Source organism: Erpetoichthys calabaricus, chromosome 4 (genome assembly GCF_900747795.2).
Source record: "Erpetoichthys calabaricus chromosome 4, fErpCal1.3, whole genome shotgun sequence".
Taxonomy (NCBI): domain Eukaryota; kingdom Metazoa; phylum Chordata; class Cladistia; order Polypteriformes; family Polypteridae; genus Erpetoichthys; species Erpetoichthys calabaricus.
Window position 1 is genome coordinate 195,320,507 of NC_041397.2, and position 144,179 is coordinate 195,464,685.

Consider the following 144,179-nt stretch of genomic DNA (forward strand, 5'->3'; position numbering starts at 1 on the left):
TTGTGATTTTAACAGGAATATTCATTCTCTAGGAGTAGGGTGGGTGATTAACTATGTGTCACTTTGGAAAAATTCTCAGTTTGGCTTTGACTGTGACTTGTCAAATTTCATAGAATTCTAGGAAGGGTGGATTCCTAAACTACCATTATAAGCATTTGGATGGAGCGCTAATATAAAGTGGGAAAAGGACATTTCTTAAGTGGTATCTAATACTTTCCTAACATTCTCCAGACCATTCCATGACCAACTTGACTGCAGGTATGCATTAACAGCATCTTTTCAGGCATAAAATCCATTTATATGAGATATTGGCTGTTTTAAGAGTATTCATGTATTCTAATGGAATGTTACTCTTAGATTAGATACTGTGAACGAGTGATGAATTGCAAGTCCTCGACAAGGAAATCTTCAAGTATCTTTAAGGGAAATACAGGCACCCATAGGGTTGGAAATGCTGGGGTAGTGTAAACAAAAGATAAAAATTGAGACTAAAGCCTGCATTTTTAAACAAAAATGTAGTGGTTTGGAGGAAGGAGTTTAGGCATTCTGCATAGATTCTGAGATAACAAAACTAAACAAACATATTATGAAATAAAGATTCAGAAGAAGGTTATCTTTTGGCATTTTAGATAGCCAGTTGGGATTATCTATTAGTAGCATACACTCTTGTGTTCTACCTTTTTCAAGTCTACAATTAGTTCAGAAAGCTTTTGGAATCTTGACGTCAGGCATCAGAATAGCACAGAAACCCACACAAACCCACGAACAATTTGCGCACGGACCTCTTTAATGCTAAAAACAAGAAATCAACAGCAGAAACATGAAACACAGTTTATAGCATTCCATGCAGTTCTTGCCCAGCGGTATACATAGGGCAAACTTCAAAAAGAATCGCAACACGTATACAGGAACATTGCAAGGCCATCAGAAGAAAGGACTCACGATCACTGATTTACACGCATGCTAAATCAACAGGACATACATTTAACTGGGACAATGTACAAGTAAAATTTAAAGCCAGTACCAAAAGTGCCAGAGAGCTGGCCGAATCCTGGTTATCAAATGAGAACGCCATCAACAGACACTTGGACATAAATCTAGCATATGCAAACTTAAGAAGAACATGTTCATAATAAATAAACTGTACACCCAATACCCCCCACCTCCTGATCACACTGACTTAGCCCCCCCCCTCCCCCACGTAATTTTTTACTATATAGTGCCTTTGATTCTTGTAAGTCTAAGCATTATCCTCTGATGAAGGCCCCTGACAGGGGCTGAAAGCTCAGGAATAAAAAACTACTTTTGATACGTGATTCATTTTCTCCCTTTGTGGATCTCCAGCAGCAAATATGCAAACTGTATCGCAGACCTATATTGACATATAAGAATGGACACACCGGCCAAACAAACATATAACATGTAGGCTGGCTGTTTGCTGGTATTTAGAGTTCTACTTTATCTTGGCACAGATAATTTGTTTTATGATTCCAAGTCTTTATGGATGATGTCGATGTGGTGCGAAGTTATTGCTTTGTTGTTGCTCCAGGTACAAGTGGAGGATTCTTCATGCGTTGGAGAGTGCACTCTTTGTCTTTACTTCATGATTCTTTGTCTGTGGTATGCAGTGCTTTTCTCAGGCCTTTTCAGACTACTGGTATATAAGTCATGGTTGCCGGGCTCACAAACATAAGAGTTTTTTGGCTTCAGCTCTCCAATGAAGAGTGGCTCTTGGCTTTTAGGTTCAGAGAGCAGGTTTCAGAGGTTTTCAGTCGTTTTGGAGACTTCTCCCCCTCTTAGACAACACCAGACAGGGTGCGCTGGGGGAATCCTCAGGGAGTTTAGTGAGAGTCCAGAGGATATCCCAAACAGATTACTTCAGGATAGTGCAGAGAGTTTTAAGGATAGGTACAAGTATAACTTCTCCTAATCTGATAAAAGTTACTTCCAGTTACAAAATCAGTGTTTCCTCATAGGTGAGTTCTTCTGTCCATCAGAGTTATCATTCCTTGAAAATAGGTCTTTCTTTTTACTTGAGTCCAGTTTGTACCTTCCAGTTCAAGAAGCCTGCAGAGGGGCCTCTGGAGAGATGTCAGGTCTCCTCTGATTTATATCTTTGTTATCAGATGAAGTCCAGGCAGATCCTAGTAGAAAGAGTTCATCCACTTTCTGGAATGTAGCTTGGATATGTAAGTTGGGGGTTTTGTGCAGCTGGAGGTCTGCTAAATCTGCTGCCTTCACATGCCTTGTGTGCCCCTAAGGCCTAGCAGAATGGACAATACCAACTTTGTCCTACACCGCACAGTCTGCAAAAATGATGGTATGAGGCAAAGCCAGACTATATGTAACTGGCCTCACATACAGAATCGTTTTGTAAGGACCTATGAAGAACTGCGCAAATCTCTGCAATACTTCCTGCAATCATGATTATTAGACAAGTATACTGTACATGCTAGCAAACTTTGTATCTGTGTTTTCTGGGAAAGTATGGTAACACCAGTCAGTACCAAAATCCAACTGCACAAAATAAAATTGTGTACATTGTAGATTTAACTGTACTGAATCCATTTCTGAAATTAGAATTTCACTACCACAATCTGTTTCTGCAAGATATTCAGATACATTTTGAAAAAAATTAACTTATTTTTAAAAAAATATATTATTTTATGACATAGGTATTTTTCATGTTAGTTGAGGGAGGAAACAATTCAAAATCAGGTGTTGGCTACACATTTTTTTTTACTCTCGATCATTTTTGTTTCTCTCTTCTTATTCCTTCAAAATAGCCAGGAATTTATATTTAGAAGGGGTTAGAAAGATGCAAAGAGAGAAAGCTGTTGTTTAAATGGATTTTACAGAATTATACAAAGTCCAGTAGATCCATTCTTTGTCTTGACCAGGTAACAGATAGAACGATAGAAGAGAGAATGGGAGCATTCTCTGTTGAACATGTGGGGACATTTCACCAGGACATCACTCAAATGGAGAGACATTATCGCGGAAAGTGGAGCCAATGTTGGCACACATTTGTTGGTCATTCCAAGTTCAGAAGATTAGAAGAGTTAAAACTACCAAGTGACTACTTTTTGTAAGTAATGATTTTATTTAAGACAATTATATGTGTAATTTACCATTTTTTCATGTCTAAATAATTAATTTTAAGAATATATTACTTTTTTCACTAAAAAAAAAACTAGTTGTTTTTATCATTTTAAACCTCTAAAAATTGGTGTGATAGAGCAATTATATTGCCAGATTTAGATTCAGCCCCCTCAAATCTATTGTGGCGAGTGGGTGGGGGTGGTACCCAGCCAGGATGCCCAGGAGGACCGGAGGAAGGCTCACGCCTCCTCCAGACCATGAGGGGGCGACCGCCCTGGTGGCTTTGGGGACCACGGGAACAGAGCTTAGAAGCTCAACCCTATAGGGGCCAGTGGTCACCGCCAGAGGGCGCCCCAATGCCTGAGGAGCCCTGGCCCTCAGCACTTCCGCCACACCCAGAAGTGCTGGGGGGAAGAAGACCAGGGACACCCGGAGTGCTTCCAGGTGCGCAGCCGGTACTTCCGCCACACTGGAGAGTGCCGGCGGAAGCTAATCGGGAGGCACCTGGAGCAGGTCCGGGTGTGTATAAAAGGGGCCACCTCCCTCCATTCGATGGCTGGAGTCGGGAGTGTAGTTGGACAGAATCTTGGAGGAGAGGAGTGGAGGCGGTCAGAAGAAGGAAGAGGCATTGTTGAGGGCCTGGACTTTGGGGGAGTTTTGGGGTTGTGTGGCACTTTGTAAATATGGAGTTTGTGAATAAACGTGTGTTGGGTGAACCATCAGTGTCCGGGCCATATTCCACACTATAAAGAACACCTAAAAGGAGTGCAAAAAAAATTTTTTTTGTATAATTTGCAAATGTATTGTTAAGTCTAATCATTTTATATAGTACAACCCATATTTCTAATTGGTTTGCTGGTGTGTAATCAGTGTTTGAAAGTAGAACTGGAAGTTTGTAATCATACACTCAACAAATGTTATGCTGGCTGATGGGGCATTTTTGGAAAAATTAAATAAATAAAGAATCAGGAAATGGGGGCTTTCTTTACAATCCAAAGGCAGTATTGGTAAACATACTGTTGTCAAATTTCAAAATACTATTGCAAAATATGTGCGTCTTTTCATAAAAACAGAAGGCATAAATTGTAGTCAACGAGCTAAAAATGAAGTCATGAAACAAATCTAGAAGTCCGTTCCATAACTCACCAACATGCACTGGTGCTTTTTATTGTATATCCAGATTGGGATGCATCTCGATGCATACCAGCATCTTCTGTACAGTAGCTACAGCATATTGATCTCATAAATCACACCAGCAACAGGCCATGAACAACATGGCCACATCCATGTCAAAACAAAGAAAACAGCAAGGTGTGAAATGATGAATAAAACATTCATAAAAATAACAAATGTAAATTAAACAATAACTCTAAAGATTTAATTACCGACATATTTTCCTAACAAATTCCTGGTAGATCTTGCCATCTGTATAATTCATTGCTGTGGTCAATATATACTCAATGTTGAGGGAGTTAATTCTTTCCATTGTATTGAGAGGTTAACCTTTTATTTTGGTGCAAAATAACTTTGAAAACTAGGAAGCGCATGGAATCCCCTCCATCACAAACTCTTGACAGGAAACAATGCCTAAGTGACACATTTTCTGCAAACATCTCAATTTTTTTAGGGATTAGTTTGAGGTCAAAAACTATGCAGCCTTGCATAATGTATTCAATGCAACTACCATAGCAGTATGGCCAACAGAACAGTCAAAGAAATCAATACAGTCTAGAGTACAGTGGAACAGATAACTAATGAAAAACGTTTGTGCTCCTTCTATTCATACCAAGTGGCTCAGATCCTTTATGAAAAAAAAAAGTCACTCGCATTACTAAACCTGCCTAATTCAGTTCAGAGTCACAGGCTGGATGGGATACCTGCTTATCACTGGGCTCAGTCATTCTGGGACCCACTCAATCCTTGGTAAGTAGGAGGAAAATTAGATGGCAAGCAGACAGACATGCGGAGAACATGTAGGCTCCACAGTGAAGGACCCTGAGCCTTGCTCTAAGGCAGGAGTGGACAATGTCAGTCCTGGAGAGTCGTAGTATCTGCAGGTTTTTGTTCCAACCCACCTTCTTAATGAGAAGATGATTATTGCTGATGAAGCACTTATTGCTTAAGTGATACTTTGATTCTTCATTTTAGTGGTCTTGCTTGTTAAGGTTCCCCCACCCTTAATTGCTTATTACAATCTTAAAAATAGATAGATAGATAGATAGATAGATAGATAGATAGATAGATAGATAGATAGATAGATAGATAGATAGATAGATAGATAGATAGATAGATAGATAGATAGATAGATAGATAGATAGATAGATAGATAGATGCTTTATTAATCCCAAGGGAAAATTCACATAGTCCAGCAGCAGCATACTGATAAAGAACAATATTAAATTAAAGAGTGATAACAATGCAGGTGTGGAAGATGAATGTTCTCTTCGTTCCCTTGTACTAATCCTTGTCTAAGGAGTTAAGCAGAAGTAAGCTTTAAAAACATGATTTGCTGAGCAAACAGAAAAAATATTTGTCAGAAGGACTCAAGGTCTAAGCTTCTACACTGAGACTGCCTTATCACGTTCTCCCTTTGTTTACATCTGAACGCCATTACAAGGAGCCAAGGAATCAAGTTGCACAAGGAGCATTGAAGGGGCTCAAGGATTGTGTATAATAAAGTGTTGACTGTTGCATTTTCATAATGAATATTAAATCACGCATTCTAGGGGTATAAAAACCTGCCCCACCCAATAAACAGTTGTTCAGAGAGCCCTGACGCTGTCATGTAATATTGATTGCCTGCTTTTCTGAAACCTGCTCACTGTGACGATGTGAAAATAATAAAGCTGCTATATGACCCCACCTGCTGTCTTGTCTAAGTGATCGTCCACACAGGTATACAGACAGACAATAACTTTGTATAATGTTAACGTTTAAAAAGCTTCATTCAGTGTTTTTAATGGCTCATTATTTAGTAATAAGATGTAAATGACAATGCAGCCAGCACTTTTCCATCTAGCTTGTTTCTATTTACATCTGTGTGTATTCATCATGCACTGTTTGATTTACTAAAAACTTAAAAAGATCCGTTTTAGGCTTCAAATCGTTTGGATGATTTTCTTCGTTGCAGACTAACAAGCCATAAAATTAAATAAGGTCCAAGATTGGCAAGGATTAGTTTCTAATTAAGCAGTTGGGTTGGAATGAAAACCTTTAGCCACTGTGGCTCTCCAGGACTGACATTGCCCACCCCTACTCTAAGCCAAGGAAGCACACATGCTAACCACTGCACCACCATACAGCCCCCAGGAAGCACATACTCAAAAAAAAAGAAAGTTATTATTTCCATAACCTCAACTAACATCCAAGTACTTCAAATAGCTCTTAGCATGTTTGCTGTAACTACTTAAGTTGAAAGAGACAACCATTAAGGCACAACAAGGCATCACAAGTTGAGTAACATCAAATTCTCTACTGTTTTTGTGTTGTCAGGAAAATGATTTTTGAAGATGTCAATTCTGGTGTGGATTGCATTTCTGTTCTCAGTTTAAGTTGTTTTCACACACACATTTTATGATGTTTCACTTTTTTTAATATTAATTGTACCTGCTCATTTTTTAATGTTTATTTCACACACACATTGTACATGTGATAATATTACTACTACTACTACCACTGCTGCTGCTACTATTTTTTTATGTTAATTTTATGGCAATTTTAATATCATAGACTCATTTCAATGTTTTTTTTCCATGTACAGTATTCCTTTTTGGACGGCACACTGGTAGCACTGCTGCCTCACAACAAGGAGACCAAAGTTCATGTCTCAGGTCCTCCCTGCATGGAGTTTGCATGTTCTCCTCCTTTCTGTGTGCTATGGTTTCCTCCCACAGACCAAAGACATGCAGGTTAGATGGACTGGTGATACTGAACTGGCTGTGGTGGGTGTGTGTGTTTTCACCCTGTGATGGGCTGGTGTCCTGTCCAATGATTGTTCCTGCATTGCTCCCTATGCATTCTGGGTTAGGGTCCCGTTCCTCCGCATCCCTGCACAGGATTAAGCTACTAAGGTACTAAGTGATAAGTAAATGATTTACTTATCTCATTTTTTTGATGTGCATGTACAAAACTTTGGTCAAATTAAGCACAGGTTTTTATTTTTATGTCTAAGTAGAGAGTTAAAACAGCAAAACATTCATCTAGGCTTTTTTATTTTCGTGTGAGGTCGCAAAACATTATAACTTGCCTTCCAAAGTGCACCACCCACTCTGACCTGCCAAAGACTGATAAGCTACAAGAGCCTTTCTCACACGTTGAGCTAAGCAGACCTGCTCCTGCGTGCGCCCATATATGTCTGACAAGCCACCGAACCAGTAACCAGTAACTGCTTAGAAGCTAGAAATATTCAAAACAACTCAAATATATCATTATCAGCTCTCTCATGTTAATGGAAACTGTATCTGATTTCAGCCATGTATCATGATTTCAGCTGCTCCGAGTCAAGTTTTCAACCTGAATTGTGCCTGGAACAAGACCTTGTATTTTTCTGAATTGGTGAAAGATGAGCTTGTAAGTGAAGGCCATGTCACATTACCCAAATCTTCCAGCAATTTTCAGTCATAGCCTTCATTTATATAATCTTAGCAAGTTGGATTCAGATGACAGCATATTCCTGTGAAGCAAGTCACCTAATGCGGCATACTAGCGACGCACTCCAACTAGTCTGCAACTTGTTCTGCTAAAATTAAAAAGGTTAAGTTTTGTCTTTAGTTGTAGGGATAGGCTTGTGTTCATGAGAGCTGAAAAACCATTGAATGCTCATCTACAAGTACAATGCATAGAATGCAGTGATGAGGAGTAAGGAACAAGGGGGTTTTGGACGTCACAAACAGAAGAGAAGCTTGCCTGTCTGATGTATCATGTTTTACATACCTGACAGAGTGTAAAAGGAAAAAAACAAGGCAGAGATTGTGGCTGAACTTGCCATAACTGTTAACCCTTCATACAGTGCTGGCTCCATCAGGCAGCAGGTTATTGGAGTCACTAAAAAGGGCAAACAGGACTTTGCTGGAAGAGCAGCACTCAGCCGGTAAATGTGACATACAAATCAGCTGTTTAAATAGACACAGTCCATCAATGAGATCAGCAACTGCAGTCGACAAATAATAATCTGACATACCACATGACCAGAAGTCAGAGAATGTGATATCAGCCTGAGACAAGCCAGGACTGTCACTGATGCTATGGCTTCCTGGTTATTCTTGGATGTGAAAGTCCGTATAACTAAGCCTAACTATTCAGTAACCTTTGGTGTCATGTTCATAATTAATAATATGGTGTGGGAGCTCTTACAGGCTTAACAAATATTCTCTTCCGCAAAAATTGGCCACAGGGTATCTCTGAATATAATATTACACACCGTTTTTTTTTCTATTTTTTTGCACTTTTTCGTATTTGTATTTTTCACTTTAGTTAAATAGATGTATAGAACTTTATTTGTCCCAAGGATGAAATTTGGCTTTTTACAGAAGTTCTTTAAATACATAAATATATAAATAGATAAATACATAAATATACACACATACTACTTTAGGGCCATTGCATAGAACCAAAGTGTGGCTAACAGTTTACAAACTAGAAACCTTTGTAAAGAGGTACTTTTAGGTCACTGTTGCATGAACCTTTCAAAGTGCTTAATAGAAATCTCATAACCAACAATTAGGATGAAGGCATTGTGAAATCTGCACATAGTCTGTGCCATACCTCCCCAACGTGTCTGACATGGGAGTAAAAGGTGGAAAGAACATAATATCGATTAAGCAAAACAACTTGCCCTGAAATAACTCTAAAAATACAGAATCGTTGCTGAAGGCCTGGAATCAGACAGCAATTAAATTATATGCACTCCTAAGACCATAGTTATTTTATTCAAAACCCTAAAGTCTATTTTTTTAAAGCCATAAACAATACTAGCTAAACTACTGGAAGGCCTCAAACTGCTTTAATGCTGTTTGCACAAAGGTTATAAAACTCCCATGCAGGGCCCAGATAGCAGATCTGTAGAAGTGACTGGCCTTTATAGCTCATACCCAACAGGTTGCACCAGTTCTTAGATAGAGCACTATTTAGTTACAGATTATTTTACTTGAAAATAGGCTATATACAACTTTATAAAAAAGTCCCTGCAGGATTTCGCAGGCTTTTTTTGTGATTGTTGCGGCCTAAAATACCTGATTTTGTGGCAGCTTTTTCAAAAAGGTGAGGTGAAAGTTGCGATGTTTTGAGGCTTTATTTTTTTCTATAACATTGCAAGAACAAATGAATTTACAAAAGTAAAAGTAAAAAAAACACATATTTAGTACAGATCAAATGCAATAAAACTGGGTAAGATAACTTATCCACTCCACTGTTACCCTCAATAATAAAATATGTGTGAGCTTATGTGTAGTCTCTTTCCTCTGCATCACTGCATCAGTGACACATGATACACACATACAACTTTAAAACATTAAACAAAGCACATACAGCATGTTTAATCATTTCACTTAATATTTTTTATCCGTAAACATATTTAGTTCTCTCGCGCACATACACACACACATCATTTGTGATGCAGACTGACAAGCACGCGTCTGTGACTTTCTAATTATGCCTCTCTAACATTTTCCATAAACGTGCATTTTAATCTAACTCTCCTTGTTTCTTTCAGTACTTGCAACCGATCAGGATGCAACAGCCTCTGTCATGGTCACTTGTCATGTCTGTAGTCCTCACTTTTCAGCCATTCTCCGGACATGTTTTACAGTAGAAAAGTGCCTGTCAAGCGATGACTTTCGTCTGTGTTCTACCACAATACTGCACATGGTGCAAAACAGTTTACTGCCACTTTCGTGTAATACTTCAGGAAATTGACTTGCACGGACTTTGGCAGTAATATTTGATGGCAAATGTGATCTTTTTGCGTAGCGCATCTTGTAGGCTCAGCTTCAAGGAAGTGAACCTGAGGAGGGGGGCTAAGGTGAGTGGTCAAATTTGCAGAAAAATTGCAGTGATTGGACAAAATTGCAAGGCTGTGCAAAATCTGCGGGGATTGTTTGAATTTGCATTAATAGCTGTGATTGTGACATCGCAACTTCCTGGAGGGACTGATAAACCTAAAATACAGGATCACACATAACTGTTGTTTAATTTTTTGAGTGTAATTTTTCACCTTTTTGCAAAGGCTTTCGAGTTGTTTTGGGTTTTTATATACTCTAGATATTGATTTTCTGCGGTGGGCTGGCGCCCTGCCCGAGGTTTGTTTCCTGCCTTGCGCCCTGTGTTGGCTGGGTTTGGCTCCAGCAGACCCCCATGACCCTGTAGTTAGGATATAGCAGGTTGGATAATTGATGGATGGATATTGATTTTCATACTAGTTTGTTGATTGGTGGCTTGATTGTATATATTTATCTGAACTGTTTTCACAACCATCTTTGTTTATTTCGCTCACCGCTGGGTATTTTTTTTGCTGTTGTCACTAGGAATAAATCTGACGCTGTTAGGGGTATATTCTTCAAGGTCATGACCCTTGGTAATGACATGGCAGGTTAAAACGGTCATCAAAAACTTCACTTCCTATCCAAATTTGTGGATTCATAAAAGTCCACTGTGTTTTATAATTAAATTTTGTTAACTCTTCTCTGGTTTTTGACTCATGTTTTTTGACTTTGATTCTTATCTTGCGATTTGTCTTTCAAAATGCTACAGATTTTTTTCCAATTTCAACTTCTTTTCTGATTTCTGGCTGTGCCCTTTCTCCTGGTTACTTTTTAAATGTCTTGCTAGTTTTTCTAACAAAATAGTAACATTTTAATGTTGAATGCTTACACACTCCAGTATGACAAGTTAAAAGAAGCCCATTTGGAGAAAGAATAGGTGATTTCATTTCCATGTTCAATTTCCTTTTCAAGCAAATGATACTGGAGTAAAGTAAAAGTAGCAAAGCCAAGTAGAGTAAGATGTTGTCCTGTTGTGAACTGATGAATTGGTCATTTATCTTTCTTCAAATGAGTAGGCATCTCCTTTACACACTGCTTGGCTTCTGTCTTTCTTTAAGTATACAGTTTTTCAGTTTTTGATACAAGCGTAACTAATCAAGTTAAAATACATTTTGGTTTTCACTTAGTCTCTTTAACGGTTTGTTGAACCTTTTTCTAAAAATGTTACATAACAAACAATTTCTATTTCATGAATATGATTGTGTTTGCAGATTGTAACAATGTAACTCAAAATTAACTCTCACACCATGTACAAAATTGGTTTCACCACAGTAACACATGAAACATTGTTCCAGCATTCCTCTAATTATTCTTATGTTCACACTTCCAAAACAAAGTGATATTTCAAAATTTGACCCATGGTCACGCTGATTGCTGTAACCGTGCATCAGCCGCCTTATGATTTTGAAACTCTGACTTTAGCTAATAATGTTTGGTTTCTGTGTTAACAGACAGTAGCATTGCACTAAACATTTATCGCCTTCTGTTTACTGAAAACTACACAAATTGACATATTCATATTATTTCTGCAATAGTGTGAGAGAATAATTTTAGTCATAGAGGGAACATACTTGTTGTGCACGAAGTATTTTGGTGTGCAAGTGTATATTAAAAAAATACATAGCATTTGCATTAGCATGAAGAGACTGCTGAAATGGTCAAGTAAAGAAGCAGAATGTTCCAGGGGGATGTTTCAAGAAACTGGCTGATGTCATGTGCTTTCATGTACCTAGTAAGACTTGAAAGTTGGCACGTACACAGTCAGTCAGTCATTTTCCAACCCGCTATATCCTAACACAGGGTCACGGGGGTCTGCTGGAGTCAATCCCAGCCAACACAGGGCACAACACAGGAACAAATCCCGTGCAGGGTGCCAGCCCACTGCAGGGCACACACACACACACCCCCACACACCAAGCACACACTAGGGACAATTTAGGATCGCCAGTGCACCTAACCTGCATGTCTTTGGACCGTGGTAGGAAACCGGACCACCCGGAGGAAACCCACACAGACATGGGGAGAACATGCAAACTCTGTTTTTCATAAAACAATAAGAACTGCTATAAAAGAAATTATACAACCAGAAATTGTTTTGAGGTACATAAACAGGTTAAAACATCTTATGTCTTTTGAACCATTTAGAGGAAAATGTCAGGTGATGTGTATGCATTAATTCAGCACTGTTACATAAATTCAGTTGATTATAAATATAGACCTCTGCTGTTATTCTTTGACCACTTTCTGCCAACGTCTAGCCGGTGCACTGTCCCTTAGTAGATTGTTGTACAGGGTGCTCCTGCTTCAGCATATGCTGAGGAGAAAATAAAGGACACAATGGACAGTCTTCCTCCTGTCTGGTTCTTCAGGTTGAATATTAATAGATTTATATATTTAAGGCAACAATTTGTACCACAGTAGTCAAGACTCCAGGTCCAAGAACATTAGTCCCTCAGTTATGCAATTGATCTTTTGTTTACGTTGTTTGGATGTTCAAGAACTAAAGTATGCACAGGAGAATATTTCTATTAACAATGCACCAAAACTAAAATAAGGAATGTTCTAAAACAGTCAGTGTTGTGAACAATTACTGTAATGAGATATGAGGTCTTTGGGAATTATTGAGAGCGAAAACAGAGGAAATGACAAGGAGATGAAAATGTGTATTACGTGGTACAGCAAAAAGAATGAGTAATCAAATCCAAAGGGCAGAACAAAAGTCAAAAGTTGAAGATCAAAATGAAGTTCAAAAACTTGATGTGAGGGCCTACGTGAAAAGAAACTAACTAGCATTAACACTGTTTGAGAAATTGTAGGATGTCTTGTCAAGGGAGGGTCCTAGGGTGACCCTATTCCCTTTATTTTGTAGACCTTAACAGAATATCTCAAATCCTGTACTCTTACCACACTGTCAGGCACTGTAGTTCAACACTATTCTTTTCCCGTAACCTCAGGCAATTAGATAGAGCACTATAACAGACAGGAGAAAAGTTATACATTTATTCATGTATTACAGATCAAAGTGGCGTAAAACAAAAAACAAATAAAGTATGAACACCATACAATATGGTACTGCTCGATATTTAGTCTTTCTAGGTGGCCCATTTCTTGAGTTGCTTGAATTGTCAGCATTAACTTACAGCATTCTTGTCTTGACTTTTGCCACTCCTGTCATACCCTGATCAGCTTTTTATTGATCTTATAAAGCTAATCTAGGTAATCGAGGTATGATGTGATTATCTTGTCTCTCAAGTCAACTTTGCTTCTTGTCTTAAAAATGCTTTCAGAACTCAAACTCTTCTGTCATTACAGTCAGGAGGCTATAGTGTGGCATGCTTGTGTAACTAGGAACAGGAGTTGTAAGAAGTGCTCTTGTGCCATCATCCACAGTTCATAACTTCTAAAATCAGCTGCTTTAGCTCACACTTCATAAATGGTAGCCAGCAGCAAAGAATGTTTATATAGACACAACTTGTAAGAGGCACTCTTGTGTCATCATCCACAGAAATCTCACTACAACCCGTTGTTCAACGGTGGAGCATCAATTTTCATTTGCTTCAACTAGAATAACGGCATATTTCTGTGCTGTATGTGTTTGAACTACCCATAAGCCACCATGAATATGTTATATTGTGTCTGCTTCTATGCATTGCAGTTACTGTGTAATTTTCAAATTGCCTTTCTTTTGATTTATGCTCATATATGCAGGCATTCCACTATACAAATTAATATGGACCAAAAATGTGTGATGTATAGCAAAACAACATACAGTACAGCAAGACAATTTCTCTCATACGAAATAGTGGAAAATGTTATATAAAGGCACACCAAGCATACTTATTTTCCCCTTAATGCAACATCTTAATCTAAAAAGGTAATACTATACAAAGCAACAGTAATACATTTAAAAGAGGCTGCCATGGCTTTATACTTTCACTCATGCATTTAAACAACTGGCAAAAATAAATGATACCAATTTACATAAACTGCCACAGGTCACAGAAAGCAGTTTACCACCCTTCATCTCCCTCATATAGCACTGACTAAACTCACCATTCTGGTTATTAAAGTCCCTCTTTTGTTCCTGGAATGGTTCCCAGACCAGCTTTACCCTTTCCCATAAAAGGAACCATAATTCGGTGAGCAAATATATGAGCAACAACAAAAAGGTGATCCTGAATGACAATATCACCCATTCAGATGTTAGTCCTATCAGATTTGGGGTGGAGGAAACTGTAAACAGTGAAAGAAAGACCAGAAAGTTTAAAGTTGTTCAAGGGGAACAACAAAGAACAGTTTTTAAAAGGGCAGGCATTGAATAGAAACACCGATTGATTACCAGAACTACAAAACATTATCCTAAAATCTTTGGTTGAAAAATACATAAATTCCCTAGTTTAAAAGCCACTTCCACCTCTTAATGCAAGGACATTATGAAAAAAGTAATTTCTTCAATTTGTGGATGTTGGAAATATCACCATCTTCAAATAAGGTGATGCCAATATGAAGCCTGAACATGTGGCAACTGTCACCACCAGGCAAAAATCATACAAAATGTCAGTATCTAATGAGAAGATGATTAACAAGAGAGTGCTGAGATGATGTTACCACCTGAATGAAAAAATATTGTCGAAAACAAATAAAACATATAGAAAAAGTCTAAAAAATGGAAAAGAGTAGTTCGAAAACAATGAGCACAACAATTACAACTATCCAATAGCAGTTATCCTGTTTTTTTCAGCAATTATGAGGAGGAACTTGTCAGCCTGCAAGAGTAACAGTCAGGGTAGTCAGTGACCGCAGTGTTACACATGAAAACTGCAGCAGGCTGTCCGGGAGTGTGACATCTTTTAATCAGTGAGTCTGGCACTGTTTGTCCAGCGAGTATGAAACACATTGTCACTCTACGGTGTCATGATAAGCAAGACTTTTTTTTTTCAAATAAATAACTTAATTCCTGCCACGGTAAATACAATTAACACAAATTGGGAACACATTCAGAGTATGATATAAGATCATAGCAGGCCAGGAAGGAGCTCTTGACTCCGCAGGGCTGGCCAGCCAGCCAGAGAGATACTCAGTTTAGAAATGAGAGTCAAATTTTTGCTGGCAATGATAAAATAGAGAAGGCAAATCATCTTTGTGATAAAATGCATTATTCAAAGTTACTGACAGTACTGTTGGCTTATTCTCTACCTGAAGTACAGTATGCTATGTTTCAAATTTATATAAGCAAATTAATAACAAATTAGAACTTTTGCATGGAATGATGAGCTTACGGGATATCAGTTAACAAGGCCTACACTGTCTGAAATGCCTAAATGTTACAAATTAAAGATGATAATGTCATTTTGTGCTTACAGCTGCACAAAGATGCAGTGTATTTGTTTAAATGTAGAAGCTGAAGGGATTTCTCAAACAGTTATTGAGAGGCCGTTCCAGAGAAATGACCCACTGAAGGGAGTTACTGCATCAAAATAATGACCAGAAAAGCAATGTTAATAGAATATCCTTGAAAGAAAATCAGACAAAAGTTGATTTTATAAGCACCTCATTGAATGAATGGTATATGTTGAGATGTTCCTTTGAATATCTGTTGTTCCTTTGCTTTTCTGAACACACTTTATCCATTATGGGGTTGTAGCAACCTAGGGCCCATCATAACTGTGATGACCTCAAGACAGGATCATCATTATAGGACCCGATTCCACATACCTCCACACTCACTAATACTGGGCCAGTTTAGAAATTCTAGTCCACCTGTTTGTATCTGGAACGTGACAGGAAGCCAGAGGTTCTGAAGAGTGGGCATGCAAAGTCCACAATGATGGTAGGTCATCTGGGAATCAAATCTAGCATCTATTTTCTGAACGTTCCTATTCAAAAAAGTCATAAAATTAAAAGTCAGTGTCATATTTTTTGAGCATTAAATATTTTTGGCCTTTTGTGTAGTTCCAATATTTTTTAGGACAGTTCTGCACATCACAAATTGTGTTTGGATCACTTCCTGTTGGTTCTACACTACAGTAAGAAACTGCAAGTGACACTGTGTGTCACGTATCTCCCCACAGATATTGAGCCAAGGAAGCTTTTATGATCGCAACAGCCTAGCTGGAGCCAGTAGAGCCCAGCTTCCCAGTGTAAAAGGATTGTCCACCATGGTGATGTAACAAAAGAGCTTCCATGCTATTCTGGCCCTTTAAACCCACAGTTATGTTTGGGGTTGTAAGGACACCCAGATCCAGTAGGTGGAGTTCCCTGGTCCAATTTGAAACCAACCCCTGACCAAGAAGTGACATTGTTAACCTGTGACTCCTGACTTTAATCTTCTTCCATTACAGTTTGCACACTATGTCTGGTAACTGCCATGCAGACATCACAAGGGATAAGCCTCATTTATGTTCTGTTCTCCTGTTCAACCTAGAACATCTCATTCCATAGATCAGTACTACCTTAACCTTCTGTCCAGACAAACATTCTGTTACTCTGCAGCTCAGAGAGCAATAAGAGATACAGGCACAAACCCATCCTGAGTCATACATCAAGTCTCTAATTATTAATTTCCTAAGCTGTAACAGTGGATAAGGCCAAGGCCAGCTTTAACATCTACATCAGCGTTTTTTCCTGTAACTATGCCCATTTTAGAAGTCAGCTTGTCCTTGATTAAACCTTACCTCCCATTTTTAGCACATACAAATAGCAGACTTATGTAACCAAAAAGTAAATAAATAAAAGTATCAGTTTGATTTGTTCATTCTTTAGCTAAAGAGGTGAATAGCGGTCTGGCATTTTGAGCCAGTGCTTTGCTGTTAACTTTAGCCTGTAACTTTAGTCTGGCAGCTGCTATAAATGTCTAAACAGTGATCAGTTGCCTATAAGAATTACAAACATTCTCCCAGCACATATCAATCCTTTTATGAGTTTTTCAAATGAACTTTTTCCATTACATGGTTTGCGAAGAGCCTGTTGTCTATTTTTTCCATTTCTTGGTATTTATAAAGATGACAAAATATTAAAGTTTACAATTTATTAATGTACATAATAAAAAGATAAATGTAAGCATAAGGGTGAGGACCAAGCTGACGCATGCACCTGACACGTGAAATGTAGAAATCTTATCCACTTGCTTAGCTACTGTTACACACGTGTAAGTAGGAGTCAACTAAAGGGCCTGAATAATGGCAATTCCACATCCAACCAGGGGGCGGCGGGTGCACTAACTGTCTTTCTTAATCCCTTGCAGACCATTCTCGGGAAATCCCACAGGGTTCCAGCACCTCTGATGACGTCACTGTCCAGTCCCCGCCTCTGATGACATCACTTCCGGTCCGACCCTGATGACATCACTTCCTCCACTGGCCTTTAAAGCCGTCATTTTGTCTATATGCAACAGTTCTGTTTTGAACTCAATCTTGTGAACAACTCACAATCTTTAACTACCTTTTTGCAGCCAAGGCATATTATATGGGTGGCTGCCCCAAACCTTTATGATGTCTGTTTGTCGTTCTTATGACACTACGTATAACTGACTTCAATAGGTGGGAGTATCACATGTGCAGACAATGCTATTTACAGCAGCATCCATAGCATCTTTATTCACATGAGCTGATGAAGCACACAAGATTACAAGAAAGAGTCATAAAAGAAAAATGAGATGTCTCATGTGTTTGTCTGCTTCCTAAGCAGCTCTCAAATCCCTGACCTGTGATTGTCTCCATCTATCTGTTCTTTGATTTCAGCTTGTTGTTAAAATTGCTCAAGAAGGAAAGAGAACTGTCTGCTGACACAGTTGTATTAAGATTCACCTTCTTACTTATACCTTAACCATTGAGGGTGGCTTTCCTCTATAATGTCAGCCCTTTTCCTGTCTTCTTTTTACTTCCTTTAGATCTGATAGAAAGAAAGCAATCAATCAAGGCATGGGTAGACCAAACCAGGACCTTCTTAACATATGGGCATAATGGGGACTGGCTTGGGCCCCCAGGAGCATAGGTTCCCACAGTGTTTCTGATACCTGTGTACAGGGGCTCCACTGCACTACTTTGCCCAGGGGCCTATTATGCTGTTAAGATGTCCCTGGGCCAAGGGGATGGTTTAAGTGGTTTCAAACAAGATATGTTAGTGGTCATCAGACCTGACAACTACACGTAATGCTGACAAGGTTATCTCGAGAAAAGGCCACTACCCCAAACTATCCAGTAGTCCTGTTGCCAGAAATAGAGCATTGATGAAGGAGACTAACAGATGCTGACAGGACTTGTGCAGAATACAAGCTAGTCAACTAATAACTGAGTATATTGGTGGTCAGGGCCAGCATGGTTAAAACAAAAAAAAGAAAAAAAAAGCCACCAGATGCAAGGGACATTTTAGTGCCCCCCCAAAAAATGTACTAACTAAGCATGAGAAAAATCCTTTGTGGACCACCGGGGCGAGTACAGCCTCCCTACCCCTGACATAGACAGGCAGGACACAAATTGTGACACAGCATGCCTATATTCTGGGCATGACGTTAATCTGCATCCAGCCCTGCATATAGGCCTTCCAATCTGCAGGGAAAAACCTGGGAGTTGGTGGCAGAATTGGCACTCCAGCTACCATAAAAAACCTCACACTGTTCCATTCCATCTGAACTAATGCGGTGCTGAGGTGTCACCCGTTGCATGGTTGCACTCGGGTCTTAATCTGGGATCCTGAGTCGGTTTGTCATGTGGTGGATGTGGCAATGCAATGTATCAGTGCGTGCTCCTAACCTCTCTCAATACCTTTATTTACAGGTGGGGAAGCACTTGCTTTGCTCCCCACAAGAGCACAATGTTCACAAGACAAACCACAGTCTTTTCCTTTTCCTTCTCTCTTCTCTCCACCTCCACTCCAGTCCTCTCCCAGCAAGCTTCGTCCACTTCCTCCTGACTCTGGCTCTTCAAATGGAGTGAGGCGGCTCCTTTTATTCAGCTCCTGGAAGTGCTTCAGGTGGCTCATTAGTATTACATGGAATCATTCCCAGGTGTGGTGGAAGTCCACTATAGGGCTCTGCAGCTCCCCCTGGTGGCCCCCACGGAAGTCCCAGCATGCCCTGCAGGAATCCATAGTGCCACTGCCACCCAGGAGGGCTGCCCTCTAGCATCTCAAGGGGAGGTAGTGCCTTGGAGTTCTCTCTTCCCCTGTCCTTCCATCCAGCTGGCATCCCGGCCGGGTAATTGCTGAGGCCACCCATCACACCTTACATTATACATGTTGCTATTCTCTGCATCCTCAGAACATGATAGTTATTTATTTGATTATGTATTTATTTATTTTTTTAAAAATTGTCAGCGGCAATCTAGCATACTATTAGAAATGAAAAAATATCTTGCAAGTTAGATTTCTTATTTGTCCAAATAGCAGCTATTCTACAATGCAATGTTTGTTTCTATTACCATCTCTTAATTTGCATAAACTTCAGAGTAAGACTAATAAAGAGATTTCTTACAATTTTTAAAACCGTCATCCCATGCTGTTTAGTAAATCCGTAACGTAGATGTTCTCCATTTATGCATTCTAATTTAAGAGTGTGTGGGCTGTTGTTAAACCTGGATTCATTTATTGCTTTAACTACTTTTGTTTTGATATAAGCTACTATATCTAAAGACTATTTGAGAAAAGAGTTGTGGTCGTAGGTCAGCTAATTTACATTGTTGTCAAGGATGAAGCCTGAATTGCTCACAAAATGAATGAAATTTGATATGCTATTGCATTGTAAATGTCACACTGTTCTTGTTTTAACCTGTCATATTAGAAGGAGCAGATGCAAATCAAATTTAATTCAGCAGTGATTATTTACTGGAAAGATCATGATAGTTTGAATATTAAGACTATGAGTAATACTTACATCTATTGTAATATTACAAGAATGTGGCAGGCCTTTTTTTATTGGGCAAACCTCCACCTAATTAAGCAGATATAGAAAATACTTGCAAAAGGTGTTCTTGCTAAAGTTTATAAGAAAATTAAAAGCACCCATCAGGTCCATTGTATCATAAGTTATATCAGATAGAAAAAAGCTTGACAAATGAATTAATGAATAAGGCTTATGGCTCAGGTGGTCTATATATCCTATAGCCTGTAGAGGGCATCTCAGAACCCCAAACCCCAGACACAAAAAACACTGATGACAATCCCAGGTTCAACCTGCTGTTTTATTTTATAACAAACTTGCTGTGTAAGCCCATGCTGTAAAAAGCCTGGGGTCCTAGAAACTATTGAATCGTCAGAATAAAAATTCAAATGTAGAAATGTCAGGTTATTGAAAGGAACTACTCTGGGCGTCTCTCTCTTCGCATCGCTTGTGCATTAGCAATGGGAGGAAAAGTAAAAGGGATACTGTTTTCCTGATGTTAGTGGCTAAGTGACTTTGTTTTCTTCTGAGGTTTCATTTTGCTGACGTGCTGGCCCCGCTTGTGTTATTAGTGGCTAAGCGAGTTTTCTGTTTCCTTGGAAGAGAAGCCCTTACCCCAACTCCACCTCTTACTTCCTGGCCGGACAAACACACACACTTCCATGCGTAAACATTTATATATAAGATATTTTGCACAGGCTTCATCCACTGTCGGCAATACAGTGTTATTTTTATAGCGTTTCCTTTTTCTTCTACTACTCCCCATGCAAGCAATGTCCATTTCTTCTCCTGAATCAGACAAGGCAGCTCCTTTTATGCTGGACCTGGGGAGTTCTTCTTGCACAATGACAGTGCTTCAAGGAAGCACTTCCAGGTCAAGTGGAGCCCCCTCAGAATAAGGACATTGATTCTCGGCAGCACCCATAACACCCAGCATGGCTACTGACAGGATTAAATTTCCCAGGTTGTCCTGCATATTGATAATCCAGCAAAAGGATGCTGCCACCTAGAACATTGTGGGAGTATACAGCCCTGATAGGTGGTCTACCTCTGTTCTTCCATGTTGTTTGTTCCATCAGGAAAAGGGAACATTAGCCAGCTTGGTCAGGACAAACATTTCATGGGCCTTTCAGCCATCCATCCCAGGTGGGAAGCCAGTCCATCCCTGCCATCCATTACAATCCATAACATAATTGCATTTATGTCTTTTTTAGTTTTTAATATTAAAACTTCAAATGATATAAAATCACTTTCAGATTATTTGAAATTTATTTCCTCTATGTTTCCTAGCTTTTATAAAATGGTAAAATGCATCTTGTTTTATTCAAGTAAGGTAAAGGTATCAGCATTACTAAGTCGAATTTCGATAATCAATGAGTATTAACCAAAGTAGTTTTGCTTCACAATGAACAAATTGTTATAACTGGGAGGTCCCAAAGCACGAAAGTCCCAAAAGCACTTCAAAAATGCCCAGCAGAGGGGAAAACTGTGGCTAGTTACAAAAAGGTCCATGTAGAAGTTTAATAAACTAAATGATGTATTCTTCACAAAAATGCGCCTCAATAACACTGAAGCTCTCATGGAGCACAAAAGCAGCAGATTTTTTTCCAAAACAATAAGACAATCTAATTAAATCAATGTCCCAATACAGAAAGCCAAAACAAAGTCAAAAACATGAAAGTGTGAAGTCAATATCTGAAAATCACAGTAAATGTAAAAGATAAAAGTAACTCACCACTTCCTAGCACTTTGAAGTGAACCGCCAGGAACTATGGGAATTCCTCTCCATCATAGGGCTGATGGCAGTCCCTGGCAATGACTGGCAGGTGGTCCCACCTCTTATGGAATCACCTACAAAACAAAAGACACATAGCAAAGGAAGCTTACATACACAGAAACCAAGCAATAACCTAAACTAATACAATGCAAATAATATCAGATTTCCAACATAACTCACAATATTAACATAAACAAAAACATGAACAAAGAAGGCATTAAACAAAGATCTGAACCCCAGCCAGGGGAGGAACCCTGACTAAAATAGTTAAGGAACAGTATATTCCAATGTAATGCTATACAGAGGATGATTCATGCATTGCATATGCAGTAATTACTAATCCAGACACACAAATAGGCGGTTTACTTATTTTTGCAGTTTTTAAGATTCTATTTTGTCTTAAATTTTCATTGTTTTTCTTTTTGAAGGTTTCCCCTGTCCCATCTTGTTTTTCCTTTGTCTTTTGCTTTTTTGGGGTTTGGTTGTAATGTTTGATCAGTTTGGTACATTTCTGTGTAGTTTTATGGTTGTATATGTGGAAATTACATTTCTGTTCTTTGTGTTCACTTTAGAATATATTTTATAGGTGTGTATTCTTGTTACTGTTTTTATTCTTCTATTTACTGATTGTCACGGTCCCATTATCACCCTTGCAGGACTTGGGTCATGACATTTCCGAGACATCCAGTATAAATTTAATGGCAAACAGTGTTTAGTATCCCTAAGTGAATGTTCTTGGCAACAGAACTGCTGGTGTTAGTCAGGATATAATGGTCATGGTGGTAGTGCCCAGTGTTTCTGTCACAAGTAAGACTAGGAGATGAAAAAGAGGCAGGTTTACAATCTCTAAACAAACCGGCATCAAAACCAAAAGAGACAAAAATAGAACTTGCAAAAATATAAGGCAGACCAAACAAAACTTTGGGAATTATTTTCCCTAACTACACTAAAGACCTTTATTTTGAGTCTTTCATCAGTCTACCAAGAAACACCTGGAATGTGGGCCCTGCCATGTTTATAGTGAGATGTGATGACTTCAGTCATCTCACATCATGCTCATGTGACCAGCAACAGGTGTCGATAATATAAACATGGTAGCTTCCATGTCTAAATACTCAAAATGGGTTACACAAAAATAAAAAATTATTAACAATATTAGAACTGATTCAAGAAAAGTTGACTTAATAATAAATATGAACAGAGGAAGATCAAAAACCAAGATTCCTGACAGAGGGTTAGCCAATTTGTGAATTATTATTTATATTGTAATTTGAACTTTTTTATGACCTACTTTATGGTCTCTTTGATATTTCTTTAATGAATGAGTGTTCTTAGGCAAAATCGTAATTGAGACCACTCCCTTTGCTGAGAAGCAACCCCACACATGAACAGTCTCAGGATGTTTTACTGTTGGCATGACACAGGACTGAAGGTAGCGCTCACCTTTTCTTCTCCGGACAATCTTTTTTCCGGATGCCCCAAACAATCGGAAAGGGGATTCATCAGAGAAAATGACTTTACCCCAGTCCTCAGCAGTCCAATCCCTGTACTTTTTACAGAATATCAGTCTGTTCCTGATATCTTCTTTGCTGCCCTTCTTGACACCAGGCCATCCTCCAAAAGTCTTTGCCTCACTGTGCTTGCAGATGCACTCACACCTGCCTGCTGCCATTCCTGAGCAAGCTCTGCATTGGTGGTGCCCCGATCCCAAGCCATGAATACAGAATGGGACCAAAATATCCTCTAAGAGCAACTTTTCCCAACCATCTGTGAACAGTTTGGTGACGAAAAATGCCTTTTCCAGCATGATGGAGCACCGTGCCATAAGGCAAAAGTGATAACGAAGTGGCTCGGGGAACAAAACATTGAAATTTTCTGTCCATGGCCAGGAAACTCCCCAGACCTTAATCCTATTGAGAACTTGTGGTCAATCTTCAAGAGGCGAGTGGACAAACAAAAACCCACAAATTCTGACAAACTCCAAGCATTGACTATGCAAGAATGGGCTGCCATCAGTCAAGATTTGTCCCAGAAGTTGATTGACAGCATGCCAGGGTGAATTGCAGAGGTCTTGAAAAAGAAGGGCCAACACTGCAAATATTGACTCTTTGCATAAACGTAATGTAATTGTCAATAAGAGCCTTTGAAACTTATGAAATGCTTGTACTTATACTTCAGTATATCATCCAAACATCTGACAAAAAGATCGAAAAACACTGAAGCAACAGACTTTGTGAAAACCAATACTTGTGTCATTCTCAAAACTTTTGTCAACGCCTGTACTACAGTACTTACAGTATGACAGCCATCCATTCATTACCAAATGCAATTAATCGGTCATTGGACCTGGAAATTATCATTGTATGATTGGATTCAATGCAAGAACCAGTCCTGGAGTCCAATGCATGGGCACACCACACCTACACTCACATATAAATGGCCAATTTAGAGCCACTAATTAACCAAATGTTTTTGAGGTGCTAGAAAAATGAAAGTATTTGTAGAAGACATCTACACAGGCACACAGACAACATCATACACACAGTGACCAGGTCCAGATTGCGGAGCTCTACACAACCAGCACTAACCACTCTGTCAACAGTTCACCCCTACAACTATGACACCCAGCTTCTAAGGGAGCACAAAAAGTGGCAGTATCTTACTTCAGAAATGGATCTTGTCTCTTCCTAATTTCCTGTGTGCCTCCATAGCTACTCTCATCAATAGCCTGGAGTTCTAGGTCTCCCCTGGTAACTCTGCCCACCAGTATCCCAGTGAGCCCAACATCAGAGTGATGATCAGAAAATGGGAAGGCTACAGACTCTGCAAGAGGATCTGAATACTAATCTGAACTTATTACTGTATGAAAGGTCAGGTCATGTTGGGGACCATGCATTGGTACAGAGTGTTGCCACACCCACTACACAACAAAACAGGTCAGGATCCTGGATGGCAACCCCCCAGGCAGACACATGGTCCAGTCACACCCTCCAGATATGACCATCTATCTACCACAGCCAGGTGTTACAAGGGCACCTTTGGCCTGGTCCAACCACTCAGGTTCTCAAGAATGAAGATCCACAGAGCCAGATCACCCTCGGGAATCACACCATATGTCCATAGTTCCATAACTGACACTCCCTCACATTGCAGGTAATGTGCCTCATTTGGGAGTCAGTGAGCTCACCCAAAGTCAAACCAATGGTACCCAAGGATTCTCCGAAGAGACACAGTACCAAAGGAGTCCAATCTTCGTCTCAGATCACTGAAATGTGTCAATGTCTTGCAACCATATAACAAAACAGGAAGCACCAGGACTCTAAATACTTGGACCTTCATCCTTTTGCAAAGATATCGGGTGTGCCTCACACCCCTTTCCAGCAACCTCATGACACCCCCATGCTCTCCCAATCTGTCTACTGACTTTATAGAAAGTGTCACCAGAGACATGAATGTTGTTGTCAAGGTAGGTAAACCTCTCAACAAAGTTGACACTCTCTCCACAGACAGACACACTGCTGATGGTTGTGCCCAAGAGGTCATTAAAGGTCTGGATCTTGGTTTTTATCCTGGACACTCACAAGCCCAGACGCTCAGACTCCTCACTCAGTCTCTAGAGAGCCCTGATCAGAGCCTCCATTAACTCTGTGAAGATCATATCATTGTTGGCAAAGTCAAGATCAGTGAATCTTTCTTCACCAACGGATGCCCCATAGAAGCTGGACCCTACGACCCTGCCCAACACACAGTCCATACAAGCACTGAACAAAATAGAAGCAAGAACACACTACTGACGAACCTCAGAATAAACTGGGAAAAATGCAGAGGTTATTTTTCAACTCTGCACAGCACTCACAGTACCAGTGTACAGGCTGGCCACTGTAGGAAAGATAAAAATGAATTTTAACTTGCCCACTCAGGGACAGTCACTACACTGTAGGAAATAGGATGACATTTCACTCAGTTAATTAATTGTCAGATCTGCCTTCTGCAGTACCGGTAATCAATCAAATAATTGAGCAAGGCTCTCACTTTCTTTACTTTACCTTTCTCTGTTGAGGGAGGCAGGTCTCTGGCCTTTACACTTATATTAAGGTAACTGAAGCACACTCATTTTAAGAAAGAGAATAATACAATTTATTGATAAACACAAGGTTTATAGAACTTTGATGAATGCATATATATATATATTGACATACTACGGGGCTTTGCCCCCTGCTCGCTTCGCTTGCCAACCCCCTGGCCTGCGCTACACGCCAGCCACTTCACATCTCTGCCACTTACGTATGTGGATTTCACTTTCACCAAACAACAAATCTTTTAATTCTTGAAGATATGCCTCTTCATTGGGAAGAAACACTACTTTTCCCTGATGGGAACACAAATTAAACGATCTACAAGTCTCTGACTTAAGTTTAAATCCGAAGAATATATTCAATCTCTTTTCACTGTTCCGTTATTTCACCGATTAATAATTTCCGTTTGTTTGCGCTAATGCGATCTTTACTATCATTTTTTTGAGACTTTGGAATTTTAGTACAATACTTTCATAATCTCTAACCTGCTCTGCATATGTATCGTGCCAGCGTTTTTGAATTCTTTACGATGTTCTACTTTGTCATCTACTCTTTGTCTTTTATTTCCTGCCCCAGGTGTGGTTAAATCTCTTGGCATAAAGTCTTGTCCTGGGGGACATGAAAGTATCTCTGAAAAAGTCACGTCTCGTCCGAGGTTAAAAAGTCTTGTCTCGTCCTCATCCCAGGATTTTTTTATTATAATAGAGAGATAAGATGACACAGTCAGATTAGACAGATAAACAATTCTAATCTGTTTACAATCGTTCTAATTTATTTTGGCACAGATAAATAGTTTTACAATGCCAAGTCTTTAAAGATGATGTATGGAAATGTTGCTTTGTTGTTGCTCTGGGTTCAAATGGAAGATTCTTCTTGTGTTGGGAGTGTGCTCTTTCTCTTTACTGTATGATCCTTTGTCTGTGGTTTCCTCAGTTAGTCCTTTTGCTGAGATGCCTGCAACTTTTTAGAAAAAAGTCTTATTCTTTATGGCACAAGAGTTAGATGCAGAAGTTTCCTTTTTAAAGTGATTTCTACTTCTCAGCCTTCAGATTGGCATAGCGTTTACTGTGGCAAACTGGATCTCGGCTCTCAGGTTCCTAAAGTTTGTCAATTTCAGCTTCCTAACTTTTTAGTTTCAGAGAGCAAGTTTCAGAGGTTTTCAGTTTAGTTTAATTTTGGAGAGTAGCAGTATAGTGCTTCCCTGAGAGTTTCCTCAGAGAGCCCTCAGAAATTCTCATAAGAGATAAGTGATTGTGCTCCTCTCTCCAGGAATATGTATGGGTAAAGCTAGTTTTTAAGAAGGAATTCTAACCTCACCTGATTGGATTAAAGTCACCTACAGTTACAGTTCTGTCCACCCCAGTTGTCATTCCTTTAATTATAAGTCTTGCCTTGCCTTTATCTTTCTCTGTTATAACTGACCATGAACTCTCCAGAGATGTATTTTTTCCAGGAATGCTGCTGACTAGAGTATTTATTTTCTTCTTCTCTGATTTCAGCTTGCCATAGTTGAGCAATTAATTAATCAACAGATAGTGCTAGGCTCCATTTATGTTAATCAGTTTAAAACTATTTGTGTCTTGTCACGCATGCATGTTTGGGATTTCCCTGACAAGCTAAGATAAGCACCACTGTTCTTGGGAGAGAAGGTGGTGCTGTCACCAATGGTATGCTTTCAATAAAGACAGTAAAGACACCAAATGAGGGTACTTATACCTGTCTATGACATCCAGAGTAAGCCCTGCACCTTCTGGTCACTTCACCATAAAAAGCGGTGAACTGTACTTAGTAAAGTTTGTAATTGTATTTTAGCTGAGAACTCATCACAGTGACCTGTACTGGCAAGTAAACTGAATTGAATTGAATTGAATAAAGACAGAAGTTTTCCAATGGCAGACTCATTGATCATCCATGTCTGTCTTAAAAGCAACATCATTAATTAGTAGGGAACTGACTGGCATCACAACTCTTTATATTGTTTGACTTCTGGTTTCACAGTTGAAAATATTTTTAAGGACAATTCTTGATTCCAGGAAATACAATACATTCATGCTATTCAAGTCAAACTGGCTATGAAAAGTGATTCAGTAAAGAGCAGTGCTTCATTGTCTCTCTGTTCAGTGAGCCGACACCACACTAAGTATAAAAAACATCTTTTGATATTTGGCACACTGTATTAATCCATGTACTCACTCACATTTTGAAGTCACTTTCCACTGGTCTAGTACAGTATGTAGATGTCAAAATCTACTCAGGACACAACAAGCACAGGGAAGGAATAAAAAATAGAATTGCAGAACAGCATCACATTTCAAATGGGATTTATGATTCTGGAGGCCCACTAGACATAAGCTACATATACTGTTGATCTGAGTGTATGTGTACCATGAAACTACAGAGATAAGAAACACAACAAGGTCAGTCAAATTATTATTAAAAATGTTTGTGATGACATCTTTTGCAATGACAGAGACGTATCAACCAGAAGGACACACAGACAGACACAAGGATACTCATCCTTTTATTATAGTGAATTTTATAGACAACTACCTCAACAGATGAGCTTTCATTAGTGCTGCTCAGAGCCAGCATTTCTGATTTCATGTTTGTTCTCCAACTTGAAACCAAAACAAAAGAAATAATGGTACAAGAAAAAAAATCATAAAAACTTTTCATTTCCTCCTTCTCTCTGCTCTTAATGGATAAACTCTTTTACTCAGTGTTGATATTTGGTGACACTTCAGTATAAGCTTAGGGAATTAAACACCTTTTAGTCTGAACAGAGAAGGCTGCATGATGGCTTAATCTAGTTCTGCAAAATGAGTAAAGGCATTGATAAATGTGATCCAGCAGTGTTATTTTGAAGCAATTTATTGCACAATGCATTTTAGGAAGATTAACAATATAGCAAGAAATGTAGTTCAAACAAAACCCTTGAAAATGTCTGCAGTGTGTCTGGATGGGGTATTGAGGTAGCTTACTCAAATTAACTTGATGGGCTAAATGATCCCCTATTATGTATCAAAGTTTTTATATTCCTATATTCATAATGGAGTTTGTTAGAGTACAGCTCACTCTTGAACAAGTTCTATTGGAAAAGTAATTTTCTAGGGATGAACACCTAGTAGCAGCGTATTAAGTAGAGTTAACTCACTATTATCTTCAGCGATGGCTATCATACATTCTGGCTCCTGTTCCTTCTCACTAGCAGAACTCGCTGTTATATACATAAGTGTAGATATTGGGATGAATAAACACTTTGAGATGCATCTAAATGCAGATTTTTTAGTTGATTGATTTTTTTTTTTTTTGCACATCCCTTTCTTTTTTGATCTATGTTTCTTTGAGTGATATACTGTACACTCACTGGGCAAATTATAAGGAACCCTTGCTTATCCATGCAAACCTATTTAGCCAATCATATGGCAACAGTACAATCCATAAAATCATGTAGATACAGGTCAGGAGCTTCAATTAGTGTTCACATAAAACTCCAGAATGGGGAAAAAATTTGATCTCCATGACTTCGACTGTTGCATGATCATTGGTGCCATTTGGGCTGGTTTGAGTATTTCAGTAACTACTGGTCTCCTGGGATTTTCACACACACCAATTTCTAGAGTTTACTCAGAATGGCAGAATAAACAAAAAAAAATATTCAGTGAGTTGGATGGAAATTCCTTATTGATGAGAGGAAAATGGCAAGACTGGTTCAAGCTAGTAGAAAGGCTACTGTAACTCAGATAACAACTCTGTGCAAGTGTGGTGAGCAGAAAAGCACCTTGAATGCACAACACGTTTAACTTTGAGGTGAATGGGCTACAACAGCAGAAGACCACATCTGGTTCCACTCCAGTCAGTCAACAACAGGAAGCTGAGGCACAGTGGGCACCATCTCACCAACACTGGACAGTTAAAGACTGGGAGGATGTAGTCTGGTCTGATGAATCTTTTTAGGAGGTATCTGGAAGCTTAACTTTAATAAATGCCGCCCCTTGGGCGATGGTGCCCTAGGCAGCCGCCTTGGGTGTCTAATGGATTGATCGGCTCTGGTGGCAGTGTAATGGTCTATCCAAACTGTCTTGGCATGCTTTGGGCTTATTCATACTAATCAAAGACTGCTTGAATGCAATGGCCTATTTCAGTATTACTGCATAATGTGCAGCCTTTCATGGCCACAATTTACCTATCTTCTAATGGCTGGTTCCTGCATGATAACACACCATGTCACAAAGCAAATGTCATCTTAAACTGGTTTCATGAACATGACAATGAGTTTGGTGTTCTTCAGTGGCCATCCTCTCACCACATTTGAATCCAATAGAACATCTTTGGAATGTATTAGAACAGGAGATTCACAGTATAAATATGCACCTGACAAATCTGCAGAAATTGCTTGATGCAATCATATCGACATGGACCAAAATTTCAAAATCTTTTGGAATACCTACCACATAAAATTGAGGTTGTTTAAAGAGCAAAAGAAGGTTCTACCCAGTATTACTATGTTTCTAATATAAATGAAAAATATTTTTTTTATTTTTGTTTAATAAACAATTTTTTATTTATTTTTCCATCAGGCAATCCACGGGTTCATGGCAGCTGGCTTCCGACTTTACTAATGGCTAGTTTAAGCCTGGCTGCCAGTCCAGTTCAAATATCCAAACACACCACATTAATAGCTCTGATTTAATAGTATTGCACTGATCACTTGTTAGATATATTAGGTAAAATTTGCAGTTTTTCCAAAACTCATCTTAAAATGACAAGCATGGCAAAAAATTCTATTTCTTTTTTTTCTAATGTAACCTCACACCTTTCCATGGATATATTGTAAACTTGGCAGTTCTGGCCTGAGCAGCATCTTGATATACATGTGAACAGCAGCAGCATTTTCACTTTACAGAATTATTAACTCACAGTTCATGCTGATGTAGTGAATAAAAAATGTTGCCAAGCAGGACATCAAATGTACAGACAAACCCAAAAGTCAAGGACAGCCACATTACCACAGATAACACTGACTAAAATAACTTGGGATGGCAGAACATACCGAAGACATAAACAAAACAATTAAGTATATTGCTACGACAAGACATCACAGCCACTGGCTCATAAGACAGAATGTATGGGTGGGGGTTAGAGAATAGCAATAACAAAATACAATTAACTAGAAAAAAGCAAATGTGTTATCACAGTGTCGGTTCAGATGAAATTAGCCAAAGAGCTAAATAAGGTGCATTGACACTGGTAGTGGCGTCTAGTATTTTAAGATTTGGGTACACTGAGGTAGTGTTTTTTAGTGTGTTGTAAATGAGACGTTTTGCCCTATGATTAAAATTGAAAAAGCTGCCAATATTTTTAGAACAACTGAAGATGATATGTGATCTTCTGCTATGGTATCACATTTCATCTGATCTGCTGTCGTGTTTTCCTGCTGGATTGTGATGATAACAGGGCTTTGTTGATAGGACCAGACTTATCCCAACCAACCGCCTCCAGTTCCTGGTTGGGAATTCCCTGATGCACCCAGGCCAACTATAAGAGATACATATAACCACTCCAAAGTGTTCCCAACTCACCCCATCATGTCTTCTTATTAATTTGGGTCAGGCACGCCTCTTGTGGAAGTCGCCCAAACAGGGTGACTAGATGCCTAACTCCATCTGGAGAAGTGGTGGCCCTGCCTAAAACTCCTCATGCACATTTCTGACACCTGTATCCATAATCACTCACAGCTTGTGACCATAGTATTAGAACTAAGAGTGGTATTCTCTGGTTAGTGTTTGGCTTGTAGGTGATCCATGTAGCCAGTCAGGCTAATTTTGAAGAACTCGTGAAATTCTAATGAGTTCTTAATAGCAACTACTGTATAGTGAAGGTTAGAGGTCAGTTGCAGTACCAACTTAATGACAGTTATGAGCAGGAAAGATCCATTAGACATTGGCAATCCACACTGGCTTGGGACATAGAAAGTAACTTGTTACTGCAGGAATGCAACTGGAACGTATGCAGGAGACTGTAGAATAATAGCTAAATATAATACACGTGGAGATTGGAGTAATGGGATTTCTATATAATCTGTGTGTACTGTATGTATCTACTATTGTCCTCTCTTAGAAACCGTGAGTTCATTTGGAGTGATGGAATTTCTCTATAATCTGTGTGTACTGTATGTATCTACTATTGTCCACTCTTAGAAACCGTGAGTTCATTGTGTTTGAAAGGATGTCACCAACTTCATTTCTGAAGGTGGCCCCAACTAGCAAAAGGTTGTCAGGCGCAAAGGCCCTACCTGGATGGCACAAGCCATATGAAAGACATCCAGTGCAGAAAGAATGAGATCGAGAGAGGGCAGGGGTTGCAAGACCTTCTGGATGCTAGTGGGCAGCAAGGGGTTCCAACTAGTAAATGGATTAGCACTGAAGGGACACTGGGGGTTGCTAGAGGGAATTCCAACCATATGTCCCTTCTATGATCCTGGCAGCAGGTTTAAAGTGAGAGGAATAATGAAAGTTGGGAGAAGAGAGAAATGACATGTAACAAGGGAAGTGATTATAGTTTTTAAAAGGCGAGCAAATAGGTGAGCCATCCCTCAGGCAGATTTGGGGCATAAAACCTATAGTCAGGTTCAGAGTGGCAGTTGTGTTATCTACATATTTTATATACTCAATACACTCGGATTTAGAGAGAGCTGAGCTGTCAAGCGTAAACTATTAGTTGGGTGTTTTGGCTCAGATGACTAGGATGACAGCTAGACAGACCCAAGGACAGAATCAGATGGTTAGTGATTTTGTGCATTAATTGCTTAGTGGAGGTTTCTGTTTTGGGGGAATTCATCTTGTACCATTGATCAGATCTTATACCTTATCTCAGGTTAGGGCTAGGGCAAGGGAATAAAGCCTCTTGATTTCAAACAAAAAACCAGACGGTGTGCTGTGTTTTATCAAGGAATCACATTCCTTCCTATGTGTCTCCAAAGAATCATTGGTGGGGTACTGAAAAGGAGAATGGCTGAGCTGTAACCTAAGATTCTGAAGTAGCAATACAGAATTTTCCATGGCTATGCCAAAGAGAACATTTTCTCTTGTGTACAAATTGATGCCTCATACAAGTTTGTCAATTCTGTCTGCTTCTTATGGACTTGGACAGCTCTCATGACTACCTTAGGATATCCTGTGGGAGGCTATGCAAAAGCATTGGGTTCCATGATGACTGCTGGGTGACATCTGGACCTGTATTTGTGGAGCAAGGGTTATATCTCAATCCATGATGTCAAATCACATTAATTAAAGCAGAGGGCTTATCTCCACTTTTTCACAATTTTCGTGAATTAAATAATAAAGCATATTGAAAACATAACAATATGATAGTGTACAATGTTGCACTTTTGGCTTCACCTGACTGTGATCTGTAATGCATACCAAAGCAGTTAATAGCTTAAAATCAAGTGGTCAAGATAAACAGAAAAATTCAAACTCTGATCCGAAATCTTGGTGTTGGCTGTGCAGGTGAGAACAGATCAGTGTATGAATTGAAGTACCTTACAGTCACATGCACGAGAGAGTAGAGTTGATTGTTAGATCAGCAGTTTGCAACGTGTTGGAAAAATGGGAAGACAAATCAAAGTAGAAAGCTCTTTGACTAACTAGTTCATCATTGATTCCATTTTATTTATGCATTGGGGAATAATTAAAAGGATTAATTTTTGAGTAGAAGCTGTAAAATAAGTTTTTGTGCTCACTCATATCTAGAGTGTAAGGAGCATGACATTCATAGAGGACTTTGGGAGTAAGGCTGCTGTTGTTATATATCAAGGCAAGAAAACAAATGCGCTGTGAGCATTAAGTGATAATGGGAGGTTCACTGGCTCATTGGGATCACATCTAAAGCACACTGCTGGAATTACATATTGTATTTGGTTCATATATTTCTCAGGTGGAGCTGTGGTCTATTGTAGGGGTCTACCCTACCGTGCCTATTGCCAGTTCTATAAACCATGTCAGAAGTGAGAGGAGAGTAAACATGCAATATCGACATATTTCTTATTTTTCTTTGTTCTAAATATTTTCTGTGTGTGTCATTTTAATTAAACATTCTGGACATGTAGTAATTTCTGAATTGACCTTGACACTTGTTTTAAGTTCTAAGATTTATAAATGCAAAAGTAATTTTTAGGTCTTGTAGTGCTTAAAGTGTCCTGCAAACCTCATTTTGAATGATCTGTTTAAATGAAAAAAAAAAAAAACTATGGAAGGATTAACAACCACCGACTCTGGCTTTAAACTTGTATTTAAATTATTTTTAAAAAATCTAAATTTTATGTCATTTTTCCTATTTAGATCGTTTTATTTAAATACTTTTAGATAAACAGAGATACTTAAAAAAAACAATGACTTTAAATTAGCAAGACTGCAAATGTTTTGGATATCTTAATCCTATAATATAATTATGTTATCATTATCTAGTTTGGCCAAAATAAATACTTGTACAATTCATCCATGAAGATAATCTCATCATGGGTCTGATTAGGAGTCACTCTTCAAGGAGTTAATGGCCACCTACTAGAAAATATGCCCTTATTTTCACAATCCATTTATGCAGCAGAGTGTTCTGGGAGGCTCGTGTTCATCCTGGCAGCACTGGGCACTCTACAAGTGACAACCATGCATGGGGGAATGTTTCATTGCATGGCAGAAGCATGCTAAAGCTGAATTTCCACTAGCACTGGAAACCAGACAAATGAGGCTAATTAACACTTCTTGCATTTTTCTTTACATTATCATTTTTTAAATGTTCTGTGAACTACCTGTAAAAACTGAAGGCACATTTGAGTACTGTTGTATATTTGGAATCCTTGTCAATGGAAACACCCTCAACAAAAGTGTTGTGACATTGTGGTCACTGAATGTTTTTTTAAACATTTGCTTTGTTGTTTAGGATTTCTGTTATTTTAGGTAATGCTGGCTTAGGTTCTGCTATAAATCCGTAATGTGAAAGTTAGTTTAAATGAGAAAACTATTAAATTACTTATTTCCTGAATATGGTTATTAAGCGTATGTCGAGGTATACTAATTTTAAAATGTGATCACGGTATCCCTAATGCTGCCAGACTATATCTTGCCGTTCGTTACTTAATGTACACCCAAAAAGTCAAAGTCGCATTTTATTCTGCTTAAGTATTCAGGAGACCACTGTTCAGACAACTATAGGCGATATCACTGGTTTATCAGGCTCAAGCAACAAAACTGACAGCGAAAACATTCATTTTTTGGTATCTTACATTCACGTCAATATGAGTACGCGTGTGGCGTGCCACAAATCAACCCGCTCCTGTTTCGGAGAATGATCACCGCGTGGACTTTCCACAGGGAAGCGACATTCTCGCCGACGTCAGGAGGATGTCTCCTGTTGATCAAATTACTTGTTGGTGGATTTAGGCACCTTAAACGGTAATCTCCTGTGTAGAACACCAGGTAATTTACACCGTCCAGTCTCACTTCCTGGCAAATACAATATACGACTTCTGTCCATAGTGACGTATAGTTAGTAACATTTTCTCGTAAAAGGGGGAAAAATGAAACGTACTAAAATAGCGTATACTGTGTTGACGATTTTTAAAATTGTATATACTGCATATATATATATATATATATATAAATTGCATGTATATATATTTATATATATAGATAAATATTTACAAATTATTGTGCATTCAAGGCAATCTATGTACTGGTTTACAGTTAACAGTGACCCCCCCAGAAATGGTTTCGCCCTTGTTGAGGGGCTTTTCCACGCTTCAAGCAAGCAGAGGCAAACGGAATCAACAATAGTTGTACATGGCTTCGCTGTCGAGAACGTTCTGCTCTATTTCTTTTTAAAGCACATTGCTGGCATTGGATTTGTACATCTAAGGCGAAAAAGGTAAGATAGCATGATGCGTGCCGTTGAAAAATGTCGGTTGTCGCACAGCCGTGATCTATCCACGTGAAGTGTTTCTACCGATCGTGCCTGTTTATAATGCGGCAACAGGAGTGATGGGGGCTAGCGAGTTGTTTAGTCGTCTTTACACGCGGTTACTGTATTGTGCGATGTGAAGACAATGGAAAGCTACGGGCTGAGTATTCGTAGTATATTCTTTGGGCGAATCACCCCCTCACTAGATCGTGACGGTTTCTACTTTGTTTTGAGTTGCCTTGAAATTGTTTTTTGTGTGCTTGTCATAAGACGCATTACGCTGTCCTCTTGACTAAAGAAAGACTCACGGGTTGCTCTGTTCCTACGAAGTTTTGCGTCCCGATGCGTTCGTGGAGGTTCACATTCGCTTCTTCTGTGCGTCTTAATATCCTCCTGTTTACCATTCTTTATCATTTTTTTAACAGATACACGCATATTGTTATTATTATTATTATTAGAAATATGTCATTTTCAAAGACAACTGTATAACAAGTAACGTATCCATGATGGTATAATAAATGTCTTTTGATAGAGAGCGGTTTGTTTTGTAGTTAACATATGATAATTTATACAAAGCAAAACTTCCGGATATTGTTAACCTCATTGTTAAACACTCATCTTAATATTCAGAAGGGCACAATATTTTTGGGGGAAGGGGTAGGCGTAGTGATCTTTATGGTCAGCACTTTGGTGCCTTTGTTTCTTACTTTTCTTCAACAAAAGGATTTCACTCAATCTTACAATGCTTTTTCACATCTGTAAAGAAAACCAGTCTATTCGAAAACGAAGTATTTGGTTTCCAAAAATTTTAGATCTTTGTATCCCTTGATTGCTGAACTTGATCTCGATTTCCACAATCTTTATTTGTTGATTCGGTTTCCTTATAGGTGTTTTTGGTTGTACTTTGGAACTACTATAGATTTGCAGTAAATCATAGTTCTTCCATCTGTCCATCAGAATACTGTATTCTTAATTCAGTTTTAGGGATGCAATTTAAGGTTTATTTTATCCATGGTCAAGGGGTTAGAGCCTATAGCGATTTAATTGGATGTCAGGCAGGAACCAACTCTGGAAGGGATGCCAGACCTTGGTATCATCCACACAGGGTCATTTTAGAATGGCAAGTTAGCCTAACATGCAAGTCATTAGAGAGGGAAACCCACGTATACGCAGGGAAAATATTCAGACACCACACAGGCAACATCTTAGCACAGATTTCAAACCCGGATATCTGGATTTGCAAGGCATCAGCGTTTAGCTCTGCATCGTTGTACCATACAAGTTTATCTCCATCCATCCATTATCCAGCCCACTATATCCTAATTATACAGGGTCACGGGGGTCTGCTGGAGCCAATCCTAGCCAACACAGGACGTAAGGCAGGAAACAAACCCCAGGCAGGGCACCAGCCCACCTCAGGGCACACACACACACACACACACCAAGCACACACTAGGGACAATTTAGAATCGCCAATGCACCTAACCTGCATGTCTTTGGACTGTGGGAGGAAACTGGAGCACCCGGAGGAAACCCACGCAGACACGGGGAGAACAGGCAAACTCCATGCAGGTTCACTTCCTGGGTCTACTAACTGCAAGGCAGCAGCACTATCCACTGTGCCACCGTACTGCCCACAAGTTTATCTCAATTCAGTATATTGTATTCTCATATAGTGCACTTCATGGTAGGCTGGCTTTGGCATCTGTACATATCAGATTCAAATAAATTACACATTTTAGCCTACTTCTCATTAAACCAACTTAAAGAGAAGCATAGACTATCAGATGCTAGCCGATTATATTTCAGATGAACCAGAATAATAAAGTTTCAAGCATTGTATACAAGGTGATGATAGCTTCTGATCCTTGCAATTATCAACTGGATTAAGTGGGTTTGATAATGAAGAATGAAAATGAGAAATTGGTAATGTTATCATCTTTATGCACACTTTATGCAGATTGTAGCCATGAGGTGAAATTTGAAAAATATATAAAACTAGGGGGCTCTGCCCCCTGCTCACTTCGCTTGCCCACCCCGGGTTTGGTTTACCGGATATACAATTTAAAGAGATTGTTATTTTCATGGGAATTGTTACATATGCATATTTTTCACTTTTACTTTAAAACGTTTGTAAAAACAACACTTGTCCTTTATTTCTGGCCCCGGGCTTGGTTAAATATTTCTCACAGGATGTATAACGCTGCTCGTGTTGTGAAGGGGGAGTGGGGGTGGGGGGGGGCTTGCTGAACGCATGCTAAGGAGATGCTGTCGGATCTGCTGCTGCTGCTGGCAAGCTGAGTGTTCTGTTTGTCGCTTGTCGTTGTTTTAAGAGCTGGGAGCACATGATGTCTGTCTGTCAAAAGCATTCCAACAACTGCTTGTTTAGATGTCCGTGAACTTGTTTTAAATGTTGTCTCACTGCCTTGTCTTCGTGTGACGTTACAAGTGTCTTCCAAGAGGATCACGTCTCGTCTCCCTAGTCTCCCTCCCAGGATTTTTTTTTTTGTAATAGAGACAAAAGTTAAATTGAAACTGGGAAAACATTTGTCAAGCTGTCATGGAGCTTGTGTATGTATGTGTGTGTGTGTGTGTAGAGCTTGCATATACACAATAAAAGTTCTTAAAAGGTTGTAGAGAATTTAAAGCCATTTATAAACTGTATAGACTAACACGTGCATGTTTAAGTATAGATGTTTAGTTTTTCGGTAAATGTAATAAATTTGTATTATTATTTCTGTGGCATTGTATTATGCTGGCTTGACTCTGGCAAAAAAGTAGCAGATAATATGTATGTATGTATGTACAATATATGAACTGTACATGGCGTAGATTAGGATTTACACATTGATACATTTATTTCAAGTTTGCAGATAAGAAGAAAAAGAATGAAACCTCATGCAGCTTAATTTCTTTGTAGGTTACTGCATTTAACTTAAATTTGCCTACAGGAAGTTTTCAGCAAAGATTTGTGTGAGCACTGATGTATAAAATGGCTTAAATTGTGTTATCTGCTAATCACTGTTACTCCTGCAGGATTATTGTCTTTCATTGGTCTCAGTGAAGTACTTTGTTTGCAAATTACACATCTATGCACCATTCTGAATTTTCTCTGATTAACTGACTTCTTTACAAAGTGTAAAAGAGGTTTTTGTGGTTCGAATAATTGTGAAGTGGAAGCAATAAAAACTAAGTTGTTTTTATATTGGGAGGAATTCGTAACACTTCATTTTAAGCTGCTAAAGGAAACTTCTGCTTAATGATGTGAGAATTTTAGGAGATAATTGTAATTAATTTGTTTATAGGGGCTTTAAAGAGTGAACTAAAAAATTTGCATCTTTCACCACAGCCTTTCTGTTTTTTTTGTACATATTTAATGTTTCTAATTCCCTGTTTAAATACAGAATGCCAAATTTCACACATTTCTGTTTGGATGAAGGTTTCAGCATAACAAACAAGCTGACCTAATCACGAGTGCATAATGCAGTGGTTCATAAATTTATGAAACGGAAGCAGTAGCGAGTTTAGCGTCGGCCACCTTGAGGTTTTGCAGTCTGCTGTCGAAATGCTTTATATCTTTGAATATTTTAGTGATTGCTGTATTTTTATTAAGCTTTGAAATGAAATAACATATACAATGTAATACAAAATGGCTTACCAGAGATTTTGGCGTGCTGGATCTTGATGTGATGGTGAGATGTACAAGGAAAGAAATTACCCATTGTGGTGTGCCACAGGCACCTGCATACACCTAACTGGAGGATAAGAGAGATTTAAGGTGTCATTATTCATTACTGTATTATATATTTGACCAAAATTGACCTATAAGATTGCAATACCTTATAAGTATTTAATATTGCTCTACTATATATTTGACTGATACTTTTATCCAAGGCCACTTAGCAAGTTCAGGTTGGAGTACAATTGTTTACATCCACACATTGCAAAAATTTAAAAAAAAAATCATGAGTAGCACAGGTTTTAGTTTATATATGTTTAAAAAAAGGAGTCTGTGAAAGGTAGATCAAGTGTGCAGACAAGCCTGAGTTTGGTAAACCTTGAAGACTGGGGCACTTGTCGAGTACTGTGGCTGGGCTCCTGTGGTCAAAGAACATCATACTGGTTTTAGCTAAACTGGATTCTTTTTCCCTTTACAGATTCAGCAAAAATATAACACAGGTGACTAGGAGTGTATGAGATTATCTCAATTATATCTCAGTATTTTGGGGGACTTTGATGATAATGATAAGTAGACAATATTTTTCATCCTTTATAAACGTTTTTGTAAAAGTCCTATTGATCTAACTTGGGCTTGTTAATAGTATATTGATTGTAGCTTACTAATGAGATTAATGGAAACAACAGTTTAGGAAAATGGGTCTTATTTATTTTTAATTGAAACTGAAGCAAAATAACACAAAAACATTAAAATCACCAGTCAACTTATTACTGAGATCAAACGGTGCAAGTATGAGAAACTATTTCAAAGTGGCCTACAGGATTTACACAAAAGACTAACAAAATTATTATAATGAGAGCATTTTAAACAGACACTTACTTACCCTTAATATAAACAAGATATGAATCCAAAGGGAATAAAATACTAATCATAATTTAACTACAGGACATGAACATTACAGTCTGGATAAACTGCTTTGCTATAAGCTGGAATTGGGCAGCATACAAGCAAGAACAAAAATCTAACATACTGTACTATATTGTAAAAATCCAAAGTTTTGTCAAATACTAATATATAGTATTTGTAAACAAGTTCTGTCATATATTGCGCAAAGATACAAAAAAACCCAAACCTATAACATTTTTAAACAAAGAAATAACTAGCTCTGTCCAATATTTCAAAAAGATATCAGAAACAATTAAATAATTGTAAAAATTCTATGGAGGAATCTTCATGTTGTGTGACAGAAACACCAGTCAGTCCACAGCATCTGGCTTCAGAGCTCCACGATTACATGTTACAAAATGTCCTCTGTTGCTGAAAGCCCTCTTAGAAGGGCTGTTTGTGGCAGAATGCACAGATACTTGTGTTTTTCCATCCATCACTCAAGTGGATTTACATTACTCTTTACCTTCAGTATCATCAAGTAGTTCTTAACACTAGAATCCCTGAAGCCTACAAAAAAAGTCATAATCCCAGGCCACCTTAAATTCCTTTGCACCTCTCCATTAGCATCTTTTGTTTTGCAAATGTGTCGATCAGCACAAGCAGCAAGCAGCCTGCTATCCCATCCCCCCACTACCGCAGCTCAAGTCGGACAAAAAGTTGTCCCAGCTCAAGTCTGTTTATCTGGGTGTGAGGTGCCGGGAGTTGTATAGGGTAAATAATATATCGTTATTTGGAACACATACATTTCATGTGTATTCCGTGTCTACAATGATCTGGGTAAATGTAGGATAACAGGAAATGTGAGGCAAGAAATGTTGAACACATATCTAAAACAAACTTTTTTTCATGTTATAGTACTAATGACAAAATTTTGACATGAAGTATATAATGTGTGAAGACTGAAGTCCAAATATCAAATAAACACTTTAACAAAAGGTACAAGTATAACAAAACAAGTGCACTTTTATTCAAGAGTATAACCGAAGGAAAAGAAAATGGGTTAGGTGTAATAAAAAAGGTTTTCTCTGTAACAGGAGAAGGGATGAAATAAAGGAGTAAGGGGGGGGGGGGGGGGTAAGGGGTTGTTGGTCGCTTCAGTGCAAAACCAGCTACAAAGATTGGAATGTTTGGGATGATAGCGAAAGAATGTGCAAAAACTTGCTTCTCATAAAGAGTTTCAGAATGTTATGGGAATACAGTCAAGGCCATGTACTTGTTTTTCACTTCGAGGGGCTTCATTGCAAGCAACGCTTGTTATTGTGTGTCTTCTGATACTAGGCACCATCTCAGTGAGGGCCAAGTAGAAGAAAAACAATACTGCGTCCCGTGGAAGGGTGTGTGCTGAAACTGATCACTTCTGTATACACTGCTTACACGTAAGCCATTTTGGGTAAAAACACTCAATTAGTATATAAGGGAAGGTTCCGCCCTCAGTTTCTTCGGAAGCTCAACCATGGGGAACGTGCACACCGCCCGGTATTGGACCAGGCTCACGAGTTGATCCTCTGACGAGACTGACACGCGGGCTCCCTCAGTCTACTGGTCTAGGATGATGGCTCTGGGTCTTTTGATATTACTGTAAGTATAGTATAATTCACATATCTGTATTACTGTAAGTCAATAGTATAATTCACATATCTGTATTACTGTAAGTCAATAGTATAAATCATATATCTTTAAGTCAATAGTACAATTCCTATATCTACATGTATATTGCTATTATATTATATTGTATGTAACTGATATTATATTTGAACAAGTAAACAATTGAAGTATTGGACCTTTCCTCTCTGATTCTTGCCTGCTTATTTTCTGTTTAAACCTTTGAACCATTTTCCAAAACTAAAACATTTTGGCGTAGTCGGTTGCAGGATTTTGGGGAATCTGGTGAAATATTGAACTATTAAGTGAGGCAAAGGAAATCAGAGATGTTTAAGAAAAAGGATAAAAACCCTGGCGCAGCTCCTTTACCTCTCCCTGGCTGGGAAGAAACAGTATGGGAAGACTGCGCCAGAGAATTGAGATGTGGGGGGGGATTAGCACAATATTGGCAGAGCTTGGATCCCCCAACACCAGTGAATGTGCTAGCCGCGCTTAAGAAATGTCAGGTGTCTGCAAAGGAACCCATAATGGGCTTGCAGACGCGAGGGTGGGTTTCGCTAACTGCGGTTAAAAATCTGGATAGTCTGATAGACAAAAAAGAAAGGGAGATTAAGAAAATGCAAATGGACTTGGCGGATGCGTTAGGGTGGGCCTCAATGGCCGAATCCCAGGTAGCTGTATTATTGCCGCGGGTACAAAGAGCCGAGGGGATGTCGGAAAAGGCAGCCTTTTGCATAGCCAAGGTGAATGCGAAAAAGAAGCGCAGACCGGATGTTGCGAAGATCAAAGCGTTTGTAGCCGCAGTTAACGTCCATGAGTGGGATCCTGAAAAATGGGACGGTAACATTTGGGATGATGATTATGAGGATGATGACGGACCCGATGCAGGGTCGGTAATTGACCCTCTGCCTCTACAGGCTAAACCCGTGATGCGTCGCAGACTTTATGCTGATGCACAGGGTAATGTTAAGATAAGGAGAAAAACCGGCGCAAGAGTAAACACAAGAAAGGAGGAAAGAAAGCCAAGGGCAAAGAAAAAGGGAAAAATAAAGGAAGGACTTTATATTCCGTTGAAGAATTAGAACATGCAGCACGAAATTGTTAAGGGTAAAGCTAAAGTGTAAGTTAAAATTTTTTTATTTTTTTTTAGAATTAACACAATGTAAATAGGTAGTATCGTAATCATAAATTCTGTTTCAGGAGGAGGAGAGGAGTGGGTGCAACATGCTGTGTTCTTGTTTTACAAAATTGGGGGTGTTCTGAATGAAGTAGGAGCCACCACATTAGGAGGCGAGGCAACGGAGACGACTCAGGTCCGATGATGGTGGAACACTTCCACTAAATCTAGACGGCAGGAGAACACGACGTGTCCGGAGAATCAGTCTTGCAATGTCCTCACCATTACGACTGGTGACGGGTGCACCATCTACTCCTCGAACTTGAAGGTGTCGGGGGTAAAACCACAGAAGTATCTGATTGAGTGCTCTGAAAACTTAAATATTACCTGGACGTCGAAAGTAACTTGGTGTATGGGGCCCTGGAACGGCTCCAAGGTACAGTGCGAGGTCAATGCAACATCAGGCGAATACACCTCTAATAAGACTGGGCCCATTGGCTGGATTAATGCAACCGATATTATTAACAGGACTATACCAATGCTTGCTATAGCCGTGTGGGCCAGAACCCCCATAACGAGACAGTCACATGTAGAACCAATAATTGACACATGTAAACTTGTTTCTATGACAGCAAAAAGGACTAAGGTTACATGGCAAGTGACGTTTCCACTGTTGCCACAGTGTAAGCGTGCTAAACGGGCATGGTATGACACTTTCTTAGGAGGGGTTGGCACCACCCTAGGAACTTTAAACACCGTAGATAATGAAATAACTGCAAACAAGCTTGAGAATGTGGGACGACATACTCACAAAGTGGCAGACCAAATGGCTAGGTGGTTACCTCAGTCCATGGTCTCTCATCAGCAAACAGTAAACTGGGAACAACCCGCTTCAGATTGGATAATCACGGCTAGCAATGACACTCGATGGCTAAATGTCTCAAGTTTCATGAACTGGACTGTATGCACTTTTAACATATTACAAGCACAGATACAGAAAAATAACATGCAAATGGCTTTAAGGACTAATAATATGCAAATATGGCAAGATATTATTATTATTGCTTTAATGACTATATTTAATTGCTATGTGTTTTGTGTTTTAAAACGAATTAATAACAGAGCACGACAGACAAGGTTGCTGATTTTGCGCTGAGCGAGGGACCGATTGTAATAAAAAAGGTTTTCTCTGTAACAGGAGAAGGGATGAAATAAAGGAGTAAGAGGGGGGGGGGGTTGGTCGCTTCAGTGCAAAACCAGCTACAAAGATTGGAATGTTTGGGATGATAGCGAAAGAATGTGCAAAAACTTGCTTCTCATAAAGAGTTTCAGAATGTTATGGGAATACAGTCAAGGCCATGTACTTGTTTTTCACTTCGAGGGGCTTCATTGCAAGCAACGCTTGTTATTGTGTGTCTTCTGATACTAGGCACCATCTCAGTGAGGGCCAAGTAGAAGAAAAACAATACTGCGTCCCGTGGAAGGGTGTGTGCTGAAACTGATTACTTCTGTATACACTGCTTACACGTAAGCCATTTTGGGTAAGGACACTCAATTAGTATATAAGGGAAGGTTCCGCCCTCAGTTTCTTCGGAAGCTCAACCGTGGGGAACGTGCACACCGCCCGGTATTGGACCAGGCTCACGAGTTGATCCTCTGACGAGACTGACACGCGGGCTCCCTCAGTCTACTGGTCTAGGATGATGGCTCTGGGTCTTTTGATATTACTGTAAGTATAGTATAATTCACATATCTGTATTACTGTAAGTCAATAGTATAATTCACATATCTGTATTACTGTAAGTCAATAGTATAAATCATATATCTTTAAGTCAATAGTACAATTCCTATATCTGCATGTATATTGCTATTATATTGTATGTAACTGATATTACAGTGGTGTGAAAAACTATTTGCCCCCTTCCTGATTTCTTATTCTTTTGCATGTTTGTCACACAAAATGTTTCTGATCATCAAACACATTTAACCATTAGTCAAATATAACACAAGTAAACACAAAATGCAGTTTGTAAATGGTGGTTTTTATTATTTAGGGAGAAAAAAAAATCCAAACCTACTTACTACTGTGTGAAAAAGTAATTGCCCCCTGAACCTAATAACTGGTTGGGCCACCCTTAGCAGCAATAACTGCAATCAAGCGTTTGCGATAACTTGCAATGAGTCTTTGACAGCGCTCTGGAGGAATTTTGGCCCACTCATCTTTGCAAAATTGTTGTAATTCAGCTTTATTTGAGGGTTTTCTAGCATGAACCGCCTTTTTAAGGTCATGCCATAGCATCTCAATTGGATTCAGGTCAGGACTTTGACTAGGCCACTCCAAAGTCTTCATTTTGTTTTTCTTCAGCCATTCAGAGGTGGATTTGCTGGTGTGTTTTGGGTCATTGTCCTGTTGCAGCACCCAAGATCGCTTCAGCTTGAGTTGACGAACAGATGGCCGGACATTCTCCTTCAGGATTTTTTGGTAGACAGTAGAATTCATGGTTCCATCTATCACAGCAAGCCTTCCAGGTCCTGAAGCAGCAAAACAACCCCAGACCATCACACTACCACCACCATATTTTACTGTTGGTATGATGTTCTTTTTCTGAAATGCTGTGTTCCTTTTACGCCAGATGTAACGGGACATTTGCCTTCCAAAAAGTTCAACTTTTGACTCATCAGTCCACAAGGTATTTTCCCAAAAGTCTTGGCAATCATTGAGATGTTTCTTAGCAAAATTGAGACGAGCCGTAATGTTCTTTTTGCTTAACAGTGGTTTGCGTCTTGGAAATCTGCCATGCAGGCCGTTTTTGCCCAGTCTCTTTCTTATGGTGGAGTCGTGAACACTGACCTTAATTGAGGCAAGTGAGGCCTGCAGTTCTTTAGACGTTGTCCTGGGGTCTTTTGTGACCTCTCAGATGAGTCGTCTCTGCGCTCTTGGGGTAATTTTGGTCGGCCGGCCACTCCTGAGAAGGTTCACCACTGTTCCATGTTTTTCCATTTGTGGATAATGGCTCTCACTGTGGTTTGCTGGAGTCCCAAAGCTTTAGAAATGACTTTATAACCTTTACCAGACTGATAGATCTCAATTACTTCTGTTCTCATTTGTTCCTGAATTTCTTTGGATCTTGGCATGATGTCTAGCTTTTGAGGTGCTTTTGGTCTACTTCTCTGTGTCAGGCAGCTCCTATTTAAGTGATTTCTTGATTGAAACAGGTGTGGCAGTAATCAGGCCTGGGGGTGGCTACGGAAATTGAACTCAGGTGTGATACACCACAGTTAGGTTATTTTTTAACAAGGGGGCAATTACTTTTTCACACAGGGCCATGTAGGTTTGGATTTTTTTTCTCCCTAAATAATAAAAACCACCATTTAAAAACTGCATTTTGTGTTTACTTGTGTTATATTTGACTAATGGTTAAATGTGTTTGATGATCAGAAACATTTTGTGTGACAAACATGCAAAAGAATAAGAAATCAGGAAGGGGGCAAATAGTTTTTCACACCACTGTATATTTGAACAAGTAAACAATTGAAGTATTGGACCTTTCCTCTCTGATTCTTGCCTGCTTATTTTCTGTTAAAACCTTTGAACCATTTTCCCAAACTAAAACAGTTAGGGTACAATGTTGACACGACAGCTTGGCTGGTGCTGAGGCAAAAACTGCTAACTCATAATCAAGAGGTTTGCGGGTTTGATTCTGGGTCCTTCCTAGATTTATGGTTTTGAGTAGTGAGCTGCTCTTTTTGTTACTATTATGGAATAAAAACATACATTTGATTCTGTAACAGCCTGTGTAAATTTATGGTACTTGTAAAGGTTAGCATTTTTTTTTATTATTCAGTTTTATTCTCTGTCATGTTCATGCTCCCCCCGATCTGACACTGCTGTTTTCAGATAAATACCTGTTTAGTTTTAGGGTCCATTCACACTTGAGAGTTGTAAATTTCCATCTTTTGTTTATTGATTTCAAGCTCTTTAATGGCGTTTAGCAAGCATTTTTCAGGCTTGTTTTCAATTTTTTCTCGGGCACTTTTTAGGTGTTTTTCAAGCATTTTTCAAAAAAGTTTTTTGCAAGGAAAAATATAATTGGCATCATTTCCATTCTGTAGGTTGTACAGTGTTGTGAAATGATTGTTGTGTTTCAAGAATGTCTTTAATGCCTTTTAGCATTTTTAATCTTGGTAATCACAGTACTGAAGAGCAGGTATCATTAGCATTGTGAGCGCACATATTGCGTTCACTTAGTTCTGCAGAAAAAGGAGTTGAGGAGACAATTCTGAAATCTAAGGCAGCATCCTGAAAAATTCAAGGAAAACAGAGGGATGTCGATAAGCAGGTAAGTAGTGATTTTAGAAAATAAAATAAAATTGGTTTGTTATTTCAAAAAGAAATTGATGAATGCCACTGCTGGTGCAACATCATCAACCAGTTGTCTAATAATATTCATACACTGTACATTTAATCCTGCATCTGCTGAGGGTTAAATTTAATCTGACCAGTTTAGGGACACGGAGTTGGTGATTATCATAGCAGCAGTGAGTGTAAGGCAAGAAGTAAATGTGATAAGACAGTGCACCAGTCCTTTTCAGGAACTTAGTTGCACATCCAATCTGAAAAGAGTGTTCTGCATGCAACCCAGCAAAAGAAACATCTTATTAAAGTATTAGTTTTGTTGTAATTCGGTTATTTGGTAAAGATATTTTAAAACCTACAGTTCTGGTGGTGCAGGGTCCAATGTTCACCCAGAGGCATAGATTGGGGATAGAAAAAGGGATGGATTTTAATTTACTTCATGAAGGACTAAATTTATTTTCTTAATTGAAAAGCATTACTGATACATTTCCAGTGTTTGGTCTTAAAAAAATGGGTAATAATATTAAACACTTAATATTATTGCCCATTTTTTTAAGACCAAACACTGGAAATGTATCAGTAATGCTTTTCAATTAAGAAAATATACATCAATACCTGTCCCTAGACTACCAAAGTACATGCATGGTTGAGGACACTGGCATTTTTTTTTGTTTCAATAAGCAGCGTTGTATGACAGTTACTGATGATTTCAATGTAACAAGCATTTTGCAGAATTCACTCAAAAACTGGAGTTTTCTAAACCACTCACTGCTGAAATGCTTAGCCTGTGAATAGTGCCTTTAAAAGCAATGGCAAATAACTTTTGAAGCTATTTAGATAGAGGAGGATTCTGACCCATATTTGTGAATAGCTCCTAAATGTTGATGGGCTTGTTACTTGCTGGTAATTCCTCTTTTCTACACTTAATAGAAATAAGATCATTCCTGAAGAATTCCACAGAGTAGGCTTCTCAGGAGGAGCTATGTAAAACTGGCCTTATAAAGAGTTAGTGAGGCCATGTAAAACTGGTAGGACAATGAAAGATCATTGGTAGAAGGCAGCATATACTCAGTTTCTTCCAAGAATGGAAATAACAGGGACTTTCTTGTAGAAGTATCCTTTTCAATGTAGAAGTGTCCTTTTCAAGATAACTGAAGATTGAATGATTCTGGAACACTTGGAATCTGGTAAAGGTAGCTCTATCCTGATGTTCCTTTAATAAAAGACTAGGGGGCTTCGCTTGCCAACCCCTGGTCTTGGGTAACCCGCAATAGATTTGAAAGAGATTATTGTCTGTCTTGGTAATTGTTACATATGTATCATGTTCACCGTCACGACATCTGTAGGTCTATGTGATGTATGTAAATGACAAGAGCAGTTTAATTGTTATGTTATGTAAGTATAGAATGTCTTTGAGTTTGCGCAGATCTATGTATGAGATATATTGGAGTGTAAAGGTGTAGATGACGCACAAAGGATATCTTCATACACCACATTTGTAGTAAAGATGGCGTGTTGTCCTTGAATGAGTTTTCCTTGGTATGGAGTTATTATAATCTTGACGTTAACGTAACATGCATGCCGAACTCTTGAGAAGGCTACATAAAGTTGTCCATGTCTAAATACAGGCTCAGAGAGGTAAAGGCCGACTCTGTCCATGGTCTGTCCTTGGGATTTGTTGATTAGGTATATGTTGTTTACTGTTAGTAATATGGATAATTGCACTTACTGTTAAAATTACCTATTTCCGTTAGTTGAACTCTTTTGGGGCCAGACGCGGAAGCCTCTTCTGTTTGTGTTTTCACTGAGTACTTATAGTGTTGTATTACTGTAATGTGATTTACATATGCTGTGGAGTCCGGATTTTCGGGGCTTCTGTACTATCTTGGGTTTTTGCTTGCGGTGCTTTAGAAGTGTGTTGTAGGCGCCTGCACCTTCCGCACTATGTCGGGTTTGACTATGCTGTGTAGTGTGGACGTGTAGGGTTTTGTACTCTCTTGAGAAGGCTACATAAAGTTGGTTAAGACTGTGTTGTGGTAATCCGGCCGGGTTAATGGTGTTTCTCGTTTTGGAGCCGGTCAATATTGTATTACTGTAATGTGATTCACATATGTTGTGGAGTCCGGATCCATGGGGTTTCTGTACTATCTCATGTTTATGCTTGTGGTGTGTTAGAAGTGCGTGGACCATGCTGTGTAGTGTGGACGTTTAGTTCAGAAGCGCGTTGTAGGCGCCTGCGACTTTCGTACTTTCCTGCGCCTTCCGTACTATCTTTGTGGACCTGTGGGGCCTCCGTAGCCTCTTCCGTTTGACTCTGGGGTGCAGCGCAGAATTCTCTTTCTTGTGTGGCTGTGTCTTTAGTCATTAGCTATGGGCGCGTTGTTGCTTCATTTCTTATTTACGTTAGTTGAGCTCTTTTGTTTTTGAGCCGTGACTCCTTCGTTCGTGGTGGATCAGACATCGCTTGCGGTTTATAAGACGCACACTGTAGGCGCCTGCGCACAATGTCTCCTGCGTCCATCGTCGTGTACCTGGGTCCGTGCCTTCCGGTTTACCATTCTCGGTTAGTAATATGGATTATTTGCCTTAACCCTAGAATTTATTCAGCTACTAGACCAGAAGTGGTCTCATAACAAAGTTATTGCATTCTTGTGTAAGCATACCTTTTGAATCTACAATAAAAAGGTGAGATAGGGCAAGGTCTCACCAGCATTAAAAAAAGATTAAAGCAGAATGTGACAGAGAGGTAGTTTTCTCATATGAGGTACTTTTGAGGTATGTGAGTGTGAGAGTGATACTTGAAGGGATAGTTTTGTTGTCATCTCCTCTGTTTTACTTGCTCCTTATATGTACTCTATTTAGTCAGCCCTTCTTTGTGTTTAAGCATTTTGTATATCTTGGTCTCGGTGGAGCTACTCTTATTACAATGGGTCAACATGTCAGTTCCCTGAAAATATGATTGGTTCATTAAAAAAATGCATATACAGTATATGGCTGATCTAGGATAAGCTAGTTGGCAGTCAAAATTACCATGACAATGAGTAACCCAAGTACATGCAGAACATATCTCTGCTAAATTGTTAATATCAGCACTAAAAAAAAATTAAGTGCTTCATATTTCAGAGATTACATGTCACTAGAATTCACCATAAGGATCAATACTAAGTGATCCCAAAATCGTGAACATACTGTATTTTAATAGTGTGGATTATTACTATTTTAAGTTAGATTTCCGTAAATAAAATCTCTTAATTAAAAATGTGTCTCTCTGTGTATGAAGATTGTTGCTGCTTACCATGATTGTTAATATCTGAAATCGATTTAAATCATGACTGTTGTTTACTTACTAAAATTCAACAAAAGTTTGATCAGAAAAATGTATCTTAAGAACTGCTCGATTTTTTTTTTCTCCACTTCTTTGAAGATTTTTAAGTCACTCTTGTTCATGCCTTTTCACTCATCTTTGTTGAAACTTGTTTTCTGTGAATCACACCAAACACCTGGGTTCTGAAATTTATAAAGGTAATAATTTCAGCCTACATCAAAAACCATCATGGTTGTATTCTACTTTTTCTATCTTCCTCTCAATTTACACCTTTTGAGAGGTTTCTGTCTAGGTATAGTTAATCTCATGTTAATTGGATTCTATGACATCTATGAATCTGGAGGGGTGATTGAAAGTGTAGAAGGGGGAAAATTTTGAAAATGGACTGGTTCTGGCATGCTCAGTTATTCCTGCAAAGTTTAGTAACCTTGTTATAATTTGGCGTACATTTATCAAAAGAAGTCTGATTCATAATACAGTTTCAAAAAAAAAAAAAAAAAAGTTCCAGTGTGTGGGAAAGTTTACCTTTCAGTCTGTAGCAACTGGGCTGTGCACGTTTATATGAATGCTAGTAAGAGTGATTAGGTAGTGAACAATTTAGATATGCACAGTGTCAGTTTTTTTATTAATGCTTTCTTTTTTTAACAATTTAAACAGTACAAAGCACAATACACAATTCAGGAAAGCCTTTTATAAGAGCATGCTGATTTTGTTTGCAAAAATCATGCAAGTTTAACCAATGCTGATGTAATAACTTCATTACAAGTATGAAATTGTCTATTTTATTTTTACTTAATGTTCTCAACTTAGAACTAAGAATTGTTTCCATTTTGTATTAGTAGAAAGTAAGTGATTTTTTTTGTTTCATTTTTGAGCCTAATGTTTTTGATACTACTTGTAGATGTTCTGCAGGGTTTACAGGGTGTTCGAAAGCCTCAAACAGAAAACTGTTACGACTGTTGTTTGACTGTTATTTAAATAGATTTCCATTTCCATTTCATAGTTAAAGTAAAATTGCCCTGTCTGTGTAGAATTTACCCAATTTCCGTTCAAATTTTTGTGAAATTTTCTTGGTTTCTCACAAATTCTTGTGTACATTAATGCCTTGGTAATTGGTTGCAATAGTGTCTGAGGTTACCCTGTGATTGACAAATGCACATTTTTTGGTTGATTTATCTTACGTCAAAGTTACAGTATGAGATGATGGTGTGTTTGTTACCTGTCGTTCCAACTAACAGGGTTTCCAAAAAATCTGTGGATGTAGGAATATTCTTCCTAAACACAGTTTTCATATGAACTCGGACAAAATCCCTACATGAAATTCTTTACTTCTAACCTCAATGGTTGCAGAAAGCATAGCTTAAATAGACTTGGAACAAAACTAAAGATGATGTTCTGTGTTTTTTGTACATTTATTTTAAAATAATTTTGTTGCTTTTTTTTTGCTGTGTAGTGTCTATTAATATAAATTGGGTAGAATATACAAGGATCTTAATTAAAATTATTCAGTGGAATTCTTTTAAAAGTAAGTGCATGTTCCTCATATAAGCATTTTTAATGCAGATTTTATGATACACTGCAGCAAGACAATTCTATTTCTTAATGTGAATCATATGTATTTATTTTACATTTAGTTGTTTAGTTTAGTTTACATTAACACTACAATATTTTAAAACATGCCCTGCTTTTACAAAAGTTGAAAAAAAAAAGCAAAAAAAAAAAAAAAAAAAAACTGCATTAATTTACCTCTCTTTTTAATACTTCCAATGAAAGGCAGGATATAGTACAGGTGTGTCCTTTTCTGTTCTCTTCTCTTCAGTTTCCTGGCTAGACAAGTACTCCTGTCATGTCAAACCAGTTTTCAAGTTAACCCTTAAAGTAATTTGTACACTTCACAGTCATTGTGAGTGTGAAGAATGTGTTGAGACCGTTGAAATGCCTTTTTTTTAATTCAGTGCTATGACAATCAAAATGACCAGTTGAGCATGATATGGGCTAATATTATACACAACAGAAATACTGAAGAAATGGACAGTTTTTTTTTAAGTTGTAATATTAAACTGGTAAAGTTTTCTATGATCTCAAATTGGTGTCCAATGGAGCTAAGTGAGCACAAGTTCTGTAACTGAGATTTTCCTTAACGCTATCATAGTTTCTATATTTTTAACATATCTAATTGAAACTAAATGTTTTTGGCTATGAACTGGAGTTTAGAATAGGGTTTCTTATTTTTAGCAAGTTCTAAAATATTCCATTTGGACAATAAACAAGAAACTAATCCGAAATCCTCTTAAATCAAAATTTATTCATTAAGAGCTACTGAAAACTGTACATTTTTCTGACTATCAGGATCTATAGCACAAATCTTTCTTCCATATCTATTTATTCAATCTCTTGCCACTGCTGTAGACACATCACATAGATGTGATGGCAGTTCATTTAAGGCATGGAGGTTTACAGCATTGCCAGTTAACATGTTTTAGAATGGATAAAGAATATTGTGGAGAAAACCGCATCCAGAGAATCTCCTCAAGCTTGTGGAAGAAATATGCAAAGACAGCACCAAATCTATTCTTGTGTGGATTGCAAAGTGTCCAAAAGAGCAATAAAATGCATAGTGCTTCCATTCTGCTGAACAATACGTAGTCATATTAATAAATTACCTTTTAAACTGCAGTGTTTAGCATACAGCAACTGTATATTCATAAATATGAAAAGTCAATTATATACAATTAAATTATCTAGTATGATGCTTGCTGTCCTTGTAAAGAATACATTATTTTACTTTTCCAGAAGATAAGAATGAAAGATTTTTTTAGTGTAAACATTTTATGCTCGTAGTGTATTTATTGACAATAGAATTAAACTGTTACACTGTATTTTTCTGATGGAAATCTTTTTTTTTTTTTTTACCCCACATACTGGAAGTAGTTTTTTGCTTATGTTCTGCTCAAATTGTATTTTAACAAACAAATAATAGCATTTATCAGTTGCAAGCACTGTTTACCATCTAGTGTATATGTAGCATGCTTTCAATCACATCTCTTACCATGGAATTCTTTCTTTTTCCCCCTCAAGATCATCATGAATGAAGAAGAGCAGTTTGAGAATATTGATCTTAATGATGACAATGTTTGCAGTGTGTGCAAACTGGAAACAGAGACGGGAACATTGTCATTTTGTCATATATGCTTTGACCTTAGTATAGAAGGTAAGGAAAAAACCTTTTCTGTTCCAATGATAAACTCCCAATTAATTATACTTTTATAGGTTCATTATTGTCATGTGTACATAGTACAAGGAAATGTAGTTTTTGTGCTTGGCCCCGTAGTGCCTAAAGAGATTTCAGTGCCATAAATAATAAATATACATGCAGTGGTATTGTTAACCAATTCTTTTTAATAGCTGTACAAGTCTAACACAAATTTCAATACAATTGAAATGGACAGATGCTATTTTCACAAAGTCTATGAGAATTTTTTTTAGTTTTATTTTTAATGATATTGCCTTTTATTTAACCAATTTTATCATTGCTAAATCGGTTTTTAGACCTACTGAGAAACTGTAACATTTTCTTATAATAAAAATGATTCATTATATAACATTTTTATTTTATTGCAAATCAGACATATTTTACTGCTTTATAGTATTAGTGTATCATGTTTGATTGTCAAATTCATATCTGAACATCAAATACATTTCAAGTACAGTATATTAGTCATAATATATAGAATAAAATCTGTTAGTACTAAGATTGCCACATTAACTTGGCCATCTTTGTTTGTTATTTAAAGGAACAGTATACTTGTATTGTCATCGATGAAACAAACTTCTATTCAATGTGAAGAAGTATTTTTTTTTTCTTTGCTTTTTACTAGATTTGTTCTGATCAGTGGAGCTTCATTATGGCTTGGCACATTCTCATCATCCTGTCAGTCAGCCCAGTATGTGGCTTTCTAAACTTGGCCTTTCATTTGACAGACAGCCAACCCATCATAGACTAGCATCATAGTACATTGAAAATATATTTTTGTGATGCTTAAAAAGCAATGGACCTTTATTAGTACAACCTGAGTTCAATTGTTGGTGGCCCAAGTACCAACGTCCTGGGTATTACGTTAATCTGTATCCAGCCCTGCATGTAGGCCCTCCAACCTGCAGGGAAAAACCTGGGGGTTGGTGGCAGAATTGGCACTCCAGCCACCATAAAAACTTCACACGGTTTCCATTCCATCTGAACTAGTGTGGTGCTCAGTTGTCACCCGTTGCATGGCTGCACTCGGGTCCTAATCTGTGATCCTAAGGTGGTTTGTCATGTGATGGGTGCGGCAATGCACTGTATCAGTGCGTGCTCCTAACCTTCTCAAGTACCAAAAAAAAATTCAATACATCAGGGTTCTATAGTTGTCTTATTTGCTTAATCTAACATCATCATCAACAATGCTAATAACTAGGACTTTACAAGGAGGTTTGACTTGGGCTGTTACAGTTGAAGATCACAAATCTTTTACCTATATGAATTAAATACTGCAGTTGTATCAAAATAAACAGATTTTCACTATAGCCCTTACCTTTTTTGATTTAAAAAAAAAAAAAAAAAAAAAAAAAAAATCTCAACATATGTTTCATTAGTTAAATTAAATATATCACTTTAAAGTGGACTTGGATGTTCAAGTAGGGTCCTGTATAATAAATTCTCATGTAAACAAGATTGGTAATTTATTTTGCATTAAAGGAATTTCTCATGTAAACAAGATTGGTAATTTATTTTGCATTAAAAGAATTTAATAGTTGTATGTAATGTAGATGGATGATTTTGAAACTGGCCATTTTAATCTCTTATTCCTTAAACTATAAGAGAAGTGCAGCGCTAGCTAATTGTGCTCCTTCGAGCATGAGTTTTTGTATTGCTAAGCAGTGCTCTATGAAATATGGTTTAGCATGCTACCATGTTGACCATCTCAAATTGCTTGCCTATATTCAGTTCTTTCCATCTCTTTCAGCTTCTGTCATTTCTGTCATGTTGTTGTGCCTGCATTGCTTTTTAAGTTTGTGTTTGTTCTTGCTCTGGTCATCCTTGTTATTTTTTTCTGATTCATGGATAAGTCAATTTCTGTTTGTTTCAAGTACTTCTGAGATTATCTGTTATTGGTTTGGTCCAGCTCTGGCTTACTATTAAACATCAGTTGGTACTTCATGTTTACAAATCCGGTACCATACCATGCCATTTTCAGAACTTGGTTAATCCTGAACAGGTTTGTGGGCAAAACGAGCCTAACCAGAATGTCCAGAAAAAATCTGAGGAGAATGTGTAGGCCCCCACAGAACACTTGGGCCACAGCAAAATTTAGTTAAGGACTTTATGTAAAAGAAAAAGGAAAAAGCACCAAACTTTCAAATTGCTTTAACTTTTTGCACTCCTTTTTAAATAGGTATTTAGCGATCAGTTTAGCCAGTGCACAAGCATGTAGTAGATAAAATGAATAAAGGCATAAAACTAGCAGCAGGTGGCTTGTAGCACATGGGCCTTGTGGCTGGTAGTATGCAGGAGCTGCTGAGAAAGAGAGAGAAATAAAGTTGCTGAGCTGGCAGGTGCGTATCACAAGGCTAGGTGGTCCTAGCACAGCACAACTTTCAAAGATACATTAGAGACGATATGTTTTAAAGTGAAAAAAACGATATGGATACCAAATTGTTGTGTAAAAAAAAAAAAAAAAAATAATAATAAACACCAAGAGCTGTTGTAATGAAAAATCAGCTAAAGAAAATTTAAAGGGATGGCTGTATGCAAGTACGTTCACATAACTAGTTACATTGTTAAAAGTTGTTTATCTCTTAAAATACTGTATTAAACACAATTTTAGAATGTACTAGGGGCGAGTTCAATACTGTTATTTACAAATTGATTTGGAATGCTTTCAACAGGCAACAAATTAGTAAATGTAAGTTTATTTTGCCTGGTAAAATATATGAAAAGTGACATAGTTTAGATAGCACAGCATGCAGGCAACTATCAAAACACACAAACCTAACTGTTTAAATAGACAAATCAGCATTCTGCCAATATTTTGCAGTGTTAAAGGGAATGAAGGATGGTGTCTGCTTTGTTGGAACTGCAAAGTCAGTGCATTTCATAAAGAACTTATTGTAGCTGATGTATTTTTTTGTATTTCCAATATTAATTGGTATTAATAAGTCGGTTCCATACATGGTGTGTATAAGTGGAAAATAAATGAAATTTTTATGATGCTGGCCAAAAAATGAGCCCACACAGAGTTTTTTCCTTTTTCTTTTGGTCTTGTATCTGGCAAGGAAGCTTGTAAGTTTTTGAGTACTGGTTACGAGTGAGATGCCATTATCTGGAGCGATCTTTACCAGTTGGATTGGGGGTTTTGGCCTTGGGTTGTCTTGGGTTCAATTTAATGGTGGGAATTTGGTGTTGTTACTGGGCATCTTCTGAAAGCTGAGGAAGAAAGAGAAGATAACATTAACCAAAGGACCCCCTCTCGCCCAAAAGTGGTATTGCTTATCTTGGTTGAACCCGAAAGACAATCCCCCAGCCACACATGTGTGACAGTAGTTATAATATAAGGAGTGCAGAAAGTAAAGGGAAAATGCTTTTTTTTTTGTCCTTTGACAGCCAAGTACATGGATACGTCACTGTTCAAATATTGTACTGTATACATACACATCAAATCATGGGGGCATAGGAACAATGAACAGGTCTATGTTCTTGCTGGCCACAGTAAGACAGTGTTGATGGGTAGGTGCCAGCAAGAAATAAGATGAGGACTGAAGACAGTTGATGTTTTTCTTTTTTAGTAAAGATTGCACTGCAGAAGGGTCTGTGGCTTGTGATAAGTTTATGAGCTTTTGACAATGGCGTCCTGTATTTCATCTGATTAACAGAGACAACAACACAAAACAGTTTCCAGAACTAATTGTCTTGGTGCTGCATTAGATTAAATGTTCGGTTTAGATTTCATTTGTAACATATATATACACATAACAAGAGATAATACAGTGAAATGCAATTCAGTGAGCAGCCTTATTGTGCAATAAAATTAAAATATACATTAAAAATATTACATATTAAAAGGTATAGATTTAAAGTACTGAAGTAATTGTAATTGTATAACACACATACACATTAGAGGTATAATTGTTAAATAATTTTTAAATAATAAAGAGTTAAATATAAATGATTGACTATTTCTACATTTTTGAGGAAGATGACCATTTATTTTTTATTTTATTTTATGGGAAATTTAAGCTCTGTCATTTTATTTTCTTGATCTGAGACAACGTAGGATCCTGCTAGATTTTAACCATATAAACTGGCTGTAAAAAGGGTGAGAGGAGTCCTTGATGTTGGTAATGCATATCCCCGTAATGCACTCAGTTGAGTGTATAATTCTCTGTGTGTGGCCTTTTTTGAACCATTTCCATGTCAGGCAGTGAATCATCTTGCCAGTATGCTTTCAACAGCCACATGGTAGAAAGACTTCAAGACTATTTTTTTTACACATAGCATTTCTTCAGTTGTCTGAAATGATATACAGTAGGTGCTACCTTTTCTTTCTCACCATAAACCCCGTGTGTGAACCATGTTAAGTCACTCCAGATTTGATTCCTGGATATTTGAAATACTCAATCCTTTCCTTTGAAGTACCATTAGTGAACTGAGGTATATACTTGGTTCTTTGCCTCTTGTTCTCCCTGCTGAAATTCATACAACAATTATGTCTCCAGCAAATTTTACAATGGTGTTGCAGCTGTGCCTGGCTACACAATCGTGTGTAGTGAATGCAGCCTCTTAGGGGTGCCGATGTTGGAGCTGGAGGTGTGCTTTCCCACCCTACCTACATGGGGTCTAGCAATCAAAAAGTCCAAGATCCTTTTCCACAGGATGGTGTCCAGGATCCATTTGCATTATGTCTTTTTCCTGAAACCCAGCACCCACTTAACTTTTAATAGAATACCTATTGCTCACTAGTTATTTTTCCTGGGCTTAAATATTTAGAGATGTAAGTGTTCCATTTTTGCATATTTATACAGCCTAGAATATTGCTATAAAGACACGTTTCCAGTTTGTGATGTTGTGACATAGCTTGGATTGCCATAGTTCATTTTTTAAAATTGTTGCACTAACATTAATAGTGTTAATTGCATTCATTACTTCATATAATATTGATCAGTTAAATTTTACCATAAAACTTATTATTATTTTTTTTAATTAAAAAAACACTGGTAAAACTATGTTCAGTTGCTCTGTTATAGTAACTTAGATGCTATCATGTGCTACATAACTTTCTTTTTCTTCCACTTTAAGATATTACACAGTAAATTTTCTTGTGATACCTCTGATATCTAAATATCAAGCATTACAGTAGTTAACTCTATATTTGCACTTAGCTGAGTAGTTAGCTGTTTAGCTTTTAATACTGATGAAGCATTCTGTTGCCTTGCAGCTATAGATAATGAATGGGGATTCAGTTAAGTATTATCTGATACAGAATATAAATAGACTTTATGAGTTTCACTATTGAAATGCACAGATGAAAACGTTGAAATTAGCTAGACCAGTGGTTCTCAAAGTCGGTCCTGGGAACCCCCTATTGCTGCAGGTTTTTGTTCCAATCAGATTCACAATTGGTGATACTAATCAATAACAACTGATCTCATTTAATTAGCTGGTCTTTTTTTCTCTTCTTTTATTCTGCATTCAGAAAAGCACAACACGGTTTTACTTTTTATAAGACTTTTAGAAATATTTCTATTTTTTCTAAAGCTATAAATGCTTAACTCTCTTTTGTTGTTTCCCTATTATTTTCCCCTATTCCTGTGTAGTTTGTTCCCTTCATTTAACCCTAATACTGACAATTAATAACAAGCAGAGTAGATACCCAGGATGTTTTAAAGCCGCAACAACTCCAGTGTCAGATCCACTAGTTACTAAATAATCAATTAAATGACCAGAACACCTGGAAAAGCAGAATGAAAATTAGGATGAAAATACTGTTAACAGCTTAACCATACATCTTATTTTGTACTAGAATTTTCTTGCATCTATAACTATTTAAGGCAAGGTGTGTTTTTAATGGAATTCCAAACTTTAAAATCCATTTCCTAAGGCTGAACACTTGAACATTTGTGACCGGAGCAGTATTGGATTATTCTAGCCATCCTATGTGATTAACAAGATGTTGAATATTTTAAGAACATTTTCAGGTATAGCATGCTGCCTCAGTTGAAAATAGTTAATCTACTGCACAAGTGTACATTTTGTTTCCATGTTGTACAATTGAACAGAACAGAGTAGGAGCAAGAACAAGCACAAGCTCCTACTCTGTTCAATGATTGTATGGATTGGGTGTTGGGCAAGGTCGTGGGGTCCAGCGGCTGTGGGGCATCTGTTGGTGAAAAAAGGTTTGCGGATCTTGACTTTGCTGTGATCTTCACAGAGTCAATGGAGGCGCTCGAGAGACTGAGCGAGGAGTCTGAGTGTCTGGGCTTGTAAGTGTCCTGGATAAAAACCAAGATCCAGGCCTTTATTGACCTCTTGGGCACAGCCATCAGCAGTGTGTCTGTTTGTGGAGAGAGTGTCGACCTTGTTGAGAGGTTTACTTACCTGAGCAGTGACATTCATGTCTCTGGTGACTCTTCCTATGAAGTCAGTACACAGATTGGGAGAGCATGGGAGGTCATGAGGTCACTGGAAAGGGGTGTGTGGCGCTCCTGATATCTATGAAAAAGGACGAAGGTCCAAGACTTTAGAGTCCTGGTGCTTCCTGTCTTGCTATATGGTTGCAAGGCATAGACGCTAACCAGTGACCTGACACGAAGACTGGACTCCTTTGGTACTGTGTCTCTACGGAAAATCCTTGGGTACTGTTGGTTTGACTTTGTGTCAAATGAGCGGTTGCTCATGGAGTCCCGAATGAGGTACATTACCTGCATTGTGAGGGAGCGTCAGTTACGGCACTACGGCCATGTGGCGCATTTCCCCGAGGGTGATCCAGCTCGTAAGATCCTTATTGTTGGGGACCCGAGTGGCTGGACCAGATCAAGGGTTCGCCCACGTAACACCTGGCTGCGGCAGATAGAGGGTCATTTCCAGTGGGTGGGACTGGACCGTGTATCTGCCTGGAGGGTTGCAAACCGGGATCCCGAGTTGTTTCGTTGTGTAGTGGGTGCGGCAACGCACTGTACCAGTGCATGCTCCCCAACTTGTCTTGACTTATTGTACAATAATGTAATGACTCTGCTCTGCATCAGCATTTGCAGGCAAGTACAGTAAACAGTTCAAAGTTACTGTGCTTTCTCACCTTTTCAATCCTAACATTTTGTTAAAAGGACCATTTTTATAAGCGGTTTCTGGATGCTCTCTACATGGTACATGTCTCTGACTAGGTTCTGATGCTGTCCCCTCTGTACAGTCATCCCTACAGTGTGGAATACCCTCTGTATTTAATGTGCTCTTCCAGGATTTTGAAAGTGGTTTTTCCATTTATTATCATCATAATGCTGCCTGTAATTTTGATTACTTTCACTTGTAATTGGTGTTGCCTCTATCTCTTTTGTTTTTTTTTTTAATTCATAATAAAGTATGCTTTCTTACCTTATTTATATTACGTTAAATGACGAGTGGATACGATCGATTAACTTTTGCCATTCTTGCTGTCACTGCCCCAGATGCTTTACAACAAACACTATTGTTTCTCATGTTTGCTTTGTAGATTTGCTGCAAAAGTTAGCTAAATTGCTTGCTTGTGGGTGTGTGCAATTTTGTGCATGTTAGATGGTGGTTATGGCAATCTGGTGCATTATAAGTAACAGTCATTAAAAGTGACAGCTAAAATCATACATGATAAACTGTCTTTTGTTTTTATTGAATTGTTTTTGATTAGGAATGTACTGCATGGACCAAAGATCCAACAAATATGGTAGCCCGTTGGGCTTTGTGAGTCTGTAGTTTGGTTGTCGTGAAATTTAAAACGGGTAATCCCAGGCAACCGGATTACTGAATGGTTCCTGCTATAGGTAGTTTGGGATTGGTCGCTGAATTAGCCGTGGTATATTTTTATGGCAGCACACCTATCCATATCATCTTGAAGAACACAACCACTTTTTGTTAAAAGCAACTCCAATTTCTTGGTACCTGCTGTTTCAGGGTTGCCATTTCAAGTTTTCACAAATTTTTCTTTAGCACGTAAAACTTTTATTGTTCAGTCACTGAGTTTTCCAGTCTCTTGTGCCAATTTAAATGTTTTTAGGCTTTCCACGTTTTTAACACCTAACTCTGTGCTTTCTTTCTTTGATCCCTGTTGAATTCCCAGTTTATGTGACCTTAACCTAACCTAAAAAAACTTTGTGTAAAGTAGTATTTGCCTTTGTGCCATTTTCTTTTTTGTTTTCATATAAACCAGATATTTTACCAGAGGTTGTAAATCAGTGAAGAGTCTGAATATAAGAAAGTATTGCATACAGTGCAATGAACCTAACATAGAAGATGCCTCTCATTACGTAACTGGTTAATAGCAAGAGTAAAACGTGTTATAAATAGTATGAAGGTAAAGATGTCCAACGTTTATTTCAGTTTATACTTTAGATGATTTTTACCTTTGCTTTCTAAACACCAAAATGTTTCTTGATGGTGTGAAGCTTTTTTGGTTTTCAGTCCAGCTATTTTTACATTTCTTGCCACACTGATTAGATGTGTTTGGAAACAGCTTTTCGTAATTTTTATTACACTGCAATTTGTATTTTAGTTTAATCCTTCTAGGCTATTCAAGCTATCTTATATATGATATATAGTTTTGTTTGCATTAGGTGACATTTACAGTATGTGTTTATATTACATCACTAAAGTTTAATTGAGGTATTATGTCCTGCATGATGTTAGCATCATAATAGCCTTGTATTTTTTTAATGCATCTTGCATGTTAAGCCTAAAAGGCCATACCACTTTGCTTCTGCTAGAAATGTTGTAGTTTTTGCATTCTCTTGAGATATATTAGTCAGCCTTATGAGTTGTTTTACCTGTGTCTGTAGCTCAGGTAACAGCTGGTGTTGTCTTGTTTAAATAGTTATTCTTATGTCATATATTAAGCGTCATCTTTGTCCATAATTTAAAAAACATTTTAGCGTCAGATGCATGTAATTAGTAAAAATGTTGAGCGGGCATCATAGGTTTAGTATAGTGCACTGTAAATGTTGCATATGGACAACTTAAGCTATAATGTATGTCATTAGGCAGTACTAATTGTAGTTGATTGTAGTCAATGTAAAATTAGTGTCTCACATCATAATCTTTATTACATAACCTCCATAAGAATCTAATAAAGTACAAGTGCAGTGTTTGTATTTTAAAAGAAATTTTACCCAGTTATACCACTCATATAAATGCTGCGTTCTCAACCTAATTCCCTCCAGTTTTTCAGTCAGCACTTATTTTATATAGTGTTGTTAGAGGTTAGCACCTTCACAAAGTACTTTACAAAGCAGAATTTTACATACAGTATAAACTACAAATACATTAATCTGAGACTTGGTTTTTAATCTTTTGGTTCTCTTTCCACATTCAGTTGTATTCTTTAAAATCAACTTTCCAGTTGTCTCAAATCTTAATCTGTTTGACACTTTGTGCATCAGATATGTTTCTAAATGAAAATAAAGTACACTAAAGATACTGAGACACATAACCTATTAACTGTGGGCAGTATAGAATGGACACATTCGATAAGTCCACTATAAAAGTACAACCTCCTAAGGTATTAAACATATCTCTGGGTTGCTACAAGAGAATTTTAAAGTGTCCTTATTATTCTGTGTCCAATAGGGCATCATTATAGCTTACTAGGACAGAAACCCCTGGTACTAAACCCACCATTCATTTGAACTGTATGTTTAGCATTATTACTTTTAAGCAGCAAGTTAGTAATTCTTTTATTTTTATAGTATAATTAATAGAGTAGACCATCACACAACTGGTCACAAATTCCAGTACAGTATCTGGAAAATAAGTGGGCAGCACTGCTAACTTCCTCATGGATCTAGCATCTTGAAGCTGATTCCAGCATCTAGACATTGTCTGTTGTACATTTTCCATCTTCTCCTTTTGCTTGTGAGTTTTTTTTTTTTTCTGAGTAGCCCAGGTGTCCATCTGCATCCTCACAGATGTATAGATTAGGGTAGCTGGTAGCTCTAAATTGGCCCAAGTGTTAAAGTCAGTGAGTCTTACTGTAAACTGCTGCCAAGCCTAAAGCTGTTTCCTGCCTTGCACCCACTGCTTCTGGGATAGACTCTAGCCTTCCATACTTATGAATTGAATCAAGCTGGGTTGAAAAAGCTGTTATTTTTTTACTTTTTACAGATTTTCTTTTGGCATGAAGGCTCTGTGATTAGCACAGCTACCTCATTGAACTAGGAAATGTAGTATGGTCATTATCTGGGTGACATTTGCACCTTAACCTAGTGTTTGCATGGGTTTTACTCCATGCAGACACAAAATGTACTTTACTTCCCACCCCCTCCTATGCAGACACAAAATGTACTTTACTTCCCACCCCCTCCTATATCCCAAAGATGTGCAAATTAGTTTATGGCTCTGAATTGGCCTAACAAAGGAGAATAATGATAAACTGGTGCTGCAGGGAAATGCCAGCTTCCTGCACCACTCAAGTGGATAAAAAGAATCTGGGAGGAAAAACATTTTTATAGAATTTTTTTTAATAGTTTTTACATCATATATCAGTGATAAGGGCACATTTTGGTTTACAAATTAAGCTTTATTTTTCCACGTTGCCTAGCTGTGTGTAGTTTTACACATACAGTTGTTATGTATAGGTCAGTGTCTATCCTAGGCAGATGTGTTTTTTTTTTTGTTATTCATGCAGTGCCATATATATGAATTTGTAAATAATACAAAGCTTTATTTTCTCAGACCCTTTTAATAATAGAAAAAACAATAAATTGAATGCTTACGAAAATTCAAGTCTTTGAAATTCTTCGTGACAGTTTATTCCCCCCCATCCCCCCTCTGTTTTCTTAGTTGGTACCATAACAGACATAACTGCCTGCCAGTAGTGCATGTTGTCATTCCAGGGAACTGATATTGAGTGATGATCAAAGCAGTTCTTGCTGTGATAAAGCAGTGCTAGATTGTAACTGCCTGCAGAAAGTACATGGGCTTATTTGTAATTGAATATTGTATAAACCAGCTTTTTAGCCTGTCTTTCAAATAGGACTGAAAAATGAGTCTTAACATTTCAAATATAAACATGAATTTCACTGAAGAACATCCATCCATCCATTTTCCAACCCGCTGAATCCGAACACAGGGTCACGGGGGTCTGCTGGAGCCAATCCCAGCCAACACAGGGCACAAGGCAGGAACCAATCCTGGGCAGGGTGCCAACCCACCGCAGGACACACACAAACACACCCACACACCAAGCACACACTAGGGCCAATTTAGAATCGCCAATCCACCTAACCTGCATGTCTTTGGACTGTGGGAGGAAACCGGAGTGCCCGGAGGAAACCCACGCAGACATGGGGAGAACATGCAAACTCCACGCAGGGAGGACCCGGGAAGCAAACCCGGGTCTCCTAACTGCGAGGCAGCAGCGCTACCACTGCGCCACTGTGCCGCCCCACTGAAGAACATTGAAATGGAATTATGTGTATTAAATTTATTTATTTACCTTTCTGACAGAATTGAGTAAAATGTGGGATCCAATCTTGAATTAGGCATCAGTTCAACAAAGGCCAGACTCACATCCCCCTCCATATTCATTCATATCAGATCCTCAAGAGGATATTATTATTATTACTACTACTAGCCTACTGCTACTACTACTATAGCAATGCATTTCTGTAACAATGGACAATTAAGACAGTTAATATTAACGTTATCATTTCATCAGAATATTCAATAAGTAAAATACTTTAAAATAGGGTTCCTACTGGTTCTTCATCCATATGTTATCTGAAGATTGGTGTTTCCACATTAATTGAATTATTGGTTAGCACAAAATGCAAAATGCTTCCAATGAGGAAGCAGAGCCTGGGGACTCAGAGGTGGGCTCCCCCATCTCTGGGACTGAAGTCACCGAGGTGGTCAAAAAACTCCTTGGTGGCAGGGCCCCAGGGGTGGATGAGATACGCCCGGAGTTCCTCAAGGTTCTGGATGTTGTAGGACTGTCTTGGTTGACACGTCTCTGCAACATCGCATGGACATCAGGGACAGTGCCTCTAGATTGGCAGACCGGGGTGGTGGTCCGAGGGTGTGTTCCAACTACAGAGGGATCATGCTCCTCAGCCTCCCTGGAAAAGTCTATTCGGGGGTTCTGGAGAGGAGGTCCGTCGGATAGTCGAACCTCGGATTCAGGAGGAACAGTGTGGTTTTCGTCCTGGTCGTGGAACAGTGGACCAGCTCTACACCCTTAGCAGAGTCCTGGAGGGTGCATGGGAGTTTGCCCAACCAGTCTACATGTGTTTTGTGGACTTGGAAAAGGCATTCGACCATGTCCCTCGGGGAATCCTGTAGGGGGTGCTCCGGGAGTATGGGGTACCGTATCCCCTGATAAGGGCTGTTCGGTCCCTGTACAACCGGTGTCAGAGCTTGGTCCACATTGCCAGCAGTAAGTCGAACCCGTTTCCAGTGAGAGTTGGACTCCACCAGGGCTGCCCTTTGTCACCGATTCTGTTCATAACTTTTATGGACAGAATTTATAGGCGCAGCCAGAGCGTTGAGGGGGTCCGGTTTGGACCTATTCAAAATTGCTAATATGACAGAATACTTTGAGAACATGTAGGGAAACCAGACTGTCTTAATAATAAAACTGTGCAGATATGGAGATAACATTTATAGATTCTACACAGAGAGACGGACAGAGTTAGGAATTGCACCCTATGCTGTGGAGTTGTTAGATAGCACCACCATACTGACATTTCAGTACCGTCAAAAAGAAAAACATAAATGCACATGGACATCTGAGAAATGTTGTTTTATGCCATAAGTTATGAATTTTGTAGTTGATAATTATCTTTAAAGTTTTTTTTGTTCTTTTTTAAATGTTACTATACTAATAATAAAATAGACACAATATCCTTTATATGCACTGGGGCTATGACCTTTGTAAATGAGAAGACTTTTTTTAATAAGATTTTACATAATATCAAACATATTACTTTGTTAATATTTTTTCCTGTTGTCGTTATCAAAATCAGCCCTGCAGTGTACAAAGTCAAGTGTTGACAGGGCTTGGAGAAAGTTCATCTTGCATTGCATTTAGGAGTCTCAGTGCTTGTTTATTTTTGTTTTCATCTGACAGTGCCTTGAACAAGCTGGACATTTTCTGCTGAAGCTAAATGTCAGTTTAACTAATTTTAATAAAAATTATTGTGGCACACACAATGCTTCCATGCTAAAGAAAAATAGATACAGTTTAAGTTGCTGGGAACAGATGCTTCCATGAGCCAGTGTTTAATTTGATTTATTTTTAGACATATAATGAGACTTGGGTGTAAGCTAATCCAAAACAGTCTGCTAAACCATGTAATGGTTTAAGAACTGTTTGACACTTCCTGAGATTATGCCAAGATAGGCTCCAAATGCTTAACACTGCAGCTGCTCATTTTTTCTCTTATTTTGGAGACTGGGAAATATTTTATTATAATTTATTCAAGGAGCGTTTTTTCCTCTGTTTTGTAAAAGAGGTTTGAGTTTTAGAGACAATATAATAATAGATTTTTTTTTATGTTTTTACTATTTTAACTAAACAATAAAACACATGCATGTTCCAAAGGAATAAAGAATCATAAATACATTTACAGTATTTTAAAATGATCATTTGAGACATTTATTCGTTTTTTTTTTTTTTTTTTATCGGTCTTAACCCATGAATTACAGCATGGACTGTCATATCAAAGTGGTTTGTGTAACATAATAAAAATTAACTTCTGCTTATATAAACTGTGCTGTTGAATAGTCCATATACAGTATTCTTTTGGTGTTTTAGTGTTTGCCTACTGTAGGTCAACCTAGATAAGAAGGTGGTTTGACTTCAAGACTGATGGGTGCTTTCACACTACTTAGAATCAGAACTTGTGCTGGAAAGATTTGATTTTCATCCAAGGTTTAAATGCAATGTGAAGAGAACAGAAGACCAAATAATTTTAAAAGCAAATCCACAACATGGTTGCTGGAAAAGCAATACTCGAGAATAGGGCTGCAATTAATGATTATTTTGGTAGTCAATTGTTCAATTTTTTTTCGATTAGTCACGATAATTTCATGCCTGACTATTTTGATGCCTGCGACCTGTGGTTGCACATCCTGTTCTGGGCTCCAGTGCATGTCTTGCCTCATCTGCCACCTGTGAATGTCACCCTGATGTCTCTGCATTAACATGATTTAAATTAATAATAATCAAATTAAAATACAACCAGTGAAACATATGAATTTGTAAATAATCAAGATGTTTTACACTGCCTGGCCAAAAAAAAAAGTCACCACCTGGATTTAACTAAGCAAATAGGTACAAGCCTCCTATTGGATAATTACTGCATGGGCGATTATCTTTCAGCTGGCAACAAGTTATTTAACCCCAACTGGTGCAATGAGTTGCTTCTCATTTCTTAAACAACCATGTCGAAAGACACATCTCGTGGTCGTGGAAAAGATGTTAGTCTGTTTGAGAAGGGTCAAATCATTGGCATGCATCAAGCAGAGAAAACATCTAAGGAGATTGCAGAAACTACTAAAATTGGGTTAAGAACTGTCCAATGCATTATTAAAAACTGGAAGGATAGTGGGGACCCATCATCTTCGAGGAAGAAATATGGCCGGAAAAAAATCCTGAATGATCGTGATCGGCGATCACTTAAACATTTGGTGAAATCAAATCGAAAAAAAACAACAGTAGAACTCAGGTCTATGTTTAATAGTGAAAGTAAGAGCATTTCCACACGCACAATGTGAAGGGAACTCAAGGGATTGGGACTGAACAGCTGTGTAGCCGTAAGAAAACCACTAATCAGTGAGGCAAACCGGGAAAAAAAGGCTTCAATGTACTAGGGAGCATAAAGATTGGACTCTGGAGCAATGGAAGAAGGTCATGTGGTCTGATGAGTCCAGATTTACCCTGTTCCAGAGTGATGGGCGCATCAGGGTAAGAAGAGAGGCAGATGAAGTGATGCACCCATCATGCAAGATCTTGGTGAAAAATTAATGCAACACTGGATGGAACTAAATCTTGTGACATTGCAGAAGCTTATCGAAACAATGCCACAGCGAATGTGTGCCGTAATCAAAGTTAAAGGTGGTCCAACGAAATATTAGAGTGTGTGACCTTTTTTTTTTGGTGGCGACTTTTTTTTGGCAAGGCAGTGTATATTACTGTGACCATCACAATAAAAAATAAATACATTAAACAATACAAACTAAAGTGCACATAGTCTTTAAACAAAAAAAGTGCATTTAACTTGGTGTTTAATTTAACCACTGGTGTGTCTTAAAGTCCAAAAATTTAAATAAAGCTTCATTTCAAATAAAATAAAACAATAATGTACAGTTTATAAAAGATTCAGTTCATATATTCCTGATTGCAGTGCAGGAAGGTGAGCATTTCAACGTACATGCTCTGGTGTGAGGCTGGCTCTCTTTTTGAGACAATGTTCCCAGCTGCTGAGAAGAGACGCTCAGAGGGGGTAGTGGTAGCAGCCTAGCAGGAATACACAAGAATGATTTTGCAGACAGAGAAAGATGTTTTAATCATCACACTCTGAAGGAAAAGTGTTGTAGTTTATCACATCATGTACTATATTATGCCAAAATAAAAAATAACGGGCTAAAATATGTAACAAGCTAATTACTGATATACTCCAAAACACAAGTTACCTAACACTAGTTTAGAGATGGTTTGCTATTCATATGAACTGAAATATTATATGAAAAAAGAAGAAAAAAAAAAAAACTAGGACGGCTCAGCTACTCCTATTCACTTGTTTACTATAGCTCCAAACACGCTAGCAAACATAACTGAAATTATATTCACTTAACCCTTAAACTGCCGGAACCGGCTATAGTCGGTTTCCAGTGCAATTTTGAAGCATGCCGAAGCTGAGTACATTCGGCGACGTACATTCATTGAATTCCGCAACCGGCTAAAGTTGCTTCTCAGTACAATTTGCCAGCACGCTGGAGCTGATCAGTCAGTGCCATATATTCGGTAAGCAGCCAGGTCACGACCACTGCTGTCCCCAGCAGAACTGCAGCACCACTGTCTCTAGGATTGAGCCGCTGCACTAGACAAGCCTGCAGTCATCAGCGTTTACCTCTGTGTGTTTGTGTGCAGCCAGTTCAAGAGCAATTGGCTTGGTGTTTTACTGAATTTCATCAATGGCTTCAGTTGCATCTTGAACATATAATAGATTATTGCAGTAGTTTTTACAGTTCATTTGCAGTGTGTAAAATGATCAGTGTTGCAGTACTTGTGATGCTCTTTGCATGAAAAAAAAATACGTGTTCCATTAAAATTTCACATTTTCTTTGTGAATTGTGACGTTTACTTAAAAAGTGCAGCTAAAAAGTATTTGGCATCCAGGGGTGCATTAACCCCCAAGTATGTGTCGGTTTAAGGTTTAACTATCATTGTCAAAACATTGATATACACATTATAGTACAAACATCAACGTTAACACGTGACACTAACTTTACTCGCTAAAACTTACCTCTCAAGAGACGGCAGCATCCATAGCTCCAGGATGCTTGCGCTTCAGATGTTCATCCATCGCGGTGGTGCTGCCGTGAAAAGAAAGCTCCGCTTTGCATAATTTGCATTCAACTTTTTTTCTTTTTCGGTGAAGTGTTCCCACACTTTAGAATGTTTCTGTCTCAGTTTTTTTCATCTCTGTCGCCCTCCTCTATCTGAACGTGCAACCACGTTTATTTTCCTCTACATTCTTCTTCTCCTCAGACGTTCTTCTTCGTTGGTAGGACTGTGTGCAGTCTTGACAAACAACAACAAACGATACTGCCCCCAGACGTTCATGTAGTGCATTGCAGTTACAAAAACCAATGTGGTTCTTTGTGACTGGAGCCTCTATTGAAGGTTCTGTTTATGACGCGTCGACAATAAAAAATCTGCGTCGATTTTTTGTAGTCAACATCTTCGATTAGTCGACTAATCGTTGCAGCTCTACTCAAGAAAAGTGATCGCAAAATATTCCAACTACTGTAGGATTGTTTTCATGTGAAAATACATGAAAACAATCCTACAGTAAAGTATAGTAAAACATTCCATCCAACCATTATTCAACCCGCTATATCCTAACACAGGGTCACGGGGGTCTGCTGGAGCCAGTCCCAGCCAGCACAGGGTGCAAGGCAGGAACAAACCCCGGGCAGGGCGCCAGCCCACTAGTAAAACATTTTTAATATGAAAAAGTAGCACCCAAAAACAAGTTTCATTTAATTTTTTTTGATGTTTGCAGATTATATTAGCATCAATCATACATACTGTTTTTTGGATCCGGTAAACTCTATATAGATTTAACATTAATCAATTATCTTATTTTATGCTGAATATTCAGTATGTCAGGTCAGTCTGTAACACAACACTGTTCGAATTTTGCTTGTTTTCAAAGACTTTAAATAAAAATATTAGGTATATTTGTCCAAACTACTTATGACTTCAGAAGTGTAATACTGAGGCAACAAGGAATACATCAAGTAAAAATATAGCAACACTTCCAGTATCATTCTCTCCTGTGTAACATTTCAGACACCTGGTATTTCTTTTTCCTTCCTTCCTTCCTTCCTTCCTTCCTTCCTTTAAATCTTTTTTCTTCTGGAAATCACTTGCTACTCTCAATGATTTTTTTTTTGAAAGAAAAAAAAAAATTTAAAGAGTGCCCCATGCTTGAGATCAATTTGATTCCTGTTTTTGCCTTCTTTAGAATTAGCTTGCTTCATGGTACCATAACACTGTCTTGTATAAATAACTCTGACGTGAAGTACTGCTTCAGACTGAAAAATAAGTTAATAAATAAAATATCAGAAAACACTCTGTGCATAATAATAGCTGATATAAATCTTGACTGTATGCAGTAAAACTGATTTTTAATGGTGAGATTACATCTGTAACAATCTGAGGTTTCATAAACCATTAAGATATATTAATAGTTTAATGGCAGTCTTTTAAATTTTCATATGCTGGCTTGATGGTGAAGAAATACAAAAGTAAGTATTGTTAAAGTCCTTAATGAATAAAGAACAAAAAAAAAAAAAAGTTTCCCAATAATCACACATTGAAGTTTACTGTTGTTGTTATTACTGATGTGTGTGAGTGTGTGTGTGTGTGTGTGTGTGTGAATGAATCGTTTTTTTCACTGTACTGAACTGAAGTTTACGGTTACTATCTTGACATTATAAGGATGAGAACAGAATTCTGTGTTCATCAGAATGTCATGAATTCCAATGTTACACTGTCAAACATTTTTCTTTTTTTAATAAATGTTAGAATGTATACTTCTTTTTAAATGTGTTGCCTATTACTTACTGGTAGTATACCATTACTGTTCTATTGAGTATATGTTTCCCATTAGTTTATTAGATCAAACCTAAGGTCACTTTACTAATGGAGTGGAGGGTAGCTATAAACATTTATTTTGTGCTTGGTTAAAGATTAAAATGTTATGCGGTGTTCAATTAGGAGCATTGCTGCATTTTCTAGGTGCATCTCCAGGAGACTTTTTTCAAGATGGCATTTAAAAGACTTAAGTAGATCTGATTTTCTGGTTCATGCCTTTGGGGAGTTAGGTCTTATCCAGGGCCAATGCCAAAAAACATTAAAAAAATCTTTGAGTAGTGAGAATAGCGCCGTAAAAGTGTGAAGAATTATTACTATCTATCTATCTATCTATCTATTATTATTATTATTAAAATCTAATCTGTGTGGATTTTACTGATGAGCAGTAGTCCTTCACCTATAATTGGTTAGAGCTATAAATTAAGTCCCTCCACAGGAAAATGATCTGATTTAGTGCTAAAACTAAAAACCTCAAAATGATACAATGGTGAGAACTGCTTCCCCACTGAGATGTTTTAATGACACTGCTATCCTCGTGTGAATCATGATTAAATTGCGATGTGTAGTGCCACTGTTAATGTTCATAGTGGATTCCGATTTGTAGGATCTAATGTAGTTGATAAAGATTTCACTTTCAGGTACATCGTCAGTTATAAGCTTCTGTAGATATTCAGTATATGAATGTAAAGGAGGCAGTCTAATTTGACCCTTTTGACAACAACGTGTAAATGTATAACTTGTATTGCCAGTTGTTTCTTCAGGGAAGTGAACTGAATGACAATGATTGCAAATGACATTCATTAATCCGAATGAATTTTCCTGGTGTATGTTTTGCTTGTGCCGTTTGAGAGGCGCGTTGTTGCATGTGTAGTATTTGGGACGTGTTGTTTTGGAGCTGTAATCGATTTGCCTGTACTGTGTGAGAAGCCCGTTGTAGCCTTCGCTGCCATCAACGTATGTCTGAGACGGGAGGTGTTTCGTTTTGAATCCGTGCCTGTTGCGATGCAGCACTTTGATTGATAGTTTGCGTCATGTGGATCTAGGATGTAGATTTGTGCATATTAAATGAAGTATTGTAGGATCTAATGCAGTTCATAAAGGTTTTACTTTTAGGTACATCGTTAGTTAAAAGCTTTAGTTGAGCTTTGCGTTTTTGGAGTCGAGTCATTTTTTCTTTTAGAAATATGGATAAGTAATAAGGAGTATTGCACTCACTGTTAATATGGAGCCTTTTCTGTGGTTGAACGGTTAATAGTGCCTTATTGTAATGAGATCCACCTATGCTGCATAGCCGTCTATTTTGTTGTTTCTTTCGTGTTCGTGTGTTTGTTCCTGTTATCCTTTCCTTTTCGTTTTGTACCCGTGACCGTGTATTCATGACTTGTTTCTTTCTCAGCATGCGAAATATGGATAAGTAATGAGGATCGCAGTCACTGTTAATATGTTTCCTTTTCTGCAGTTGAACGGTTAATAGTGCTTTATTGTAAGGAGATACACCAATGCTGACACCTATGCTGCCTAGTGTGAAGGTGTTGATGTTCACTTTAGAATATGTGGCTTTGGGTGTCACTTCTTATGGATGTGTGTGTGTGGGGGGGGGGGTTGAGGATTGTTGTCGCGCGAGCGTCTTCTTTCTTTTTGTGTTCCTGTGTCTTGTTGAATCCCCCTCTTGGTGTGTGTCCCGTCCGGTGCCTGTAGGGGGGGGGTGCCTTGCTGTTGTGCGCGAGCCTCTTTTTTTTTTTTTTTTTTTTTTTGGGTCTAGTTTCGTGTGCAATGTGTTTCGTGCTTTGCCTGCGTTTCCTCATTTCTCCATTTTTCCTGTGCTCACTCCTTTTTTCTGTGGTCTTGTCCGCCTCTCTCGCCCTCTTTTGTCCGCCTTTCTCGGCTCCTCAGCCGACTCTCGCGGACTCTTTTTGCGCCTGCGCAGTACGTCTTTTTGCAGCTACGGCCCATTGCCGGATGTGCCTGCGTCCATCATCCGGTTTAGCATTCTCGGTTAGTAATATGGATAAGTGTAGCTAACTAACAACTTGTTTGCCCTACCAAATCACATGCATAATGATGAAGAGAAAGAAATGAACACACACAAACATACACCCCTCGACCTGTAAAGGTTGACGTAGACCTGCACCAGTATATCTACATAGCCTGTTTACTTCATTTGACCCAATGTGTGCAATTTTAAATAAAGTATTATTCAAGCTGTTTATTTGATTCAATTCCCTGCTCATTTAAATTCTTCATTTATTTGTGTAGCTAATAAACATTATATAAGTTAATACACTTGATTCTATATTATTGTACTGTTGTATTTTAAATCTTTCACTGAGTGATTTCCAATGGTATCACTAAACTGTAATTTACATGGAAGTACTGTACAGACCATTTCATACAGATGTTCATATTTTGCAAATTTGTTTTGCATTGGAATAACAAAATGGACAAAATGTTTTTGACTTAAACTTATTTGAATCGCTTTTTACAATCTGTAGTTACAGCCTATAAGTTACAAGTCATATATAGCATTTACATGAAAAACACATTTTCAATAAAAAATTTGTAGTTTATTTACAAATTACATGAACAAACCGACACCTTTCAAATAAAGCTGGATATAAAATTCACAACACCAACACACTGTCTCAGGTTTTCCACAACACAGTGGTATACTCTTACACTGTAAGATAAATGTTTTACTTTATCTTTGGTACTTGTGTAGAAAAAAAATGATTAAGAGGTTAGGGTAAGACTTAACAAACATCATGCTTCATTTATTGAGAATCACTGTACTGCTTTGTTTCAAGCAGAATTGACTATTGTAATCCGTTATGGTGTTATAGGCAGTTCAAATTGTTCATTTACTACTTTAAAGTTAATTAAAAGCACAGTAGAGGCAATGTAATTTAAATGTATGACCATATAACTCTAGTACTTAATTCACTTCACTGACTTCTGATAAAATAGGGCTGATTATAAAATCCTCCTTCTCATATGTTAAGTTTCAAAAAGATTTAGCTTTTCTGTTCCTATATTTCAGAATCGAGTGCAAAAGGTAGAGCTTTCTAGGTATTTGGCACCAAAACTCTGGAGCAACAGTCAGACATGCAAGCATTAGGGAGTGTTTTATGGGCTTATAACTGGTTAACACATGGAAGGAATGTGTGTATGGAGGAAGAGAAACAACAGAACAACCACTGAGATCATTTGCTATGGCCTCAAACCCCCCAGCCCTTCTGGTCAACAGGGTATTTAACCAAGGTTCACCACTGCAGGCAGATATTCATGATCAGACCATCTACACAGGGACATAGAGCTCCACAATTCTGAAGTCTTTTTGTTTTGTACAACAGCATTTTGCCAAACCTTATTTGGTCCAGTTGTGCTTGCTACCTTGATTCTTCGGATATATGAATTAAATGGGACACCCTCCAGGACCTAAACCCTTTTTATTTTGTCTTTTATTTACAAAGCATGTATTTTTCTCTATCTATCTATCTATCTATCTATCTATCTATCTATCTATCTATCTATCTATCTATCTATCTATCTATCTATCTATCTATCTATCTATCTATCTATCTATCTATCTATCTATCTATCTATCTATCTATCTATCTATCTATCTATCTATCTATCTATCTATCTATCTATCTATCTATCTATCTATATATATATATATATATATATATATATAGCATAACGTGTTCTGAATTGCACAATAAAATGCCATGTTTAATTTGGGGTCTTGAGCACTCTGATTTTAAGTTTCAAAATGGGTGTAAAGCTTATTAGATCATCTGGAAATGAGATGTTAGATGTTAGTAGCATTTTCTAATTAGATGGTGTGACTTTCCTTACATTCTGTACTTGTTTTCCCTTTTGACTATCTAAGAGCTTAACATCATAAGTGAGTCCTTTGCACAGGTCACTATTCCATGAATTAAAAGCTATAGCCTGGTTTTAAATTGTCCTGTGGACATCATTATTAATCTGTAGGATTTGGATATTCACTAGCCTAATCTTCCTGGCTGTGTACAAAACTACCCACACAGCATCAGACCTAATTCTGAATACATATTAAAATTGAACAGTCCTTGAATATCCTCCATTCATTTGTTTCCGTCCAGTATTTCTTACTCAGTGGCATCTGATCAGCATTATGCAATTTTTATTTCAGGCTATGCATCCTGTAACTTTTGTTTTGAAGAACAGGTAGTGGAATGACAAAATCACTTGATCTCACTGTTTAATGGATAATGGAAGTGACCACATATTTGAGGGAACTGCACATATTGCCCTTGTATGCCATTTTTATGTGTAGTAATTGAATACATTTTAATCTTCAGTTTGCGTATTGAATTTACTGGCACCCTTTGTAGCAGTTAATTCCTGCCCCGTGTCCACCATTCCAAAAATAGAGTTTACTGTAAGGATATGTAAAATAGGACTTCAAGTACATATCACAAATAAAACCATACATCATTTATTAGTGTGATCATCTGCCATGTGGAACTTTTTTTTTTCCAACCCATGAAAAGTCTCCTCCATTCCCTGTAGAAGGTGCTGTCTTGGAGTTCTTTTAGCCAGCTTATTCCACCACGGTATGCTAAGAAGCACCTCGGGGGGTCTTTCCTGACCACAGCTGTCTGGCAATTTGGTGCTTCCTTTCTACATTCTTAAGTTAATTTTAAAATATCTGCATGATGTACATTTATTTACATTTATTTATCGATTGATTGGCTGTATTTGTTCTATGAATCTGTATCCTTGTTTTTTGCTTCAGTTGAATGCATCTGAATTTCCCTAGCATCTGAATTTCCCTATTATACATTTTATCTAATCTAATCCAAGTAATTTTATGTTCTTAAAATGTTATAAATATTCCAGTGTAAAAGCACAAAGCACACATCTGTCCAGGATTGCTCAAGGAGTGGTTCTTAATTAGATCAAAATTTAGAAAAGAGATAAGGCAATGAATGGCTACCAAAATTTGACATCTTATTTTGTTTATTTATGCTGTACTCTTTGTCATTATCTGTTAGAACATTTACTTGATCAGAACCTACGAAGGAAGCAGTCAGTTATTAAATTTCTTAACAGGAATGTTAAAAGTAACATTGTGAATTAAATATATTAATGCCATCTTTATTTAATTGGATTTTGTGCAAAAACAGTGTTTTGAGTACTTTATTTGTAGTATACATTTGAATTGATTTCACATTTAATTTCTCAACAGGTGTACCAAAGTCAACGCTGCTACATTCAACATCTTTCAGAGGTCACAGAGACTGTTTTGAAAAATACCATTTAATAGCAAACCAGAAATTTTCCATAGCCAAATCTTCTACAAGCACATACAAAGGCATGAAAAATGCTCTCAGCCAAAAAATTAGCTGGATTGTACAATATGCACAAAACAAAGATGCAGTCTCGGACTTGGAGCAAAAAACTGGCAAGCATGAGCTACTCTGCTATACTCAGCAAGGTGATCGGAAACTTGTTCCCCAGAGTGACTCACAAGTGCCTCGTTATACACCAAGATGGACAGAGCAGAATGGCCTCCCAGAGTATACCAAAGGCATTTTGGAGTCTAGTGAGTTGAGACTTGGATTAATTTCAGGATCTGGCGCTTCATACCCCTCAGACAGAATTATGTGGTCTGGGACAAGACGGTCTGAGGAATCTGAGAAACAATCAGTTGAATCGAACAGTTCTTTAACTCGAAGATATAAATGCCATACAAAAGAAGAATGTAAGTGTTTAGATCTTTTATATTTGTTTTAATTGTACATCTGAACCATTTTGTAGCTCAGCATGGTGGTATTTATTTGAGAAATTAAGGTTAATAGCATTCATCTTGTGCGTAAGTGATTATTGGTTTGTTTTTTCTTTTGTTACATATTGGTCTGTTATTTACAAAATGGAAACAGTTTGCCTTGTCAATTGATGTAGGACAGACTGAATGTGCTGCATGGGAATACTAGTTAATGGGAAGCTGTGAATTCTTTTGCAAAATGTGAGGCATTTCACACTAACAATAACATGACAACTACAAAGAACATGCATAGAAACAACGTTAGTGAGAGGCACATTAGATATTTACCATTATACCTCTCTCTTTTGACATCACTGTACTGTATTTTAATTTATGTGGAGTTTGTAATGAAGCTGTGGCTGCTAAAAGCAAAATGTATTTTTGGCACAAGTCTGTACTGAATGAAATTAATGAGCACATTATTTAGACTAGCTGTTTTATTAAATTGCTACTATAAGACGTATGATTCATAGATCTAGAATTAAATTTGTTTTCCCTTTTTTTCTACAAGCCGGGGGGAAATTTTGCACTGATATTTATACATTACATTTTAGATATAAACTTGCATTAATTCTAGATGGCTAACTTTGTCAAATGTAGTCATTTTATAGCTCTGCAATACATGTTGAGAAACTTAGGGCAACTTCAATACAAGCTTTGGTTTTGAAATTGAAAGAAAATTTATTTTGCCCCCTTGCCACTGTTTGTTGTTTATTCTTATTATTAAGGACGTTAGCATATTCAGATAGTTTTACGTTTGGACAACTGTACATCAGTTAGATGTTTAGTTCCCAAGTGGAATCTCTAGTAGATGTTTCTTTGTGGGTGACTTAATTTCACATGTGATACTTTTTTGTGTTATTGTGTAGCTGCATTCCTGCCCCCCCCCCCCCTTGTTTTTTCTTTTCTTTTTTTTTCCTTCATATACTGATCCTTAACACTGGCAATTCACTGAGTAGTGTGCTGAGCACCACTTCTATAGACCTTGTTTACCTATATAGCTTTGTGGTCAGACCACTATGACAGCACCACTATAGACCTGATCACCCACAATGATGAGACAGCTTAGAGAGAAGAGGTTTGCCTGCTTACTTTGTGGGGCCAGGACAACAATTTGACCCTCCGTGTCAGCAAAACAAAAGAGGTGGTTGTGAACGTTGGAAATCAAAAAGGAGACCACACTGCCATGTGCTTTGAAGGGGATGCTTTTGAGAGGGTCATACGCTTTAAATTTCTTATTATGACTATTACTGATGAATTGAAACAGGCACAACATGCTTCAGCTGTTGAAGAGTCAAGAAGGCTCACCAACGTCTCATATTTCTCAAGTGTCTGAAGGTGGCTTATTTAACAAATTATTTTTCTCTATGATAGTGTTAATCATAAGACTGAGGTTTGTGAATGTCATAACAATTTTTTCATCACCAGTATCTAAAACCGAGACATAACATCCATATTACTAACCGAGAATGGTAAACCGGATGGCATGGACGCAGGTACACGGCGATGGGACCATGAGACATACTGCGCAGGCGCGTACAGCGCGCGTCTCATAAACCGCAAGCGAAGTCGTATCCACCGCAAACGAAGGAGTCACGGCCCAAAAACAAAAGAGCTCAACTGACGTGAATGAGAAATGAAGCAACAACGCGCCCATAGCTAACGACACAGCCGCACAAAAAAGAGGATTCTGCGCTGCAGCCCAGATTCAAACGGAAGAGGCTACGGCGGCCCCACAGGTCCACAATGATAGTACGGAAGGCGCAGGCGTCACCGCCATACTGTGAGTGGCACTACTACGGAAGGCGCAGGCGTCACCGCCATATTGTGAGTGGCACTACTGCGGAGTGAAGTTAGGAATAATGTGCTGCTTGGGATTGTACAAACCGCTGAATGCTTTACACCTAATTCAAACACAATACAGCTCAACGATACAACCACGAGCCCACCTGGATAAGATCAATGAACGCAGGCGCCTACAATGCGCGTCTGAAACTGCGGACGCAAAGCAGGCACGGGTTCAAAACAAATGAGCTCAACTGACGGATATACAAACACGAGCCCGTCCAAGACGAACGAGCTTGACTAATGTATTTCAGGATACCCAACGCCGGGGGTAGGCGAGCGAAGCGAGCAAGGGGCGGAGCCCCCCTTGTAATGGTTAGGTTGCCTAATCAGTAATGTCCCTGTTGAAGCTGCATGTGCATCTTTCAGATATACATGCTCAATACTCGAGTTATGAACATTTTATTCTGGTGGCTTTGGAAGGAAACTGGTGAGCTTATCAGAGCTAATATGGATATGGCTGGGAGGATTGTAGACTGCTTTTAAAAAAATTACTAGTCTCTTGTACTGAAAAACAAAAGTGTATTGACAGCTATGCTTGAATTTATTTCTTTAATATAGTTTTGTCTCCCATCTGTCACACACTCCTAAAAATAGTGGTATTAGCATTGCTATAAGTACTGTAGTTTTAGTTGCGTTCATTGGCAACTCTTAATTGGCCTGATGTTTGTATGTGCTTGTGTCCTGCAGTGGATTGGCACTTCACTTGGGATTTGCCCTTTGCACCTGATCCTGACACCAAAACCATATTTACTTAAGATGCTCCAGAAAATTGGTGGGTAGATATGTACAATATTAACCAACAATAAATCTTCGATATATTCAACATAATGATCAGCTATGTAATAAAATGTGTGTAGAATACTATCAAATTTAAAAGTTGTAGCTGGCAGTTCCTCTGCCACCTGGCATTTTTTATTTTTTTATTTTTTATTTATTTTTTATTTGTGTACTTCAATTACCTATACATTTAAATAAAATGGATTTAAAATGCAGGCAACATGTAATAAGATGTTGCTGTTTACAGTACAACTAATTTTTATTTTGAAGGTAGTGTTTGAGAAGTTAATCAGTAGCCAGTAGTGTTAACAATAGTCCACTGAGGCTAAAATATATGTATATCTATTCACTTTCAGTAGCGAAGCATTGGGAGACTTTGTTCACTGTGCATTATTCTTTCTTTATATTTCTTATATGGAGAAAGTATTGTTTTCATGGAAAAAAGTTAGGTTTTAAACAGAACAACACATTTCAATGTCCCTAGAGCATGTTTTGTGCATTTTTTTCTAAAGAAACTTTTGTCCTTAAAAAGTCTTTGACATGGAAAGTCATTAAAAACTGGATTTGACTAGCAGTCCTGACATATGGGTGCATCGCACTCAAGACTGAAAGTGTGGTAATTTTAGATTGTAGCAATTCGTTAATTTTTTGTTTGTTAATGTTTATTATAAGAAATGTGTTTATTTTAACATATTTCCCCCAGTCACTGAAAAAGGCAAGTGATTAAGGGAGACAATTAAAAATAAAAGAACATTAAGCATAGTGTTTCTTGAGCTAAGCAAGTAATTAGGTTAAGTAACTGAGATGTTGGTATTTGTTGCAGTGGAAAAACAAAAGTAAGTTAATCAGATAAATAATATATTATTTAGTTATCTTCATTGTTGGAAGTAGTTTTCTTAAAATTCATTACTTTCTTTTTATTTACTTAAAAATGCTTTGACATAAGTAGTGTTTTGTAGAGCACATAACCTTGAAATGTTTTTTTTTTTTTTTAGTAAAGGTCAAATTGTGTGGTTTTTTTTGTTTTTTTTTTAAATCACTGCCCTCTGCCCATATAGGAAGTAAAATCCCCACTTTGCTTCTGTGAGAGTAATGTTCCATTTGGAAAATGTTCATCTCAGTGGACCTTGCATACAATAAGTCACTGCTTCTTTATTTAACTTTGTAATATAAAGGAGCTTTTCTGGAGTTGATCAAATTGGCTAGCTTTACCAAATGTATTAGTAGTAGGTTTGAAAAAAATGCATGGACAGGAAATTCATTGTTTTGCATAACTATGAACCTGTTATTCACAAAATGGGGTTCTGCTAAAAATGCAACTACTGTAAAAGCTGTTTTCATTAATGGAGTAGAAAGGAATTGATAAGTGAGAAAAGCAGCAATGCAAAGCAGTGCTTGAAGTGGACATATATAAGTGGCGATGACCTGTGTTAAAGTGATGCATTAAAGTGTAGAGTGAGGAGCCTTGGGCATTTCCACATTGGAAATTAACTTGCCACTACCTAAGACCAACGTTTCTCCCTTGGATTTTGCAGCACTGCTAATAAAGAGTGGTTATGGTAGAGTCAGTTTTCATTGCTGCGACCAGGAACTTACCCTTGTGGTGTTATTTTACATAACCTATGCATTGAGATTTGGGTGCTGAACAAAGAAAGTGACGGTGCAGTGGTGCTTGTTTGTTTTTGCAGGCAGTGTTTGAAGTGGGTCGGTACTAGAGGTGCCCCAATGTTTAAACAAATGTTAGTGTATCATAGCGCTTGTATATTTGAGGACCCCCCCCCCCCATGATATCATATACTAATATAAATGTACTCTAACCTCTAGGGTGGGGGTTCATCTACCCGGTTGTGTAAAAGTAATAAATTGGGGTTGAGGAACAAGATGTTTACTAAATAAAGTACTGTCACTAATTTGTTTCCACTTCACACACTACTTGCAGGTAAATAGAAATGTAATTGTACTGTATACATGAGATAATAAGCCTAAGCCTAAATACGTCTATACAGTATATCAAAGCAGTGCCTACATTTTTTTTTGTAAAAAAAGCCAGTGCCATTGTCTGCCTGAATGCAGTTTGTACATTGCAAGCTCGTATTGATATTCAACACTTTGCGTTATTTGCTTTTTGCTGCATGTAGTTTGTACGCATGGTAAGAAAAGGCAAAATATGCAGTATAGCCAAGCCAAAATGATCAACTCAGGACACCAAGTTTGAATGAGTAAAAGTAATTAAATTCAGGTTTCCTTTTGGTAGACTAGGGGGCTTCGACCCCTGCTCGCTTCGCTCGCCAACCCCCGTATTTGGTTTTCCGGATACACACTTTTAAGATTGTTATTTCTTTGAATTGTTGATATTTCATTAGTTTCACTTTTATTTCAGAACTTCTGTAAAAACAATATTTGTAATCTTGCGAGTCCCAATATGCTGAATCTTTTTAATGAGGTCAGGATAGGTTTCTCTGTATGTAATTTCAGCCTAGACAAAATGATCTACATCATCAGCATTTAATATTTTTTTTTTACAAAGTAACAAAGTAAGTAGAGTTCTGCATTGGACTCCTGTCTGTAAAGTCGTGCTGTTTTCCACTCACAGTTCCAAAAGTACATGGGGTTACCAAGGTGATACCCCAGCTTTTGTCTAGGTTTTTGTACAAGGGCTAGACAGAACGTTTTTGACTCCTGGGGTAAATTTAGGTTTTTAAATAAGAAGACAGATTAATATATATACATTAACAAAGTAACCAATAAATGCATGTGCAGTAAACTCCATTTTTGAAATTCTCAAGATTCTTTATTTGTCACATGCGTAGTTATACAGGACAACACGTAGTGAAATACATCCTGATACGCTTATCTAAAACTATGCAAAGTTAGAAGAATATCAGTTAGATTAACAAAAAGTCATAGATCGAAAGATAACAGTATAGTAAAACATAATAAATAAGTAAAATTATGTGAATAAAGTAGAATTAAGTGTTAAGGTGCAATAGTGTAGTAATTACTATGCAAAACCAAAGTTAGACTGGTGCATAGTTAAATGAGGCAGTTTGTTTGTTTGCGCTACTGCGATCTTTCTTTTTTTATATTTTCTAATTTTCCTACTTTCATATCCTTTAACTTTCTCCACATGTGTATAGCACCAACGTTTTTTTTTTGGTTTTTTTTTGAGCCTTTCTAATTTCCCTGGTTTCATAGTCTCTAACCTGCTCTGCATGTGTTTAGCGCCAACGTTTGTAAACATCTCTATGAAGTTCTACTTTGTCTTTTACTCACTGTCATTTAATTCTGAGCCGGATTGGACTTGCTTTTTTACAATTCCACTTGTTTTGGGCTGATAATTACTTTCCTTATTTTCTGAATTTGCACCTCGATTATTCTTTTTTGCTCTTTTTTCTGTCCAACGCATTTGAGTCTGTTTTCTCCGCGCTTTCCTTTATTCTTCGTTTAATCATCGACGTTTTGTTTCTACCCTATTCATTTCATTTCTACCCAATTCATTTCTACCGTATTGACCTTATACACTTTATATGCACTGAGAGCCCTGGAGCTGTGTGTGCTGCATGACTGCCTTTACACTACTGATTTGGTTTTTTTTTTATATTGCTTGTAAGTAGGGTGTGTCTTGCAAGACTCTCATTCTATGTTCCCGTAAGACGCACAGTGGCAGGTCTCTTTCATCTCACGGGTCTTTAAATTATCTTCCGAGAAAGATCATGTATCGTAGACTATCAGGACAGGGGACAGGATTTCTTTTTATAATAGATAGACATTTATTTTATGGTGAGGCAGATATAATGTTAGAGTTTCATGCTTACACAGCATTGTGAGTTCTAGAAATTTTAAATGAACTTGGAATGAATTGCCTTTGAATCATCATAATAACATTACTGAATTCAGCTACATGTGCTGAGTTGCAGCAATCTGTTCTTGGGTATTTCTTGGAGGTACAGCAGTTTTCTTTCCAAATCCCAAATAAATGCAATTTGTGCCTAACTTGCAGTTTTAAATTGTCTGCCCATGTGTGAGTGAATGTAGATGTCTGCATGGTCCACAGTCCATCTTTATTTTCTTGTTTTGCCTTCCAGTCTGTTAAGAATAGACCCTGGCCTCTTTGTCTTGGTATGGATTATTGGATGTAAGCTAAGCACTGTGAGCCACACATGCTGTTATAAGAAACATGTATAGAAAAAAAAATTGTACTGTATGTTTCTCACAAACCATTACAAGTCTTTTTGAGTTCCATGTCTCTTACTAAGTCTCATCACAGTTGTCACCTTTTTGATTAGGAGCATACTCAGATATAGAAGCATACGTGAAAAATATCACTTTTAACAATGGAAATTCATGAATACAGGTATCCTATTCCAGGAGTTGTTTCAGGCATGTGCCAAGTACATCCTGGTATATAGGCTCTAGCTTCTCTGCTACCCTTTTCTGAATAAGCGGGTTAGGAAATAAATGGATCTAGGTATAATAATTTGTTGATTTTGGTTGAATAAAGAATTTCAATTAACTAGAACAGACTTTCACCCTAATTTCATTATTCCGTGTTGTCTTTTGAGACTTTATTTCTTCAGGTCTTGTGTTTTTTTTTTGTTACAGGTTGTGTGTGAGTCATTTAGATTAGCTAGCAGGAATCTTATCTCCCAGCTCAGCATACAACAGCTTCAGCAGAATAATGTAGGGGGGGCTTTCCCTTTTTAAAATCTACCACTTAAGTAGGATTTAGATCTAGGTCATTCCATTCATTTCATTTTGGATAATTTCATTGTTTATGTACTTGTATTTTAGATCACTGTACTATTGTAAGAGCCATTTTTGGTTCCTCTTCAGTTTGTTTCTCAGATTGCCTTACATTCTAATTAATTATTCTGTGGTTTATACAATGACTGCAAGTTGCAGAGGCCCAGAAGCAGCAAAACAGCCTAAAACTGTAATGCTTGCCCAGCACCCATTCTTTATTTATCGCTGGTATCTGATATCTTCAAACTCTGCTTTTGACTTGCTCAGCACATGGCATATGATGTTGCAGTAAATTACTTACTAACTCACCTGCCCAGAATACTTGGTTCCAGAAATTTTGTTATGTGTCCAAGTGATCTCTAGTTAGATCAGGCAGGCTTATGTCTTTTTTAATTATTGTGGAAATCTCTTCTTGACCTCACAGGTTATGCAATTTCCTACTGGTAGTTCTTTTGTGGAACTTACATGTTGACATCCCTTACAGCAATTAATTACGGGGGGAGGGGGGCTCTTAAAGGAGTCTTAAGTATTTTAGAGTCAGTGCCTGGAATAAATTATTGTGCAATGACTTACCTGTCATTGCTGTTTGCTTGTCCCTGTAGTCCTTCATTTATGCTCACATGTAAAGGGGAGAGTTGTTCTCTGTTGCTTTGTGGTCTGAAATCAAGTTGCTAGTTGATAAATGTGCCCTTGGAAGTAACAAAGACCTCAAAAGCATTGGTCTGTTTATTTCATATTCATTCAGAGATTTGACAGTGGTGCACAGATGGGCATCCAGAAAAATGGGCAGACTTGCTGATGGTGCTATGTGAGATTGCTGGGGCATTGTGTTGGTCTAAGCGACATTGTATCAGATTAGCTGTGTCAGCTGTACAAGTCATGAGATTCATGCATGATGTAAATGTAGATATTTGTTAGGGGTGTGAATTGCCGAACACCCTACAATATATTACCTCAATACTTCTCTCACAATGTGGCAATATTGTGTGTTTAAATTTTTAAAAATATTACGTGATGTGATTCAGTGTTGCAAGATATTTCATATTTTTTATTTAAGTTAAAATTGAAATTGTATCACTACATCCCTGTAGACATTGGTACTCAGCAATATAGTGCTTAGTTAGGGCTAGTCAATATTTAATCCAAAAACTTAAATCTCACTGATGCCTCAAAATACATACCATAGTGGAAAGCAAAGGCATTAATATAGTGAATACAAAAAACCAATGAAGTACTCCTACGCAGTGGTAGTGCTGCTGCTTTGCAGTAAGGTGACTGTGAAAGATTGTGGGTTTGCTTCCTGGTTCCTCCCTGTGTGGATAGCGCTTTGAGTACTAAGAAAAGTGCTATATAAATGTAATGAATTATTATTATTATAGCTGCTGAGGAACTTTGGGTTTTTTTTGTTTGTTTTTTAGGTGTAGCTCACAAATAGGGTTACTGAGAAAAATGATGATGCTCAGAGCTCATAGTGTGTGTGTTTACAAATTTGAAGCTAACTGGCAACTGTTTGTAGATTACATGACTTTTGTACCTGTTCTTGCTAAATTTAATCTTTTTTTTTTTTTTTAAAGAAATTGGTATTTCTAAAATTTCAAATAAAAAATGGAGAGTGCATGTGCCATTCAAACCAGTTTTGCTGTTTGGTTTTTAAAATCCCATTCTTTGCATAAGTACCAGGAGTGTAGCACTGATAATTTACCTCTTGTGAGTCACTTGTCCTGAATTTGTTTTTTGCTCTAGGTAGAAACTCGGTAGTAAAGCTATTTTAAAAGTTCTTAAAGGTTTAAAAAGAAATTGTGTGTAGTAAAATGCCACCTTCTTTTGAAGTCTTGAGTTAATAACTTAAAAACATAAAAATGAGCTATTTATATATATATATATATATATATATATATATATATATATATATATATATATATATAATAAAAAAAACGTGCTTTGTTTTCAGTGTTTATCTGGCTTTCACATATAACAGTATTTTGTAGCATTTTTTTAATTTAACTTTATTTTTCTTCTCACATTTTTGGCATTTTGCAGTAACAAAAATGACCATTGAAGATTTGGCCCAACTAAATGAAAAGCTTCGCTGCCAGATTCAAGGTAATAGAGTGGATACATTTTATGTTTCTCTGAGGTGATTAATATCAGAATATTATTGCAGTTATCACTAACTCATAAAACTATTCAAATAAGAAAAAAGTTGGTGCAAGTCATATTTGTCATTATTTTTTAAGATAATTTATTTTAAAATTCTAAATAAGTAGCATGCCCATTGATTTCATGGTGTCAAGTTTTATATTACAATCGAATGTTTGATAATTGTTTTTGACTGTGTTCCCTTATTTTGCTTGTGTGTTTTTAAGAATATATTCTTAATATATATAATATATTTAATATCAAACATATTTTTAATATACTAAATCAGTAAGCATTAAATAAAGCATTACACTCTTTAATTTTGATCTTCTTCCTTAATATAATATGTGTGCCTTTGGCACTTTGGAAGACTGGACCTGTCTTTCCAGTTTTACGTGTTTTTCAAATTAAACCCACATGAAACATCTAGGTGGTGCTATCACCAGAGCAGTTGCCCCTTAGTTGTTCACCACAAAGTGGGCTTAATATTGATTCAATAACACTCATACATGCATTTTGACATGTACTAAAGTTTAGCAGAAGCCTGTCTTGTTCTTGTAAATGTTTGTGCAAAAATGACAGAGTGTACTGTAATGGTTTGCTTTAAAGTTCTACAATTATTTAATTCTTTAATGGGGCACCTTGTATAAAAATAATAAAGCTGTCATTTGATAAGGTGATAGATAGCCTATGATTAGATTAGATAAACTTTATTAATCAAATGGGAAATTCAGATGCATATAGCAGCAGAAGCATGAAAAACAAGGAAACGGACTCACAGGACAGATAATACAGCCAATCAATCAATCAGTTGATAAGTAAATAAATAAATAAATATATAATATGCAAAAATTTCAAAATGAACGTAAAGAGTACATCAGAAGGAAACATTGGATTGCTTGATGGCAATGAGTAGAAACGACACCCAGAGATGCTTCTTAGCACACTGTGGTAGAATGAGCCTGTGACTAAATGTGCGCCAAGAGAGCACTCCCTTGAGAGAATGGAGGGGATTTTTCATAATGGCATCCTCTTTTCCACAACAGCTTCCAGTGTGTCCAGGATTTGCCCTGTGATGGAGTAAGCTTTCCTGATTAGTTTGTTCAAGCATTCTGCATCTTTTGACAGAGTTTCTTAAACTTTTTTTTGTTGTGACCCAATCTTGGCCCTCTTGGTGTCTTCGAGACCCATTCTTTGTTAAATGACTGGAAAAATATTCTTAACAGAGTATGAAAAGGCACCAGCTAGGGACAGGCACTGCAGGCAGCAGAGGATCAGAGGGATAAATAAAATATAGTGCTAAGGGGCAGTAGAGTACATTTTTATACAGAGCATGATCGCTGCAGGGGCCCTCATATAAGTAAAGGAGTGTAAGGGACATTTTAATATTTTAGTTGAAGACACCCAGTCACTTAGCTGGCAACAAGGAAGCCCATTACAGTATACAATATATGAAACATTGTATTATTGTAGTCAAGCTACCATTGATCAATGCCTAGTCCATTAAGTGTGATCTTGAGTCCAGAACTACATTGATATCTGGGGCTTTGTGGGAAAACTCTAGGAGGGCAGCCCTGAGAGTTGCAGAGGGTTTTTCTCATATCTAGAATTACCGAGATGTCCCAGGATATAATTTCTGATTAATGGTTAAAGGCTCCTTCTACAAGACAAAGGTTCTGTTGATTGGTGGAAATAAGACCGGAGAGTGGAGAAACAAGTGGGGAAGGTTGACAGAAGTACCGCTTAATTATGGTACTTGTTGTATGGGTTTGTTGGCCAGGGGTAAATGTGTAAAACAGCCAACTAGAAAAACAAGGATTCCAGAGCGGCAGCATGTTTTGTTTTTTTTTCAATTGCTTATTTTATGCTTTGAATCTAATTCATGTTTCTGACATTATTTATTTAATTGTATTTTTAGTCATTTTTGAAGAGCTGACCCAGGAAGTCCAGGAGAAGGACTCTTTGACATCAGAACTTCATGTACGACACATTGCCATTGAACAGCTTTTCAAAAACTGCTCCAAGTTGCCTTGGCTTCAGATAGGAAGAGCTAGAAACAAAGCCAGCAATGCAACTCTTCAGTGAAGACAATTTCTGACTTTTGGATCTCCAGACGTTTTCTGATTTTTGGAATATTCCTCACAAACTTAAACTGAGTGGGTTTTGAAAAAGATGAGAAAAATTGACAACCAGTTGTGTGCCTGAAAATCATAATTTTACTAAAATTCCAGCAGATAGAATGTGTTAAAAGTGGTGGCCGTATACTATAAAGACAATAAGTAAAACTGGAACTTTCACGTTTTGTTAAAGAGCAGGGACAAAAGAGCACCAAAGCTTTTAAGTTTAGTCCCTGGATTTAATACAGTGGAGTTGAAGATTTCAGTTTCATCTTACTCTTTCATGGGAGAAAAAACCTGTAGGACTGGAGAGGACACTGTGAAAAAGTTACACAATATAATGAAATGAAAAGCAATTGATTGAATCCTTTGTTATAATGGACTGCACAAGTGTGTAAATCTATGCAGTTTTGCTTATCTGATTAGGTTTTGGTGCCGAGTACCAAGTATACAGTATAGACTTCTGCAAGATTTTGTGTTTATAAATTTCTTTTCACTTTTGGTCCTGCCTTTTGCTGCTTATTATTTTTTGGAGTACAAGCCAGAGCTTCACCTGCTTTCATCTTCACCCTTGGTTTTTCAAAGTATTTATTTTGCTGCCATTTATAAAAAATAAAAATAATTCTTTGAATATTTTTTTTAATCAGTATATTGTATTTATTTGCAGTGCTTTGCATTTGCCGATGGGTTTATATACATTTTCTTTTGAATAATGTTGATTTTTGCCTCTTTTGCCCTGTTTTAAATTGAAATTGCTGCAGTTGCTAATCAGCAGTAGATGCCCAAATGTGACCTCGACTAAAAAAGTAAAATAAGGAAGGAAAATGATGCTGATTTGGGGAAGACACTAAGCTTTAAGTCAATGTAAAATTTGTTGTTAAGATGTCTTATCCATCTTTGAATATTGCAAGGCCATTCTATTCTTGTTAAAGAAAACATTCTGCAAAATTTCTGATCTGTATCTATATAATACAGAATGAAAAAGTTGTGTGTTTAATTTCTTAGACATTCATAAGAATTCTGAGGCAACTGTCTTAGGGTTTCATGCTGTTTTCATCTTCACAACATGTGTATCTGTACTCTTGCAGACCCAAACACTTCTCTTTTCTGGACTATTTGGCAGTCTGGGTACCAGAACTAATGATATAAAATTGACACAAGGGGAAAAAAATCCAGTGTTCAAGATTTCTTGTTAGAGTTCTCTGTGAAGTTAACGGTGAGCTCAGGGCTACATTACTATTGACCAAAAATAGAATTGTTTAAATGTAGCAGGAATATTCCTTGAGTAACAAGAAATTTGATTTTATCTGGGCATACTCTGGAGTAATAGGTTTTGAAAAACAAGGGTATTCACTTTTGAGCTTGAATTTAAACGTTGTTAACATGCTTAGACTGCTGCTGCCTTTTTTTAATTTTTTTTTTATTTTGATTGTGAAATCTTAACTTTTGCAGTGTTATATTTGTATTAGAGTTCAGGACTAGAGTAAAAATAGTTTTTCTTTTCTTTTTTTTTCTTTTTTTTTTTTAACATTAATGGAACTTTAAACCCAGTGCAAGAGCAAAAAATGTTTTTTTGCTGAAAAACATTTCAATACCTTAATGCATAATAGATCAAGAAGGAAAATGACATCTAAACATTACAAAATATATCTTTGCAATATGCAGCTTTGATGCTTGTTTTTTTTTCCTTCAGTTAATAAATAGACCATTCGTATTTTTGTTACATTTTTTATAATAAACAATAATGGTTTGATGTCACTTAATGTGCTTTCCTCAATTATCCCCACCAAATCTTTTTTTTCCCTCAATCATCAGCTTTTTATATTTAATTTATTAGTTAATTGATTTTCTAAATTGTAATTTTTTTGAATGATGCAGTATCCCAAATTGACCTTCATTCTTTTTGATACTTTTTTTTATTATAAAAGTATTTTTTTCTATTGCATGTTTCTATCCAGTGAGTTAACTGTACTAGAATTTTAACACAGTCTATAGATATGCCCTTTAATTCAAGTAAACACCTTTCTTGCTGTTCTTTTGCAGATAAAGTAATTGTGCTGTTTCAAATGTAGCCTCCTGCATAATATTACATTTGAATATTGAAAGCAATTCATGATTAAGCCTTACTACGAGCACAATGTAGTGTTTACCGTGGGTCATCTTGATCCACCTTAGTGTGACAGTAATGGTTGTCCTTATGTTTGTCAGAGAATGTAAAAGAGATTTATCAACAAAGAGTACTAGTAGTAGTAGAATAAAAGAACACAGTTGATGTAAGGCTAGCCTACCGAAGGACAGGCTCAGAATGTGCGGCTTTGCTGTACTGCTTGCCAACCTGCATTACTTTAAAAGTGTTTTTTTAATAAAGGTGGATTTCATAATATTAGGCTTAATTTTCTTAGCATTCCAGACATGATTGTTTTTGTATTTGTAATAACATGCATGGGCAAGACTGTAGTATGAAATAGCACTTGACTAGTCAAATTACAGTAAATACGTAAAATAAAAAGGGCCTCTAGCAATATTGGTTTGGTATCCAAAGTATGTTTCTGGCATGGGGGTGATCTTGATTTACTGTAAATATTATATATGTGCATGTTTGATGCAGAAAATGTTTTGCATACAAAAAGAAAGTTCCATCTCAATTAATGTTTCTAAAATGTTTAGCAAAATATATTTTGTTACGAAAAGGAGTGTTAACTTGATGTTAATTTCATCTCACTTGTGTTTTTTGTTTTCAGTAATTCTTTAGTGACAGAACTTGTCCAGATGCAAATTGTATTGGAACCACCTGTAATTTTGAACTGTGTGAAATCACATGAAATGTTAAAATGGAACAACACATACGTTTTACCATTTGTAGTGCATGGGGCTTTTCCATATGAGGTTGTGTTTTGGTAAAATCTTGTGTCTTTTTTGCTTACTCTCTTTGTAAGAGATGCACACTTAACCCTTTGGGGTTTAGTCACACACCATGTTTCTTTCTCCAAGTTGAAATCAATGCGTACCATATGAATTGAACTCTGTGCATGTTTTACATTTTAAAACACATTTGTCTATCATTTCAGATGTTAGACACTTTTATTACAATTTAAAGCAGGTTCTTACTGCTAAGAGAATATTACATCTTGTTTTAAGTTATAAAAATGGGAGTATTTGAATTATATTGAAGTATGAAAGTTTAAATTAACAAAGTGAAAGATTCAAATGTTAGTTTTACTGCCATGTTAAAATAAAAAGGAAATATCTGTGTGAAATTGTGTACAATCAGATTGAGTTCTTGTTAGTGGTTATATTTATCTTTGAAAGTGTGAAATTTTGCATTTGCTTTGCATCTTTGATGGGGTGGGAAATGTTATACGGTAGTATTCATAGGTTGCCTTCCTGATGGCATATTTCATTCCACAGTAATTAATGTTTTTGTATATATCATATATTTTTCTTCAGTAAAAAAATAAATATTTTTACTATACTTTGGTATATTATTGTCGTATTTGGTTTTGTTTCTCGGTCTCCTAGTTATATTTTTATCTTATATTTCACAAAAATCATGAAGATTTTATTCAAGATAACTATTAAACCTTTGCAATTTACAAGGTTCAGCATGCTGGGCAAATATGTGTTGCAATCCTTAAACATGTATTAGAAAATAAAAAAAAACAAATTACAGATGTTTCCATTTTTGAGTGCAAATAACACATTGATTTAGTTGTTGCAGATGTAACAAATGTGAACAAGTGCCTCCATATATTTAATGTTTCTGTGGAAAGTACAAGGATGTATTGTGACTACTCGCCATTTTAAGGCTGCTTTTATATTTACTGCTTTCTTTACTGATTCCTTTGTACACCTACAGACAGCCATTTTAAATACCTTTTTTTTGAGTTATTGGGTTAGAGTTCATATTTTAATAGTTTCCTTTCAGAGTAGTGAATTTGTGAATTTCCTCTTGGGATTAATAAAGTATCTATCTATCTATCTATCTATCTATCTATCTATCTATCTATCTATCTATCTATCTATCTATCTATCTATCTATCTAGTAAATCTTTTGCATGAAAAGGAAAACATATTCACATGAAAGCAAGCTTTTGAATTGCAGGTAGGGGCTGTGACCAATGAATGAGGGGAAGAGGAGGGTCAATCAGCTGCCCTAATTTTATGGAAATATTTTCTTAGCAAAAAACATATATGTTTTGCCCTTTGTGAGCATACGACTAGAAAACTTGATGTGTTGATTATGTGGCATGAATAACATTTTTTCCTAGATGTTTTTATATTGTTTGCTGTGGTCCAGCATTAGTCTCAGTTGATGCCCATTCTGCTGGAACATTTTAATTCTCTCTGAAAATATGAGATAAAAAATTTTACTTGGCCACGGCTACACACTACATGGGGTAAGTAAGTATTGTATCATTTTTGAATGGAGTATCCCTTTAATATTTTCTTGTCTTTATACCTGTATTATTTATAAAATGAATATGAAAGTTTTTAAATTTTGGTAACAATGTATTCTAGAGGATCAGTAGATTTACTTTTCTACATCACCTAGTGCTTTAACCCAAATTTAAATTAGCAACATGGACACAAAGGTGACTTTAAACCAGAGGGGTAAATCAAACTTCCATTCAAGTTTTTATGACGAGCTGGAGCCATGAAAAGTCGTGCACAGCCCACTTAATCCTGCCCAGTTTCATCTGTTCTCAGGTACAAGTAAATATGAATAATCAACGTGTCTGGTGGTTTTTTTTTTTTGTTTTTCTCCACATGCAACATGTGTAGTAGTTTACTAGCCCTTTGTAGTTATTGCTTTATCTAACTGCAGGTTCTTTGGACTATTGTCCTAGTATAGTTCCCTCTTTTTAATTCAGGATTATTTAGTTGTTTTCATAACCTGTTGCACCTTGCGTTTTTGTTGACATCAATCATTTTCAAATTACACATTTCAAATTATCTGTTCTTTGGCTGGATTTTTAAACTCCAATCTGGGAATCCCATTAAAACTCTAAACTTTACGTTTTTCATGAACCTTTTATTTAATGTTGTTTTGATCAATGTCCCACGTATTTTTTGAGTAACAGTAGTTGTCATTCATTTTCTTAGTGAAATCATGCATTAGTAAGACTCAGGATTTGAGATTCAAGCAGCGACAAAATACTGTATGGTTTTCATTACTTTTATCATTCATAGGCCTTAAGTCTTCTGATCCTATACTGTTGTCTGATATACACTGATCAGTTGCAACTTTAAAGCCACCTGGCTAATATTGTGTAGGTCCCTGTTGTGCTGCCAAAACCTCTCCGACCAGTCAAGGCATGGACTTCACAATGTGGTATATGGTACCAAGATCTTAACAGAAGATCTTTCAAGTCTTGTAAGTTGTGAGATGGGATGGGACTTGTTTTTCCAGCACATCCCACAGATGTTCAATTCAATAAGAACTATGGAATTTGGAGACCAAGTCAACATTTTGAACACTTTGCCATATTCCTCACAACATTCCTGAACAACTTTTGCAGTGTGGCAGGGCGCATTATCCTACTAAAAGAGTCCAGGGCCATCAAGGAACACCATTTCCTTGAAGGGGTGTACGAATTCTTTAGGTAGGGGGTATGTGTCAAAGTAATATCCACGTGAACGTCAGGACCCACAGTTTCCCAGCCCAGCACTGCCCAAATTATCACACTACCTCCACCAACTTGTCTTCTCTTCTGCAGGTGAACGACATACAAACACATGGCCATCTGCATGATCTAAAAGAAAAAGTGATTCATCACACAATGCCACCACCTTCCATTGCTCCATCTTGCTGTGCAAGAGAGGACAGAGCCAGCTATACTTCCTTAGAAAACTGGTGTCCTTCAACATCTGCAATAAGATGCTGCAGATGTTCTATCAGGCGGTTGTGGCAAATGCCCTCTTCTACGCAGTGGTGTGCTGGAGAGGCAGCATAAGGAAAAAGGACGCCTCACGCCTGGACAAACTGGTGAGGAAGGTGGGCTCTATTGTAGGGATGGAGCTGGACAGCTTGACATCTGTGGCAGAGCGACGGGCGCTCAGCAGGCTCCTATCAATTATGGAGAATCCACTGCATCCACTAAACAGCGTCATCTCCAGACAGAAGAGCAGCTTCAGCGACAGACTGCTGTCACTGTCCTGCTCCACTGACAGACTGAGGAGATCATTCCTCCCCCAAACTATGCGACTCTTCAATTCTACCCGGGGGGGGTAAACGTTAACATTATACAAAGTTATTGTCTGTTTTTACCTACATTTTTATTACTGTTTAATATTGTTTTTTGTATCAGTATGCTGCTGCTGGAGTATGTGAATTTCCCCTTGGGATTAATAAAGTATCTATCTATCTATCTATCTATCTATCTATCTATCTATCTATCTATCTATCCTGATGCTCATGTGCCCATTGTAGGCACTTTTGGTGGTGGATGGGGGTCAGCATGGGCACTCTGACTGGTCTGTGGCTACACATCCCCATATACAGCAAGCTACCATGCACTGTTTGTGTTCTGACACCATGTTGTCATTGCCAGCATTACGTTTTCCAGCAATTTGTGCTACAGTAGCTCTTCTGTGGAATCAGACCAGATGGGTTAGCCTTTGCTCCCCACGTGCATCATTGAGCCTTGGGTGTCCATGACTCATTCGCCAGTTCACCAGCTCTCATTCCTTGGACCACTTTTGGTAGGTACTGTACATTGCATACTGGTTAATACCCTTGATGACCTGCCATTTAGAGATCCTCTGACCCAGTTGTCTAACTATCACAGTTTGGCCCTTTTCAAAGTCTTTCATACGCTTACATTTGTCCATTTTGTCCTGCTCCCAACACATCACCTTCAGGAATGGACTGTTCACTTGCTGCCTAATATATCTCAATCCATGACAGGAGTCATTGTAATGAGATAATTGATGCTATCCACATCACCTGCCTGTCAGTGGTTTTAATGTTGTGTCTGATCAGGGTAGGTACAAAGTTGATGTGAACATGGTGTAAAGGTAAGTGTGTTCAAAGTCTGAACATCTCGGACTTATTGAACTGCTTAGAACACCCTGCTTTCATGTTTCTACTTTTCAGAGGTTTAAAGAATGGTTGTCATTACTGCATTAAATTATCCACTGTAAATTTATGACCAATTAATCTTTACTTACCTGGGTAAAAGAATGACTTTTCACAGGTCTACCTTGTGCATGCAGTTGTGTAGCACGGCTGGAATAGCTTCATATGCAGTACAAGGCTTGAAACTTTATATGGTTTTCTGATACTGGGCAAGAGTACAGAACTGCTCTTTGCACTTGAAGACCTTGTGTTGGACAGTTGGATTTTAGCTGTTAGCCTGTAGTATACTGTTCTGTCTTTTAAATTTTAGAACATTTTATGAATTCTGGCCCTCTGATTCTGAAGTATTCACTAGTGAAGTTTCTGTTTATCAAGCCAGACCTCAGAAAACGTCAAGTCATCTTTATGGATAGGTCCTCTTTCCATTTAAACTTTGGGAGCTTCACAGAGAGTTCTTTGTATAAAGGTTTGATGACATATATTTATTTGAAGATTTACCAGTTCCCATGGTACAGTAAATTTATAACTTGCTTAGAATTCAGTATCTGTGTGACTCACGTGCGCTCTTTATACCAGACTGCCACTCTTTCTTTAGCCAACGCAAAATAACAATGTAATGGGAAAAAGTAAGCCCTGCTTAGGAAAAGATAGTATGATGTGAGCAGAAATCTGTCTATTACTACAAACCATGGCAAAACATAACTAATTGTTGAAAAAGCAGAAATGCAGAGGTAAAAGTAGGATAAGAGGCAAAATATTGCTTGAGGCTCGTGGGGTTTCATAATTTCACCAACAACAATGGTGGTGAGCAGACAAGCAAAAAGGAAATGTATTCTGATTTCAAGAATCCATAATAAAATAATTATTTCTATTTTCCTTTGTGACAGGCATACTTTTTGAAATCAAAACCCTTGTTGTTTCAAAGCAGACATATTTGGTAAGTTCTAAAGGCCTTTTAATTTACCTGTGGATCCATGTAGTCATTAGTCTTATTATAAGCTGCACGAATCAACAAGGTAATTTAAAATGTATTAAAAAAAAAAAAAAACTACATTTTGGCAGAAATGTCATAAAGGCTTTCTTCACACTCAGAGCACCAATAGAAACATGGATTGAATTTCCAAGTAGTGTGGTGGACAGTAAGACTCGACTTTTGACATTTTGGAGAAATGAGATCAATAGGCCCCTCCTTTAACCGTCACCTTATCGTGGTGGAGGGGTTTGCATGTCCCAATGATCCTAGGAGCTCTGTTGTCCGGGGCTTTATGCCCCTGGTAGGGCCACCCAAGGCAAACTGGTCCTAGGTGAGGGATGAGACAAAGAACGGTTAAACAAACCTCCTATGAAGAAAAACCATTTTGGACGGCGTTTTCCCTTGCCCGGACACGGGTCACCGGGGCCCCACTCTGGAGCCAGGCCTGGAGGTGGGGCTCGATGGCAAGCGCCTGGTGGCCGGGCCTGCACCCATGGGGCTTGGCCGGGCACAGCCCGAAGAGGCAACGTGGGTCCCCCTTCCCATGGGCTCACCACCTATGGGAGGGGCCAAGGAGGTCGGGTGCAGTGTGAGTTGGGTGGTGGCCGAAGGCGGGGACCTTGGCGGTCCGATCCTCGGCTACAGAAACTGGCTCTTGGGACGTGGAATGTCACCTCTCTGAAGGGGAAGGAGCCTGAGCTAGTGCGCGAAGTTGAGAGGTTCCGGCTAGATATAGTCGGACTCACCTCGACGCACAGCTTGGACTCTGGAACCAATCTCCTTGAGAGGGGCTGGACTCTGTACCACTCTGGAGTTGCCCCCGGTGAGAGGCGCCGAGCGGGTGTGGGTATACTTATTGCCCCCCAACTTGGAGCCTGTACATTGGGGTTTACCCCGGTGGACGAGAGGGTAGCCTCCCTTCGCCTTCGGGTGGGGGGACGGGTCCTTACTGTTGTTTGTGCGTATGCACCGAACAGCAGTTCAGAGTACCCACCCTTTTTGGAGTCCCTGGAGGGGGTGCTAGAGGGCATACCTTCTGGGGACTCCCTCGTTCTGCTGGGAGACTTCAATGCTCACGTGGGCAATGACAGTGAGACCTGGAAGGGCGTGATTGGGAGGAATGGCCCCCCCAATCTGAACCCGAGCGGTGTTTTGTTATTGGACTTCTGTGCTCGTCACGGATTGTCCATAACGAACACCATGTTCAAGCATAGGGGTGTTCATATGTGCACTTGGCACCAGGACACCCTAGGCCTCAGTTCGATGATCGACTTTGTGGTCGTGTTGTCGGACTTGTGGCCACATGTCTTGGACACTCGGGTGAAGAGAGGGGCGGAGCTGTCAACTGATCACCACCTGGTGGTGAGTTGGCTTCGATGGTGGGGGAGGATGCCGGTCAGGCGTGGTAGGCCCAAACGTGTTGTGAGGGTCTGCTGGGAACGTCTGGCAGAGCCCCCTGTCAGAAGTAGCTTCAACTCCCACCTCCGGCAGAACTTCGACCACATCCCGAGGGAGGTGGGGGACATTGAGTCCGAATGGGCCATGTTCCGTGCCTCTATTGTTGAGGCAGCTGACCGGAGCTGTGGCCGTAAGGTGGTCGGTGCCTGTCGTGGCGGCAATCCCCGAACCCGTTGGTGGACACCGGCGGTGAAGGATGCCGTCAAGCTGAAGAAGGAGTCCTACAGGACCCTTTTGTCCTGTGGGACCCCGGAGGCAGCTGATAGGTACCGGCAGGCCAGGCGGAATGCGGCTTTGGTGGTTGCTGAGGCAAAAACTCGGGCGTGGGAGGAGTTTGGGGAGGCCATGGAGAACGACTTTCGGACGGCTTCGAGGAGATTCTGGTCCACCATCCGGCGTCTCAGGAAGGGGAAGCAGTGCAGTGTCAACACTGTATATGGTGGGGATGGTGTGCTGCTGACCTCGACTCGGGACGTTGTGGGTCTGTGGGGGGGAATACTTCGAAGACCTCCTCAATCCCATTAACATGCCTTCCAATGAGGAAGCAGAGCCTGGGGACTCAGAGGTGGGCTCCCCCATCTCTGGGACTGAGGTCACCGAGGTGGTCAAAAAACTCCTTGGTGGCAGGGCCCCGGGGGTGGATGAGATACGCCCGGAGTTCCTCAAGGCTCTGGATGTTGTAGGACTGTCTTGGCTGACACGCCTCTGCAACATCGCATGGACATCAGGGACAGTGCCTCTGGATTGGCAGACCGGGGTGGTGGTCCCCCTCTTTAAGAAGGGGGATCGGAGGGTGTGTTCCAACTACAGAGGGATCACACTCCTCAGCCTCCCTGGAAAAGTCTATTCAGGGGTCCTGGAGAGGAGGGTCCGTCGGATAGTCGAGCCTCGGATTCAGGAGGAACAGTGTGGTTTTCATCCTGGTCGCGGAACAGTGGACCAGCTCTATACCCTTAGCAGGGTCCTGGAGGGTGCATGGGAGTTTGCCCAACCAGTCTACATGTGTTTTGTGGACTTGGAAAAGGCATTCGACCGTGTCCCTCGGGGAATCCTGTGGGGGGGTACTCCGAGAGTTTGGGGTACCGGCCCCCCTGATAAGGGCTGTTCAGTCCCTGTACGATCGGTGCCAGAGCTTGGTCCGCATTGCCGGCAGTAAGTCGAACCCATTTCCAGTGAGAGTTGGACTCCGCCAGGGCTGCCCTTTGTCACCGATTCTGTTCATAACTTTTATGGACAGAATTTCTAGGCGCAGCCAGGGCGTTGAGAGGGTCCGGTTTGGTGGGCTCAGGATTGGGTCACTGCTTTTTGCAGATGATGTTGTCCTGTTTGCTTCATCAGGCCGTGATCTTCAGCTCTCTCTGGATCGGTTCGCAGCCGAGTGTGAAGCGGCTGGGATGAGAATCAGCACCTCCAAATCCGAGACCATGGTCCTCAGCCGGAAAAGGGTGGAGTGCCCTCTCAGGGTTGGTAGCGAGATCCTGCCCCAAGTGGAGGAGTTCAAGTATCTCGGGGTCTTGTTCACGAGTGAGGGAAGAATGGAGCGTGAGATCGACAGGCGGATCGGTGCGGCATCCGCAGTAATGCGGGCACTGCATCGGTCTGTCGTGGTGAAAAAGGAGCTGAGCCGCAAGGCGAAGCTCTCAATTTACCAGTCGATCTATGTTCCTACCCTCACCTATGGTCATGAGCTATGGGTAGTGACCGAAAGAACGAGATCGCGAATACAAGCGGCTGAAATGAGTTTCCTCCGCAGGGTGTCTGGGCTTTCCCTTAAAGATAGGGTGAAAAGCTCAGTCATCCGGGAGGGGCTCAGAGTAGAGCCGCTGCTCCTCCGCATCGAGAGGAGTCAGATGAGGTGGCTCGGGCATCTGATCAGGATGCCTCCTGGACGCCTCCCTGGTGAGGTGTTCCGGGCACATCTAACCGGGAGGAGGCCCCGGGGAAGACCCAGGACACGCTGGAGGGACTATGTCTCTCGACTGGCCTGGGAACGCCTTGGGATTCTCCCGGAAGAGCTAGAAGAAGTGGCCGGGGAGAGGGAAGTCTGGGCATCTCTGCTCAAGCTGCTGCCCCCGCGACCCGACCTCGGATAAGCGGGAGACAATGGATGGATGGATGGAGATCAATAGGATTGTCAAGCCTTGTTGCGCTGAATCATTCTTGTCACAGTTGCTCTAATGCACTAAATTATTATTTAAATGTCCAACCAGCAGGCAATACATTTCCATTCTCGTGCAACATGATAAACAAGAATTTGGAAAAATGCAGAATTTATTATTGAATAAAAAACAAACCATCTTACCTGATATACAGCAGCAGTAGTAGTAGGTAGCACAGAGTTTGCTGATGCAGTCATGTCAGGTAGAAGACTCCTCATGAAGTTAGATCACTTATAAATTTAACATGTGCACACCCCTTTGGGATCTCTTGGGCCCTTTCTACTTTGTTAAGCCAACCTGTACCATTCAACCAACAGAACACTTGGCAAGTATGTTGGCTCAAAATGTTCTCCACTGCTGCTGCTAATGCCCTATGTATAGGACTGTGGAATTGAAGACTTCCTTGTCAGATCTCAGAGCAAAACTTTCAAAGTGGTGTTTGCATTTACATATAGACATAAGCTACGTCCACACTACTATGTTTTCATTTAACAATGCAGATTTTAGTCTGTTTTCACCTTTTCTCCACACTACCCCAGAAAACAGACTTTTGAAAATGCTCTCCTGAGCCATATACTTCTGAAAATGTCGGTGCAGTGTTATAGTATGGATGGTTGAAAACAAAGAGTCTTGAAAATGCAGACTCTTAATTGTACCCTGACTGGATTTTGTTTATTACATGGCTATTCCCTGATTGCATCCTGCTCATTACAACATCTCATTCTCTGATTGCTCATGTTTCACAGAAGAAAACCATACTTCAACACAAATGTTACTGGCGTATGTTGCGTTGCTTACCTGTATCCATCTGAATCCAACAGGGGCATACACTCCATGGGAATATGTTGATTACAGATTGCAGAAAGGTGTGTGTGTGTAGTGTGACACGTGAGTCATTGTCTTGCACCCCAAAAAGGAGGCTTTGTCTCGGTTCTTTAGCAAAACCAGCTTTATTCAACTTGAAACAGGAAAAGCATAATTATTTATTGTAGTGGGATCTACCACTCTCCTATACATAGATACAGCAAACAGGCAGGGTCAGGGCCAGGTCAGTGGCCAAGTTATACTGTTCCCTGCATTTATAATGTTCCTTGCATCACCCATTGGCGACAGGAGCTTTTTTGCTGACCACGATTGGCTTGTAGTTGTTTCCGCAGTGCTATGCCTGCTGCGCTGTGAACCTGCGGTTGCCTTGGTGATGGACAAGCAGCCCTCCACAGATGCAGCAATTGTGCTTAGGCGTGTTGTCCAGTGGGGGGCGAGGTGGGGCAGTAATTTTCAAAAGAGTTCAGAAACCTCCTAGTATAGTCTATATATTCAGGTCCATAAGTATTTGGACAGTGACAGAATTTTCATAATTTTGGCTCTGTGCACCAATGCAATGGAAATAAAGCAATCAGTATGTGATTGATGTGTGGATGTCCAACTTTAATCTAAGGGGTTTCCCAAAGATATCATGAACCATTTAGCAATGACAGACATTTTATATACATGGTCTCCATATTTTCAGAGGCTCAAAAGTATTTGGGCAGACTAACATAATCTATAATAATAAAAGGCAAAGCCCTCACTGACTGACTCACTCACTGACTGACTGACTGACTAACTCATCACTAATTCTCCAACTTCCCGTGTAGGTGGAAGGCTGAAATTTGGCAGGCTCATTCCTTACAGCTTACTTACAAAAGTTAGGCAGGTTTAATTTCGAAATTCAAAGCGTAATGGTCATAACTGGAACATATTTTTTGTCCATACACTGTAATGGAGGAGGCGGAGTCACGTATCGCGTCATCACGCCTCCTACGTAATCACGTGAACTAAAAACAAGGAAGAGATTTACAGCACGAGTCACACGCGGGAACGAAGGTAAATGACGTTAATTTTTGACTGTCTTTTAATACTGTGTGAGCATACATATTAACACATGTGCAATGAAATGTGTGCATTTACGGGGTGATTTCTCAGGCTTAAAAGCTCACCTTTTATCAAACGCGGGAAGAAAGGTAACTGACGTTGTTCACTGTCTTTTAATACTGTGTAACCATACATATTAACACATGTCCAATTAAACGTGTGCATTTACGGGGTGATTTCTCATGCTTAAAAGCTCGCCTTTTACTAAAAAGGTAAATGCAAAACTATTTTCAATCAGTTTATTGAAACGCTCCCGTTAAGGATTGCAATAACATATTCGCGAGATAAAAGAACGAAGTAGGGGGAAATGGAGGAACAGCCGCAAACAGCGAAGAGCAAAAAATTAATTAAACAATTGAGAACGGAGCGAGTTAAGCATACAAGCGTGTTCATAAGGGCAACAAAGCACGGTGTAAAACGTAAGTTTAAATTAAGTTAATAGAAACGCTCCCGCTGCGGATTGCAATAACATATTCGCGAGATAAAAGTTTAATGAGAAGACACGAGGTATAAACGAAGCACACGCCGTGGCGCAACGTTAGGGGCAACAGTTTCAACCATTCTATGATCTGCTTCTTGCAACTGAAAGACGGCACATGGCGGATGTTAGCCGACTTGCTGACCGCAACGTTAGGGGCTTCAACTATGGCGCTGACGCCATATCTCAGTGCCAACACTTTGCAGACTGTACTTAAAAGACACGCCCTCCTCACTGGACAGTTAAAAACACCAATCAAACTAACGATGACATCAAGTATTACCCAATCAAAAGTACGAAAGGAGGCATCTTCATAAAATGCGTGTGGGATGATTTGCATGAGACGCTGCTTTAAAAAAAAAATGATAAAAAAAATACGGGATAAATCCCGTCCAGTATTGATTCAAAACGGGACGCGCAATTTCATTCTCAAACGCGGCACGATTCCGTATTTTAAAGGACGGGTGGCAACCCTACAGTACCAGGTAACCACCCATACAATCAGATTGTGATTCAGACTAGGAATGCAATGAATGTAATTACCCCGATCTACATACAAGGCAAAAGTCTTGCAACATTCAAAGATGATGGTTTGGGATAATTAGTACTTATTAAGTACAACATTGAACATAAAAGAGCTTATGAAGCCTTGAACCGAAAAAAGCAAGATCTCAGAGATCGTAAAAAAAAAAAAAGGAGGTAATGTTGTTTTACTCGCTGTAGATTTTACTCAAACATTACCAGTTATTCCACGAGGGAGACCAGCAGATGAACTCAACGCGTGTTTAAAATCCATGCTTCTCCCACGGTCGGTTATATGTCGCGTGTTCTCGGGTAGATACACCAAAAAATGTATACATTTAAGCATGTAATGGGCAAAGAAAAAATGAGGTATACCCGAAGGCACTGCAGTAGTACTCAATGTAACTTTACTTCTTAAATGTTAATGTTTTACTGTTTAATAATTTATACGCTTCTTATATATTGTTCAAATTCTTTTATGAAAATACCAGTGACAGCGCAATGCACGATAACATGGAGTGAATACACCATACGCATCTGCCCACGGCCGCCCTGGTGTGCGCAGATAGGAGTTGATTCTAAAATAAAATAAACATAAAAAGAGTAATACAATCATCACCCATAAAGCGGATAGCAGACGTGACGTATTATATGTGTACCACATTTCAAGTCAATACTTCTTATATATTACTTCATATTCTCATATGATAATGATGTTAATGTTGTTTATATTGATTTCTATGTTATTGTAAGTGCATCTATGTGTGTATATGTATGTATGTATGTATGTATGTGTATATATATATATATATATATATATATAAAAAATATATATATAAAAAATATATGTGTATATGTATATATAATATATCTGTATATGTGTGTGTATATGTGTATATGTATATATATATGACAGCAACACTCATAACAATGACAACACAATTACATTGACAATCATGTTACGTTATTTTTCAAATGTTTCCTTTTTTTTTCATAACCTCTTTAACACACTACTTCTCCGCTGCGAAGCGCGGGTATTTTGCTAGTCATAAATATAATGATCATGTTCAATATTTGGTTGAAAATCCTTTATAGTCAAATGCCTGATGTCTGGAACCTGTGGCCACCTCCAAGTGCTGGGTTTCCACTCTAGTGATAACTTTGCTCAGCTGCCTTCATTTGCTGAATTATTTGTTGCTGAAAGTCTACACTTCAATCACATCTTGATTGCTTTATTTCAAATCCATTGTTATGGTGTACAGAGCCAAAATTTTGAAAATGGTGTCACTGTCCAAATACATATGGACCTAACCATATACAAATCAGAAACAATGAGGCCACTTAATTATGACCCACAATCTGGAGTACACACCTTCTCCAAAAGACAACTTTCCATCACAGAACAAAATTTCCTCGTAACAGTTTTGAAGTTCAATCATACAGAAACATCCAAAGTGAACTTCCTAGGCACCCTAGAACATTCAGTATTATACAAAGTGAAAAGATACCAGTAGCCAACCCTGCAGGAAATAAGGTGAACTGTGGCCAGCCAATTATATTCAAAACATCCAACGGTATGCTTCTCTAATAAACAAAGAAAAGCATTAGGATCACTACAAAATGGTAAAAGCATTGTTATTACACCAGCTGATAAAGGAGGTGTGACAGTCATAGTGGACAAAGAGCAATATGTCACTACAATAGAAGAAATGCTGTCTGACACAACTGCTTACGAGCAACTAACCAGCGACCCAACAAAAACCACCTTGAACAGGACTAACACCAGCTGACTCCTGTTGGGTACCAGAATGAAAGTGTCCAAGCCACTGTCAGACCTTGCGTTGGTGCAGTGGGGCCCTGGGTTCCTCCTGGTGCAGGACAATGCCCAGCCTCATGTGACCAGAGTGCGTAGACAGTTCCTAGATGATGAAGGCATTAATGCCATTGACTGGCCTGCACATTTCCCAAACCTGAGTCTAATTGAGAACCTCTGGGACGTTGTGTATTGGTGCATTTGAAGCTGCCATGTAACACAACAAATAGTCCAGGGGCCTAATATATAAATGATGCGTATGCACAAAAATGTTGCATACTTCCTTTTCCAATCTCAAAATGTGATGTATAAAACCTAAACTTGGCATAAAGCCTGCACATTTTCACGGTTGCTCAAACCCTGGCGTACGCAAGTTCTCCACTTGGTTTTGCAAACTGGCGGCACCCAGTGTCAAAGCAGTGCTACTGTTCCAGTGTGGTTTCCCTTTCTTTTTTAGATCCACATTTCTGACGTGGCTTTATAAATACACTGAAATTAACCGCATATTGTTTATTAGTTTAATACATCTGATTGTAATTAACCTGTAACAATATAATGGTCCACATAATTGTCAAACTATTTTAAACACCATAGCTGCTTTAGCTTTGTTACTCTCACTGCACCTTCTTCTTCTTCTTTCAGCTGCTCCCATTAGGGGTTACCACAGCAGATCATCTTTTTCCATATTACTCTCACTGCACCACTCGGAATATTTATATCACTGTATCTGAGTGGGGAATCACAGCAGCTGATCAGAAAGAGAATTATCGGTATACAGCATCAAGCACATGCTGCCTCAGCCATGCTGTCTATTTGAACTGCTCTAATACAGCAAACACTTCAGAGCCTTTCCTCGCGGTTCCGAAACAATTTCATCCCAAGAACTATAAACACACTCAATCAGTCCATCAAGTGCTTCTTGTAGAACTGTTTGTAATTATAAGTACAATTACCTCACTGTAAACTTGCGATACAGTTATAATATTAATAATTATAATAATTCACAACCTGAGCCACTTTATAAAACACGTATTTATATATGATGACAATATCATTTTTAAGTTTAAATGCAGCAAAATATGTTTATTATATTATACAGATAAAACTTTAACTTCATTTAAATAGTCTATATTGTTAATAATTAAACATGTGAGGACATGGTGCCGCAGCACTAGCGAGGAGCTGGCTCTCCGTTCATGGATTGTTCCTGCCTCTCACTGTATTCTTGCTGGGGCTAGTGCGACAATGGATGGATAGAATAATTTAACATGTAGTACGAGGATATTTCAATGTTCCTTAAAAGTTTTGAAGAATCAGCATTTTAAGCTTACAAATGACTTAACGTCTATTACAGAGCTGATTGTGTGGCGATTGCGTATTTGGAGAAAGAAAAGTAAGAACAGGAATTGGGGGTTAGTACGTTTGACCGACACAGTACTGCTCCAATAAAGTATTTCATTGAAGGTCGCGCACAGCGCAGCAAGCATCTTGCTTGAGGCATGATCAATCTCTGGACATAGCGCCAGCTCGTCACTATCACTGCTCCACCGTGTTCCCATGTTTAATAACATGCTTTAACTCCTATCATCATGAAAAGTATGTCAAGTATACATCTCAGTATTTTAATTATTCAGAGAGCTGTAATATCATGAATGTAATGGATTATGTGTCCTGTCAGAGAAAGAGAAAGCCCGTTTAAGAAGCATGTAGTGATTCACACACATAGAGCACATAGAAGATCAAATACAAAACAAAGCATTTAACGTGTTACTTTAGTTACGATGGGATTTGAGAAACTAGTAAATTAAATGATTTGAAGATAAAGTTTATGATGTTCTGCTTTAAAGACAAAATAAACTACGTGATTAAAGTGGAAATTTTGAGACTAAAGTTGACATTTCGTGCTTTTTTCCCACTGTGTGCCTGTTTTTTTTTTTCTCTGTACCCTAATGAGCTTTTATATGACACTCAGACGGTGGGCTACGACTCACTTTTTCACGGTGACTTTGATATCTGACAACTTCTTTTTTATTTCGGGCACTGTGCGACTTTGTGAACTTGACCTTTCGAGTTTCTCCAACACTCTGTGTCACTCGATCGACTTCCTTTTGTTGTTTATACCACTGTTTAAAACAACAAATAGTACCTTTTTCCTTGCCTCCATTTGGTATTCGCTGAAATTCTATTAGCCCCCCCCCCCCCCCCCCCCATGCTTTTGCCATTATCTTTTCACAGAACACTGAGCTTAAGGGCTATTTACTGTATATTGATTTGCATATTCAAAGAGTTGTAATTCTGGGAGGAGTTTGGGGAGTGGCAACAGGCGCGTACACGTGCGTTACTTTTCACACTGACCGGGATTTATGGAGCGGAAGAACGTGGAAGTTGGCGTACACACAGATATATGCATCTGGATTTTTTTGTGGGGGGAGTTCCCATCAAACCCCAACTAGATATAAGGGCAACCACAGGATAGATATACAATTAAAGGTTTATTCTCACATAATGTCCTGTTACAACATAAAACAGCACAAAGGCACAAAGAAGTTGCCAGCAAGACAATCTAACAAGAACAAAGTTCTAACACCGAATCCAAAGAAAGGTCAAAAAACAGAGCAGGAGGTCAAAAATTCAGAAATCCAATAAATGAAAGTATAACAATGAACACAAGTTCACTCACCAACAGCCTAGCTAATTCACAATGAACCACCAGGAACTGTGGGAGACCTTCCACATTTATAGAGCAAAGGGCAGTTCCTAGTTGTGATTTGTAGGTGGCCCCACTTCTTGAGGGACTACCCACAAAACACATGGAACATAATACAGGCATACAGTGGTGTGAAAAACTATTTGCCCCCTTCCTGATTTCTTATTCTTTTGCATGTTTGTCACACAAAATGTTTCTGATCATCAAACACATTTAACCATTAGTCAAATATAACACAAGTAAACACAAAATGCAGTTTTTAAATGATGGTTTTTATTATTTAGGGAGAAAAAAAATCCAAACCTACATGGCCCTGTGTGAAAAAGTAATTGCCCCCTTGTTAAAAAATAACCTAACTGTGGTGTATCACACCTGAGTTCAATTTCCGTAGCCACCCCCAGGCCTGATTACTGCCACACTTGTTTCAATCAAGAAATCACTTAAATAGGAGCTGCCTGACACAGAGAAGTAGACCAAAAGCACCTCAAAAGCTAGACATCATGCCAAGATCCAAAGAAATTCAGAAACAAATGAGAACAGAAGTAATTGAGATCTATCAGTCTGGTAAAGGTTATAAAGCCATTTCTAAAGCTTTGGGAGTCCAGCGAACCACAGTGAGAGCCATTATCCACAAATGGCAAAAACATGGAACAGTGGTGAACCTTCCCAGGAGTGGCCGGCCGACCAAAATTACCCCAAGAGCACAGAGACGACTCATCCGAGAGGTCACAAAAGACCCCAGGACAACGTCTAAAGAACTGCAGGCCTCACTTGCCTCAATTAAGGTCAGTGTTCACGACTCCACCATAAGAAAGAGACTGGGCAAAAACGGCCTGCATGGCAGATGTCCAAGACGCAAACCACTGTTAAGCAAAAAGAACATTAGGGCTCGTCTCAGTTTTGCTAAGAAACATCTCAATGATTGCCAAGACTTTTGAGAAAATACCTTGTGGACTGATGAGACAAAAGTTGAACTTTTTGGAAGGCAAATGTCCCGTTACATCTGGCGTAAAAGGAACACAGCATTTCAGAAAAAGAACATCATACCAACAGTAAAATATGGTGGTGGTAGTGTGATGGTCTGGGGTTGTTTTGCTGCTTCAGGACCTGGAAGGCTTGCTGTGATAGATGGAACCATGAATTCTACTGTCTACCAAAAAATCCTGAAGGAGAATGTCCGGCCATCTGTTCGTCAACTCAAGCTGAAGCGATCTTGGGTGCTGCAACAGGACAATGACCCAAAACACACCAGCAAATCCACCTCTGAATGGCTGAAGAAAAACAAAATGAAGACTTTGGAGTGGCCTAGTCAAAGTCCTGACCTGAATCCAATTGAGATGCTATGGCATGACCTTAAAACGGCGGTTCATGCTAGAAAACCCTCAAATAAAGCTGAATTACAACAATTTTGCAAAGATGAGTGGGCCAAAATTCCTCCAGAGCGCTGTAATAGACTCATTGCAAGTTATCGCAAACGCTTGATTGCAGTTATTGCTGCTAAGGGTGGCCCAACCAGTTATTAGGTTCAGGGGGCAATTACTTTTTCACACAGGGCCATGTAGGTTTGGATTTTTTTTTCTCCCTAAATAATAAAAACCACCATTTACAAACTGTATTTTGTGTTTACTTGTGTTATATTTGACTAATGGTTAAATGTGTTTGATGATCAGAAACATTTTGTGTGACAAACATGCAAAAGAATAAGAAATCAGGAAGGGGGCAAATAGTTTTTCACACCACTGTAGATACAGGATAAAAAAAAGTAAAGAATATTGTAAATCATTAACAAAAGAAATAGCACATAGAAATACATTTACAAAATGTACAACAAAGACACAAATGCATTTGAGCCTTCGCCTGGCTGAGATATGACATTAGTGTGGCCAGAGATACAATTGTAAACATTGTGAAAATGCTGTTATGGATGAAGGTCATTTTGGCTTTAAAACGCTGTTTTTAAATGAAATAGTAGTAGTGTGGACCAAGCCATAGTGACATACCGAGAAACCAGCCATTGTGTTCATAAGGCAGTGTGGGGCACCAGTCTTTCTGTATAACCAGAGGTTTGGGAACAGAGGCTCTTAGAATTTCTGTTTTCCTGATGTTTCAATGCAAACTTTGTGCACAGACAAATCAAAGTGCAAAAATTCTCTTTTATGTGGCTAAACAACAAAAAAGGAAAAACACAGCTGCATCCTGCAGGCAGCATTTGAAAGTAATGCCTCTTTGATTCAGCTTGCATGAGCAGGCATTGAAGGTCTTCATCCTCCATATACATGAAGTGGGTTAGGTGTGGCTTCAGTGTGCTTTTTTGTGTGTAACTGAGCGAATTGCACTTAAATACTGGGTCAGACTTGACGACTCTCTCTAGCCTACAGTCCTGTGAGTTGTCACTGAGTGGACAGGTCATCTCTACAGACATGTGCCAATCAGAGGACTGTGTGTGATCTACTAATGTGAGATGTTGAACAAGTCGTTGTACTCCAGTTATAAAAATGAGTGCACTATATCTCTGGGGCTTTTAAAGTTCATTGGGAAGATGTTCACTGTAGAATGGTGCTGTATAAAATATTTGTTCTTACAGCTTAAAGGAGGAAAGAGCCCAAGAATATCATGATGGAGAAAGTTCATTAGAGCATCCATCTAACATATGCAGAGGCCTATGATTACTTTCTAACCCACACATATCTTAACTGTCTTTAGAAAGAGGCATGTGGCCTCTGCCATCTCATTTTTATTTTAATTTTTAATATTATTGTGCCCAAGTGAGTGTTGATGGGATTGCATTACTTGTTGTTTTAAGAGAATGAAGCCCCAGAATGTTTTCTCAGCCCCCTAAAAAATGAAAGATAACCTCTGGATTCTTTTTGCACAGTAAGGTGAGTACAGAAGTATATTTCAGGCTGTGATTTTTTTTCTCCTTTTATTCCAGAGTAAGGCTTCCACACAACACTTGTCATATTGGCTGTTACACTTTATTGTGTCCCCTTTGAAGGTGTTTGGATTGTGGTGAGCACAGCCAGTATGTCCTCACTCCTCACGTGAAAGTGGTTCCCTACTTCCATCTAACTGAGTAGCACATATTGTACATTGAGGATTCTCTTGTTTTACTTCTAGTCCCTGCTTGATAAAAAGAAGAATCCTTAACTGGGCCCAATGCTTGATGTCAAGATAGATAATTTTCCAGGTCTGTTTAGATGCTTATAGTTGTTTGGTTTTGTCTCACAGCAAAGGAGAGCACATGGCTTTCCAGAAACTCCCACAGGGCTTATTCTCTCTGATAGTGCGGATGTGCACATGCTTTCTTTGCGTGACAGCAGCCACAGGGATGTGCTTGTGCTTCACAAGACCAGATATCATCATGATGACATTCTGTTTTGTGCTCTGGATAGAAGTTCTTCTATCTGTGAGGCTAACCATTCCATTGGATGCTTAAAACAAAACAGCGAAGCTCCAAAAGTGGAACAAATGGACAGTTTGTTATGTCTTTTGCATAACAGGAAGCCGTGACATGCGAGTAGCAGAGAGCACTGAAATTGGTATGTGAGGCCCACTGCCACTTGAAGCTGCCTTTTGCCGTACACTCTGTTTAAGTTTGAACCGGCATATCCAGTTGCTTGCTTCTTCCCTATTCATGATAGGATCACAAAGATCTTCTGCTGAACAGTGTACAATATGAACATACTATCCTGGAACAGGTAACAATACATTTTATTTATATAGCACCTTTTTCATGCTCAAAGACCCTCACAGAAACCTGAAATGAATAACAGGGCATATATCACATTAGAAACAAATAATACCCTATAATGGACGCTCCGGCCAGGATAATGCATGGACCATTACCCGATTGGGAGGTCACTTTGTTGGAAAGACAGAGGGAGAATGGTTGCACGGACTATTTACCACCATGACAGACTAGGTGGCAGCCCTCCTGGACTGCTGTGCCTGGATTGATATTCACAGGGCAGGCTGGGAGTTGTAGTTTGGCGGCACAGCCCTGCAGTATTTCATCCATGCCTCCAGGAGGAACTGCAGGGACAAGTCATCCTCATTTCAGAGAACTTCCACCAGACCCAGATCTATAACTCCAACCAGCAGTGTCGTGACACTGGAAGTACTCCTGGGTCTGGCATAAAAGCAGCAGAATTTCCTGTATGTGTGGTCAGATTCGGGAAGAAGTGGAAATGATCACTAGGAGCAGCGGGAAAGTGAGAGGGAAAAGAGAGAAGGCATAGAAAGAATTGTTTGTACCTTGAAACTGTGTATTACGTTCAGATCTGTGTTATAATAAACAATCATTTCAATTTATACTGGTGTTGATATTTGTGTATTGGAGGGTTTGGGGCCTTGGTGGTGCCCCCTTGTGGAAACACGAAGCCTTGAATTAGAATGAGACAATAAACTAGCGTCATAATACAAACTAATACAAGTAAACCCTGAACAAATAACATAATTTATGATACAAACACAAATCAGCCTGGGCTTCTAGACAGAGAGACTAAACTGATAGAAGGGTCATAAAGCCAAGCTAAGTTAAGTTAAACACCTTCTTGAACAAATGCGCTTTAAATCATTTTTTGAAAGAGTGAATTGAGTCAGCTGATCTCATTAACTTCGGGAGGTCATTAAAAGTCTGGGCTATAGAACCATGTCGCCCAAGCACAGGTTAGTTTGGGGTACAACGGGGTTGAACGAATCAGTGAACCTTGGTGAGTGAACAGGACCATGGTGATGGAGTAGGTTAGTGATGTAGTCCGGTGGAGGGCCATTGAAAGCTTAACAGATTAGTAATGGAATTTTAAATTCAATCCTGTAAGAGCCAGTGAAGTTGGAGAAGGATGGGTGTTTATGTGCTTGTTGTTGCAGGTCTGTGTAAGGACTCTTGCAGTAGAGTTCTGAACCAACTGGAGCTGTGATAACAGATTAGAAGGGGCACTGTCCATTAGGGAGTTACAGTAGTTGATATGGGATGTAATAACAGCATGGACAAGTTCATCAACATTGGAAAAGAAGAGGAATGAGTGAATATGAGATATGTTACGGAGGTGGAAGAAAGAAGGATTCTTAATGTGATTTATGAGGGTAGAATTAGAAAAGGAGTAATCAAAAATGATACCATGATTCCTTGCAGAAGAACATTAGAATGCTAGAATGATTTAGACAAGAACAGGTCATTCAGCCCAACAAAGCTCACCAGTCCTATCCACTTAATTCTTACAAAATACTGTAACGTCAAGTCCAGTTTTTAAGGTCCCTAACGTCCAACTGTCAACCACAATACTTGGTAGGTTATTCCAAGTGTCTATAGTTCTCTGTGTAAAGATAAACTTCCAATTGTTTGTGCACAATTTACCCTTAACAAGTTTCCAACTGTGTCCTCATGTTCTGGTTGAACTAATTTTAAAATTTCAACACACTGTACTAATTTCTTTTATAGTTTTAAACACTCCAGTGATGTCACCTCTTAATCTCCTTTTGCATAAATTGAAAAGGCTCAGAAGAAGGTCTGGTGGCATTATCTCTAAGGGTGATTGATGTTCTCAAGCTGAGCTCTAGTGCCAATTAGCATGACATTGATGTTGTTACAGTTTAATTTTAAAGTGTTATGTTCCATCCAGATTTTAATTTCATTGAACTGAGAAAACTGGTAGGACCTTTCACTTTTAACAGTGATGGAGAGCTCAGTATGTCCTACATAATAATGATAATTCAGTCTAAAGCTATGAATGATATGGCCAAAGGGAAGCGTGTAGATACAGAACAGCAGAGGGCCAAGGACAGAGCCTTGAGGGGCTCATTGTGTGATTGATGCTGAGCTGGACCCACTGTTGCCAAGGTTAACAAGCTCTTGCCTATCTGTCGGCTGGATTTAAAGCACTGGGGGGCAGTTCCAGAGATATCCATTATGTTCTTCATTCTGGACAGCAGAATATCATGCTTGACAGTATCAAATGCTGAAGTATGGTTTAACAGAATTAATATAATGTTTTTCTCAAAGTCTGCTGCCATAACCAAATCATTTGTTACCAGAAGCACAGCAGCTGCACAGTTGTGCTTTGCTCTGAAACCAGACTGTAAGGGTTCCATCAGTTTATTACAAGTTAAGGAACTGGTGAGTTGGAAGGTCACAACACAATCAAGAACATTTGATAGAAAATTTAAGCCAGAAATAGGCCAAAAATTGTTCAGGTTGTCAGCATGAAGATCAGACTTTTATAACATTGGGCTTACAGAAGTAGATCTTATATCATGGGATGTGTTTATTATTGTCATAATAGTTTGAATTATGACATGAAGGCAGGATTAGATAAGTGTGGTGGGAATAGGGACCAGTACACAAGTAGTAGGCCTCATTTTATAGAGCAGGTAATTAATAAATGGAGATGATGGTAGTTTATTTCTTCAAATGCCTGCTATTATACCCATCCACACCTGAACTCTTTTTTTCTTTAGGCAAGAGCTGATTAAGTGGGATTCTGTTTGCATGGTAGATGATAGATACTGGATCACTCTGTGTGAATGTGTTAGGAGGAAGGACCTTCACTGTTTCTCCTGAACAGAGGGCACCCAGTATAGCATCAATGGGCAACTGTTGGGCAAATGGTGTAAGGCTAAGTTAGGGTAGAATGATGTGTATGATACTCTAAAGTGGCTCACATCTGTAGACAGTAGGAAAACCAATAAATACAATGCAATTATTGTTGTGATGCTTTATTGCTATGCAATGTATCATGATCTTCAGTATTAAGGATCTGGTTTTTTGAAACCATTTTCATGTTTCTATAACAAAATGCATTTATTTTAAAAGTCCTATAATGGTGTACTAAACTTTTCTTATGGAATAACCTTTGAGCCATTGTTCTATTGGTTTAACAGAAGTGATGGGAACCACCAGTGTTAATATGCCTACAGACGAACCATTATGAAGTCTGCTGTCCACATTTAAGCCTATAATTTGAGTTAATTTTCGCCATAGCAGAAAGAAGAAAGAACTTCCTGTGAAATATGCAGTTTGCAAGAATTGTCTTATGGAAATCAGAAATGTAGCCGATGGAATTTAGGTGCTTCAAGTGGCAATGCAGGGTGGCTGGGATCCTGACTGATGCCATTCACTTTCCTGAGACAGCAAGTGGTGTAGATGTCATGCGTGCCTGTGATCTGCTGTGCTGTTTTCACCACACGGTGCAGCGCTCCAAACAGCTGCTATACCAGGATGTGATGCATCCTGCAAGGATGGACTCAACAGCACACCTATAGAAGCTTCTCAAGGTTGTAGGTGACATCTGGCCATTCCTCTGACTCCTGAGGAAGTAGAGGCATTAGTGGGCTTTCTTCACTTCAGCTGCAGTGTTACACGACCATTTCAGGTCATCAGTGAGCGTGACCATGACGAACCTAAAGTAGCTAATCTGCTTCACAACATCCCATCCGAAAGAAATGAAGCAAAAATAAATTATTAAAAAAACACCCTGATGCAGCGCACAGTCATGTAGGTGCTTATACTCGCTCACACCCAATCAGTTTGGAGTGCGCAGGCTGCCTAACTGCCTATGTTTGGGCTGTGGGAGGAATCCCAGCTCCCTTAAAGAACATGTGTACACTCCACACAGAAGCTTATTATTATAGGCAAAGAACAGACATTATTTTGTTTAGTACTCAATGTAAAATACATCTGCTCTCTTCTTTGAATACAATGACAAGCATTTGGGTATAGATGTTATTTTTAAAAGATTGCAGATTATTGCAGTCATACTCCATGCAGAAGGTAACCTTTCTAGAAATCACCTGCATAAGAAGTACTAAGCAGGGACAACTGTTCCTTCTGAGATACTGCGTCTGCAGCATTTCACTAAAACATACAGTATATAATCATTGGCAAACTTCACTGTGCTAAATGAGTTGATTTTGTTGATTAAGTTTCATATTTAATATGCGATGGACTGCCACCTCATCTAGTACTGCATTAGGCCCAAGTCTCTATGACACTGAATTGGATAAAGTTGTAGAGAAAACTGATAGATGAATGGATGGGTAGATGCAGTATTTAATATGAGTTTCAGATTTCACAGAATTGTATTTTTTTTCACCTCTTGTTAACAGCTATTTTTAAAAAACGTCTTTAAAAAGGGCAGTGGGGGCAGTGTCTCTGTTATTTAATACTTAAGCCCATTCAACTATTTGTTTTCCAAATTGCTTGATCTGGCCAATTTTAGGTAATGGGGCTACCTAAGCTGTTCCAGTATAACTTGTCAAAATGTGACTTAAAAAATACTAGTATGCTTTATAGACAGTGGCTAGCATCCTATCGAGGTCTGCTTCCTGCCTGTTTCTACTGGGATAGATGCTGTCTCGTTATGTTCCTGCTCTGTAAGGCATCTTATGATGGTGTAGGATGTGTCAAACACATAAGCATTTGGACAAAAAAGGAAATAAAGGGAATGATAAGGGTGCAACACCGTCACTCACAGTTCTTTCACTTGTCCCTGTAGAATGGGGGAGAAGAAATCCCTAGGGGACACTTCCACCAAGTGAGCACAAGCCCCGCCCCTTCCAGAGCAAGCAGTATATAAGTGGACCCACCACTGGAGGTTGGAGTCCATTTCCAAACCTGCTTCACGACAGCATGGAGCTCCACGCTTTTGAAGCATATCATTTCCCTTTTGGGTTATCTTGCACGTTTGTGCGCCTCATTTTGTCCTCTAAACAGGACATCCTTTAGGACCCCAACTCTCATTTTTGCTATTATTTTGTTTTTCCACAGCGGTTAATGGACAAAGAGATTTATACATCCGTGTTAAATAAAATACCTTTGAATAATGTGGCAATCAAACAGTTCATGCTTTCAATACAAAGACAGCAGTACCCTTCAAGAGTTCATTTAAATGAAAATCACATGCAGTGCACTCCATAAAGTTTGGGACCCCTCTGCTCCACAGTTTAAAATTACAAATCAAATAATTCAGACATGATTAAAGTGCATATTGCAGACTTTCATTTAAGGGTATTTGCATAGATTTTGTTCACTGCATATAGAAATGACAAGTTTTACTACATGGTCCCCTCATTTCAGGGCACCATTATGTTTGGGACAGTTGGCGTCACAGATGTTTGTGATTACTCAGGTGTGTTTCATTGCATCATTAGTGTTGCCATAAGATACCTTGGCGTGATTCTACCCTTTGGAGTCTGCAGTTGCCATTGTTCAGCATGAGGTCAACAGCTGTGCCAATGAAAGTCAAAGAAGCTATTATGAGGCTGAAAAACAAGAATAAAACCATTAGAAACATTGGTAAGACCTTAGTATTACCTAAATCAATTGTGTGGAATATCATTAAGAAGAAGAACACACTGGTGAGCTCAGTTTTTGGGGACTGATAAGCCAAGGATGACAAAAGAATCCTTACTATAGTAAAGAAAAATTTGGAAATGCCTGTCCAACACATCAGAAGCAGTCTTCAGGAGGCAGATGTGGATGTGTCAGAGACTGCTATCCACAGAAAACGTCATGAACAGAAAAGCAGAGGCCCCACTGCAAGGTGCAAACCAATAGTTAGCCACAAAAACAAGACAACCAAATTACAGTTTGCAAAAAAAGTACTTGAAGGGCCTTCAGAATTCTGGAAAAAGGTCTTGTGGACAAATAAGATGAGCCTGTATCAGAGTGATGGCAAGAGCAAAATGTGGAGATGAAAAGGAACTGTGCAAGATCCAAATCATACCACCTCATCTGTTAAACATGGTGGTGATGGTGTTGCGGCTTGGGCTCGTGTGGCTGCCACAGGTACTGGCACACTTATCTTCATTGATGACGTAAATTTTGAAGTGTATAGAAACATCTTACCTGCTCAAGTTCTAGTAAATCAAATTGAGCATACTTTCCATATGCTGAGGAGAAAACATGGGGACAAGACTCCTAAACAAGCAAGAGCTAAAGATGGCTGCATTAGTTGCTTGAAGGTCCTCAGCACCTGGTAATGTCTATGAATCGTAGATTCCAGAAGTAATTGCACGCAAGGGACACGCAACAAAGTACTAAATATGACTGCTTTAATATACCTACCATTGCTATGTTCCAAACATTATCGTACCCTGAAATGGAGGGACCATGTATTAAAAGTGTTGTCATTTCTACATGGTGTGACTGAAATGTATGCAAATACTATTAAATTAAAGTCTGCAATGTGCACTTTAATCATGTCTGAATTGTTTGATTTGTAATTTTAAACATTGGAGCAGAGGGGTAAATCAAGGGAAGATTTTTCTTAACCACAAACATTATGGAGGGCACAGTATTTCTTTAAAGCCATAAGGCCAATATGGCACTCTTATTAAAGAAGATCCTGAGAGTTAGACAACTGGCATTGTTACAGCAATACTGAATCACCCTCAGGGCACTTCCTCTTTCTCTCTGGCCCCTGTTTTTTTTTCAAATTAAGTGTACATGTAGAGGTTAAAAAATAGAGCTTACTACAAAAGCATATACGTGTATTTTAATAAAAAGGAAGTACGATTTCCCTCCCCTGTAAAATCTCTTCTTTCCAAATCTGACTCTGGTTCTCCCTTGCGGTTGATGATTCCTTTTTAGGTTTTTTTTTTTTTTCAGTTTCTTAATCTCTGATCAGTTCTTGTCTTTAACTGATTTTCTTTTATTGACCTTTCTCATTTTTCAATCTACAAATTTAAAAGCCCCCATGCATTGTTTTTTAACATTGTGACAAGGTAAGGATGCTCCATATTGCACTATTGAGTTTGGCAGATGTCAGCTATGCTGGGCACAGTGGTTCTTCAGTCACCGTCTCCCAGGTTTTAAGAAATGTGAGGACACCTGCACTTTGTTCCCATTTGAGCAATCTGAGTCAGCCCATTGGTTTGTTATTGACATGTCTAAGCCAAGGTTCCTCCCGTTGATGGGGTTCAAATTCATGTTTTATGTCTCTTTTGTTCATTTTTGATTTTTTGATTTAGGTTAATGTTACTTTTGTTGATTATGTACATTATGCTTTGTTTTTGATTGTGTTTATATATTTAACCTGTCTGTTTTAAGTTCCATGTGTTTTGTGGGTGCTACCCCAAGAGACAGGACCACTAGGTACTGCCTTCTGGCCTATACATCCAGAGGGTCTCCCACTCTTCCTGGTGGTTCATTTTGAATGTTTCTGGGAGTGGTGAGGTTACCTGTGTTGATTTGATTTATTGGATTACTAGATTTTTGACCCTCTGCTCTGTATTTTGACAATTCTTTGAATATCTGTATTGCAACTTGTTTACTTTGAATTGCTCATTCGGTGTTAAAGGAAACTTCTTTTTTTGGCCTTTCATGTTCCAGTGGTGCGTCATTCTTGTTATAAGCAGCTTTATGAAGAGTAAATCTTTAAAAAAGACTCTGTGTTTGCTCTTTTAATAGTTGGGGTTTCATCGTGATTTCCCTCTCTGGTGGGCATTTTTGGAAGTATTTTAGTCTTTAAGGTGGATCAGCTCTAGTCTCTTGTATATCTCACATGTCTCATATCTTTCATATATCTTACCCTTGTGCTTCCTTTAATGACCACAATTTACCTCTATCCTGGAGAGCTTTTTTGCATATTCTGCTCTAGACTACTACAGTATATGTTGTGGCTTTCCTCAAGTTCTTTACAGAGTGGACTCCCACCAACTGTTACCTTAACTTTTCCAACTCATCCTGTATGGTGCTTTTTCGATTGTGTTCATCACCTCAACCACAGTATTCCTCTGTTTCCCCTTTTCTCTTGTGTCCAGCTGCTGCTTGAATGTACAGTACTTGTAACTTGTTGCCTTTACCTACAGGTGCCAGCATGGCTCTTTACTGCCACCTGTCTCTCCATATGTCCTTCCAAAATGTTTTAATTCTGCTTTTGCCTGACTAATACTGTAACTTTATTTCTTCATGCCTGTAGAAATACAAATGTTTGGTTGTAATATCACTTGAAATACTTTTACTCTAATCCTTGGGGTCTTTGAAATATGGGAACATGTACTCCAAACTATAGTATTAAATAGCACCTTCACTTGTGTGGTTGCGTTTCTGCTTGCCAGACCTGAGGACTGTCATTCATAGCATGTCCATTAGGCCATTCTGTGCCTCAGCCAGTAAAGTCCACCTGTTTCCCTTGACTGAACTATGCAAAGACTCTATTGAAGGCATCCCTCAATTTTACTGCTGATGTGGAATTAATACATTCTCCTGGTGAGAAACCGCAGGATTAGCAACATTGGCAAATCATTCTCTTATTCAATATAATCTAAACATCCATATTACTAACCGAGAATAAACCGGATATGGACGCAGGGACGCGGCGATGGGACCATGAGACGTACTGCGCAGGCGCGCGTCTCATAAACCGCAAGCAAAGTCGTATCCACCGCGAACGAAGGAGTCACGGCCCAAGAATGAAAGAGCTCAACTAACGTGAATGAGAAATGAAGCAACAACACGCCCATAGCTACCACTAACGACACAAACACACAAAAAAGAGGATTCTGCGCTGCACCCCAGAGTCAAACGTGAGAGGCTACTGAGGCCCCACAGGTCCACAAAGATAGTACGAAAGGCATAGGCGTCACCGCCATATTGTGTGTGGCACTACTGCGGAGTGAAGGTGCAGGCGTCACCGCCATATTGTGTACTGCGGAGTGAAGTTAGGAATAATGTGCTGCTTGGGATTGTACAAACCGCTGAACGCTTTACACCAAATTCAAACACAATACAGCTCAACGATACAAACACGAGCCCACCTGGATAAGATCAATGAACGCAGGCGCCTACAACGCGCATCTGAAACTGCGGAAGCAAAGCAGGCACGGGTTCAAAACGAAAGACCACAACTGACGGAGATAAATAATCTCTTTCAAATCTATTTCGGGTTACCCAAGACCAGGGGTTGGCGAGCGAAGCGAGCAGGGGGCGGAGCCCCCTAGTTGAATACTATAAGCAGCAGCATAGACAGAAGTGCATACCACATGCATTTTAGAACAGGTAACCCATATGAAGCTACGCATGTTCAGGCCCAGTCAGTACCTGGATGGGAGACCAACCATGAAAAGCTTGGGTTGCTGCTGTTAGAGGTGTTGGCGAGGCCAGTAGGGGGCGCTTACCCTGTGGTCTGAATGTGTATCCCAGTGTCCCAGTGCAGTGATGAGGACACATTGCTGTAAAAATGGCACAGTCATTTAGATCAGGGGTTCCAAAACTTTTCAGCTCACGACCCCCAAAATAACCGTGCCAGTGACTCGTGACCCCCACTATCCTCGGAAGTGGTTAAAATATACAAATGTTGCGTGCAACGGTGCACATGCGCCAATAGGCCTATCCAAACATGAGCATGACAACACGAAAGAACACAATGGTCTAACAACCATATAATTTTTTTTAATAGTAATTTACTCATTTGTTTAATTTCAACAAAATATCCTATCCAAACAAGAGCATGACAACAAAAAAGAACATAACGCTCTAACAACCATATAACTTTTTAAAAAATTGTTATTTACTCATTCGTTTAATTTCAACAAAACACCTCACCTAATGAGATGGGTGGATTAATTAATTTCTAAAAAGTTTTTAAAAAGTATTTGATTTCTTGGAAATCATCTCGCAACCCCCACCCCAATGTCTCACGACCCCCCAGAGGGTCGCGACCCCTACTTTGGGAACCACTGATTTAGATTATTCTGTGTGGTCATAAAAGATCCCTGGGCATTCTTTATAAAGAGTAGGGTGCATACCGATGTCCTGGTTAAGTCACCTACCATGGCCTAGTCATTCTGACCTCTAATTTTTCCCTGTTTCTAATTGGCTAACTATCCCTCACCCCTTTGCCTCCAAACAGCTAATGTGTGGTGAGAGTAATGGCGCAAAATGGCTGCTGTTGCATCGTCTAGGTCGATGCTATACATTGGTGGTGATGAAGTGGCACCCTACTCACTATGACAAGCTCTTTGAATAGTGAGAAAAGCCCTATATAAATGTAAAGACTATTGTTCAGAAAAGTTCTTAACGTATTTAATAAAAAGGGTAACATGAAATGTGAATGTGCACCAGATGATGAAAAATAAAACAGGAAAAGAGAAAGACAACAGCGCATAAAAAAACAGCTGTTTTTCCATTTCTCAACAATGAGCATCTAATGAACGTTGCATCATAAGCATATACAGAAACAAAAGCTGTGTCTGTTACTTGTAGTAGTGACAACATAAAAACAAACCAGACAGCCTGTTCTTGTTCTCAAATGCATCTTACGAATGCTTGTGCAGCGTACTTATGGCAAAAGAGTCCAAAACTATTTACTGTACTCTCCACTATAGCTCAATAATATTTGTTAAATTCAGCCATTCTACTGATTGAACACTCCACTCCACAAATAAACGTTTTGATAAAGTAGTTGACCAATAAAGAAATATTTCAAAGTTAAATACATGAATAAATAAATACAGAATTAAAAGTACTGTGAAATGTGATGATAAAGAAAAAGAGTGAGTGTAAATAAACATAACGCAGAATATGTTTTTTGTTACTTATTTATTTAATTTTGTCCATAATGTTTCTCCAAACGCAACATGAAATATGGCTTAAATTTAAAACTGTCACTTTCACTTGTCAAAGTTGAGAGGGCAGGCTTTTGTGGGTGCTGTGCTTTTTATGGTGAATTCTCCGCCAAGTAGACGAACGTGCTTTGCTTGACTGGGGAATGCTATGGCTCATGTGTAAGTTCAAAATTGTGGCTGAGCAAGTGCAAGAAAACGTTGCTCAGAATTACTGTGCGATGTGGCTACTTTAATTCTATAAACTCCAAATTCATTTTAAGTGCCTGATGTAAACGTGGCATTTGATGGCTAAAGGTTTAAGTGTGATGTACTGATGATTCACCAAATAAAACAGACATCACTCGTAATCTGTGCGTATAAAGCTTAGAGTACAAGAGTAGGCCAATTCATAACGAACTTGGTGCGTCTTACTTATCTCACTAAAATACAACGGCCTAGCACACATTTTATTGTAGAACGCTCAGGAAAGGGTGGGCAACTATGACTGTGACTCTGCCTGACTTTGTCTGTTATAACTGAATATGTACCCCACACCATACATTCCTTTTCTAGTTATGCTGCCTACTGGCTGTTAATGCCATGATTGTTACCACTTTGCAGGACCTTAATAAGTATGTACTTAATTGCAGTTATAATAAAGCGGGGGTAAGTTAAATGACCAACTGTTACAGATATTGTGGTGTCTTTACACAAATGCAAACTGGCCACAAATTAACAAGAGGTGTCATCTTACAGTTAGGTACAATAATTATAACTTCCACAAACAAAAAGAAACACATGCTAATTGACACACCACAGCTTCTCCTGGCTGTCGGTCTAGTTCCTTTTCTGTATCACTCCCAACTAAGTCTGCATTTGTTTTTGACCTTTCAATAACTTAGGTCACTTAAGATGAACCTTTCTTTACATATATTTATACATACAACACTGCTCAAAAAAATAAGGGAACACTTAATCATCACAGTCTAACACCAAGTCATTAAGCTTCAGGGATATTTATCTGTCAAGTTAGGAAACATAAATGATTGTGAATCAACTTCATCTGCTTTTGTGCAAATGAAAGTGACAACAGGTGCACTGGAGAGGCAACAGCAAGACAACACCCAAAAGAGAATGGATTTGCAGGTGGTGGCCACAGACAATTGCTCTCTCCTTATCCTTCCTGACTGATTCTTCTCTAGTTTTGGATTTTACTAGTGTCCTTTTCATTACTGGTAGCATGAGGTGTACCTGCAGCTGATTCAGGTTGCATAAGTAATCCCGCTCCTCAAGGATGGCACATAATACGTAGCATCACAAGAAGGTTTGCTCTGTCTCCCAGCACAGTCTCAAGAGCATGGAGGAGATACCAGGAGAATGGACCATTACATGAGGAGAGCTAGACATGGCTGTACAGAGGCATCAACCCAACAGCAAGACCAGTATCTGCTCCTTTGTGCAAGGAGAAACAGGAGGAGCACTGCCAGAGCTCTACAAAATGACCTCCAGCTGGCTGCTGGTGTACATGTTTATAACCAAACTGTTAGAAACAGATTCTATGAGGGTGGAATGAGGTCATGACATCAACTAGTGGGATCTTTGGGATCTGTGATCATAGCCCATCACTGTACACCTCAATTGGCACTGGCGCACCATTCTCTTCACAGATGAGAGCAGGTTCACACTGAACACATGTGATACACTGTGGTGAACGTTATGCAGCCTGCAATATCATCCAGCATGACCGGTTTATTGGTGGGTCAGTGACAGTCTGGGGAGGCATATCCTTGGTGGGTCACACAGACCTCCACATGCTATATACTTAAAAACAGTCAGACAGTAAACGATACATTCCCATAATCATTATATTTAACGTATCCATCCATCCATCCATCCATCCATCCATCCATCCATCCATCCATCCATTCATCCATCCATCCATTGTCTTCTGCTTATTTGAGATCGGGTTGCGGGGGCAGCAGCTTGAGCTGAGATGCCCAGACTTCCCTCTCCCCGGCCACTTCTTCTAGCTCTTCTGGGGGAATCCCGAGGCGTTCCCAGGCCAGCCAGGAGACATAGTCGCTCCAGCGTGTCCTGGGTCTTCCCCGGGGCCTCCTCCTGGTTAAACGTGCCCGGAACACCTCACCAGGGAGGCGTCCAGGAGGCATCCTGATCAGATGCACGAGCCACCTCATCTGAGTCCTCTCGATGCAGAGGAGCAGCGGCTCTACTCTGAGCCCCTCCCGAATGACTGAGCTTCTCACTTTATCTTTAAGGGAAAGCCCAGACACACTGCGGAGGAAACTCATTTCAGCCGCTTGTATTCGCGATCTCGTTCTTTCGGTCACTACCCATAGCTCATGACCTTAGATGAGGGTAGGAACATAGATTGACTGGTAAATTGAGAGTTTGCTTTACGACTCAGCTCCTTTTTCACCATGACAGACCAATGCAGAGCCCTCATCAGTGCGGACACCGCGCCGATCCGCCTGTCGATCTCACGCTCCATTCTTCCCTCACTTGTGAACAAGATCCCAAGATACTTGAACTCCTCCACCTGGGGCAGGATCTCGCTTTCAACCCTGAGAGGGCATTCCACGCTTTTCCGGCTGAGGACCATGGTCTCGGATTTGGAGGTGCTGATTCCCATCCCGACCGCTTCACACTCAGCTGCAAACCGATCCAGAGAGAGCTGAAGATCACGCCTGATGAAGCAAACAGGACAACATCATCTGCAAAAAGCAGTGACCCAATCCTGAGCCCACCAAACCGGACCCCCTCAACGCTCTGGCTGTGCCTATAAATTCTGTCCATAAAAGTTATGAATAGAATCGGTGACAAAGGGCAGCCCTGGCAGAGTCCAACTCTCACTGGAAACTGGTTCGACTTACTGTCGGCAATGTGGACCAAGCTCTGACACCTGTTGTACAGGGACCAAACAGCCCTTATAAGGGGATCCGATACCCCATACTCCCAGAGCACCCCCCACAGGATTCCCCGAGGGACACGGTTGAACGCCTTTTCCAAGTCCACAAAACACATGTAGACTAGTTGGGCAAACTCCCATGCACCCTCCAGGACCCTGCTAAGGGTGTAGAGCTGGTCCACTGTTCCGCGTCCAGGACGAAAACCACACTGTGAGCCCTCTGTAGTTGGAACACACCCTCCGGTCCCCCTTCTTAAAGAGGGGGACCACCATCCCAGTCTGCCAATCCAGAGGCACTGTCCCCGATGTCCATGCGATGTTGCAGAGGCATGTCAACTAAGACAGTCCTACAACATCCAGAACCTTGAGAAACTCCGGGTGTATCTCATCCACCCTAGGGGCCCTGCCACCAAGGAGTTTTTTGACCACTCAGTGACCTCAGTCCCAGAGATGGGGGAGCCCACCTCAGAGTCCTCAGGCTCTGCTTCCTCATTGAAAGGCATGTTAGTGAGATTGAGGAGGTCTTCGAAGTACTCCCCCCACCGACCCACAACGTCCCGAGTCGAGGTCAGCAGCACACCATCCCCACCATATACAATGTTGACACTGCACCAGAATCTCCTCGAAGCCGTCCGAAAGTCGTTCTCCATGGCCTCCCCAAACTCCTCCCACGCCAGAGTTTTTGCCTCAGCAACCACCGAAGCCGCATTCCGCTTGGCCTGCCGGTATCTATTAGCTGCCTCCAGAGTCCCACAGGACAAAAGGGTTCTGTAGGAGTCCTTCTTCAGCTTGACGGCATCCCTCACCACCGGTGTCCACCAACGGGTTCGGGGATTGCCGCCACGACAGGCACCAACCACCTTACGGCCACGGCTCCAGTCAGCCGCCTCAACAATAGAGCCACGGAACATGCCCCATTCGGACTCAATGTCCTCCACCTCCCTCGGGACGTGGTGGAAATTCTGCCTAAGGTGGGAGTTGAAGCTACTTCAGACAGGGGACTCTGCCAGACGTTCCCAGCAGACCCTCACAACACATTTGGGCCTACCAGGCCTGACCGGCATCCTCCCCCACCATCAAAGCCAACTCACCACCAGGTGGTGATCAATTGACAGCTCCGCTCCTCTCTTCACCCAAGTGTCCAAGATATGTGGCCGCAAGTCCGACGACACGACCACAAAGTCGATCATCGAACTGAGGCCTATGGTGTCCTGGTGACAAGTGCACATATGAACACCCTTATGCTTGAACATGGTGTTCGTTATGGACAATCCGTGACGAGCACAGAAGTCCAATAACAAAACACCACCATTCCTCCCAATCACACCCTTCCAGGTCTCACTGTCATTGCCCACGTGAGCATTGAAGTCTCCCAGCAGTACAAGGGATTCCCCAGAAGGTATGCCCTCTAACAGCTCCTCCAAGGACTCCAAAAAGGGTGAGTACTCCAAACTGCTATTCGGCGCATACGCACAAACAACAGTTAGGACCCGTCCCCCCACCCGAAGGCAGAGGGAGGCTATTATTATATTTAACATAACATAAAATATTTTAATTAATCATTAATTAATATTTTAAGGCTATTATTATATTTAACATAACATAAAATATTTTAATATATACATTATAGTTGCTTTTTTCATACATACAGTATCAGATAGCTTTGGTCCAGTATATAATTGATTTGTTTTGATTTCAAAAAGCAACCTTATAGGTAAGAAGGTTAGTCTCTTATCTCAAATCACCTGTTCTATAAACCAGAAATTTAAGATTCTTTGGAGGCCAAAAGTCACACTAGCAGCAACCAATCCTGAATGGGGTGCCAGTCCAACTCAAACTGTATTTTATATTAGAATAAACATATAATCTTAGGAAATTTCAACTTTTTTTCTGGAATTACCTTTTTATTACTGTGTTGTATTTAATTTGTATTGTTGTATATTATTTAAATATGAATGCTATAAAAACATTTTGTCCTTCTATCATTCTGTCTTCTTCTACTATTTATATGGAGTGTTACTATATTTAGCAAAAAATTCAAATACATTTTATCATCAAGGAATTTTCACTAAAAACATAAAGTGTCTGATTTCGCAAGTATTTTTTTACCTTTCATAACAGATAACTATATATGAATTGTTGCCTGAAGTTGCATAATAAGTTGAACAGAGTCCAACTAGCAGCCATTCAGGTTCTTCATGTGAGTTTACTGTCATCAGGTTCTGCTGCCGGATAAGCGAGTTTTCATGCTGTTTTGTGTTGTTGTTGTTTTTTTTAATTGTTTACTTATTTTTGTTTCCTTGCAATCTTCCATGTTCTCCAGAAATCTAAGATGGCTGCAACACAGTGATGTTTTTGGGTTAAAACTGTGAAAGTTGACGTGTGATGTCACAGCAGCCATTTTTCGCTGTGCAGGCCTGGAAGCATGGTAGTATATCAGCTGTTCTAATATATAATAAGGGTGAAATCTACAGTTTTTTTTTTTTTAAATAAGAATTGTATTATTTAATTTGAGTGTTTTATTTGGATAAGACATACTGTACATTTTAAGTGAATAAACTTGTGTGATCAAGATTATAACTATATTATAGAGCTCATATGAGAAAACTAACATTTCTTTCAATTGTGAGTATTTGAAGACAAGTAATGCAGACACAGGAGAGGAAGTCTTAACAAGCAGGTGATTAGCTCAATGACTTCATACTGTCAAGGACAGCAAAGGGTGGATCAGAGAACCTGCAGAGACTAAGACGAGCTTTAAAGGCTAGTGAGGAAAGTAAACATTTCAGAAGGTATCGTGGGCCAAGTTTGAGACCACTTCAGAAATGGGGTCAGTTAGATCTGTTCTTCTTTTGAACCATTAGCTAAATAAATTGATGGGAATAACCAATGTGTTTCAACTGAGTATTGAATTCTGGGATATGCAAATGAGACTACTATTATGGGAAGGATATGCAAATGTAAAGCAAACCTTAGGAAGAAATGTTATTATCTACAACACTTATCAGATAAACTAACCAGTGTGTAAATACTTGTAAGAAGATGTGAAAAGGAGCCTTTGGGTACTTTGTTGTTGGCTTGTGTCTCATAATTAGTTTAAAATAACTTCAGGTGGACAGCTGAACAAGACCAAGGATAAATTCTCAGTTGTACGATTTTTATATGTCATATACTAAACACAGCCATCAAGCCATAGTATAAAAGAAAGCACCTTCATTGGCATTTAGGAAGATGCTATACAGCTTTTTAAACTGGAGAGATGACACATAGCTTCTAATATAAGAAATTAGATCACAGCATTGATATGAGAGAGAAGGTTTAGGCAGTTCTGAAGCCGCACTGAAACAGTATGAACTCTCAGAGGACAAAAGTGCACTACCACCTAAAATGTGTCCCAATGAATAAGAGGAGGACAATTGCTGAGCCATGAAGGGACATACTTTTAAAGTATGCTTTAGTTGGAATAAGAAACATGGACTCTTAAAATTGCATGGGTGTCTCTCTCTCGGTTATACTGAAATCGAGCTTGCTTTATGGACATTGATTTGAATCAATCAGGTTGTTTGGTTTCTTCTACTTCTCTTTTCTATTATTTAATGTCTGGTTTCTCTGCAGTAAGTAATGATTAAAAGAAAGTCTGAATGTTACCTCACAGAAACGTGCCTTGTTTATTGATATCATCTGTTCCATTGTGCTTGTTTGAGTGATTTGTTATTTGTTTGGCTCTTTCAAAGGTAGCAGTCATGACAGCCTGTCAGGAAAATCTCCCTGCTTTGCTGGAGTACATCTTCCATGTTTGTACAGGTGCTCATTCAGTTAGAGTTGTGCAGCTCTTTCAGGGTTAACAACGAGGTAGTCAACCTCTAGCCTTGCTAAGCTATGATGGTGCTAGCTTTGACCATTTGCTCTGTTTGATTTGTGCAGCCCCTACAAAGGTAACAATCTGAGAAGTTCCACTAGCAATGCAGCTCTTGAAACATCTCTTGACCTTTGCTAAGTCATTTTAATGTGTAGCCCTATGGGCAGAAGTGACTTGGGGATAGCAGTAGGCCCTTGGCCTCTGTTGAGGTATTCTTGCTTTGTAATTGGTCTGTGAACCAGAAGAGGCATCGTAAACTAAACTTCATCTTAAAATGAATATTTAATTTACTAGATTTTCTCAAACCCCATCATAAGTTATGTAGCACATTAAATGCTTTGTGTTAAGTGTTCCCCGAGACATGTTAATCGCTACGTGCTTCTTAAACTGACTTCCTCTTGCACTAAGAGGAGACGCAGACGGCGATCACCACACAGAATACATTAATGTCATGATATTCCTGCTCCCTGAACATTTAGAATGCTAAGATAAATACTTGATATCATTTTCATGATGAAATGCATTAAAGCAGGTATTAATCATGTGGGGGCACGGTGGCGTGGAGGTTGCACTGCTGCCTCGCAGCAAGGGGGTCCCAGGTGTTCCCTGCCTTGAATTTGCATGTTTTTCTGGTGGGTTTACTCAGCGTGCTTCAGTTTGCATTCAAAGTCATGTAGGATGTGGGATTTTGTTACGTTATATTGACCCTGCTAGTGTATCTATTGCTCGTATTCACCCTGCGATGTGCTGGCACCCCGTTCAGGATTTCCTCCTGCCTCACACGCAATGTTAGCTGGGATGGGTGCAACCATGAATGGATGGCATAATTAAACATGTATAACGAAGATTTTTTTAAAGTTCTAAACACTTCATGGTCTAAGTTTATAACTAGTTTTAATTTCACAAAGGCGTTTATCGTGTCGTAAATGGTTGTGTGGAGAAAGAAAAAGGAAGGATAGTTACTGGGGGTTTGGCACGTCAGACAGAGACGGCACACATGCAATAAAAAAAGCCTGCTCAGAAGAACATCCATTGAATTCTGTGTTCGTATCTCCGACCACCAAATCATGAATCCAACATTTACACAATATTTAAGTTAAACCTGTGCAATACCCATTCATACATCCAGTTTTTTGGAGCCTCATCACACCTCCCATAAAGTTCTCTACACTGAACGTACACCTGGGGACACCTTACTGCAAGGGAGCATCACTACCGACACACTACCATGCATGTTTAATACCTGCTTTAATGCATTTCATCATGAAAATGATATCAAGTATTTGTATTAGCATTGTAAATTTTCAGAGAGCAGGGATATCACAAAGTGAATCTATTCTGTGTGGTGATAGCTGCCTGCGCCTCTTCTTAGTGCAGCAGAAGTCAGTTTAAGAAGCGTGTAGCGATTAACAACTGGGTCGGGGAACACTTAACACAAAGCATTTAATGTGCTACATTAACTTATGATGGGGTCTGAGAAAATCTAGTAAATTAAACATTGATTTTAGGATGAAGTTTAGTTTACGACATTCTACTTTAATGACAAAATAAACTGAGAATAAAGTGGAAATGTCAACTTTAATCTCGACATAAATGGCAAGAATAAAGTGGAAATGTCGACTTTAATCTCGATGTAAGCATTTAGATTAAAGTGGAAATGTTGGGAATAAAGTCAACATGTCGACTTTATTCTCGACATATAGTTTTTTTTTTTTCTTCACTGTGTCCGTATTTTTTTTTCTTCACCGTGGTCCTAATACAATTCCATAGGGCTACACCACAAATAGCATTATAAATGCAAGTTGCAGTTTCATTATTTATGTATATAGCTTGGCTTGAAGCAAGGTCCATATTAATGCAGTTTGCCTTAATGATGGTTGAGTTGGTAAAGATGTCATCACCAAGTTGCACTTGTTTTATTTTATTTTATTTTTATCTGGTGAATACTGTGTAATGCACCTGGGCTTAAAGTCTTGAAGTAATAGTATTATTACTGGAAGTTGCACTATTATTTATTTTATTGTTATTATTTATTAGTTTAAATATTATGCAGTTTAATGATGGTAAAGTTGTTTAAAAAGTCATTTTAACGTGTCAGTGGACAGAGATTGTTAACATTAACAGAAAGTGTAGCTGGTTTGAAAAAATATTTACTATTTATTCCTTTTCTAAGACATGTTCAGTGCAATACAACTTTTGACAATGACCTCTGGATATTTTACTAAGTCTAAATGCCTCTTTGGATGGTTGAAAATATGTTGTCAAAATTATAGTTTGTTGTTTGCAAAATTTGTTTAATAAAAAGGCTTTATATTTTGACTGCATTTGTCATGCAATGTGATTCCTTCTCTTCATTAGTGACACTCCCTTGAAAACTATCACTTTATGGGGCCATGCAAATCTGTATTAGTACTTGTGCACACATTAAAATGTTTTTTTGTACAATGTACAATTCTCATGACAGTGGAATAGGTTATTCTTAGCCAGTCTACTGCAGTAATTGCAGTGGAAAATGTGGTTAACATCCACTCATGCATGGGAAAAAAATACCGTCGAATACTGTATAATTTTGAAAGTAGAGTGATATAGAATTTTGCTCATACCGCCCAGCACTACACTGTCCATACCCATAGATTGGGAGATAAAGAATTCAGACCTGATTATTAATTCAATCTAATAACAGGCTACAAATGTACTGAGTTTTGAATGGACCGATCACCTATCTTGCTTTTACATGGAAGTCCTGACCACTTTATTTGAGTGACAAAGACTTTAGGCTCATTACTGAAGGATAGTCTAAGGTCAAACACAGTGAGACAAGTAATCGATTCTCATGTTAAAGGGTAGTAGTCAAAAGTAAAACCAGAAAAGTAACCAGAATTTTCTCTCCCGGATAGCCTCTTCTTCTTTATCATCGGTGACGTTCAGTGGACTGTCTTGCAGTAGTGTCATCTTTACTTTCATCCAGGTAAGTTAGCAGATGAGCAATATTATCAAACGACTGGTTCTTTGAGAGTCTTCTGCTCTTTTTCCCAGAGAGTGTGCCTGGGAGTTTTGGCCACAAAATTTTTTTTAACACAGTTTCTCGCCAAGCAGACAGCCAGGAAATCCTGCTGACATTGCCACTTGTGACCAGTAAGGGATGCTGCAGACCCCCAAATCCCAAATGTAAACACACTACACAAGTCCTACACATAAATTATAAAACAAAAATTGAATGTTATTTGCGCAACCCTGACAAATTTACCATGTTTGCTTCAAGTTATAAGAAACAACACTTGCCTGTCAATTAACTTGTTGACAAGTTAAAACTACTTAATATGGTTTTGGAACACTGCTTAAATGTAAATGTATTCTACTGTTACAATAAAAGCTTTGTTGAAATTTATCCAGTTTACCAGTGACATCTACGACTCCTGACAAAATAAATATGGTAGAGGCCCAGTATCAACATTCAGATAAATTATATACAGTAATCTATCTGAAATCCACAGCCATCTAAAATCTGACTAGGGTCAGCTAGCCAAGAATTTCACATTAATATGCCTTTTTAACAAAATTCAGAAGTTATGCATCAAAGAGTAAACCTACTTCTGGTTAGCCCTCAATGAATCACTTTCATTCCATGTTTCTCCTTTCACTTCCTAAAATCGATTTTGGTGTTATAAGAAGTACTTTTGCAATGCATTTGTAATGCGCTGGTGAGGCCTCATCTGGAGTACTGTGTGCAGTTTTGGTCTCCAGCCTACAAAAAGAACAAGCAGCACTAGAAAAGGTCCAGAGAAGAGCGACTAGGCTGATTCCAGGGCTACAGGGGTTGAATTATGAGGAAAGATTAAAAGAGCTGAGCCTATACAGTTTAAGCAAAAGAAGATTAAGAGGTGACATGATTGAAGTGTTTAAAATTATGAAGGGAATTAGTACAGTGGATTGAGACTGTTATTTTAAAATGAGTTCAATGAGAACATGGGGACACAGTTAAAAAGTTGTTAAGGGTTAATTTCGCACAAACATTACAGCGTTTTTCTATACACAGGGAACCATAGACCCATGGAATAAACTACCAAGTTGCATGATAGACAGTAGGACTTTAGAGATCTTCAAAACTCGATTGAGGTTATTTTAGAAGAGTTAAATGGATAGGACTGGTGAGCTTTGTTGGGCTGAGTGCCCTGTTCTTGTCTAGATTGTTCTAATGTTCTAATGAATGTTTTTTCTTTTATATTTAACATTATCTCTCTCATTTTCAATAGATGTCAGAATGTTAATATAAATTTATTCAAGGTAAATTAGCTATAATCTTATACATTTGTCATGTATAATATATGCATTTTCCTAGTGATGATTTACCTTCATGTTTGTTGTATATTTATTCCAGTGTCAAATGTAACAAATTATTCTTTTATGATTAACCAAAATCAAGCTGCATGTAAACATAGTCACTGTAAGCTCAGGGGAGGTATTATGTTTCTGCCCTGAAATGCAACATACAGAGTTAGATAAAGTTTTAAACAGGGGGGTTCATATTAAAATACTAATCACATGACATGCAATGTTAGTTGCATATGGTAACTGGGACTAGGTGCGGTCACATAGTCATATTCCACCGAGTTTGGACTCTATGTACTGTTTTCCAGTAGTGTAGATTCACGCACAATAAATTAAAGATTAGCATTTGCCCTTCCAAAAGCTGATTACCATGCTGATGGGACACCAAATTTGTTCCAGCTACAAAGGCTTGCCACTGGATCAATTTTAGGCTCTAGAGTATGTACAGTAATCATCACCTTACCTTCATAGCTGAAATTCATTATGTTTTCATAAGCTATATGCCCCATTGTCACATTTGTTTCTAAATTTCTACTTCTTTTCAGCATGTTACCTTGACAACACACTACATCGAGGGCATTGCTGTGGAGTGAAACATGCCAGAAAATGAGAAGTCTTTCTCATATTGTATTGGATCCCATGGCATTCTGTTTACTTTTCTGAAAATATCTGTTTCTCTCAATTTGTTTCTTTCCAAAACACTTGAATGCACTGTATCTAACCAGGTCTCTTCTTCCTTGCTAAAGAAAGGATTGCTTGATACCAACCAGTCCGGCTTCAAAAGGAACCACTCAACTGAGACAGCTCTACTGATTGTGGTCGACTAGCAATGACATGTTAGATCTACCAACATGTCATCGGTCCTGATCCTGCTAGATCTCTCTTCTACCTTAGACACAGTCGACATCCTTCTTGCCACCCTGGGATTATAGCACAGCAGGCCTAGGAATGGAGTCTGAAGTACACTGTTGATGCAGGGGATGCATGAGCTACCCTGCTGAGCTTGTTGACTAAGGATAGGTATAGAATGAACACATTCACAATAAAAGGAGCGTTCTGTCAGTATGTGTACATGAATTTTTATAAGTCCTACTATAGTAGTGCTATGGCCACCTGTTGTTTCATTCCAAACATTAGTGCATTAGAAGATTTTGACAAGAACTGGCCACTCAGCCCAACAAATCCTGTCATCAAGACATCTTGACTTGACATCTCCCCAAAATAAAACAAGTTTTGACGATCCCCAAATTACTATTATCTGTTATACTACTACTATAGTAATATATCCCATGTACAGGATCTATGTTTATTTGTGTGAAGAGAAACATTCTAAGGCAAATTGTTTTTAACAAAGCTTCTGTCAGTGTCTCCAATTTCAGGTTGAAAATGAACCACCTGTGCCTCTTAGCAATATAAAAGTAGTACAATTTCATCACTTGGCTAATTTTCAGTTAACACTACTTCATGCTATCCTTTTTTTAGATATTTTCCAAGTATATTTGTTCCATCACAAGGTTGCAGGGAGCCAGAGCTTGGCATGATTCTGCAATGCAGCCAAACATATACAGTACCTTGAGAAAGTTTTCAAACCCCTTCACTTTTTACATTTTGTTATGTTGCAGCCTTATGCTAAAATCACTAAATTTACTTTTTCTCTCATCAAACAATACTCACTGCTCCAGAATCACAAAGTGAAAACAAGATTTTAGAATTTTTTGCAAATTTTTAAAAAATGCTAAACATGTATATCACATTGACACAAGTATTCAGATCCTGTACTTGGTACCTCATTGAAGCCCCTTTAGCAGTGATTACAGTATGGACTCTTCTTGGGTATGACATGACAATCTTTGCACATCTGGATTTGGGGATTTTCTGCCATTCTCTTCAGATCCTCTCAAGCTCCGTCTGGTTGGATGGACACCATCCATGGATAGCTATTTTCAGGTCTCTCCAGATTGGGTTCAAATTCAGGCAACTTAAGGACATCCCCAGAGTAGTCCCTAAATTTTGCACTTAGGATCATTGTCCTATTTGGAAGGTGAACCTTCAGCCCCGTATGCAGAGCTCTGTGGAGCAGGTTTTCATTAATGATATTATTGCACCTTACGCCGTTCAGCTTTCCCTCCACCCTGACTAGTCTCCTTATCCCATCTACTAAAAAACAACTCAACAACATAATGCTGCCACTACCATACTTCATTGGGATGGTAACACATAGGTGACAAGTGGTATCTGGTTTCCACCAGACCTGACACTTAGAACTGAGGCCAAAAAGTTCAATCTTGGTTTCATCAGATCTTCACCAGACTTATTTCTCATAGTCTGTGGGTCCTTCTGGTGTCTTTTTGCAAACTCCAAGCATATTTTCATGTGTTATCTAGCCACTCAAGTGTTGCAATGGTGATTGTCCTTCTGAAAGTTTCTCCCATCTTCATACAGGTTCTTTGGAGCTCAGCCAGAGTGAACCTTGGGTTCTTGGTCACCTCTCTTACCAAAGCCCTACTCCTACAATTACTCAGTCTGGCCTGAAAGACAGCTCTAAGAAGAGTTGTGTTTGTTCCAAGTGTATTTCATTTAAGAATTATGGATGCCACTGTCCTCTTGGGAACTTCTGATGCTTCAGAAACTTTTTGTAACCTTCCCCATATATGTGCCTCATTGCATATTTGTTTATTAAATTGTTTTGTAACAATGAGGCATATTTAAAAGTAATAACAATAGCAAATTGCAATTACATGTGTTAGTAGAATGTATAAAATACGTACTTTATAAAAATGGAGAACAAAAAAGTTTGTGGTGATTCACAAGCTTGTGGTGGTGGCTCTGGGGGTAAGGATCTGCGCTGGTATCCACTAGGTTTGAATCCCCATTACTGCCAGAAGAGATCCTACTCTGCTGGGCCTTTGAGCAAGGCGTGTAACCTGCAAGTGTCTGTCCCTGCATTCTGACGCCAAGGGCTATGCAAAAACTAGCAAATTCCTAACACAAGAAATTGTATAAGGTGAAATAAAGAAAAAAATAGATTTCATACACAGCAAACTGCAATTCAAGTGATGTGAAAATGGCATCAATTGATGTATATTAGTGGTGGAGACTAATTGTTGTTCAATTTTCTTAAACAGAACATTTTTGAAAATGTACCAAATATAGTAGTAGCTAGTAATTAGATGGCTAATACTAGCAAAAAATTCAGTATCAATATTACTCTATGAAAGGAGAAAGGGACCTGAAACAAGTTCCCCATTTAGCTATTTATTTTAGTTAAAACACAGTGATTTCTTAAATTATATAAATAAGTAAAAACTTGGAAAGGAATTGATTTATAGTATAACAGGAATGAGAATGGCACACAATGGGCAAGAACATCCAAAAGTTCTGGCTGCAGACCATTAGTGTCAGGCCTTTCTGTGGAAGATCAGGGCTGAGCACAAAAGATCACAAGTTTAAGCCACTGCAGCCTTCCAACTTCCAGTGCCACTGTCCACTTTTAAACCCAGCCTATGTTTATGTCAGTTAGGGCATACTACATTCTCCGATGGTCCCTGCTTCCTATTGGAAAGTTCTGCTAATGTCTCTTTTTGTTTGTGTCTGTCTTTCTTCAGTGACTCTTTCTCTTGTGAATTTCCCCCTGGGATTAATAAAGTTATCTATCTATCTATCTATCTATCTATCTATCTATCTATCTATCTATCTATCTATCTATCTATCTATCTATCTATCTATCTATCTATCTATCTATCTATCTATCTATCTATCTATCTATCTATCTATCTATCTAAACAAAGCCACTCGCAGTTTTTCTCTTTCTCACATCACCTCACATCACCTCTCCTCACATTTTACATTCAAAGCCTCAATCTGGATGATGAAATGGGTGCCTCAACAAATGAAGGTAAAACCTAATGGCATAATCACACACAAATGTGACATCTCCGGCTGTAGAGGAAGCACTTGAATCCACACAAGTCGTGATGAGGTGAAAGAAGCAGTGAACGATCAACTTTGAAATTTGAATAGAATATATTATATTGAGGGCTTAAGAAAGCTAATCCTGTGCTAGCAAAAATGCTTTGATCAACTGAGAGACTCTGCAGAATATTTAAGACTTTTATTCAAACTTTGAACAGTGTTTTAATTTCCTGTTTTTATAATCTGCATGGGAAGCTTTACATTGTCACTTCTTCACTTGAATGTTTCTCATGAAATGGGGTGGAAAGAATCTTCATTTTTTAGTCAAGAATTGCAATTATTTGTTTTAGTATTGTTTTAATTTGAGGTTTCTTGAAATGAAAATCAGGCTTTTTAAGGAACCAAGTTAAAAAAGAACTTTTGTAATCCATGGCCTTTGACTTTGTGGTAGTGATGCAACTTACACCCTTTAAAATGGGCTCACCAACTTGAGTGCATTTAGCATATGCAGTAATGCAGAACTTGAAGAAAAAATGTACATGCATTTTATAAGACGTGTATCAAAAGCAGGTTAAATGACTTACTTGGGGTGAGTAGGAGGCAGGGACTGAATGGGCATATTTGGCGTTTAAAGTACACCATGCAGCCTGCTGGGACAAGGCACTGGCCTGCAGTAAACCAAAATGGGTTATCAGGGTGTGAGAATGTAACACTTGAAAGAAAAAAGTAATCTTTTATGGAATCCTTATGGAATACACACATATCAGCATTTACAAAATAGAAATACTGTAAATATAACCAGAACAGGAAGGTTCAGTGGTGTACTGGTTAGTGCAGCCACTTCGCAGCTCAAACATTCTGAGTTCAGATACCATACTTGGTTAATCTTGTGATGCCTTGGCCTTGGCATTACTTGTTTCCTGGGACATTGATAGTCATGAAACCGAGATGGACTAGTGCAATGAAGACACGCAAAAGTGCATTGTGCATTTTATTCCACATCAGTTTCCAATAAATTGGGTGGTGCAATTCAGTGAATAAATTCCTCAATAAATGAATAATCTTTAAAAAAAATGCTCTTTTGTGGGAGTTTAAAGTCAATCCATAAATAAATAAATGGATACAACTCTGGAGCACCATTCCTCTCATTCACCACAAGGGCTTCCCAATCACCTTGATTCCTATCCACTATACCAACTGACATTCCCAGTCTACTCCTTGTTCTTTCTTTCTTTCTTTCTTTCTTTCTTTCTTTCTTTCTTTCTTTCTTTCTTTCTTTCTTTCTTTCTTTCTTTCTTTCTTTCTTTCTTTCTTTCACTCTGTTATCTTGACTATCCTGTTCAGATATTTTATATACTTTCTAGGTGGAGGTGCTTTGCTTAACGTCCCATGGAGTGTCAATGAGGAAACCACGTGAGTTGATTGTTTTGATTGTGAGCAGGCAATCAGCCAATTTCCCAACGCAAATCCCTCAGCTGCACAGCTTTGCAGCGGCATACATCCTGCAAGTCTTAGCCACACTATTTTTATTAAAAAATCTCACACAGCCACGGACCCCTTGCATGCTTCACCATAGTTCTCCATAAGGAGTTTGTACATTCTTCCCATGTCTGTACAGGTTTTCCTCCAGTAACTCTAGTTTTTCTTCCATATTATACTGCTTAGATTATTTAAAATTTGATCACTGTGAGCATGTACTGTATGTGTGTGAGAGAGAGTTGGCCCCATGATAGTCTGGTTCTCTGTCCAGGGATGTGTCCTGCATTATGCCCAATGCTGTTGGGAAAGACTCTGCCTCCTCATGACCTTGATTAATGAAGTGGGCTTTGGAATGTAAATCATGGATATAAAGGATATTTTTCACACACCGAGATTATTTAGATTGTGTTTGATCATTATTTTGTTATATTTATGTTTTGTGTCATGATCATCACATGTTCGCAGTCAAGATGTAACCTTGAGCATGGGAAAGGTGCTATATAAATAAAATGTGTTATTATTATTATTATTGTGCACAGCTGCAGCATTATGGTGTATTAGTGTGTGACAACACGATTGCCATTTTCTATATAAGTGTCAGTTGTTTGGGATTTAATTGTTTCATTTTTGAATGTAGCCTAGGACAAGTGAATATTTAGGGAACTTGGAAAAGAGTAAAGGAAAGAAAAAAAAAATTAAACAAATAATAATGCTGATTTATTTTGACTCTAGGATGAGGGTTACTCCTTTGGGTTATTTTCTTGTTTTTTTTTTTAGGCTAAAAAATTAGTATTGCATTTAAGTTCAATTTCTGCCACCTTATAACAATTTCATATACAGTACTATCTGTACCCCGTGGCTGCACCCACATAGTACTGAAACAGGACAAACTTTAAAAATCAATAGACATTGGCACTATATCTGATCGTGTTCTGCTCTGACGGGAGAGCGTTCCCCGTGTAGGGAGAAAAATACATGGCCGTGATATCTCATGGAGCTCTGATCTCTCAAAAATGTCAAACGTTACTTCTTAACAATCTGTAGATGATAATGTCTGCTGAATAAACGGGTATCGCTAGCTAAGTGGAGGCAAGGTGCAGTGTAACACGTGGTGAGATGTAGACCAACTCGAACAGAGGCTGCCGAGTGAATGAGGAAGGCCCCACCCCCTGCTCTCAGCCCACAGCCACTCTTTTGGATTTGCATAAATTCATCGGTACCACAAGCGAACTATGGTACTTAGCGTGATGAGAGACGTTGCAAAATCATCTGGAAAATTCAAGCAAATTATAGAAAACAACCAGATCTAAATCCGTTAAGTAATTCTCTCATGAAAAGTGGACAGACATACAGACAGAAAGCACTTGGAACATGAAATTTTTAAAACCGTTTCTTAGCGAGCACCTATGGGCCAAGGGTAACCTACATTCCAAATTTCAAGTCCCAAGTCCTCATGGTTCAGGAGATTCTAAGTCCATGGTATCTGGCTTTTATATATATAGATTCTGGTTAATAAGACCAAATGAGGTATTGCTTTTCGAGATGATGCCACAGTGGCCAGTGCTGTTAGCTTGAAATGTTTAGTCCCTGCTTCAAAGCCTTCTGGGTGAAGTTTGAAAGTGCTCTCTATGTTCATATGAGTCTTCTCTATGACCTTCATTCTTCTTCTATAGACCAAAGTAACACAACATTACTTTTCATTCTCAACACTGTTTAGTCTAATGTAGGATCGGGGGGGCATGAGCCAATGCAAGCAGCATTGGACTCAAGGCAGGATTTATTTCTTGTATAGCCCAAAATCACACACAAAATGCCTCAATGAGCTTTAACAGGCCGTGTTTTTAGACAGTCCCCAGGCCTTGACTCCCTAAGCCTACCCTGGATAGGTTTTGTAGTTCTTTGCAGAATGCTGTGAAAATTATATTTGGTCAATTTAGAATCACTAATTACCTACAACATCTTTAGGATGTGGAGAGAAAACACAAAAACCTATATGAAGAGAATGTGCAGAGTACTTCACAGAGACAAAGGCCAGGAGCACAATTTGAACCAAGGATGCTGGAAGTAACAGCACTAACCACTGGCCCACTGTCTTAGTCCAAAGTCATCCTCTTAATTGAACCAGTGACACTGTATTTGCATTGTATACCTCAGTGTGCCTGAATTGCACTGGCATCCCAGTCAGTTTTGTCCCACCTTCTGACAAGTGTTTAAAGAAGAAAGTTGGCTGAGAATGTTCCTGGAGTGATGGATCTCTGTCAGCATCTGAAATTCAGCCACCCATGTTCTCAGGATACATTTTCGGGTCCAGTTAGAATGAGTATTTCTTAAGTAATTCATGGTGTTATAACATACACAGTTGCCATACTGCATGTTGTATTTAAACAAGGGGCTTTTGTTTCATTTCATTTACCTTTCAGAAATAGATCTCCTTTCAGTTTCTTTTGTTGACTATGTTTGCAGTTAATGACACAGGACCCTCTAGTGGAAGAGAAATGGCAAAACAAGTAAATCAATCTCAAATCCGTTTCATAAAGCTACATTTGAAATTGACAAACATGATGCACAGTCAACACATTTGAGTCAGGGTCTAGAAAAACCTTCAGCACATTTAACACACAAGGAGTGAGATCTGGCACCATCCATCTGTCCACTCAGCACTGAACCTTGTCCCTTGAGCTGGAAGCTATTAGAAGCAACACTAGATAAAAGGCAGGATCCAACACTGGAATGGGTACCAATTAGATTTAAAAACTGAGTTAAATTGTTAAGACAAGAACAACCCATGACATATGCCAGAATTCATTATCTTAGGTGCCTAGGCCTGTTTTGTAGGCTTACCTTTGTCTTTTTCAAAAAAGTTAGGTTATGTCGTTCAGAGCTTGGGAAACCTAGGGGATATGGTTCAGATTTTTTTTTATATTTTGCAGATGCTATGTACAGAATATAAGATGTAACTGTTCATCTTGCTCATCTTGTCTTGCAGCATGTTCAATAACACTAGTGTAACTGAATTTCAGACAGAATAAATCCAGTATATGTTAGAAGACATGCATTTAAAATTAAATTTGACTCAGGAAAAATAGAATGCAACATAGTTTTGAGCCCAAATCATATGAGGCCAAGTAATAAACAGAATGTTTAAATTTAGCCCGATTCATGTACTCTCCGGTGGTTATGAGTGCTGCAGGTTCAGCAGACTGGTGTATCTTTTTCTGCTCAGCTTGATGACTTAGCAAGACAGACTGTCTGAATAATTAAAACAAAAATCAGAAGCCACAGGCAAGCTGCTTGTAATCTAAGAGCAGAGCTGTATTTGAGATGTCAGATGATATAATTGTGAAGCAAATGAGTTAAGAGGTGCCAGACTCAACTGGCAGGGGTGCTAGTTCTTCAGAGCATGAGAAAGAGAAACCCAGCAGAGGTATAGTATAAAATGAGGTATGCTTTGTAACAACTGCACATGTAGGGAACAGCGAGCAAGCAAGACACAGAGTATAATATAAGAACCCCTTATATCAAGATTGGCCTGGCTAGATAACAGATGTCCCTTGAAATCTCTTGTCTGAGATCGACCCCATTCAACAAAGGAGAACATACTCCCCAATCCCACCCTAGTAAGCTCCAGCTTTTAAAGCTTCCTTGCAGCTCTCCATTCCACCATTTAATCTAGGTTGTGTTATGGTTTAGCCAGGGTTTTATCTCTGGCTCAAGGAAAGTTTTCTTTAACATTCTGTTTGAATGTCTTGTATATTTTGTTATTGGTGTTGTCCTTTCTGTGTATTTTTGTCACATTATAGTTTTTATTAATATTGTGTTTTTATTATTTTGCTATTCTTTATTATCTTAATCATGGATGATTTATTTTTATCTGCCCTGCTTCCTTAAGATGGAGACCAAGGAAATGGGCCTCCTAATAAAGCAGAAGGGTGCATTGCCAAGGCTGGATGAAAGTAGAAGTTTCAGTTTGTACTGTGGCTTTGGCATTGCAATTGTAGTTGCACTCCGGTTTTTGTAATTTTTGCTGTTCTCAGTGAGTTCTTGGTTTTGTTCTCCTAACAGTCAAACCCATTTTGCTTCTGTTTTCCTTGTTTTGCTTTGTTTTTCTTGAAGATAAATGATTTTATTATTAAGGTGCT

The 144,179-nt window shown here is 38.7% G+C and overlaps 1 protein-coding gene across 1 annotated transcript; it reads left to right on the forward strand.

The window, feature by feature from the left end:
• Positions 1–35,655: 35,655 nt before the first annotated feature.
• c4h21orf91 (chromosome 4 C21orf91 homolog) lies at positions 35,656–93,367 on the forward strand. The gene is made up of 5 exons (XM_051927088.1): positions 35,656–35,790; positions 53,930–54,062; positions 77,687–78,202; positions 87,674–87,736; positions 89,691–93,367. Exons 2-5 carry the CDS (start codon positions 53,936–53,938, stop codon positions 89,855–89,857), a joined length of 873 nt encoding a protein of 290 aa, XP_051783048.1. The 5' UTR covers positions 35,656–35,790; positions 53,930–53,935; the 3' UTR covers positions 89,858–93,367.
• Positions 93,368–144,179: the final 50,812 nt, after the last annotated feature.

What these genes read in the sequence shown, in the direction of transcription:
- c4h21orf91 (XM_051927088.1), top strand. Translation starts at nt 53,936, where the DNA reads ATGAATGAAGAAGAGCAGTTTGAGAATATTGATCTTAATGATGACAAT. An exon ending in CTTTGACCTTAGTATAGAAG is followed by an intron (nt 54,063 to 77,686) that starts GTAAGGAAAAAA and finishes ATTTCTCAACAG; the next exon opens with GTGTACCAAAGTCAACGCTG. An exon ending in ATGCCATACAAAAGAAGAAT is followed by an intron (nt 78,203 to 87,673) that starts GTAAGTGTTTAG and finishes GGCATTTTGCAG; the next exon opens with TAACAAAAATGACCATTGAA.